Genomic DNA, 144,179 nt, shown 5'->3' on the forward strand with positions numbered 1-144,179 from the left:
GCAAGCTCTGCCTCCTGGGTTCACGCCATTCTCTTGCCTCAGCCTCCTGAGTAGCTGGGACTACAGGTGCCCACCACCATGCCTGGCTAATTTTTTTGCATTTTTAGTAGAGATGGGGTTTCACCGCGTTGGCCAGGATGGTCTCCATTACCTGACCTTGTGATCTGCCCACCTTGGCCTCCCAAAGTGCTGGAATTACAGGCGTGAGCCACCGCACCTGGCCTTTTCATTCTTTTTTTAAACTTGATATTACCTGCTCTCTTGGCTTCTGTGACTGTAATCTGTTTTTTCTCTGTCTTTTTTCATTATCGTATCTGCTGAATTTTCATGTGTTTACATACATATGTATACCCTCACCTGGGAGACTTACTTTATCTTCAGAGATTTCTTTTACTATTTATATGTTGATGACTGCTAAAAGTGACATCTCTAACCCAGAACTTTCTTATAACCCAAAAGTAAAACTCTAATCTCCCTCCTCCCTAACCACTGAGTGGAGCCCTCCTCTCAGCCAAGGGCATCCCAAAGTTAACTTGAAAAACTCAGACCATGATGGGAAGTGGGGATCAGACATGTCTCATTATACTCTCCTCTCTTTTGGAATTCAAGCACAGCTGACCAGCATTAGCATCAATACAGAAACCTTGAGACTGACAGAAGAAACTCTTTTTCAGTCTATTCTCTCTGAAGCCTGCTACAGCTTCATCTGCATGATAGATCTTGGTTTCCACAACCCCTTATCTTAACCCAGACATTGTTTTCTACTGATTCCAGGTTTTTTAGATAATAACTCTTTCAAACAATTGCCAATCAGAAAATCTTTGAATCTTCTGTGACCTGGAAGCCCCAACTTCCAATTGTCTCATTTTTCTGGACCAAACCAATGTAAATCTTGCCTTTTTTTCTTTTTTTTTTTAGAGACGGAGTCTCACTTTGTTGCTCAGGCTACAGTTCAGTGGCATGATCTCAACTCACTACAAGTTCCACCTACAGGGTTCATGCCACCCTCCTGCCTCAGCCTCCTGAGTAGCTGGGACTACAGGCGCCTGCTACCATGACCGGCTAACTTTTTGTATTTTTAGTAGAGATGGGGTTTCACTGTGTTATCCAGGATGTTCTTGATCTCCTGACCATGTGATCTGCCCTCCTTGGCGTCCCAAAGTGCTGGGATTACAGGCGTGAGTCACCACGTCCGGCCAATCTTACATGTTATAATTGATGTCTTATGTCTCCCTAAAATTTGTAAAACGAAGCTGTAACCCCACCACTTTGGATGCATGTTCTCAGGATCTCCTACGGTTGTGTCACGGGCCATCGATCACTCAGATTTGGCTCAGAATGAATCTCTTCAAATATTTTACTCAGCTCAACTCTTTTCATTGATATTCTCCTGGGCTGAGATTCTGTGCTGCTGATAGAATACATCTCTACTGAATTACAGATATCCCAAATTCCCATCCAGCTTTGAGCCTGTAATGTCAGACAAATTATGAGCTTCCAAAATACAGTGGTGGAATGGGCATAGGATAGACATTCCCATTCCAAATGAAAGAAATTGGAAGAAAGGATGACAAGTCCTAAACAAGCCCCAAAACTAGCAAGGTAAATTTCATTGGATCTGAAGGCTTAAAAGTAATCTTCTCTGGTTCAGTGTTCTGCCCTCCAGGCCCACTTGAACAACAGCATTACCTGCCTTGCTAGGGCTCTCTGGAGGGATATCCCCACCCTGAGGTGCGAGGTGGGGGCATTTTGACCCTCTAAAACTGAAGAGATTTGAAAACCCCACTCTTTGAATCTAAGGAGGAACTAGCCCTGCCAGCTTTGGGAGTGGTATCCTTGATGATCTCTGAATTGCCTTTAGGGTCACTCTTGCCTTTTTTGAACCAAATAACTCTATAATCTTACCCTGTAGAATCTAAGAAGTTCAAAATACTTCTTTCATTCTGTTCCATTTTTTTTTCTCCTTTGCCCCAGTTGGCAGTGTTTCTGACACAATATAAGAACCATTTGGCTGGGCGTGGTGGCACACTCCTGTAATTCCAGAACTTCAGGAGGCTGAGGCAGGTGGATCACAAGGTCAGGAGATCGAGACCATCCTGGGAAGGGTGGCTTACTCCTGTAATCCCAGAACTTCAGGAGGCCGAGGCAGGTGGATCACGAGGTCAGGAGATCGAGACCATCCTGGCCAACATGGTGAAACCCATCTCTACTGAAAATACAAAAAAATTAGCCGGGCGTGGTAGCAGGCACCTGTAGTCCCAGCTACTTGGGGGGTTGAGGCAGGAGAATGGCTTGAACCTGGGAGGCAGAGGTTGCAGTGAGTCGAGATCACACCACTGCACTCCAGCCTGGGTGACAGAGCAAGACTCCATCAAACCAAAAAAAAAAAAAAAAAAAAAATCTTTTCTCCATTTTCCAATCACATGATCTGATCTTCATTACTTTATGAGACCTTACTAGAATGGCATTTCATGTTCGTACTTCTATCAAAATTTTGTTTATGATTATATGTAGGCTTTCTCTTCAACTCTCCTCTTTTCTTTTTGAACCCTCACCATAATTGCTGTTACTGTCCAAATTACTACCAACAATCACTTCATGGTAATCTCGGCTTTTTCTAGTGCCACTTCAAAATTTTCTAGGCTCTACTCATCACCTAGTCCCCAAAGCCACTTCCACATTTTTAGGTATCTGTTGCAGCATCACCCTATTCTATGGCAACAAACTATGTACTAAAGTATTCAGGCTGCTGTTACAAAATACCGAATACTGGATGGCTTAAACAAGAAATTTATTTCTCATATTCTGCAGGCTAAGAAGTCCAAGAAGAAGGTGTCAGCTGATACAATTCCTGGTAAGTGCCCTCTTCTCAGCTTGGAGACAGCTACCTTCTCCCTGAGTTGTTACATGGCCTTTTCGTTGTGATCACGTGGAGAGAGAGAGAGAGACAGAGGAAGAAAGAGAGAGCACTTCCTTTCTCTACTTGTAAGGCCACCAGTTCTTTCAGGTAAGGGCATACTCATAAGCTCATGTAATCTTAATTATTTTCTAAAGACCCTGTCTCTAATTACAGTCACTTTAGGATGAGGGCTTCAACATATGAATTTGGAGAAATGCAATTCAGTATGTAGCATTTCCTTCTGAAGAAGGCCCTGAAGAGGATGACTAGAAACATTGATCTCAATAATAATTTAAAATAACCACAATACAAGGGGCCAGCATTATTTTTTTGTTTGATATATACTTTACCTATGATAAAATTTACCTTTCAAAGGTATAAAATTCAGTGGTGTTTTTAATATATTCACAGAATTGTATACCCATCACCACTACCTCATTTTAGAATAATTTCATCACTCCTAAAAGAAACTCAGTCCCCATTAATAGTCATTTCTCTTTCTCTCCTTCTTCCAGCCCATGGCAAGCACAAATCTACTTTTCGTCTCTATAAATTTGAGTATTCTGGATTTTCATACAAAAGCTATTATCAAGTATGTGATCTTTTGTGACCAGCACTGTTTTAAATGCTTTAAATAGCTCACTTATTTAATCTTCACAATAATCTTATTTCTTTTTTCTTTTTTCAAACTGAGTCTCACTCTGTCACCCAGGCTGGAGTGCAGTGGCATGATCTCGGCTCACTGCAACCTCCACCTCCCAGGTTCAAGCAATTCTCCTGCCTCAGCCTCCTGAGTAAGTGGGACTATAGGGGAGTGCCACCACGGCTGGCTAATTTTTTGTATTTTTAGTAGAGATGGGGTTTCACCGTGTTAGCCAGGATGGTCTCTATCTCCTGACCTTGTGATCTGCCCACCTTGGCCTCTCAAAGTGCTGGGATTGGGTATGAGCCAATGCGCCCAGCCTCTTATTTCATATTTTATTATTACTATTCAACAGATAGAAAAATTGAGACTGATTTAGTAACTTGACCAAGTCACACAGTTCATAAATGAAAGACCTGGGATTTAAGCCCAGACCATCTGTATTCAGAGTCTGTGATCTGAATCACCACACAATTTCTTCCTCATCTAAGGAGATTCATCAAACTTTATCTCCAGCGTGACCAAGGATGGGCAGAAAAGCAACCAGAGTCTGTGGGAAAATAGAATATCTATGGTTGAGTGAACAATATTATTATAATACCCTAGTGTAGAGAAGAATCTCAGTGTGAAGTGACAAAACATATTCAATTTCTTGGAAGAAAATGGGCTAAACAGAACTATGGTCAATAGTCTAGATGACTAGGAAAAGTTACAGAATAAAGTGCTATGAAAAATAAAACTGGATTCTGTTTAAGATAGCAAATATATTAGGTCTCTAAGAATTAGGAAATAACAAAATGGGATTAAATGTGCTTGAGACCATTGGTCAATTATGCTCATGTTGTTAGAGTTGTGTGAGGTGCATTCTGAAGGACACCAAGACCAAAAGAAAGCATAGTAACTTAGAATAATAATAATCATAACAAAAGGAAAGAGTTTAGAATACTTTTTAATGGTGGAAATACCAGTTCTTGGTTGTGTAGGTCCCTGGAGCCCACCTTATTAGACTTGAATCCTGTATTATAACAACAGTAATCACACACTCTAATCTCATAAGAGTGTGTATAAAATATTCAGGGGGACTTGATTCAATATTTCACTATTGACAGTCTCTGCAAGAGATAGGAGTGTGGGAGTTAGTGAAGGAAGAGAGATGATTAGGGACAAAGAAGCTGGTTACCATCTGTATTATTTTCCTATTGCTGCTCTGTAGAAGTATCACAAACTTGGTGGCTTAAAATAACACAAATATATTGTCTTACCCTTACGGAGGCTATAAGTTTGAAATCCTTTGTAATGAGCTAAAGTCAAGGTTTTAGCATGGTTCATTCCTTCTGGATGATCTGGGAGGAAAATCTGTCTCCTGGCTTTTTTCCAGCTTCTAGCGGCTTCCTGTATTCCTTGACGTGTTCCATTTCTCCATTTTCAAAGTGCATTGCACAGATTGGAGCTATAACCTGTGGATGTTAAAGAAAAATGTTGAATGATAAAATAGAAGTTTGTGTGGCCTCTGTATAGCACAGATTGGAGCTATAACCTATGGATGTTAATAAAATGTTGAATGATAAAATAGAAATTTGCCCAACCAGATAATCCAGGGTACTCTCCCCATGTTAAGATTCTTAGCTTAATCACATCAGCAACGTTCCTTTTGCCATATAAATTAATATCCACAGGTTCCAGGGATTGGGCCTACCATACCACCAATCTTCACTGCTCTTCGCCTTTCTTTTACATGATGCATAATTTTTATTTTATTTATTTTTTTAGACAGAGTCTCGCTCTGTCGCCCAGGCTGGAGTGCATTGGTGCATCTCAGCTCACTGAAACCTCTGCCTTCTGAGTTCAAGAGATTATCCTGCCTCAGCCTCCCTTTGTAGTAGCTGAGACTACAGCCATGCACCACCGCACCTGGCTAATTTTTGTATTTTTAGTAGAGACGGGGTTTCACCATGTTGGCCAGGCTGGTCTCAAACTCCTGACCTCAAGTGATCTGCCAGCCCCAGCCTCCTAAAGTGCTGTGGTTATAAATGTGAGCCACCACACACGGCATAATTTTTAAGGGAATATTCTGATATATCAAATCCTGGGAACAGAGGCCGTTCATACTTCTAGTTTGTCATTCAACATTTTATTCACCAAATATTTAATAAGTGTGCCCCAGGTATCTAGAATTTTGTTAGCCTTTGAAGCCAACCTCATAGATACATTCTTGCCCTCATGGAGCTCACAGGTTATGTCATCCTTTTTACTCAATCAAGTATGTCATCCTGCTCACTACCTTTTCTGCTAGTATGCAGAATTTATCCTTCCTATTCCAGTCCTCTCTTCCTAACTCTAAGACAAATAGGACCAGTATTTGGGGAGGATGAGACAATAACAGCATTCATTTTAACAGGGAACCTTTGTAACACAATTTGTTAGCATTAAACACCTACTAAGATGATGATTTAAAGTTTATTTATTAGATTTATATCCCCCAACCTGAGTTGCCTGGGAAAATATTGCAATAGCTCAGGCATGAGTTAAATTTGTTTAGGCACCTAATCTCCTTTGAGTAGGGATTAGTGGTTGCATAAATATTTCCCCAAGAAACAGCTGATTCCTGATTGCTGACAAGTGAAAGTTTTCTTTGCTGCAAGTGCTAAATGACTTAGCATACTCAGATGTGCGAACTGCTTGGACTCTCCATCTCTACAGATAGGAGTCTGCTTCCACCTACTGGTTGGAGAATTTCACAATTATCAATACTCTACAGGTAATTTCTACTTGAATCTTTATATTTGTTTCTGATTTCTAGGCATAATGTCAGCTCTTTTCCATGTAAGCCTTCTCCTTCACTCCAAAACCTACCAGATCTCTGTAGGTCTAGCCTCTGGGATCAGTGATAAACTAGCCAGAACGTTGTGTTTTAAAAAATATTAAGAAGCTACAGATATCCAAGGTATCCGAGAGGACATCAGAAGGCTTAACAAAGTTCATACCACACAGAATACATGGAGAGAGGCCCGAGGAAAACGGGCAGGGTGATCCAAGAAAGTATGGTCACAACTGGAATCTCACAAGACAATTGATTATCAGGAGTTGAGAGCAGGAGGATACTGTCATCCGAAGAAAACCTGAGTAATTGTGCCTGGTCTTGGCTATTTCCTGTGGAAGCAAATGATTTCCTAAGTCTCTAGGAAAGTTGAAATTTCCAGAAAAAAAATATTTTGTTTGCTGTGTTATTGAGCAAATATCTTAAAACTGAGCATTAATTTGGATTTCTGTTAGAGAAAACCAATGTCATGCTGGTGCCATTCAAGGGAGACACATGTTCCTGCCATTTGAATATAACAAAAAGTATTCTGAGTTTATGCCCTAGAGAAGTAGAAACAGATGAGTGATGAAAACTCTGTATCATATGAAATATACTAGAGGACTCTGTCACTGGTTCTAGCATGAATGTGGTCTATAATCAAATAAATGCAAAATAAAACAATAGTAGATTCCATTTTGCAACTAATTTTTCAAAATAGAAAAATATACGACTAGTAGATAGGAATTAAGAGGTGTAATTTGTCTAAAAGACTATTATTGATAAAAATCTTTCTGGAAAGCAATTTGAAAAGCAAATTTTAAAAAATTGTATACTCTTTGAATCAGTAATTTTGGTTTTAAGATAGTTTACTGTAGAAGTAATCCTAGATGTATTGAAATAATTACATAAAATATACTCATGATGGTAGTGTATATAATTAGAAAAAGACTATTATAATAGCTACACTGTATTGAATGATCGTAATGTTTTTGACATCGTGCTTGGTGATTGACCCTGAAAGCAGGACATGAAGGAGAGAGAAAACAAAAGAGAGGAAAGAAATAATATGAGAGAAAGAAGTAATAGAGCATGGCCTAGTCCCTCTATTTCCTAACAGCCTAGTGACTTGGTATTTCAGAACTTGAAAAAATATAGGTGAAAGGTGAAAGACTTAGAAATGGTTTAAGTGAAATTTTGCGGGACTCTGGGGAAAGAAAATGTTCTACCAGCTCAGCCATGGTGAAATTGATAGCCGGAAGTTATGCTGTGCTACATGGTAGTCACTAGCTACAAGTGGCTACTTAAATCTAAACTAAATAAATTAAATGAAACTAAAAATTGAATTTCTTGGTCACCCTAGACATATTTGAAGTGTTCAATAGCTCCATGAAGCTAGTTGCTACTGCATTTAAGAATACACTGATATTACATTTTCATCATCTCTGAAAGTGCTATGCCCAGCACTGCCCTAAAGACTCAATAGAGACAACCTCGAGTAGAATGACTATGCCTTGTTGCTCAATGGAAAAAAATTTACTCCTCTATTTTACTTCAATCAGCCTATCCTGTAGACACTTTTTGGTATTTGTCATCACCTGAAACTACTCCAAAAGAATACATTTAGATTTTTATGTTCATCTTATTTTCAGTGAATCTTAGTATATTCTTCTTTCTAATTCATGGGACCTCCAGTCTATTGAGCCCTTCATTCTCTTTCTATTCATTAAGACATTCATAATCAATAAACATATAATGAAGTATGATGATTCTGTAGTATTTTTTGGTAGATACCCTTTATCACATTAAGTTTTTTTTTTAAATTTGGGGTACATGTAATAATTTAATATATTCATTTAATTTGTAAAGGTAAAATCAGTATAATTAGAATATCTGTCACCTTAAATACTTGTCTTTTCTTTAAGCTAGAAACATTTGAATTAGTCTCTTCCATTTTGAAATATAAAACAGATTCTTGTAAATTATAGTCACCCTACAGATCTGTCAAACACAAGGCCTTTTTTCTTCTATCAAGCTATATATTTCTACCCATTAACCAACCTCTCTTTATCTCCTACTTCCCCATACACTTCCTAGAAGAAGTTCGTCTCTATTTATAGTTTGCAGTTGTTTTCATCATGAGTAGTTAAATTTTGTCAAATATTCTTTGTACAACTTTTGAGATAATGTAAGTATAAGGTTTTCCCATTATTCTGCTGATACAGTGAATTAAATTGATTGATTTAAAAATGTTAATTATTTCATTCATGATTTAAAAAAGCAAGTGAACAAAAACTTACCATAAAACTGAAAGAGAAGGGTACTTTCTTAACCTGAATGTACAAACCCCTATAGCTAGCATCATACTTCATTATGGAAGACTGAAAACTTTTTCCCTTAAGTCTGGGAACAAGGCAAGGACGTCTGCTCTCATCACTTCTATTTTGAGATATGGTAGTCTGGAGATGGCACTGGTGGTTCTGGACAGTACAATAAGTCAAGGAGTAAAACATATCTAAATTACAAAGAAAGAAGGACAACTCTTTTTATACAACGTGATTATCTACCTTAAAAGTAGATTAAAAGTAGAAATACAGGATCTGATTCCAACACTTATTATCAATCTGTACTAATGAAAATAGAATAATATTGACATAAAATTGAACAAATTAGTAAATGGAACAGAATAGAGAGTCTAGGACACGATCAAAACATTTATGTTTAATGGATATTTTACAAAAATTCCAAGTCAAGTTTAACAAATAATGCTGAAAAAATTGGATGGCAATAGGCAAAATAAAAAACCTTGGCCCTTGCCTTATATCTTCTGCCAAAATTAACTAAAAATGGAGCATAAAGGTAACAAGTAAAATATAAAACCTCTAGAACAACATGGGAAAATCATATTCACTTTCATTCTGGCAGTGAAAACCTTATGTGAAAACCCTCTTCCATAGAATACAAAAGGGAAACTGTACAGATAAAATGTACAAGTTGGACTTGCTCTAAATTGTAAACATTTGCTTTTGAAAATATTTGCAAACATACATTCAACGAACATCTTGTTTGAAGACATATAAAAAACACAGCTCAATAATAAGACAAACATACCAATAAAAACAGGGCAAAACTGGCCGGTTGCGGTGGCTCACGCCTGTAATCCCAGCAATTTGGGAGGCCAAGGCGGGCAGACCACGAGGTCAGGAGATGGAGACCATCCTGGCTAACACGGGGAAACCCCGTCTCTACTAAAAATACAAAAAATTAGCCGGGCTTGGTGGTGGGTGCCTGTAGTCCCAGCTACTCTGGAGGCTGAGGCAGGAGAATGGTGTGAACCTGGGAGGCGGAGCTTGCAGTGAGCAGAGATCCCACCAGTGCACTCCAACCTGGGAGACAGACGGAGACTCCATCTAAAAAACAAAACAACAACAACTAAAAGAAAATACTAATCAACATTGAAGGGAATGAAGTATTATATCTATGACAATATGGTTGAACCTGGAAGTAATTAAGTTCAGTCAAGCAGAAAGGAGTACCTATTGTTTGACGTACCTTAATATAAAATTCTTTAAAATGTAAATTAATCTATAGTGACAAAAGCAGTTCAGTGATTGAGTCTGAGGTGGGTAGTGGTAGGAAGGGACAGAAGAAAACTTCTGGGGTGACCATTATCTTAATTATCTTTGTTTCATGACTGAATGCATATGTCAAAACTCAGTTAATGGTATACATTATGTATGTGCATTTTACTGCATATAAGTTGTTCTTCCATGAAACTGTTAATTTTTTCTAAAACTTTATCTGTACTTGCACATCCTTTGGAAAGCCTTCTCATTTCTCTGAGAGAATGCATGTGCCACATTGAAGACCACAGGGCTAAAGCATTAAAGTATAAGAAGCAAGGAGAGATGCTAATCTCTTTCTGTGTGTCAGACATGTTCAGGATCCATGCAGCTGGCATAACTGACTCATTGATTCAAAATGTCTGTTGTTTCAATAATACAACAAGCACTATACTAGAAAATGATGGAACAAAAAAGATGAAGTTCCTGCCATTTTGTTGACTATATTTACTGGGGAAAAGACAATATACAAACATATTTTATAAAATCAAGTAATTTTAAGACATATGGAGGGGGCAGTAGGGCAAGACATTAAAGAATTACAAATATTACATTTTTATATAGGTCAGGGAAAGCATCTGCAAGGCAGCAATGGTCAAGCAGAAAAATAATTGAAGTGAAAAATGGACATCTGGAGGCAAAATAGTCTGTGTAGAAGGAAGAATAAGTGAAAAGGACTTGAGACAAGTATATAGATGAAATGTTTACCGAATATTAAGGAAGTCTATGTGACTGGGTAGTAATGTCTGAGTAGGAAATATTTGTAGAAAATGTTGTCAGAGTGATAACCGGGGAAAAGATTCCATAGATTCTTATGGGATGTAGAAAGGACTTGGGTATTTATTCTAAGTGAGCTAGGAAGCCGTTGGAAGATTTTGAATAGGATTTTCTTGGAGAATTTCTTAACGTAGTATGCATCAGTGTCATGTCTGACTCTTTAGCAAAATGAATTGTTGACTGTTTTCAACTTTTTAATATTATGACCATTGATGATTGGATAACTGTGTCATATACAATTATAGCCAACTTCCTTATCATTTTAAATATTATTCCAGATTAAATCTTGGTTTTAATATCACTTAGTTGCTCTAAGTTGTTTAAAATGGAAATTTAATTTATATATTCCTTTAAAATATTTATTGAGCATCTGTTAGGGGATAGATACTATTCTAGACACAGAGGATACAGCAATGAACACAAAAAGAGAAAAACACATCCTTGAACTTCTAGAGCTTACTCAGTAGTATAAATTTATAGTTGCTGAGGCAAATGAAGGCTGACAATAAACAAAATATGTGAGCAAAAATCATAGTCTGATAAATAATGAGAAAATTTAAGTAACTAGAGAGGTATATTGAGTGTCAGAGGGAGTAATTATTAAAAAATGGTCACAGAAATCCTCACTGAGAAAGTGTCATTTTTTGTGGGTACTAGAACATGGTGAGGGAGTGAGCTATGCAGCTATTGGGAAAGAACATTTCAGACAGAAAGAACAACAGGATCAAAGATACTCAGTATTGGAGGTATACTTTATAGGGCCTTCAGGTTGTTCTTTAGATTTTATGCTAAGCGATGTGGGTAGCCACTGGTGGGGAGGGGATGGGTTTCTGAGCAAAGCAGTGACGTGATATGGCTTGTTTTGACATGATGACCCTGGCTGCTGTTTTCAGATTTACACAGGGGAGTGAGGTTGGGGAAGCAGGGCTGTGAGAGGTCAGGAGACAAGCTGAGGTACAAGCTTGAGGGTATGGCAATAATTCGGACCAGGGTAAAACTTGTGGAGGTGTTGAAAAGTAGTCAGATTCTGGGTATGATTTGAAATTTGAGCCTGCTATGAGCATGACCAACAGAGGAATAGGAATTATTTCAATATTTTGCATGTGTATGTACAACTGGAAGGATAGAATTGCCTGTGCTAAAATAAGGATATTCCAGGAGGAGAGGTTTGAGAAAGGAAGATGAGGATACCTGTTCAGAAAATGTTAAGTATGAGATTCCTATTACAGATATACAGGGAACTGGTGAGGAGATGAAATAAATCTAAAGTTCAGGAGTAAGGCTTTGGCCACAGATACAAATTTTGCAATTATGAATGTAGAGATGATATTTTAAGACGTGAGACTCGACAAGGTCATACACATACACGCAAAAGTTGAATACTGAAATGCTTCAATTAAGAAGCCTAAGAAATGAAAAAAGAAAAAAAATTAGTAAAGGACACGTAAATGGAGAAGTCAGTGAAAGTGATGAGGCAAACCACAAAGAATAGTGCCCTGGAAAGTATTGCCAGGGGAGGGAATCCTCAGCTCTGAAAAATGCTGTGAATAGTTCAAATCAGATGAGGATAATTACATGTTGCATTTAGGTAACTTGTGACTTAGGAGGAATAACTCTATTAGGAAGTTGGGGGCAAAAACCTGATAGGTGTGTGTTCAAGAGAGAATGTGAGGAGAGAGATTGAAAACAAGAATTATAAATAAAACTTTTTTTTCTGTAAAAATTGCACAGAAATTGGGCAATAACAATATAAAGAGTGGAAGCCAAAGAGAGATGTTGAGAAACGGGAAAATGACAGCGTGCTAACCTGTTGCTGGGGATATTTCTTTAGAAAGGGGAAAGTGATATCCTTGCCAACACAAGGAAAAGAGGCAATCTGATACACAAGTGTAGGTTGGCCTTAGCTTACACATGGACATTCATCAAGGTGGAACATGTGGTACTGAAGCTTTGCCTATATAGATGTGGTCCAGGAGCTTTTGGAAGGTTTCTTCTTTATTTTAGGCGGTGAAATAGGTCATCAGCTGAAGGTAGAGAGAGGAAACCACATGTTAGAATTTTGAGGAGCGATATGAAGGTACAAAACAGTTACTCAGAAAACGAATGACACGGATTAGAAAAAAAAAACAAAACAACTGTGACTTCTAGGCAAAATAAAAGGTCAATTTTGGCTTTATGATAATAAATTTAAAGTCAGCATGGTTGCTGGATTTTCTTCAGCTCCATCCACTCCGCAGGTTAACAGGCAGAATGAGATAAGAAACAGTAAAATCTGTGGCAAAATTAACCTATGGATTATAGATACTAGTCAGTGAAAGCATTGTTGTATCCAGGGTACTACTGAGTGTGAGCTAGAAAGATAGGCAGTAGTGCTCCATTCCTTGAAACTGATATTAAGGAGGGCTTGCTGTTATTACATATTACATAGGAGTAAGTAGAAGGTAAGATCATTGAAGAAGGGAGGGTTAAAAGAAAACCAAGAAGTTAGAGAATTAAAACGATTATTTTCATGATCATTGAAATCACCAATAATTAAAACAGAAGTAATATTTTGACAGATTTCCTTTGAACCAAGCACTAAAATTGTTGTGAAGTGAGTGAGAGTGATTGAGGGTTTGTTCATGATCTCAAGAAGAAGAATAAATGGCAGAATCTTTTGATATGAGATTCAAAACTATAAATTCTGAGGTTAAAGGGTGGGAAAATGAGAAGAAGGTAGCAAAGTAAGGCAAATTGGAAACCAGTCGTCTGGTTTGGAGCAATATGGAACATAAAGCAACCCACATTTATCCCGGCTGCAGAAGAGGCAGCGAAGGGCCAAGTTAGAGTTAGGGAAAAACAGAAACAGAAGAATTCTTACAAGAGGCTGAAAGTATAGAGAATTTCATTCGTTATTAGTTATGCATTCCAGAAAGCTCAAGAAAAGAGTTTTGGCTCAGGATTGGGAGAGAGATAGGAGATGGGGGCAAAAGCAAAAATGTGCATAGCCACGCTGGGATTAGACAAGAGGTGATGAGTGATCAGGAAGTTCCTTTTTTTTTTGAGACGGAGGCTCATTCTGTCACCCAGGCTGGAGTGCAGTGGTGCGATCTCGGCGCACTGCAACCTCCACCTCCCAGGTTCAAGCGATTCTCCTGCCTCAGCCTCCTGAGTAGCTCTGAGTAGCTGGGATTACAGGCACGTGCCACCACGCCTGGCTAATTTTTTTTGTATTTTTAATAGAGAGAGGGTTTCGCCGTGTTAGCCAGGATGGTCTCAATCTCCTGACCTCGTAATCCACCTGCCTCAGCCTCCCAAAGTGCTGGAATTACAGGCATGAGCCACCGCACCTGGCGCCTGCCTTCTTACGATGGTGACTGCCATTAAGAGAGATAATTGCCATAAGATTAGTCATAATGATGCCAGAACTTTGACCATTAGTGGGTATGGAGACATAGGGGTTCTTTCCAGGGAGTGCAGCTTTCTGTAATTACCTCTTGACCAGCTAAGGAAGGTGAGGTGGGTAGGCAATGGCAGGTCTGCTCTGAGCCTGAAGTCTCCTTCTTGGGATATGCACCCAGTACCTATCCGAGAGTCTGAGACTAAAATCTATTAGGAAAAATTGCTGGGGACATGTCTCAGAGACTTGACTTTTACTCTTTTAATAAGAGTTAACTGCTTTAAAAATTGACAATATGCAAACGCCACACAATGACTCTATTTGGGTTTCGAATCTATAATGTGTCTGCTACTAGGTGAGGCAGTTTACAGAGAGCAAATCCTTATCACAACTATAGCCTTCCCACTTAATGGATGAAAGCTTTGATGCTTAGAATGGTGAAATAACCTACTGAAGTTTATACTGCTGTTAAGCAGCAGAGACATTGCTATCAAAGTTTATCAAACTTCAAAGCCCATAATATTTCATCAGAACTGTGATGATTATTGCAACAACAAACATAAGCAGATGGTTGTAAGCAAATTTGGAGTTCTATTGATCCCTGGCTGTTAGCATAATATTTATCTTGAGAAAAGTGTTGCAATGTCTTTCCTCTGACCACTCTTATTTTTTCCACAAGTCCCACAAAAAGGAAAGTCTAATTACTTATGTAGGAAGGAGAAAGGGCACAGAGAATGCTCTTCGACTTCTGAAAACATTCCAGAATTTTACCACTGATAGCTTTAGTTTAGGAGTTAGTAAGTTTCTCAGTTAATTTGTACTGTTTTATCTTCATTCTATGCATATATTTGTCCCAAATGAAATTGACGTGTCTTGAATGAAATGGATGTGTGACGAGAAAACCATTAGCATGAGAACACCCAAACTGTCTTCCTACTCCGAATAAAAGAAAAGCCATAAAATTGATAATAAATGTTTAGTATCTCTGCTATAAGGGTTCTCAAAAGCTGACAGTATGTAAAAATTATTCTAAGTGCTTATTTAAAAACATAATCTCTGAACTCCTGAGTCAGAATCTCTTGGGTGTGGGGCTGGATGGCACTTTTGACAAAGGCTCCCCAGTAGATTCTGACTCAACAGAGGCGTGTTCGGGAGCCTACTTCTAATTTTCCCTGCCCCAGGTCTACATTTCAGTGTTCCCCACATTTTCTACTTCTTCTCTCCCTCCACACTCTGGTTCCTTTCATTGTTCTAATACTTCCATGAATTAACCAGGTGTATAACTAATCTAGGCTGGGTGTGGATCTCACGCCTGTAATCCCAGCCCTTTGGGAGGCTGAGTCAGGTGGATCCCAAGGTCAGGAGATTGAGACCATCCTGGCTAACATGGTGAAACCCCATCTCCACTAAAAATACAAAAAAATTACCCGGGCTTGGTGGTGGGCGCCTGTAGTCCTAGCTACTTGGGAGGCTGAGGCAGGAGAATGGCATGAACCCGGGAAGCAGAACTTGCAGTGAGCTGAGATCGCGCCACTGTACTCCAGCCTGGGCGACAGAGTGAGACTCCATCTCAAAAAACAAAAACAAAAACAAAAACAAAAACCTAATCTATCAAATAACTGTGATATAGAATTAAATACATATTGCTGCAACTGTATCAACAACTGTCCTGTCAGTGATAAGTAACAATGTTTTCATACATGCATTCTCTCTTTGCTCTATACATACACACATACACATACATACATATGTACATACACTCATGCATGTGTGTGTGTATATATATATTCATGTGAGAGAAGAGTCTGTTTATTATTTATATTATTATGGTACACTTCTAAAACACAGCCATATGCCTGGGATATAGTAGGGAGTCAAATATGTTTGAGTTACTGAATTAATTAATTTGACTTCATCTTTACTTAAGAAAAGTTTCAACTGAGTCAAGGTCTTCCATTTTCTAAAAACCAAGTCAATAGAAGGAGACCATTCTTCCTTTAAGCTTTGATGTAAGGAATATATCATACAAACCAGTCTTGATTTTTGTCATTTAGAAGAATAGTCTTGTAATTAATTGGCAATTTAGTATTCCATGTGAGATATCCAGTGTCCATGTATGTCATATTAGATCCATACACATGTAACAAGCAGAGAGGGTATGTTTTATTTTCTGAATGCTAATGTAACCTGTAGGGATATTTTTAAAAATCGCCTTGACTTATTTTCTATTTGGAACAGTTTTAAATACTTTGGATAATGTGTTGTATTTGTATTTCTAAAGAAAAAAAATCTTATGCAACCAACTTAATTGAATAAGAAATGTCATTCCCAGAAATAATTTATTTTCTAATGTTAACATAAAAATAATGTGTACATTCTGAGAAATTGTTGATATAACCTTTAAAAGATAGGCTTCTGCGTTGAACTCCTAGAATTAGCTAGGTATATTTTTCTATTTGTCTAGGACATTGACCTAATAAGATGGTTAATCATCATTGGACTCATAAAAACAAACAAACAAAAAGCCAACTAACCATTTAAAGTGAGACTTTAACATCAGAAAAAGGATGGACTTGTTGCAGTTGCTGTAGCATTCAAAGTCCAGGTAAGAACTGTCGAGGTTGTCTAAAACATTTCTTTTATGTAAGAAATTTTAACAAATTTCAGTGAAAATGTTTTGGTAGTTATGGTAAATATTACAAATTTTATGCTCTGCATCTTCTTCACACGTAGTGTTCTGAGCCCTAAAAGCCTAGTAATTATCCCTTCCAGAAATAGAAGAGCCTCAGATTTATGTACTCAAAGATAAATTAGAGTAAATCGTACCTTTATAAAGTGAAAAATAAAGATTGAAGTCCTATTTCTATTGCTGTCTAAACAAATGAAACATGAAGTCTGAAAGGATGGACTTGTAGTTACTCTCTTAAAATACACTGTAAGACAATTATTTGCATAAACTGTGTAGAATTACTATACCAGGCTCTCTATTTCTTTGATTTCACTTTAACTGAATAAGTCGGAGTGGTTGGGTGGAGGGTGGAAAATGTGTTTCAAAGTCACTTAATCCCCTCACTTTCCTCCATTCAACTCAAGTTTGATTTAGGGTGAGGGGAAAGAGATACCCTAGATAACTTTTTTATCTCTGTTCAGATAAGATTAAAAAATCTTCTGAACACAGCTCTTGGAAAGAATCAACAGCTCAGTAAATATTGGTCCCCTTCACCCATTCAGGAAGGTTGCTTCCCTGATAACACAATTGTTTTTATTGTGAAAGTAAGGTGGGGATGCAGAAAGTCTCTCCTCTGAACAATATAAGAAGTTCAGAAATGCTGTTTTCCCTTTTATCCACCTCAGTTCCATAGATACATGCTAGAAACTGGGTCACTTGACCTGCACTGGTTTTCTATAATCCCTTAAATATGAAAAGCTTAACAGAAATAAGCAGAGGCCGGTAAGATTCTGCTGTCTACTTCAGCCCAGTCAAACTGTGAAGAACTGACCTGTTCTGTTCAGGGAAGAGTTGTAATGCTATATCCAAATGCCTGTGGCTCTGTCTTATAAACATATTGTGTCCTCAAAATTTATTTATGTCAATAATTTGGAATTCAGAAATAATATGTTCAGAGCAAAATATATTAAATGCTTCTAAATAAGGCTTAAAATGCTACAGTGAAGTAAAAAGTGTGGTATTTATTCAAGACTAAATTGATATTCCAGTTTCCTAGGTACTTTGTACTTACTTGATACTTTTTTTCTTTTTTTTGAGAAGGAGTTTTGCTCTTGTTGCCCAGGCTGGAGTGCAATGGCGCAATCTCGGCTCACCACAACCTAGTCCTTGTGGGTTCAAGTGATTCTCCTGCCTCAGCCTCCAGAGTAGCTGGGATTACAGGCATGTGCGTGTAATCTACCACACCCAGCTAACTTTGTATTTTTAGTAGAAACGGGGTTTTCTCCATGTTGGTCAGGGTGGTCTCGAACTTCCGACCTCAAGTGATCTGCCCACCTCGGCCTCCCAAAGTGCTGGCATTACAGGCGTGAGCCACTGTGCTCGGCCTACTTGATACAATTTAACCTTTCTGAGAGATGAGGAACCAAGTGCCCATATTTCCTATTTTTCTGGCTAAGTATTTTATCTGAATATAAAAGAGAGAGGTGTGTAATAGTTGTCTTGGAAAGTAGGGAAATAACAGAAAAAAGTAGTGATTATTCAGGTATGTTCTCCAGTGGTACAGAAGGATGAGAGAGGTTATTTCAACTGGAGGTAAATAGGGAAACATTAAAGTGGTGTGATTTGGAGCCACATTACAGCCAAGAGATAGGGAAGGACATTCCAGGAATGGAAGACATATACATGAAGATAGAGAGCTTTCTTCTTGGGACAGTGGTTCCATAAGTCTGCAAGTGCCTATGGTTGTATTGGGAATGGGACTGAAAACAAGGATTGATTTAGGCTGTGAAGACTCTCAAATAGGAAGTGTAAGTTTTATTTTTGTTGTAAGAGGGATATATGAATGATTCCAAGAATGGACATGATATGCATATGAAACAAAGCAAGCTGGAAGACAGGACAACTAGAAGTTAATCAGTTGAAAGAAACAAGGCTTGAGGGGTGAGATAATAGTTTTCAAGCCATCAAGAATATTTGTTTAGTATAAAGAAAAAGAAAAGTCTAAAGCTAAAGGAAGACTATCTATCTTGCAAGTCATTCAAAAAGATTTGCAATTATAGAATTAATTGGTAAAAAATAAGTATCTTCCAACTTTTAAATTATGAGGAAAGAAAAACAGAAAGGGATATTCATGGAAAAAGTGGTGTAAATTTATTAAGGGGCTGCTTATTACCTTGAGACCACCAAACTATTGATTTTTTCCTCACCTCACCTACAAAAGACATACAAAAAGTGGATTAATTGAACTTCTCTTAGCGATACATAGGTATGGGTTTCTGCATTCGTGAGTATATTTATATACAGTCACATATACATAAGTGATATTATCTTTAGATATTTATTATTTCCATATTCATGCATTATTCACTAAATATGCATGATATATATTATGGTTTTTATACATTTATAATAGAGAATCAATAAACCCTTGTTGAGTAAATTAATGCATAAAATATGCAGTAGATCTTCATTATTCACAGATTCTATATTAGAAAATTTGTCTAAACACTAAAATTTATTTGTGACACCAAAATTAATACTGCTGGGCTTTTGTGATCATTGGCATGCATGAGCAGAGTGGTGAAAAATTTTGAGCTGGTCTGTTTCGGTTGAGATGGAACAAAGTGAAGCTCTGCCTTCCTGTCTCAGCTCCCATACTATAAACTTCACAGTGTATTTATCGCCACATTGTTTCCATGGTTGTGCTTTGTGATGCTGAGTTTACTGTTTTAAGTTGGCCTCAAGCATAGCCCTGAAGTGTTGTCCCATGTTCCTTCCTCCAAGAGTGCCTGACAGAAGAGGTACATATGCTATGTAAGTTTCCTTCAGGCATGAAATACAGTGCTATTGGCCACTAATTCAATGTTAATGAATCAACAGTATATACTAAAGTGTCTTTGAACAAAAACATACAGAAGACATTATGTATTAAGTTATGTATTGATCCGTTGATGAAAATGTTGTGACCAAAGGCACAGTCACCTAAACCTGTATCTCTTCTAGGAATGACAGATTAATATTTGCAAATTCAGTGTTCCCAGCAACTTTATGGAACAAAATTATTGCAGAAAGTGACAATCAATTGTACATATAACCTATATCATACGTATTGTATAATCAGTGTACTATTACAAATCGGACACTTACATAGATATCTTAGATATTTACATACTTAGATATTCACATATCTAAGGTATCTATATAAGCAACTACATAGCATATATCTACATATATGTGCTATATACATAACATATACCCGTATCTATGTTATGTATCTGCTTATATACTTTATATACATAAATATGTGTTATGCACATATATATGAACAACAATACATCTCTAAACCTCTATAAATAATCCACTGTTCTATATAAAAGAATCAACTGACATAAAAAGTTGACTCATTTTACTGGTCTTTAAAATAAGGGCTTAATAACTCTCAAACTTATGATTTCTCTTATGCTTCCACTTCAAAACTTCACTTGTAGGAATGTATCCTACAGATATGACCACACATAAATAAAATGACATATAACATATTAAGAACATTTTCTAATATGAAATAATTAGATATAACCTAAATAGTTATCAATATGGAACTAGTTACATATATTATGAAGAACAGAATACCCTGCTACCATAAGCAAAATGAGGAGGACTTTTATTAATATAAAGTATATACAGAAGATAAAAAGGTAGAGTGCAGTGGTACTGGTATACTTACATTTATATTAAAAGGGAAAATATTATGTATTTACTTAAAAATGCATATCAGGGCCAGACACGGTGGCTCTCGCCTGTAATCCCAGCACTTTGGGAGGCTAAGAGGGACGGCTCACGAGGTCAGGAGATCGAGACCTTCCTGGCTAACATAGTGAAACCCCGTCTCTACTAAAAGTACAAAAAAATTAGCCAGGCATGGTGGCAGGCGCCTGCGCCTGTGGTCCCAGCTACTTGGAAGGCTGAGGCAGGAGAATGGCATGAACCCAGGAGGCAGAGCTTGCAGTGAGCCGAGATCACGCCAGTGTGCTCCAGCCTGGGCGACAGAGTGAGACTCCGTCTCAAAAAAAAAAAAAAAAATGCATATCAGATTTCTGGATAAGGGGACGAAGATTATAGGAAGACTCTTTGCTTTTTTTTTTTTTTTTTTTTTGGATTTTCAACTACATGCATGTATTTTCTCTTGAAAAATAAATGGATAAATCCCAAATATGGTAAGATCATGATGATGGTAAGGTCAAGCATGGCCAAAGTCTCTCTGAGAGATACTTGGAATACATTTTGCTCTTTTAAACAAATCCAAACTTTTCTGCTTTTTGAGCCTGGTTCCATAGGTATCTCCTCTATGAAACTGACAGAGGCTATCCTAATTATTATTATTTACATTATTTTTCAACCCATTTTGAGTATCCACTATGTGCAAGACACCATCTGTCACTTTATAAACTTATAAGGATAACATAAACATAAATGTGCTTTCATAAATCTTATAATCTGGCTATGTAGAAAATATAAAAATTTTAATTTCTATAATTTAAAATTTTTGTTCATACAATCTAGTGTGTGGTTTTATATTATTTACTTGTTTCAAATCAAATTTTTCTCTATAAAAATTATTTTTCTAAGTAAATTATGATCTCTTTAGGCTCTGAGTTCGTGTCTGTCTTTCCTCCTCTGTGTCCGGCATTGCCCTCATCCTGTGGTCAGGAAATAGCAGGCCCTGAATGAATATTAGAGAATGATTGATTGATATTGAGCTTGTGACTTTTCCTATTTTTAAATTGTATATTGTTAAAGTAAAATAAATTACACTTTTTCTTTTTTAACAGGTGATCATTTCAAACCAAGCATCAGCAGCAATTAAAAACATTCACATGGTATCTGTAGTTTAATCATGGGCCAACATCAACATTTGAATAAAACAGCAGAGTCAGCATCTTCAGAGAAAAAGAAAACAAGACGCTGCAATGGATTCAAGGTAGAATGGGTTTTATATTTTCAAACTAAAATAAGTTAATGGAAAATTTTTATGTATAGAAAGGCCACTAATTTTCAAAAAGAACATTATATCTCATATTACAATTTTTCCATTGAAGCACACATTAAAATATTAACAAAATATCCCTATATTGATTTAAATCAGTTTTTAATCTGATTGAGGTATTTCTTTGCTAGAGTTTTTTGATGTATAAAAGTGTATTTACTTTTTAATTTTTAATTTCTGTGGGTATGTAGTAGGTATATACATTTATGGGGTACATGAGATGCTTTGGTACAGGCATGCAATGTGAAATAAGCAAATAAGGAAGAATGCAGCATCCATTCCCTCAAGCCTTTATTCACTGAATTGCACACCATTCAATTATACTATTTAAGTTATTTTAAAAGGTACAGTTAAGTAATTGACTATAGTCACCCTTTGTGCTATCAAATAGTAGGTCTTATTCATTCTTTTTAACTATTTTTTGTACCCATGAATCATCCCCATCCCCCCACCCCCACACCTACACCACCCTTTCCAGCCTCTGGTAACCATCCTTCTACTCACTGTGTCCATGAATTCAATTGTTTTGATGTTTAGATCCCACAAATAAGTGAGAACATGCAATGTTTGTCTTTTTGTGCCAGGCTTATTTCAGTTAACATAATGATCTCCAGTTCAATTCATTTTGTTGCAAATGACTGGATTTCGTTCTTTCTATAGCTGAGTAGTACTCCATTGTGTGTATGTCCCACTTTTTTTTATGCATTTATCTGTCGATGGACACTTACATTGCTTCCAAGTCTTGGCTATTGTAAACAGTGCTGCAACAAACATGGAAGTACAGATAATCTTAGGTAAACTGTTCCCTTTATTTTGGGTATATACCCAGGAGTGGGATTGCTTTATCACATGGTAACTCAATTTTTAGTTTCTTGAGGAACCTCCAAACTGTTCTTCATAGTGGTCCTACTAATTTATATTGCCACCAACAGTGTACAAGGAATTCCCTTTACTCCACAACCTCACCAGCATTTGTTATTGCCTGTCTTTGGTATATAAGCCATTTTAACTGGGGGTGAGATAATATCTCATTGTAGTATTTATTTGCATTTATCTGATGATCAGTGATGTTGAGCACTTCTTCCTCTGCCTGTGTTTTATTTATATGTCTTCTTTTGAGAGATGTATATTGAAATGTTTTGCCTACCTTTTGATCAGATTATTAGATTTTGTCTTGTAGAGTTGTTTGAGCTACTTAGATATTCTGGTGATTAATTCCTTGACAGATGGGTAGTTTACAAATATTTTCTCCTACCCTGTGGGTTGTCTCTTCACTTTGGTGATTGTATCCTTTTCTGTGCAGAAACTTCTTAACTAGATGTGATCCCGTTTGTCAATTTTTCTTTGGTTGCCTGTGTTTCTGGGGTAAGAAATTTGCTAAAGAAATTTTTGCCCAGATCAATGTCCTGGAGAGTTTCCCCAATATTTTCTTGAGGTAGTTTTATGGGTTGAGGTCTTTAGATTTAAATCTTTAATTCATTTTGATTCGTTTTGCCTATGGCTAGAAATAGGGGTCTAGTTTCATCCTAGCACCAGTTATTGAAGAGACTGTCTTTTCCCCAGTGAATGTTCCTGGCATCTTTGTCAAAAATGAGTTCACTGTAGGTGTGTGAATTTGTTTCTGGGTTCTCTATTCTGATCCATTGGTCTCTGTGTCTGTTTATATGCCAGTACCATGCTGTTTTGGTTACTGTAACTCTGTAGTGTGTGTGTGTGTGTATGTGTATATATATATATTTTTGGGATGGAGTCTCATTCTGTTGCCCAGACTGGAGTGCAGTGGCACAATCTTGGCTCACTGCAAGCTCCACCTGCTAGGTTCATGCCATTCTCCTGCATCAGCCTCCTGAGTGGCTGAGACTACAGGTGCCCACCACCATGCCCAGCTAATTTTTTTTATTTTTATTTTTAGTAGAGATGGGGTTTCACTGTGTTAGCCAGGATGGTCTTGATCTCCTGACCTCGTGATCTGCTTGCCTTGGCTTCCCAAAGTGCTGGGATTACCGGTGTGAGCCACTGTGCCTGGCCACTCTGTAGTATAATTTGAAGTCAGGTAATATGATTCCTCCAGTTTGGTTCTTTTTGCTTAGGATACCTCTGGCTATTCTGTGTCTTTTATGGTTCCATATAAATTTTAGGATTGATTTTCCTATTTCTGTGAAGAATGTCATTGGTATTTTGATAGGGATTGCATTGAATTCATAGATGGCTTTGGGTATTATGGACATTTGAAGAATATTCATTCTTCCAAACCATGAACATGGAATATTTTTCCATTTTTAGATGTCTTCATCAATTTCTTTCAAGAGTGTTTTATAGTTTTCATTATAGAGATTTTTCACTTCTTTGGTTAAATTAATACCTAGACATTTAATTTTATGTGTGGCTATTGTAAATGAGATTGCTTTTTTTATTTTTCTGTCACATTGTTCACTATTGGCATTTAGAAATGCTACTGAGTTTTGTATGGTGATTTTGTATCCTGCAACTTTACTGAATTTGTTTATCAGTTCTAATAATTTTGTGGAGTCTTCAGGATTTTCCAAATATAGGATCATATAATCTACAAACAAGAGTAATTTGACTTCTTCTTTTCCAATTTGGATGCCCTTTTCTTCCTTCTGTTGTCTGATTGCTCTAGCTACGTGTTGAAAGTAAAGCTCGGAGTCACAAAGAAAACGAGCACTTAAAGGATTTCTCAGTAAGGCAAATTTACTTCTGCAGAAGGGTGCTGCTTGCAAGTTTGGTCACCAGGAGAGCACACTGAACAAAGGAGTGAAGGGGTTTTAGTTTCTTATGTAGTTTGTCCCTGCTACTGTGTCCTGCCTCCACTGGCTGGAGTTGGACTGCACAATCTAAGTTGAACCCGACTGGCTAACTTGAAAGGTATAGGAATACGGTGACACTGGCAGGAAGGGCAGTTTTGGAGGGAAGAGTTGTGGCAATGGGAGAGGTAATTTACAGAGTGGGTAACAGATGTGTGCTCTGTAGATAAGGACTGGCAGGAAAGTTGTTTACTGAAACCAAGACAGGGAGGCACAAAGGATAAGGAAGTTAGTTTGGCCTTGGAAGTAGGGAACAAAGAACAAAGAGCTGAACAAGCCAAACCTTTGAAGAGGAATTTCTTTTGTATCCGAAACTAGGACTATGTTAAATAACACTAATAACATAGTGTTATTTAACATAGTGTTATTTAACATAATAAGTAGTGTTAACTATGTTATTTTAGTAGTTAAGGCTACTATGTTAAATAACAGTGGTGACAGTGGGCATTATTGTTGTGTTCCAGGTCTTAGAGGGAAAGCAAAGAGTTTATTAATGTGGAACATTTAGAAATATTTTGGTATCTTCCCTTTGGTTCTTGATAGATCAAGAGACACTTATAAATATAATTAAAATGAAAAAAGATATGCAATAAATAACATCTAAAAATCTTCTTAGAATTGACTTATAATTCTAGAAGATTAATATCTTGTGAATCACTTTACAATCTTGATCCATTTAAATATTCTTTTGTTAAAGAACAGCATTGTTATGAATTCTGATAACCTATGTAATGGAGGCTGATGGAAAAGAGATCTGTAATAGTCAAAAGACCTAGTCCAAAAATCTAGTTGATGACTTGGGAAGATCATTTAATTTTTCATTTGCAAATTGGTAAAGGTAATAATTCTGCCTTTTGCTTTTGTCACAAAATTATGAGGCATTAAATTATATTGGCATTTTCATAAACAGGGAAAAAGTACTGCTAAGCACAGTGCTAAATGAAGAAACCAAGACTCACTAGAGTTATTTGACTACAGTCACCTCTGTTTTGAATTGAAAACCCTGGAATCCATGTCAAAGCCTTTTAATCCCCACAGAGAAGTCTTTGAAGAAATCAAGAAACTAATCATAGTCACTTTTTAGTGATATATATATAAAAAATAAAAAATATATATTATATATACATGAAATATAAAATATATATTTTATATATATATATATACACACACACACATATATATAAATTTACTTACAGTTGTAGTCCTATCCAGTTGAATAGGGCCACAGAGATTGGGTTGTAAACCAAAAAATACTTGATATAGGTCTCAATCAATTTGGAAGTTTACCTTATCCAGGTGAAGAATGCACCCAGGAGACAGGCCTGGGCCTTTCTCCAAAGGTGATTTTGAGGGCTTAAATACTTAAAGGGGAAAAGCAGGCTGGAGGAGAAAATGGGAATGTATGGTCACATTACTGAATACACATGTCGCAAGACAAAAGCTAGCAGGTAAGGGAATGGTCAATTGTTTATATGTCTTGTGCTCAGTAAATCGACACTTTACACAAGATAAGGTGAACATAGACTAGCTACTTGTGGAAAGATTTAACCTTTTATCTGTAGCTGTCTGCTTAAGGAAAGGCATCTTTTTGCAGAACTCAGCTTTTAGCTTAATTTTGTTTCTTTTGTCGTAGTGAATTGGGGTCTCAAGTTTTTATTTTCTTTTCACACCCCTGCCTTTTTCCTTTTAAAACCTTTTGAAGAAAGCATTTTAGAAGAAAGTTACTCCCTGGTCTTGAATTTTCTCTGATCTCTCATGGCTATGATGGTATATTCCTAGACCAATAGATCCCATATTATTAGGAATGCTCATTGTGAAATCTTATCTCCTGCAAAGAAAAAAAATAAGAGGAGGAAGAGAGACAAACACATAGTAAAAAGAACAATCCAGGAAAACTGATGTAGGCCATATTACTCTGAAGTATTGTCAGTAGGCAGGTATGAAAATGGTTTATGTGTATAAATAGATTTCTGTTATTTTCTTCTGAAGTTTAAGTTGCTTAGTTTGCGTTCCCCTGGCTTAAGAAAATCACAATTTAATATTTAGTAATTTCAAATTGGAAAATAAGGGGATAAGGAAAATGAAAGGAAAGGAGAAAAGAAAGAAAAAATTGAAAACATTATTTAGAGACTTGTAGTCAGGAAAAATTTTAGAATTTAGTCTAAATTGTAGAAAATAATAAAAGCTGATAAACCTTAGGCAAGACTAGAATCAAACAACAGGTACTATAGTTTATAAAAGCATAATTTTTCTCTCAATTCCCCAGTTTTATTAAACAGAAAATCATAGTAGGACCAATTTATTGGTAAAATAAATTTTAGTACTTTTATACTTGGTTTAATTATTTGTGTAAAGTACAACAATAATAATCATTTGCCATATAGGGGCTCTCTCTCTTTTTGTGAATTGACTCCGCTGGAACTTTTTGCACAACAAATGTAAGATTAGACATTTGTAAATGCCTGAAGCCTAGACAAGGATTTATCTGTGCCTGCAGATATATATGTGAATTGGGTGAATTCTTCTCTTTCTGAGGTCTCAAGAAAACTTGGAGTTCCTGCACCAGTCAAAAAGTGACATTCTTTACTTACCACATGTCATGACTCTGTAAAGGATAAGATATGCAGCTAGTTTTTCCAAGGGGCTTTTATTGGCTCTATAGGTCAGCCTCCTTTTCTCAAGGCAATTGGAAAATGTCATTCCAGTCAAGGCCTTGGTAAAATAACTAGTGTCTCCAATTATGTCCTGTGATAAAAGGAAATATATTCTTATTAAACTTATGCAAATAATTATATTGCCAAAATTAAGAATACTCTCAAAATAGTTTTCAAATTTTGAGAAATTAGGTTGAGAGAAAGGAATTATATTTTAAATTTTGCTCATAAGAACAAATTTTACTAAATTTACTGAAATCACTTTATTAAATTGTTAAAGCTATAAATAGCTTAAAAGGAAAGTTTTCTTGACTCTGAAAAATAAAAACAATCAGCAAATGTTTTAAACAAAATCTTATACAAGATTATTTCAATCTTCTATTAGTTTGGTCCATGCAGTTAACTCCATGTTCTGCTCAATATTGGATCACCAAGACTTATGAATACATGAACTCTCCATGAGAGGCCTGGAATTTTTCCTATCTATTCCAATGATGCTATATCTAAATTTATCAAAAACTTATTTTTTAGGAGTACTCCTCAGAGTTCTATAGCTGATTACAAACTGTCCTATAAAAGGATTAAAGTGTAACAACAATTGTGTATGACAAAAAATCTTAGAACAGCCATGGTTAAAGACACCATTGACAAGTAAATTTGGTTTCTTCTGTGGCATACAGCAATTTTACATAATAATCATAATTACTACTGACAACATCTACTAAGACATATTAGAATCACAGGAATTGCATATATTTTTGAAACACATACTAATAACACATTCACATAAATATAATATAATCCAAAGAAGGTTAAATACCATTGCTTATTTGACAATGCTTCCTATATGACTTTACTATACCAAATAAGTCAAATATGTCTCTTTTGGACTTCAGGAGACCTATTATTAATAAATATATGAAGTCAAAGTACTAATTTTACAATTTGATTTTGGAATGACTGTCAAATGTCAGAAGTTTAAAATATTTAATATGACAATATAGGATCATAAGTTATTTTAAAATAAATCATTTAGTCAAAGTGATAACTCAACTTTTTTTTTAAAAAGGCAAAAATCTTTATTTTTTGAGAGAGGAGACTTAATTTCCCAATGAGCCCTAAGTAAGACTGCATAAGGCCAATTAAATCTGTCTCTCAAATCTTATAAACAAATCTATTAAATTTTAATTATTTTGACCATAAGATATAATTTCCATAAACCTTTAAATAACCTTTTAATGTTTTTTTAATTAAAATTGGGTTAATGCTATAAGAACCTTGCTTATCTCACATAGGGGCCCTGATGCTGGTCTTTCATCAGTGTACCTGTAATATGAACATTTAATTTATACAGAAACTCTGAACTAAGTTTATCTCTCAAAATTGGCCCTTATAATTTCACAGACGCACGTCTTCTCTGACAGTCCCTGGGCCTAGAGGGGTTCAGCGGTTTTAATTTCTGGCCCTGTGTCTCATGAATGCAGTTTATGTTGATTATCATCTTTTCCTGGGTCTGAAGATGAGGGTTTAACTGGTGTTAGGGTTTAAGACTTAGCAGGACTTGGTGTGCTTTTTAGACCCAGAAGTAAAAGCCCTTTAATTTAACAGAATAGTCCGGGCATGGTGGCTTATGCTTGTAATCCAAGTACTTTGGGAGACCAAGGCTGGCAGATCACTAGAGGTCTGGACTTCAAGACCAGCCTGGCCAACATGGTGAAAGTCTATTAAATATAACCATAGTGAAACTCTTTTAAATATACAAAAATTAGCCAGGCGTGGTGGCATGCACCTGTAATCCCAGCTGCTGAGAAAGCTGAAACAGGAGAATTGCTTGAGATTTGGGAGGCAGAGGTTGCAGTGAGTTGAGATTGTGGCACTGCACTCCAGCCTGGGTGGCAGAGCAAGACTCTGTCAAGAAAGAAAGAAAGAGAGAAAGAGAGAAAGAAAGAAAGAGAGACAGAGAGAGAGAGAGAGAGAGGAGAAAAGAAAGAAAGAAAGAAAGAAAGAAAGAAAGAAAGAAAGAAAGAAAGAAAGAAAGAAAGAAAGAAAGAAAGGAAAAATGTGAACACTCAACAGAATTAGGACTTTAAAAGCAATACAGAAAGTAAAATGGATGTAATAACCTTAATTTTTAAAATTTGTGAATCTCAATTTTTCTAAACAAATCAAAACTTAAGAAGAATAACATAGAAATTATTTTGATAAAATGTAAAATCTGTTAGACCAGTTAACAAAAAGAATAAAAAAGATCTTCTACATTATGTTTGCCTTTCCCTATAAGGAGTACATTTAGATAACATGCAATCAAAACTAATATAAACCATACTTGAATTAGGTAGATATAGAAAGAGCGTGTTCCGGGTGATAAGTGAAAATTCTTGGTTTCATAGAACAATTTAAAGCCAAGAACACAGAGTGTTATATTAGAAGAAAACATTTTATTTAGACCTTTAAGGTAAAACATTTTTTTAAATGTCAGTTCACAATAGCAGAAACTGAGGGAAAAAAATTACAGAAGCTGTTGACACAATTGAAGGAGAAAGTTATTATCTCAGCCCTTCTCAAAGGGAAGAGAAAGCTGAAAACAGTGGGACACAATAAAAGTTGAACTTTTGGGTTAAAAAATTAAAATCTCTCATCATTTTATTAAGTGTGAATCAATACCTTAAGAAAATGTTGCTCTAACCAATTCTTTAGTGAATTAATTTTTTTAAATATGAAGTCTCAATCTCTGGAATGACTATTATAAATAATTTCCTTTTAATTATAGCATACTTGATTGGATTTTTTTTTTTTTACTCATAAATCCTCTTTTTACAAACCTTATTACAATTTATACAAATCATTTATGACATGCTTGGACTTTCTGTGTTGTCCTAAAGGTACCTCTTTCTTAAATAGCCAGTCATTTTAGAAAAAAAAAATTAATCACACAAGATTCTTTCTCATATAAAATTATTTTCCGTTCAACTTTTCTTACCAAAAATACCTCTTTATACCTAAAACTTTCTGTATATCTCTCTTATATACTAGTTTCTTTCACTTTGTTTCATAAATTTAGCCTCGAATTAGACACAAATTATTTTTCTTTAAATAAGAACACATTTTTTAGAAAAATATCTCTATTTTTTTGAATTGGAAATAACCCAGATATTTAATGTAACATAACTTTTATAACTTTAGATTGTAAATGATCATTATTTAAAGTTATTTCTCTGTTAATCATTTTTACAGCTTGTGATTTCAGATGTTTACCTAAGAACCTTAAGGTTAAATAACTTTTTTCTTATTGTTGTTTTGCCAATAACTCAAAAGTTAGCTGTTTCATTAAACCAACAATTTTCAATGCATTATTTTTACAAACATTACACAAAGATAATCATATTTTGAGCTGTAAGCTTTATAACCCTCATGCCAAATTTGGACACATTATGATATTTAGCAGGGATAAATATTAAACTGCTTGATCAAGAAATGTAAATGATAATGTGAATCAACAATTCTAAAGACATTTCTAATTTTATTTTACCAACAATTAAAACACACTTATTTATTAAAGATTTTCTTAAGTCACATGAACCTGAAAAAGCACTTGGGTTCTTCTATTTTCTGTTTTTCTGATAAAGTATTTGATTAAAGTGCTTTTGTAAATCCAATTAATTAGAGCTCCTTTATATATTTTTGGTAGTGAAACACACATGACACATAAATACATAGACTTTTTAGTCATGAAGATAAAAGTAGATTTTAAAGATTAATATTTTAGATATTTTAGACTTCCAATTCAGGTATTTCAGACTTCCAATTTGTTTTTTCCTTTTTTTTTCTTTTTGAGATGGAGTCTCACTCTGTTGCCCAGACTGGAGTGCAGTGGCACGATCTCAGTTCACTGCAATCTCCACCTCCTGAGTTCAAGTGATTCTTCTGCCTCAGCCTCCTGAGTAGCTAGGACTGCAGGCACACGCTACCACATGCAGCTAATTTTTGTATTTTTAGTAGATACAGGGTTTCACAATATTGGCCAGGCTGCTCTCGAACTCCTGACCTCATGATCTGCCTGCCTTGGCCTCCCAAAGTGCTGGAATTACAGGTGTGAGCCACCTTGCACAGCCTCCAATTTCTTATAACCTGTTTAACTAGATAGCCCTAAATTTGTGTACTAAAGGCACAACTCTTAGACGAAAATCAGATAGCAAAATGTACATCTCAAGGTACAGAGAGAGAGAGTCTGGTGTGCTAGAAGGAGATTAAAAATGGATGCCAAGTCAAACATGAAATTGTAGAAATCTACCTTACGATTGTATAGGAGACCAATTTTATTAGATAGGAAGTTTTAAATGTAGTCTCTGTCTTTTAATTGGATATGTGAGCTCTCTGCACAAAGCCCCGCTGAATCCTAGGTCTCCAAAAGGAGAGCGATTCATGAGACTAGGACATGTAATGCTTTTACAGTGCACTTGGCTACAAAGACATTTTTCTATGTGTCTAAACCACACCCTTTTGTATCTGAAACGCCCATGAACAGCACCCGTTGTAATAACTATTTTAGTAAAAATAAATAAATAAATAAATAAATAAATAAATAAATAAATAGGTAACACAATACAAAAACAAGCATTAAGAACCGAGAAACTTGTCTGATTATACTCTTGGGGTTCCATAAGGAAAAACAGAGATTTCTCCCCAAAAAGGAGTTTGGGAGGAAACCTATATTTTCTTAAGGAATCCCAGGCTGTTAGAAATGATTTTAGGTCCCTCACACAGTGGAGGGTGGCAAAAAGAAGGAAAGACACATCGAAGTAAATGAAGAAAACAGAATTCAGCCAACTGAGAAGAAAAAAGAACTTTTTCTCAAAAAACAAGATCTCAGGAGAGAAAGCAAGCATAAAGGCACACACACACACACACACACACACACATACACACTCACACACGTATCTTGGATATTAGCTCTTAATTAAGCTGATTTTTAACCATAGAACTAAATACAGCCTTTTAAATTTCATTACCATATTTTAGCTGTGACAAACTGCTGATATATCAAAAGTAACACAAATATCAACCCTGAAAAGATTGGATTTAGGAACCAAACCCAGGCTGTCATGGTGAAAAATGGGCAGAATCTTAGTTACTGACCACCGTTGCTCTTTCATCTTAGCTTGGCTAGGAATAAATGGCTTTGTTATGTACATAAAAGCCCCTCAGGTAATCAATATATGTTTTTTTCTGTTTGCTGGTTGTTTTTTAATTTTTTCTTTCCTTTGACAGAGGCAGGAATTCAATCAACTCAGTAGCTTTTTCCCCCATAATTTGAAACTTTTCTTTGGTTTTGACCATGTTGGGTAGAGTTGGTCAAACCTAATGGGGAAAAGACTGAAACAACAAAAACAAACAAATAAAAATCAGTTAAGCCAAATAAACAAACAATTGTACGATTTATGGGATCACTGAGTGCTCTAATGGTAAGGAGAAATTAAGGCAAGCTAGTTGCTAATATTAACTTTTAGTAATTAAGGAGAATTTCCAAGACAAAAACTGCAATTCAGCTACTGCCTAGGAATGGGGACCAGGCTGAACACTGCTCTCTACCATCCTAGAAACGGGGAAACACTCAAACTCACCGTCCCTGTGGGAAGTGGGCTGAAACTTCAGAAAGGAGTTGCTGGTCTCCTTCATCATCATGGAGCAGGAAAACTCCCCTTCTTTGTTTGAAGCAAGTGAAACTCCAGAAAAGGTGTTGCAGAACAAAATAAATCTTAGATCTTAACCAAATTTTGAGAGATCAGGCATTCTCTCTGTAGTGGGAGCCCCCTGACCTTGACAAAATGTGCAATTGGTTTTGTTACAGGAAAGGGGTCCCAATCCAGACCACAAGAGGGGGTTCTTGGATCTTGCTCAAGAAAAGAATTCAGGGCAAGTCCACAGTGAAAAGTGAAAGCAAGTTTATTAAGAAAGTAAAGGAATAAAAGAATGGCTACTCCATAGACAGAGCAGCCCCGAGGGTTGCTGGTTGCCCATTTTTATGGTTATTTCTTGATTATATGCTAAACAAGGGGTAGATTATTCATGCCTCCCCTTTGTAGACCATATAGGGTAACTTGCTGATGGTGCCATGCCATTTACAAACTGTCATGGCGTTGGTGTGTAGCAGTGAGGATGACCAGAAGTCACTCTGTCGCCATTTTGGTTTTGGTGGGTTTTGGCCAGCTCCTTTACTTAAACCTGTTTTATCAGCAAGGTCTTTATGACCTATATTCTGTGCTGACCTTCTGTCTCATCCTGTGACTTAGAATGCCTTGTCAGGGACTGCAGCCCAATAGGTTTCAGCCTCATTTTACCCAGCCCCTATTCAAGATGGAGTTGCTCTTGTTCACATGCCTCTGACAGTGTGAGCAATGAAGACAGCTCAAGCTTGTACCTGGCACCCATAGGAGGCTTGTCAAAGGTTAGGTCCATCTCTACTAAGAGACCTTCCCTTGGTCACCAATTTACAAATTTGTAAATCAAGAGGTATGGAAGACAAGTCCTAATCAATGTAGAAGTTTATTTTGCAAAGCTTAAGGATACACCAGGGAGACAAGTCTGTGCCTTTCTCGAAAGATGATTTTGAGGGCTTCAATATTTAAAGGGGAAAAATAGGTTGAAGGGGAAAGAGAGAGGTGAGGGTATGGTCACAATTCTGAATCCACAGGTTGCCAGAGAAAAAGGAGCAGGTAGGTAAATAGTCAACTGTGTATACATCTTGCACTTAGTAAACTGACACTTTAACCAAGATAAAGTGAACATAGAGTAACTACTCCTGGAGATATTTAACCTTTTACCTGTAGCTGTCTGCTTAGGAACAAAAGAAAAAACCGCTTGTTGGTGACTCAGCTTAATTTTGTTTCTTTTGGCAGAGTGAATTGGAGTTCCAATATTTATTTCCTTTCACAGCATTCACTTGCAATAATGTTAAACAAGGTTCCTTTTAACTTTGTCCAGGTAACACAGAGTTTATCTGTTTTCTGAGATATCTGGTAAAGTCTGTTGTGATGAAATATTTGAATAATATTTCAGCAGAATGGCAATCATAAGGAAAAAGTATTGGCTAATGCAAGTGAATTACCTTCTGTTGTCTAAGAGTAATAGAGTGGGCTAAATTATTTTTACTTTAAATATTGAGTGTTACAGTGATTTCACTTTCATGTGCATAGCAAAGGGACAACAAACTGGTGGAAGAAATAAGATTTCTAGAATAATCCCTTAAAGCATATTTGGAATAAAGCTAGGAGTTAGGAAGATAGCAGTGTATGTAAGGCACATTACCTTCAGTCCAATAAAGAAGCCAGGCTGGGTGTGGTGGCTCACGCCTGTAATCCCAGCACTTTGGGAGGCCGAGGTGGGCAGATCACAAGGTTAGGAGTTCGAGACCAGCCTGGCCAATATGATGAAACCCCGTCTCTACTACAAATATAAAAATTATCCGGGCGTGGTGGCATGCGCTTATAGTTCCAGCTACTTAGGAGGCTGAGGCAGACGATTCACTTGAACCCGGAAGGCAGAGGTTGCAGTGAGCTGAGATTGCAACACTGCACTCCAGGCTGCGTGACAGAGTGAGACGCTGTATCAATTAAAAAAAAAAAAAAGCCAGTGCTAGGGAAAAATATTTGAATAAGATTAACATCATGATTTCAAAAACATTGCTAAATTGATTAATCACATCTACAAATGATGTTTAAAGGGATCTTTTCACTAAGTTAAATTGTTAACATTGAAAGAATATTAACCTCAACAATCACATTACAGCAATTTTGTAAAGACTTGTGTGTCTGCAGTTGAATTTAGTAGCATTTCTATGCCTACTTTGTATTCATGAGGAACAACATAATGGGATAATTTTTTAATAATCAGTATTTTAATTTTTCAGTAAAAATAATTACCAAAAATCTTATGAATTTTGAAATCTTGTGAATTAGGAGTATCCACACATATAGACAGAGATAATGAAAACAATGGTAAAAATAGATCTAATTCAGCGACATAAAAAGAGAAGATGAGAGAAACAATAGTAGTGGCTAACATTTGTTGGGCGCTTACTATGTATGAGATATTACTCTAGTGTTTTGTTTGTGTTAGTAGATTTTCTTCCTTACCATAGTTCCATCAACCAGATGCTATTATCTCCCTTTGCAGATAAAAACAACCTAGGTATAGAAAAGGCAAATGAATTTCGCTAGTTCTCACACCTTGTACAAGATGGAGCCAAGATCTGAACTCAGATATGTTTTAGGTAGAGTAATAGGTTATATATAACTTTATATATAATATAACCTTAGATTGAGTATGTATTTTATATATATATTATATATAACCTTATATATAGATATGTTGTATATAATATAACCTTTGATAGAGTAATAGGTTATATATAATACATATAATATGTATTTATTGTATATTATATGTAATATATATGTAATTTATTTATCATCTATCTCTCTTTACCACAAATTAAGCTCCATGAAAACACAGGTGTTTGAGTCACTATTCTCTCAGGCAAACATCAGTGCTCAGTGTGTGTAAGCTCAATGACTGATTTTAGGTTTCACCCTCCTCCTACCCTCCACCCTCAAGTAGGCCTCAGCATCTATTGTTCACTTCTTTGTGTCCATGTGTACTGTTGGGACTTTTTTGTGTCCAAATATATCATCAATTTTTGTAATTCTCCTTCATGTACTTGAGAAAAATGCATATTCTTTGAATTGTTGGATGTAGAGTTTCTTTTTTTGAGATTGAGTCTCACTCTGTCACCCAGGCTGGAGTGCAGCGGCGCAATCTTGGCTCACTGCAACCTCTGCCACCCAGGTTCAAGCAATTCTCTTGCCTCAGCCTCCTGAATAGCTGGGACTACAGGTACATGCCACCGTGCCTGGCTAATTTTTGTATTTTTAGTAGAGACAGGGTTTCACCATATTGATCAAGCTGGTCTTGAACTCCTGACCTTGTGATCCACCTGCCTCAGCCTCACAAACTGCTGGGATTACAGACGTGAGCCAGTAATGTGCCCAGCCAAATGTAGAATTTTATATGTGTCGAAGAGGTCAGTCTTGTTGATAGTGTTATTCAGATCTTCTATGTCCTTGCTAATACTTTGACTACTTGACCTATCATAATTGAGAAACAAAGATATGTTGAAATTTCCTCTAGTCACAGTAATTCTATTGACTTTTGTTTATATATTTTATACCTATTAAATCCATTATTTTATAATCATTTTATCTTTTAGGTTAATACACTTATATCAATATATAGAGATCTCTATCCATAATGATGTTTGTCTAAGTCTATTTGGGCTATTATTTATATAGCTACAAGATTTTCTTTTAATTGCTTCTTATTCTTTTACCATCATCAACACTTCCTCATGAATTAGGAATACCTGTTATCAAGAGCACATATTTAGTTTTTTCAAAAAATATCCAAACTGAAAAATCTCTGTCTTTAAATTAGCAATTTTGTCTGCTTACATTTATTGTATTTTAGATAGTCAGACTTGTTTCTACCATCTTAGAATATTATGCCAATTTACTCCCTTCCCTGTTGCCTTTTAATGTTTTCTTCTACTTTTTGAATTGATATATTTATCTCTTTTATAACAAGGCAAACACTGTAGCATATTGCTATGTTCTGAATATTTGTACCATCTCTGATCCTAAGGTAGAGACTTTGAGAAGTGATTAGGTCATGAAAGCAGATTCCTCATGACTGGGCTTAGTGTTTTTATAAAAAAGATCCCAGAGAGCTATTTTGCCCTTGTCACCGTGAGATTACTGTGAGAAGATGACCTTCTTCCTGCTGGTGTCCTGATCTCAGACTTTTCAACCTTTGGAACTGTGACAAGTAAATTTCTGTTGTTTATAGCGTACTCGGTTTTGTTATATGCTATATTTTGCTATATTTTTAATAGAAACCCAAAACATACTAAAATACATGCTCTCATGTTCTTTGATATGCCTCTTTAACCTTTGTAATCTCTGATACTGTCTCAATTTTCCATCTAAAATTTTAAATTTTAGATATTATATCTCTTTTCTCTCCTTTTCTATTTTTGGTCTCATCTTTTAAAAGACAATTACAAAATTATCAAGTATTTTATTCACCTTGTTTTATAAATCTCACACAATATCTTCAGTATTTGATTCGTTTTATTTAAGTATATCTTCCAAATTTGATTTCAGTGTGAATCTTACATTGCACACTTTTGAAACCTTATATGCTCGAGAATATATTTCCTTATAGTTGAATGACTATGTGGCTAAATATAAAATTACAGTTTCAATGTTCTCTTACCTCAATACTTCAAAAATATTATTCATCCACAGGGCTCATGCCTATAATCCCAACACTTTGGGAGGCCGAGGTGGGTGGATCATGAGATCGGGAGATTGAGACCATCCTGGCTACCACCTTGAAACCCCATCTCTACCAAAAATACAAAAAAATCAGCCAGGCGTGGTGGTGGGTGCCTGTAGTTCCAGCTACTCAGGAGGCTGAGGCAGGAGAGTGGCATGAACCCTGGAGGTGGAGCTTGCAGTGGCCGAGATCGCATCACTGCACTCCAGCATGGGCAACAGAGCAAGACGCCATCTCAAAAAAAAAAAAGTATTATTCATCTTTTGTACATCCACACTTGCTGTTTAAAATTGATATGCTTTCTTTTCTGAAAGACTTAAATTTTTTTTGTCATCATTGATATTCTTATGTTTTACTAAACTTTCTCCATATATGTGTGTCCTTATGTCTTTTGCTGGGTGTTCAACAGGCACTCTCAATCTGAAGTTTTCATATTTTTGTCGAATATTGGAAAATTTGCATTTATTATTTTTTTAAATTTTCTCCGCTTCAACTTATTATACTCCTTTTAAGGAATTGATTGTTAAGTTATTGTTAATTTTATTTAAAACCTTTGTATGCTTTAAACATATATATATATGGTATATAAGGTGTGTGTGTATATATACACTTTAAACTTTATATACCTTAAACAAGATATTTATCTATACATACCTTATTTACATGTATATATATGTACGTATTTTCACATTTTTAAATAAAATTTCTGGCCAAGAGCAGTGGCTTACACCTGTAATCCCAGCACTTTGGAAGGCTGAGGTGGGTGGATCACTTGCGGTCGGGAGTTCAGGACCAGCCCGGCCAAGGTTGTGAAACCGCCTCTCCACTAAAATACAAAAATTAGCCAGGCATGGTGGCATGTACCCCTGAGGTACCAGTTACTTGGGAGGCTGAGACAGAAGGATCACTTGAACTAAGGAGGTGGAGGTTGCAGTGAGCTGAGATCACACCATGCACTCCAACCTGGGTGACAGAGTAAGCCTCTGTCTCAAAGAAAAACAAAATCCATCTTGCACTAATTGATAACCCCGAAACCATTCAGGAGCAGATTGTTTATTTTCCGTGTATTTGTATAGTTTAGGAGTTGATTTCTAGTTTTATTCCACTGTTGTCTGAAAAAATAGTTAATATGATTTCAATTTAAAAAAATTATTCGGCCAGGAGTGGTGGTTCACACCTATATCCCATCACTTTGGGAGGCCGAGGCAGGCGAATCACCCCAGGTCAGGAGTTTGAGACCAACCTGGCCAACATGGTGAAACCACATCTCTATTAAAAATACAAAAATTAGCTGGGTGTGGTGGTGCATGCCTTAATCCCAGCTACTCTGGAGGTTGAGGCAGCAGAATTGCTTGAACCCAGGAGGCAGAAGTTTCAGTCAGCTGAGATTGTGTCACACTCCAGCCTGTGTGACAGAGCAAGACTCTGTGGGAAAAAAAAAAAAGCACCAGTTCTATCCTGCTACGTTTCAGAGATGGATTCATTGCTAGCCAAGGTGATGGAAGCCGTTTTATTGTCCAGCAAGACTTAGACTATGTCATTGAGCTCACCAGGCTGACTGTGACCCTATGTACAAGGTAGCCACATGGGAGAAGCAGTTCTACACATACTGTCAAGATGGTCTTGTATGATTCTACCAGCTTTCTGATCTCTGACTCCTTGGAAAGAGCAGCCCCAGTTAGTGAAAAGGCTTGATCTTGATCAACAATGAACAGAAACCTCATCAGTCTTTCCCAAGGACCGTGGCCCTTAACGTCTTGGGTGCCCCTTGGAAATCACAGAAAGTCAGCTGTCCTGGCTATGTGGAACTCTCATCCCAAGACCCACTTTGAACTGAGTAAGAAGCTCACCTGTGCTTACTGCATTTGTCCCAACTTCTCCTTGTATAAACTCACCCCAGCAACACAGGATAAGGATATAGATGCTTCTAGTTTGTTCTTTTGTGTTAAATGTTTACAAGGACCTCAGAACTAAAGCCTGTTCTCTGGAGGAAATAAAGAAAATATGTTTGGAGGTGCCTGAATATGAAAAAAAATTATTGAGGCTTGTTTTGTGATGTATCATATGATCTACATTTGAGAATGTTCCATGTGTTGATGACAAGAATGTCTATTCTGCAGTTCTTGGGTAGAGTGTTCTTTAATCTCTGTTAGGCTCATTTGTTCTAGAGTGTAGTTTAAGTGCATTGTTTTTGTTGACTTTCTAGATCATCTGTCTAGTGCCGTCAGTGAAGTTTTCAAGTTCTCCACTGTAATTGTGTTGCTGCTACTGATTTCTTAGGTCTAGTACTAATTGTTTTATGAATCTGGGAGCTCCATTGTTAGGTGCATAAACATTTAATATCTTTTTGTATATAATGATCTTCTTTGTCTTTTTTTTTTAACTGTTGTTGCTTTAAAGTCTGTTTTATCTGATATAAGAATAGCTCTTTCTCACTTTTGGATTTCCATTTCCACAGAATATCTTTTTTCACCTCTTGACCTTGAGTTTGTATGCATCTTTATGTGTTATCTGAGTCATGTGAAGACAGTAGCCAGTTAGTTTGTGATTCTTTATACATTCTGTTAATCTGAATGTTTTAAGTGGAACATTTAGGCCATTTACATTGAACATGTATATTTAGATGTAAGGTATTGATCCATTCATCATGTTAATTGTTAGCTAGATACTTTTATTCTTAATTGTGTGTGTGTGTGTGTGTGTGTGTGTGTGTGTTTATAGGCCCTGTGAGTTTCAAGAGGTTCAGTTTTGGTGTGTATCAAGCTTTGTTTTTTCAAGATTTAGTCCCCTTTTAAGCACTTTTTGTAGAGCTGGTCTGGTAAGAACCAATTCCCTCAGCATTTGTTTGTCTGAAAATGACTTTATTTCTCCTTCATTTATATAACTTAGTTTTAATGAATACAAAATTCTTGTCTGACAGTTGTTCTGTTTAAGGAGCCTGAAGACAGGACCCAAATCACATCTGGCTAGTAAGGTTCCTCCTGAGAGGTCTGCTGTTTCTCTGATAGCTTTTTCTTTATAGGTTACCTAATGCTCTTAGTGTTGTCTTAGGGATCTTAGAAGTCTTTCATTCATTTTGACTTGAGATGCCTGATGGCTATATGCCTTGGTGATGACCTTTTTGTAATAAATCTTCCAGGAATTCTTTGAGCTTCTTGTATTTGAATATTGAAATTTCTAGCAAGGTCAGAGAAGTTTCCTCAATTATTCAACAAAATATGTTTTCAGACATTTAGTTTACTCTTCTCCCTCTGGAACATCTATTATTCTTAGATTTGGTTCTTTTACATAGTCTCATACATCTTGGGGACTTTGTTCATTTCTTTTGATTTTTTTTCTTTATTTTCATCAGATTGGGTTAATTCAAAGACCTAGTCTTTGAGCTTTGAAATTTTTTCTTCTACTTGTTCTAGTCTATTGTTGAAAGCTTTCACTGCATTTTGTAATTCTCTGTGTCTACATATTCAGAAGTTCGGATTGGTTTTTCTTTAAGACACCTATCATTTTATAAAATGAGTATATAATAGTTGACGAGGGATACTGAGCTCAATACCAGAAGTACTGGGTCCAAGAGACAAAGGTAAAGTTGAAGACAGGTTCATGATGATTTCAGGTTAGAGGCCTTTGAGTGCAGGAGCTTACACCTCCCTTCTTAAAGCATAGTATAGATGAATGACTTAAAAATTATGTCAAAGTCTACCATTTTGAAAACTTTGACGTACTTTAAAATGTTGTAATATAATGATGATTTAAGGGAAAAACTTATGACTGAATAAGTTTATTTTTTAAGTAAAGCACCTTAAACTTTGTCAGTAACCAAATTCAAAGACACAAGCAACTGCTAGTATATCACAAAAGGGTGGGATTATGACAGTAAATTTGATTCTAATAAATCAAATTTAAAAGCACAGAAATGCACAGAAAACACAAATGACAAACACTTTAAAAATTTAAGAGGAATTGGTCGGGTGCAGTGGCTCACACCTGTAATCCCAGCACTTTGGGAGGCCGAGGAGTATGGATCACGAGGTCAGGAGTTTGAGACAAGCCTGGCCAACATAATGAAACCCCATCTCTACTAAAAACACAAAAATTAGCCAGGCCTGGTGGCCGGTGCCTGTAATCCCAGCTACTTGGGAGGCTGAGGCAGGAGAATCACTTGAACCTGGGAAGCGGAGGTTGCAGTGAGCTGAGATCGTGCCACTGCACTCTAGCCTGGGTGACACAGCAAGACACCATCTCAAAAAAAAAGAAAAAAAAAAAGAGGAATTAGTCATATGAAGTTTATTTTGCCAAAGTGACTACTGATAGGGATATAATTGCCTGTGATTAGTCAACACAGAAAAAAATAAAAATACAACATCAAAAACTTTATAAAGTGGTTATCATAATGTAATAAAATAATATTTTAAATATTTTATTTAAATATTTTAATTTATTTAAAATGTTTTAATATTTGTTATTTAAATATTTTATTTATTTAAAATATTAAATATTTTATTACATATTTCATCATGTAATTAAATATTTTAAAATAATATCATAATGTAATAAAATAAAGTAAAATTAAATAAAACCAACATAGATTTACAAAGACTAGAACTTTTACTTTTTAAAGGTATAAAGCTAATATTTAACACAGATTTAAATCTTTAGGCTGGGGTACACAATCAAGTGCTTTATATTCACTCCATAATATATATCTTAAACTTGGCCTAAATGTATTATACTGAGGTAGCGGGAAGGGCCTTGGCCCTTAATTCTGTTTCTGCTTTAGCCCTAGTACCCCAAAAAAACCCAAACAATGTGTAAATGGAGCATGTGAATGTAGTTAATGTAGTTTGTTTCTCTTATACAAAGAGAGACAAAAAAGATGAATCAATAGTGGTGTTTCAAATTCCATTAATCTTCAATGTTTTGACAAATATTCACAAACACATAATCATTGATTTCTTTGAACCCTTACCATGACCCTTTGAAGTAAATAAGTTAAATATTCTATATTTTCCTCCTATTAATAATGAAATTACAGTTCAGTGAATTGTGTTACTGTTCCATCTTGGTTAAGTTATTAAGCAAAGCAAACAAACAGACATCAAAAAGCAAAACAAACAAACCAAAAAATGACTGGATCCATATCTTTTGATTTCAAAGCACACTTTCATTTCTTGCAGAACATATATATCAAGTCCATAGATGGTTTTCTACTTTTGTCAAGAAGAAAATAGTATAGTGAGTAGGAAGTATAAGAAAATAAAAGGAGAAAACATAAGACATAAAAGGTATATATGAAATAAATTGAATAATAAAGAGATTAGTTTTCCTGAAACGGACCAGGAGAGTGTATTCTAATCTTGTGTATTATATTTATAATACTTAAATTCAATTCAAAATGAAAATAGAAACTATGGAAACTGAAAGTTAACTATAAAAAAGCACACAAATATTCTAGCCAGAATATTTTCTAAGCAGTTGTATCTTCTTTTTTTTTTTTTTTTTTTTTTTTTTGAGACGGAGTCTCACTCTGTCGCCCAGGCTGGAGTGCGGTGGCGCGATCTCGGCTCACTGCAAGCTCCGCCTCCTGGGTTCACGCCATTCTCCTGCCTCAGCCTCCCGAGTAGCTGGGACTACAGGCGCCCACAAATTAGCCGCGCCAGGCTAATTTTTTGTATTTTTAGTAGAGACGGGGTTTCACCATGGTCTCGATCTCCTGACCTTGTGATCCGCCCGCCTCGGCCTCCCAAAGTGCTGGGATTACAGGCGTGAGCCACCGCGCCCGGCCAATTACTTTAGTCCTTATATTGTTTTTTCTTTTTCTTCTCTGCTACAGTAATTTTCAAAGTTTTGTCTTTGCGTTTACCAATTTTTCCTTTTCATCAAGTCTTCTGTTGAGTCTCTAGTCAATTTTTCAATTAAGTTATTTTATTATTTGATTCCAGGGTTTCTGTTGGGTTCTCTGTAGTTACTACATCTTTATTGATATTCACATTTTGTTCATTGGTTATGTTTCTAATTTCATTTAGTTGTTTATCTGTGCTCTCTTTCAATTTATTGAGCATACTTGACAGTAATTTTGAGCTTGTCATCTGGCAAGATCTATATCTTCATTTCTTTCGGGTCACTTTCTGGAGATTTAATTTGCTCCTTTGAATTTGTAGGCGTCTCTCTTTCTTTACAGGCCCTGTTATTTTTTCCTTGACAAAATACCTGCATATGGAGAATCCACCAACATTCACAGACTTTGCACTCCAATTTTCTATACGGAGAACTTTTCCCACTCTACCTGGCTATCCTCTCAGGCTTTTCTGGGTAGGCATTCCTCTTTGTGTGTTTTGGGCTTGTGTGTGTAATATTTTATTTGAAAAGACTTGCTGGTTTCTACTCAAGATCTTCTCTCATGTCTATGATACTGTGACCTCTCTAGCACCACAGTAAATTATGGCAGTGGAGCTGCACTTAATCTTTCTGTGGTAGTGCAGATTCTGATGTACATTTAATTGTCTTTGTTCTGAGAGATAAGCCCAACCTGCTTCTCCATTCCTGTGGCTACTTGGATATGGGAAGGCAGATACCAGTTCTTGGGCAGGGGGAGAAGGCGAGAATCTCTCATTTCTCTAATTATTAAGGTATGAATCCATCATGAGAGCTCTACTCTCATATCAAGTACCCCTAAAAGGTTCCATCTCCAATTATCATCACACTGGAAATTTGAGCTTTAACATATGAATTTGGGGGGAACACAAACATGCGGTTCAAAAGTGGGAATATTTTAATAGTAGAGCCAAAGGAATTCTTATGGATGTAGATATGAGCTGTAAGAGAAAGGATGAATCAACACATTTTGTTAAAATGATATTAGAAATTAAAACATCTACAACCATTACATCTCACACTGATACAGTCACTTGTGTTGGACGTAAAATGCCTCTTTGCCTCCACAAAGTTCTATTTTTCAGCTGACTTCTGGAAGTGCTACCTTTGCGAATGTACTGCCGTTCCCCTCCCAGTTAGCCAATGCTATTCACATGGAAATAAAGAATAGCTCACCATCATGGCCATCTGAGAACAGTGTCTAGTTTCCTATAAATAAGTTAATGAAATTAGTTTAAAAATAGCAACCTTAACTACACTCCTCTAACAATCGAATGCTGTAACCAAGTTAGAAAATCATGCTTTAGTAGTGTACTGATAATATTATAAGGCTGAGAAGTTTCAACTTGTATAGGGAAAAATGGGTATGCTTTTTATGATAAAAATAATGTTTTCAAGTAAAGAAGAAAAACTGTTTTAATTCCATGTACCTATAAACATCATATAGTTCTTTGATTAACCAATTTTCCTTTTTTCTTCTGCTGTTTTTAGATGTTCTTGGCAGCCCTGTCATTCAGCTATATTGCTAGAGCACTAGGTGGAATCATTATGAAAATGTCCATCACTCAAATAGAAAGGAGATTTGACATATCTTCTTCTCTTGCTGGTTTAATTGATGGAAGTTTTGAAATTGGTAACTTTTTTGTGTGTGTTTTGATAACCATACTGGCATAAGTTAAAAAACAAACTGTTTATGTATGCTTTATACCACTGGGCCTGAACTAGGTGTAAATTTGTCTCTCATGGGCAGTTTGGCAATATGTTAGGACATTTTTGTTGCCATAAATGGGCTGGGGCAGGGAGGATGCTACTGGTACGTAGGGGTAGAGGTCAGGGATGCTGCTAAACACTATGCAATGCGTAAGACAGACTTACCAACAAATAACTATCCCTCTCAAAATGTCTATAGTGAGGGTGTTGAAAAACTCTGATCCTACACAAACTCATGGCTTGCAAATTAACTTTTCTGGAAGCTTTATCTCCCTTGTCTCAAGGTGCTCCAGTGTGAAGAAAGGTTGAGGGAGGACTATAATTCTTCTGGTTTTAAGTGGAGGGACTGCATAGGAGCAACCTATGCTAGGTTCTAGTGTTTAACTGTGTACAACATTGGGGGTTTAAAGTCTTTTTTTTTTTTTTTTTTTGAACGTTGAAGATATTGGTTTGATGTCATCATTTTAATTTGGCTTTCTCCAACAATAGTGAGGTTTTATATAATTATTGAAAATAGGTTTTTTTTCTTATTTTACCCACTGCTAGCTCATAGCTTCTGCTGATTTTCGCTTTTTCTTTTCACTTTCTAATTATTTGGAGGGACCAACAAATTGTCTATTATATAGACTGCAAATATTTCCTACAATTTCTGTTTCTACTTTAACTGTATTTACACAATGCTTAACTAATGACTCAAATGTAATTGTCAAAGGAAAATTTATCTCTTTATATGAATTCAGAATGTTTGTCATTCAAAGATATGACACTCTACATGTCCTTTACTTTTTCACCTCCCAAGCTCAATGAAATCATCTAGAATTTTAGAATTGGAATGTTATTAGTTTTAAAGTTTAGTTCACTGTATGTCTATTTTTATTACGAAATTAATCCTTAACATATTTGTTAAACTTTGCCGCTATTTAATAGCAATTATTCGAACATCATTATCAGTTTAGTTTCTTTGCTTACCTCTGTTTTTTGAATCCTGTGACTTCAAATCTCATCTTTACTCTTTCTGGAGTATACCTCCGTGTATAGATGACCCTCTGTATCCACACGTTCCACACCTGTGGATGCAAGTCATATTCAAAAAATATAAAACTAAAAAATGGCCATATATTAATAAAAATGATACTAATAAAATCAACATAGAATAGCAACTATTTGCATAGTATTTACATTGTATTAAAAGTATTAGAAGTTATCTAGAGATGATATAAAGCATACAGGAGGATGTTGATAGGTTATATGCAATACTGTATCTTTTGTTTGTTTGTTTTTGTTTTTTGAGGCAGAGTCTCCCTCTGTCACCCAGGCTGGAGTGCAGTGCCCTGATGTCAGCTCACAACAACCTCCATCTCCTGGGTTTAAGCAATTCTCCTGCCTCAGCCTCCCAAGTAGCTGGGATTAGAGGCGTGTGCCACCACATCCGGCTAATTTTCATGTTTTTAAGTGGAGATGGGTTTTCACCATTTGGCCAGGCTGATCTCTAACTCCTAGCCTCAAGTATTTTGCCAGCCTCAGCCTTTCAGAGTGCTGGGATTACAGACATGAGCCTCCATGTCCAGGCAATACTACAGCTTTTTACTTAAAGGACTTGAGGATTCACAAATCTTGGTGTCTACAGAGCATCCTGGAACAAATAACCCCACTGACACTGAGGGATGACCGTAGTTATTTTTTTTTAGGAAGAATTGAAAGCATGGCATATTTTCTAAGCCCTTGCTTGTTGAAATATGCTTTTATTTTAGTATTATATTTAATTGATAATTTGTCTGAGTAAGTAATTAAAATTTCCAAATGATTTTTTTTTCTCAAAACATTAAAAATATTCATCTACTGTTTTAAAACATTCAATGTGGTATAAAAGAAATTATTGCCACTGTAATTTTCATGCACTGATATGCATCTCCTTTTTATCTTTAAATATCCAAAAATTTACCAGCATGTATCTGAGACTCTGTCTTTCTACATTACTTCTGCTGGACAAATGTAGGAACTTTCATCTGAAAGCTTATGTCTTCCTCTAACACAAAAACTTTATTTTCTGTTTCCTATTTGTTTCTTTCTGTTTTTATTCTTTCTTTTCTTCTGAAACATATATGAGATAAATAATATATTTTCTGGATATTTTTCCTTTAAAATTTTTTTTCTTTAAATTTCTACCTCTTTTCTTTATGTTTCATCAATCTTCTCTGATGTGTGATGTCATCTTATTATATCAAGTTCTAATTTGTAAATTTTAAATTATATTTTAAATTTATAACAACACTTTATTGTGCTTATTATTTTTAGTCTGCCAGTTCTGATTCTGTGGCTGCAAGATGCCATTGTACCTCTAAATACACTAACAGGATTTTTTTAAAAAAATGTTTCTATTCTTTTTAGTTTAATTTTGTTTAAGTATTTATTCTTGTGTTGCTTTATCTGCTGGTCCATTCTGGTGCTTTCTTTCATGAAACTATTTTCCATCAATGTTCAACAATTCTTGATTATTGTCTGTTCATTGTTATATATAAGGCTATAGATAAATCTGAATTGGTCTGCTCTGATGGCTCTTCCACATTTTAATCTAAATAATTTATACTCAACATTAAATCTCAAATAATGTCTCCTCCAGGAAACTTTCACAAAGCCCCTAATTAATTTAAGCTCCCTATTTCCATAATCTAACAGCACATCTATTCATCTGTTTTGTTTTATTACTGGTGTGTTTCTAGAGAACAAGTACCATGATTTATTCTATTTCTGACTCTGAGCACTGTGGTAGGTACATAGTATAAATTTAAAGAATGCCTGGAATAAGTTTAAAATATGCATGAATGATGATCTTTCCCTCAGATTAGGAAGACAGTTTTCCATTCCAATGCAATCCAGTAAACTCCACATTTTCAAAAAAACTTTGCTTCTCTCATATAGCCAAATTACCTGAGTGCTTTCTTTGCATATAAAACCTATTCTACTTATTAATCCTATACAACTTTCCAATGAGTGGTTTAATGTAGGAGAGTTTACCTTCACAATTAAATTTCATGGTCTTTGAGGGAAGGTACGATGTCTTGGGCATATTTGCATTCCTTTGGGGCATTCAGTTCTACTAGATACAAAATTACGCTAAGTCATATCAACTTAATTCTGTTCTTTTTCTAGGAAATTTGCTTGTGATTGTATTTGTAAGTTACTTTGGATCTAAACTACACAGACCAAAGTTAATCGGAATTGGTTGTCTCATTATGGGAACTGGAAGTATTTTGACAGCTTTACCACATTTCTTCATGGGATAGTAAGTGCTAAACAGCTCTGAGCCATTTATTATCAGCTACTTGTAACTTAGCAGTAGAATTTTATTTTTATACTTTTAAGTAGGCAGTTACCTTTTGAGAGGATTACCCGCATGTATGCGTAGAGAAATGGAGTATATTTCCTATATAATAGTTCATGTATTGCTTTATTCATCATGGCTTTTATAAACTTTTAAATAAGAATAATATTATATAAGATATACAGTTTTATATGAAATAAGTTATTTACCAATTTTAGTATAACGTATGTATTTTATGTTTTGCCTGTAAGATTTTGATTATACTCAGTAAGACTTCACAACTTCACCCGCTGCTGTATATGTTTTCCCACCAGCATTTCAATGAAGCTGCTCTTTCTAAGGTAACTTGTAGTTATGGTTAGAGTAAGAAGCTCATATGAGAAAACTGAAAATAGCAATAACTTAAATAAGATAGAAGCTTATATTTTACATTTTGTAATGTAGCTAGTCCAAGGATGATGTGATTCTATTTTTCATCATAGTGCTATGCCTTGCATGGCCCTGTCCTCCTGTTACAAAATGTAGCAGTGTATTTCCAGGCAACAGGATAGAAGAAGAGAGGAACAAGAACAAAGAGTACACATGGGCTGAGGCCCAGGAGCATTTTCAGAAGCAAAACACTTTCACTGATTTCACGTTTACCAGAAGTCGGTTACATTTTACACATAGATATAATATATAGATGTTGGAAAAAATATACTTTATTCCAGGTTTCCCTATTTCCAGCTAAAAAAAATTCCAACTTCTGTTACTATGGAAGGAGAGAAGAAAGGATACTGAGAGACAATGAGTGGTTTGTTAGAGACATCAATTACTTAATGCCAGCAATCATGCCTTTTGGTCACCATATTAATTCTGCTTTTTCCCCCTATATTTGGCCTTTATAAGAACTTTCTTCTTAATGATACTGCTTTAATACACATCATATTCCACAATCTTGATTCATTTTCCTATTTTTGTGGCTTCTTCATCATGACCATCTTTTTCCTTTGCTTCTGACACCATAATTTCAGTGTCCCACAATTCCCTCTAATCTTCTTAATATCTTGTTCTTCATGATTTTTATGGAGAATATGCCTTAAATGCAGCTACCCCAGCTTCATCTTCCATTGCTCCCCATATTTGAGGATCACATTTTAGGCTTACAGTTCTTAGTGTGCCATAATATGTCATATCTTTGCATCTGTTATTTCTACAGACTTGAATTCTTTTCTTCCTTTGTCTACCAATTAGAATTCTATCTATCTTCAATATTCATTTAATCTATCCTTCACATTGTGAAGTTTTCTTTGATCTACACCCCACCTCCAAGAAAAGCTGATTATTTCTTTTTGGTGGGTGTGTGACAACTCAGGGCCTTGTATATTAAACTTACTATATCTTTGATCATATACATTTATCTTAGAGAGTGTGACACTTCCAAACACTGTGTGTTTTATTTCTTGTTCTTTGAAGTTGAGCAAAATACCTGGCACACTATATGGTGCCCTTAGGGCTCACAGAGCACTTAGTATTTTTGAGCATCAACATCCATCCCTAATCCAGCTCCATCTCTGTTGTTCTTACTAAGCTTTTCCTCATAAAGTTGAAATGAATTAGAAATCTGTTTTTATTGAGTTTTGAAAAGTCAAGCACTAGTGTGTGCGTGTGTGTGTGTGTGTGTACATGAAAGAAAATCTGACAGATTGACCATCTTTGATGATAACTCAAAGGGATAAATAGACATAGTTAACAGATTAAAAAAAAAACCAACAGGTGAAACCAGGATATTTCATATCTTGACCAGAATATAAGCACTCTTAGGATAATAGCAAGGTGATAACCCACTTTGTTCACAGTGTATTGAAGTATCTTTCTCAGTGGACTCCCTCATTTCACCCCCTTCCCATCACCTGTTCTGAAATACATGCTGAGAAGTTGACAAACAAGATTCTGGTAATTTGGAGAAGACAGTGGTTCAAATAAAGGGGAAAATTTCTCTGTATTTCTGGGAAAACTGAAAATATTCAGTAGACAAGCAAAATGTTCAATCTAATATTGCTCTTATAGTTACAGGTATTCTAAAGAAACCCATATTAATCCATCAGAAAATTCAACATCAAGTTTATCAACCTGTTTAATTAATCAAACCTTATCATTCAATAGAACATCACCTGAGATAGTAGAAAAAGGTAAGAATTAATAGTGACAGTAAAACAAATTCTAGATTGATAGATTTAATCACATCTATAAAGTTTGTGATATTCTTTAGCAGAATTGATTTAAGAACAAATAGGAAGAACATTTATCCCTCACATACAGGCAAAATCATACTGTTAATATATGCAGTCGATTTTTGAACTACACAGGTTTGAACTGCACCTGTTCACTTATATGCAGCTTTTGTCCAACCAATCACAAGGAGAAACCCACCCATGTGGAGGTCTGACTTAAATAGGCCGTTTCCACAGGGCCAACGAGAGGACTTACGTCTGCATAAATTTCTGTACATATGAGTTGTCCAAATGGATTATTATATATCAAGGGCATTTAGAAGTAGATAAGAATAAAGAACAAATTTAGTAGGAAATTTGCAAAAAAAATACACATTTAAAATAAAAAAGCAGAAAGTGGCAGAAATATGTGAATAATAAAACTTCTCTTTATAGAAATGCAAAATGTTATAGCGTTTGAAGACTTTGTAACTATTATGACATAATAATATCATTATAATGATAACCCCAAAATTTAATAAAAATAAATGAAGTGGAGGAAAAAAATGATTTCAAGTTTTATGTATTGCTGAGAGAGTATAAATTGGAAAGTCTATCTGGAGATTAATTTTCAATATATATTAAAGAACAAAAATATACTTGCCTACTTCCTTGATTAATTTTTTTTTTTTTTTTTTGAGATGGAGTCTTGCTCTGTTGCCCAGGCTGGAGTGCAGTGGCGCAATCTCAGCTCACTGCAAGCTCCGCCTCCCGGGTTCAAGCCATTCTGCTGCCTCAACCTCCCGAGTAGCTGGGACTACAGGTGCCTGCCACCATACCCGGCTAATTTTTTGTATTTTTTAGTAGAGACCGGGTTTCACCGTGTTAGCCAGGATGGTCTCGATCTTCTGACCTCGTGATCTGCCTGCCTTGGCCTCCCAAAGTGCTGGGATTACAGGAGTGAGCCACTGTGCCCAGCTCTTTCTTGATTAATCTTAAGGAAATAATCAGAAATGTTCACAAGGACATTTCATAATCACAGCCATGACATCCGTGTTTAAGAGAATAAAAATAAAAATATTTTGTAACAACAAGAGATTGTTTAAACAAATTAGCAAACTATTATTAAACACACTATTATGCAGTAATTAAAATTTTAATATAGAAAAACTCTTAACAACATGGGGAAATTGTGACAATATGGTGATAACTGTGTATGCACCTTAAAAATAACCTGGATTTTTAAGTACATAATGTACATAATGAATATTATGCATATTTTGTTCACTAAAATTGTAGAAGATCTAGAATAACATTTGCAATGATCTTCTGTGTGTCGTGTAATTATAGACAATTTTTACTTGTTTTCTTTGTGCCCTTCTTAATTTTCAAACTTTGTAAAGTAAATATGAATCACTTTGTAATTAGGAAAGAAACAAACAAAAAAAAAAACAAAAAATGAAGGGTTTAAAGTGGTTAAGGTCCTAATAGGAATGTTAAAATTAATTTTTAAAGTAAAACACTTTCTTATCTCTATAGATTGTGTGAAGGAATCTGGGTCACATATGTGGATGTATGTCTTCATGGGTAATATGCTTCGTGGTATAGGGGAAACCCCCATAGGACCATTGGGGATCTCGTACATTGATGATTTTGCAAAAGAAGGACATTCTTCCTTGTATGTAGGTAATGTACAGAAAATATTAACTTTCATGATTACACTCCCTGGATCTACCCTTGAAATAATAACATCATTAGTTTTTTCTTTTACCTATTAGAAAAATATTTGCAGAAGTGTATTGTGTAATATTACTTTAAAAAACATGTTAAATCAAAACCAAGTATTTGTGGCATCTGATTAAATTGTTTTGTAATACTTACAGGTAGTTTGAATGCAATAGGAATGATTGGTCCAGTCATTGGCTTTATCCTGGGATCTCTGTTTGCTAAAATGTATGTGGATATTGGATATGTGGATCTGAGTAAGTACTATCAAAACAAGGTACCATGATAGTGTCTTTTAAGTGCAGGACTCCATTCTTCCAGAGAATTAAATTCAGTCTTTCAATAGTTCTTTGTTTACTATTTTTCAAAAGTTACAAGTAGGAAATAAATGTATTAATAATCAGAATAAAAAAGAAATTTAGCTCCTATTTATACTTTGCTTTTACAACTAAGTGTAAAAAGAGATTTTTAACAAATTTATTTTAGATTACTTGATCCAAAATAACCAAACTTAAAATGTCCCTTTCCCAAAACTGGCCCAGTCAAGTAAATTTTATTTTTCAGTTGATGGTGACTTGGATGTTGATGTGTAGAACTCAGATATTGATGTTTGCTTTACCAAAGCCTCCTTGTGGCTGCTGCATTGACTTAACGGCGGGGGTGTTTTAAGAGAGGCCACGGTGCACTTTGGTTGTGATCATTTTTCCTGATTCTCACTGACGGCTTGGCCTATGGCAATATTTAATGAGTGCTTATAGAACAAATGAATGAAGGAGTGGACACATAAATAAAATTTATGAATTTTGTCTTCACTCTCAGAGCATGCTTTATTTCTCCTCTCATAGAAGAGTGAGAGTCAATGTTGTAAGATCTGCCTCGACTTCAGGCCCTCCTTCCTGCAAATATACCTTCACCATATCCATATTTATCTTTTTTTACCCATACTTATGAAAAAATATTTATCTTTAGCTAATATTAGTAGATCCAACTGGGGTTTAGATTTCCTCTTTCTGCCTCTTCTACATCTGCACCCTCTCTTTTCCTCAGCAAACACACTCAAGTCTATCCCATCTATGTACACATATACATTTTTATATCCCCAAACAACTTGCCAATTGATTAACTGTTTCTCAATTTGTCTTCAAAGCCAGGTACCTAGAAAAAAAATAATCTAACATAAGCGTCTCACCTTTTCACCTCCCATATACTTCTCATCCACTATAATCTGCTTTACTGCTAATAAAACAATCAATTTCTATGTAATTTACTAATTGCAATGGATATTTTTCTATAATTTGTTTTAATGGATAATTCTACTACCTGTTGAATTTTTTTCTTCTTAGATTTTTTTTTTTAAACAAGTGCCTAAAACTCAACCTGTCAAAAACTGGTCTCATCGTCTTATTTCCAAACCCACTTTGTTTCCTATATTCCCTCTTGATGAATATCTGTACCTTAATTCAATGATGGGCTGAATTCCTATGTCCTGTAATCTCACATTTCCCTTTATTTAAAATTGGAAAAACTTTTTTTTTTTTTTGAGATGGAGTCTCACTCTGTCGCCCAGGCTGGAGTGCAGTGGCCAGATCTCAGCTCTCTTTTTTATTTTCATAGTTCTCAAAGTCTCTTTCAACATGTGACTTTTCTCATATAACCCTTACTTCATCATTTCCATTGGTCTCAAATTTGGTGCTCCTATTAATCATCAAGAGCATGCCTTTATTGTAGCCCTTCTCCCAACAATCTATAAATATTTGCATACTTACCCACCATCTCTTTGAGAACATGACAGAATTGTGTCTGTGTTAGCATATAATAACTCGTCAGGGTTTGTGAATAAACAAATATGATTTTCTTGAGGACTTAAATAGATCACTCCAAAGAGACCAAAGGATTCATTCCAAGATGGAATAGCAATTATTGTAGGCCAAAGAATCATAAAGTGTTTTCTATTATAAAACAAAAGCAAGTACCTGATGATATGTTTTATATCTTCCATGTTAGACATATGGCTTAGTGTAGCTATACATTATGTACATTATTTTTACTCATTTGCTCTAGTTTAATCATTGCTTTTTAACACTGAGTACAAAATAAGTGTTGGAGGTCTTTAGGATAGTAGTTTTGTAGCCTCTCTATTCAAAAATAATCATACCATTTTAGAATTCATAGTGATTCAACTTCTACCCCTGACCGTTCAGACTTTATCATGTCTTCTCTTATTCCGTGAGAAGCATGAAGGGAACTTATGATAAAGTATACTTTGGTAAACTTTAATTCCTACGGTAGCCAAAGACATAACATAAATGAGTAAAGAGTATCAAGGACAGGAAATTAGGGCGTGATGGTTAGAATGGGGAGAGTTGTTGTTGGTGCACTACTCTCCCCAAACACCCCAAAACTCATGTGCTCCCCAGAACTCATGTGCTCCCCAGCTCTGGTCTATACTTTTCATACAGAATTTTGGGACCAGCATTAATAAGGCTTTCTGATTGGTTTTCCAGAGAATCCAGGAACTAACATTTTTACGTAGAATTTTCCAATTTTTAAGATTGTGTGTGAGCCACGGGAAACACTGGCAGAACATATCTAGCTCAGTTATGACCTTTAGTTCCTATATATAGACCAGTGAAAGAACAAAAAAAAAAAAGTCATCAAAATTATATTTCTGACAGGTGATAAATAAACACTTAGCATGTATAATGGCGTTACTGATTTAACTAGTCATTTCCTGAAGTCTGCCTGAGTTGTTGATTATGAAACAATATGATCACATAAATCAATTTTAAAACCAGATCAGTCCATACTAGAAAATCATGTATTTCTAAATAGTTTTAAACCAAGTCAATATTTTTTCATGTCAATGATTTTTCTTATTGATCAGAGTAACGGCATCAGTTAAGTGTGCTACAAACTTCCATGGTGTGTGTGTTTCCGTGTGTGTACGCTTTCTTAATTTTTATCATTTTTATTTTATTGAGATAAGAACAATGAAAATGAACCCTACCTCTTAAAAGTACAGTGGAACCTTGAACAGCACAGGTTTGAACTGTGCATGTCCACTTCTACATAGCTTTTTCAATAAGTGTGTTGGAAACATTTTTTGAGATTTGTGACAACATGAAAAACCTTGCAGATAAACTACGCAGCTTAGAAATATAGAAAAAGTTAAGAGAAAGTTAGTTATAGTGTGAATACATAAAATATATGTAAATACGATTTTATAATTTACTATAGTAAAATATGCACAGATCTATTATTAAAAGTCAAAATTTGTTAAACTTTCCACAGAGAAACTCTTATAGACCTTAGACGATGCCATTCCCAGTTGCAGTATTAAATCATAACTGCATAAAATTAACTGTAGTGCTTACTTCACTGCTGTAAAAATTCTCTAACCATCTCCTGTTGCTATTGCAGTAAGCTCAAGTGTTGAGAGTATTTATTTAAAATGCCATGTGTCATTCATCATCTCCATGTGAGTAGTTTTCCTCACTCTCCAGTAAGTGATGAATCACAGTAAAAAGTGAACCCTTGCGTTTTCTGTGTATTTTTCATCCTGTTTAGTGCTGTAACATCAATCTTAAGTAACACTGTGTGAGCCATATGAAGTGCCACTAGTGATGCTGGAAGGGCTTCCAGAAGCAAAGAAAAGTCATGACATTATAAGACAAAGTTGAATTGCTTAATATGTACTGTAAATGAGCTCTGCAGCTGGCCACTGTTTCAATATAAATGTATCCAGTACAAGGACCATTGTAAAACAAAAACTAAAACCCACACTCACAGAAAAATGGAATGACATGAAGCCTCACTGCAGCTACAGCATTGGGCACAAAAACCCATCCTTTTAGTGAAATAGCTTTTTATATCATATTGAAAATTCAACTTTTATGTAGATGCAAGATTGCTATCAGAAAGGCATACCTGTAGACTCAAAACATGATTCAAGAAAAAGTGAAGTCATTATATGACAACTTAAAGCAAAAGGAAAGTGAATGATTTAAAGTTGGAGAATTTCATGCCACTAATGGATAATTTGAAAATTTTCAAAAGAGGTTTGCCTCAAAAAAGTGTCATTATAACAGGAGAAGCAACTTCTACCACTTAGGAGGTTACGGAAAAGTTCTAAATGGCATAAATAAAGTCATTGAGGAGAAAGGACATCTACCTGAGCAGGTTTTTAATCAGATGAAAGTGCCCTATTCTGGAAAAAAAAATGCCACAAAGTACACTTATTAATAAAGAAGATAAGTGAGCACCAGGATTTAAGGCAGGAAGGGATAGGCTAACTCTGCTGTTCTGCGCAAATGCAGTGGGGTTTATGATCAGAACTGTTCTTACCTATACAACTGCTAATCCCTAAGCCTTGAAGGGGAAAGATGAAAAACAGTTGTTAGTCTTTTGGTTGTACGACAAGAAATCCTGAACAATAATAACTTTTCTTTTCTGAAAAGTTATGACAGTTTCCTTCCATGCTTTGTTCCTAAAGACAGGAAGTACCTTGGCAGGAAGAGTTTACCTTTTAAAGTCCTTTTGATAATTGGCAATGCTCTGGGTCATCCAGAGCCTCATGAGTTGAATACTGAAGGTGCTGAAGTGGTCTGCTTTACCTCAAATGCAATGTCTCTAATTCACCCTCTAGATGTGGGGTCCTAAGGACATTTAAGGCTCATTACACATGTTACCCTATAGAAAGGATTGTAAATACTGTGGAAGAGAACCCCAACAGAGAAAACATTACAAAAGTCTGAAAGGATTACACCACTGAAGTTGCCATCATTGCTGTGTAAAAAGCCACAAAAGCTGTCAAACAGGAAACAAATTTCTACTGGAGAAAACTGTCCAAATGTTGTGCATAGCTTCATGGAATTCATAATCATTCAAGAAAATTATGAAGAGATTGTGGATATGGCAAAAGAAAAAAAAGGTGTGGAGTGAAGAATTTCAAAACATGGATATTGGAGGCATTCGAGTGGTAACAGGCACATCAGAGGAATTAACAGAAGACAACTTGATGGACAGAAGTGCTTCTGAAGGAATGTCAGCTGATGAGGAAGAAGACGTAGTAGAAGCAGTGACAGAAACAAATTGACATTAGATAATCTGGCAGAAGCGTTCTGATTATTCAAGACTGTTTTGACATATTTTACAACATGGAAGCTTCTGTAATGTGGGCACTGAAACAAAACAAACAGTGGAAGAAGGATTGGTACCATATAGAAACATTTTAAGAGAAATGATAAAGCAACAAAGTCAAATAGAAAGTATGATGTATTTCTGTAAAGTCACACTGTGTATACCTGCCTTTCCTGTCTTCCTTTTTACTTCCTCCACTGCCTCTGCCTCTACTACCCTAGAGGAAGCAAGAACAATACCTCCCCTTCCTCCTCCTCCACCTACTCAATGTGCAGAGATGAGGATGAAAAGCTTTATGATGATCCACTTCCACTTAAGGAATAGTAAACACATTTCCTTGTGATTTTCTAAATGTCATTTTCTCCTGCTTAATTTATACAAATAATACAGTTTATAATACATACAACATGCAAAATATATGTTGACCGTTTATGCTATTGGTAAGAATTCTGGCCAACAGTAGACTATTAGTGCTAAAAAAGCACTTGATAACATTCAACATCCCTTCTTAATCAAAGCCCTAAAAAATCTGGGGATAGAAGAAACATACCTACCCAAATATATCTACAGATTCAAGTTAAGTTTTGGGGGAACTAAAAGTTATACACGGATTGTCACCTGTGTGGAGGGTAAGCCACCCTAACTCCCATGTTATTCAAAGGTCGACTGTACAATTCAGGATTGTTAACTACAGGCACAATGTTGTTCAGCAGATCTCTAGAGCTTACTCATCTTGTATAAAAGAAACTTTTTATACCCATTAACTGGGAATTCCCTCTTTCCCCTTTCCCGCAACCACTGGAAATCACCATTCTACTTTCTGCTTTCATGAGTTTAACTCTTTTGTATGCCTCATATAAATGTAATCACTCAGTATTTGTTCTGTGACTGGCCTATTTCATTTAGCACAATGTTGGCAAAGTTCATCCATGTTATCACATATTGCAGGATGTCCTTTCTGTTTCACGGTGAAACAGAAAGTATTCCATTATATGTATAGATCACATTTTCTTTATTCATCTCTCTGTAAATATTAGGTTGTTTTCACATTTAGACTATTGTGAAGAGTGCTGCAATGAACATGCAACTGCAAATATCTCTGTGAGATCCTGATTTCGATTATTTTGGATATACACCCAGAAGTGAGATTGCTCCATCGTATGGTCGTTCTATATTTAATTTTTCAAGGAAACTTCATACTATGTTTTTATACTGGGCGTGCGATTTTGCATTCTACCAACAGTATATAAGTGTTCAAATATCTCCACATCTATGCCAACACTTTTCTCCTTCTTTATTTTTGATAGCCATCCTAACGAGTGTATGGTGATATGTAATTGTGTTTTTGATTTGCATTGCCATTATAATAAGTGATGCTGGATATCTTTTCATGTACCTGTTGTTCACTTCTATATATTCTTTGGAGAAATTTCTATTCAGGTCTTTCACCTATTCTTAAATCAGGTAATCATATTCTTGTGCTATGGAGTTGCAGGAATTTTTTGTACATTTTAGAAATTAACACCTTATCACATATATGCTTTATGAATATTTTCTCTTATTGTGTATGTTGCCTTTTCACTCTGTTGATTATTTCTTTTGCTGGGCAGAAGCTTTTTAGTTTGACCAGTTCCATTTGTCTAATTTTGCTTTTATTGCCTGTGCTTTTGGTAGTACATCCATGAATTATTGTCAAGACAAATGTAATGAAACTCTTTCTCTAAGTTCTATTCTAAGAATTTTATAGTTTCTAGTTTTAAATTTTAATCTTCAACACAGTCTGAGTTTATTTTTTCAGTATATATAATGGTATAACATCATTCTCTTGTATGTGAATATCCACTTTTCTCAACACCATTTGTCAGAGAAACAATTATTTCACTATTGTGATCGCTTGTCAAAGATCAGATGACTGTATACACACAGATTTCTCTGGGCTCTGTATTCCATTCTATTGGTCTATATATCTATCTTTATGCCAGTACTGTAATGTATTAATTACTTTAGCTTTAACATATATTTGTAGTCAGGAAGTGTGAGCCATCATCTTCATTCTTTCTCAAGGTTGCTTTGGCTATTTGAGGTCATTTGTTAGTTTCATATGAATTTGAATCTGTGGATATATGTGGGTAGGTATGTTCCTTCTATACCCAGATTTTTGAGGGCTTTTATTATGAAGGGATGTTGAATTTTATCAAGTGCTTTTTTAGCATCAGTTGAAACGATCATAGGATTTTTACCTTTCATGCTGTTTATATAACGTATCAGATTTATTGATTTGCATATGTTGAACTAACCTTGGATCCCAGGATAAATCCCACTTGGTCATGATGAATGATCATTCTAATGTATTGTTGAATTTGGTTTGTTACTATTTCGTTGAGGATATTTGTATCAATATTCATCAGAGAAATTGGCTTGTAGTTTTCTTTTTTTGATGTGTATTTGTCTGGTTTTTGTATCGGGGTAATATTGGCCTCACAGAATGAGTTTGGAAGTATTCCCTCCTCCTCCATTTTTTGGAATGGTTTGAGTAGTATTGGCATTAATTATTTCAGTCTCTTTGTTAAATTATCTGATAGTTTCTGAATTCCTTCTCTGTGTTATCTTGAATTTCTTTGAGTTTCTTCAGAACAGCTATGTTGAATTCTCTGTTTGAATGATTACATATGTCTCTTTCACCAGGATTGTTCCCTGGTGCCTTATTTAATTTGTCTGGTGAGGTCATGTTTTCCTGGCTGATCTTAGTGCTTATGTTATTCATCAGTGTCTGGGCATTGATGACTTAGGTATTTATTGTAGTCTTTGTAGTCTGGGTTTGTTTTTACCCATCCTTCTTTACTAGGCTTTTTAGGTATATGAAGGGACTTTGGCCACAACCTCAATAATACTGTGGTTTTTACAGTCTTGGGGAGGTACTGCCTTGGTGACCTTGGAAAGTATATGGAAGAATTCACTGGATTATTAAGCAGAGACTCTTGTTCTCTTCCCCTACTTTCTCCAAAGTAAATGTAGTCTTACTCTTTCTGTGCTGAGCTGCCTGGAACTGGGGGTTCAGTGATGCAAGCATCCTTGTGCCACCCCCCCCCCCCCAGCTGAGACTGTACTGGGTAAGACCTGAAGCCAGCACAGCACTGGGTCTTGGCCAAGGCCCTCTGTAACTACTATCGGGCTACCATCTATGTTAACTCAAGCTCAAGGGCTCTACAATCAGTAGTTGGCCAAGCCGGCCAGGTTTGTGTCTTTCCCTTCAGTGCAGTGAGTTCCCCTAGGCCTCAGGCTGGCCTACAGATGCTAAGAGCCAAGGTTTGGAGCAAAAAACCTTAGCAATTTACCTATAATAGATGTTCTGTTCTACTGTGGCTACACTGGTACCCAAAACACAGCACAAAGTTCTTTTTGCTCGTCTCTCCCTTTACCACAGGCAGAGGAGCCTCTCCCTGTGTCCACCGCCACCACAGGCCCAAGGAAGATTCTGCCAGGCCACCAACCATGTTCAATTAAAGCTCTAGGACTCTTCAGTCAGGTTATTATGAATGCTGCCAGGTCTCAGAGACTCATCCTTCAGGGCAATGTGTCTCTTAATTCAGGACTAGGCTATTGGACAGCATTTCTACACTTGCCTGTGGCCCAGGGCAGGTCTAGAAAAGGTGTCTAAGAGCTTAGTTCTGGACTCAGGGACCCCAAAAGCCTTCTTGTTGCTCTACTCTACTGTAGCTGAGCTGGTACCTAAGGTGCAAGACAAAGTCCCCTTTATTTTTCCACCACTTCTCTTAAACAGAAGGAGTCTTTCACCATAGCCACCACAGCTGGGAATGTGTTCGGTCACACCTGAAGTCAGCAAATCTCCGAGCCCAAGGCCCGCAGTGTATTAGTTTGATACTGCTGCTGGTTATTCAGGGCCTGAGGGCTCTTTAGTCAACTGATGATAAATGCTGCCAGGTGTGGGTGCTTCTCTTCAATGCAGTGGATTCCTTTTTGGGCGCCAGGATATGCCTACAACTGTTGTCCATGAGTTAGGACCTCAAAACTCTGTCTGGTGCCCTATTTTCCTGTGGCTAAGCTGGTATTAGAAAAAAATATTTTGCAATCTATGCATTAGAAAAAAAGAATCACCTCTCCAACTCTTCATGGACGGACCTTATTATAGGAGAAAACCCGCATCAATCAGCCCAGCCACATCTTCTTGGGCCTCTCAAACTTTCATGGTCATCCAAACTGCTATCTTTGTCTTAGGATCCCCCAGGCATGTAGCGCATGCAGGGTCTTATCAACACTTTTACACATTTGAGACAGAAGACAGTCCTTAGTCAACTCTTAGGAAAGTTTGAATATTTGGCATGCTGTCCAACTCTTTCCCTCCCCACAGAGAATTTGGAAGCTGAGGTTTCTTACATCATCACTCTGCCTAAATCTAGGGGCAGGAGGAGCTGTGACAAGTGCCCATGTGCCAGTTTAAATCATCATTTTTGTGTTCTTTGTAGTACCAGGGGCCAAGTGTATGCCTAACCCAAAGACAAGGAAGACAAAATACCTTTCCTTAAGTAGAATTCAGAAAAGATGAAATGTTATACGTGTGGTCCAAATCTTTGCTTCCCCATGGAAGAGCTAAAAGCTTGAATTTCGTTTCTGTTTTTGTCTGTTTTTGCCTGCTCACCCTGCACTAAGCTAGGGGGCAGGATCTGTGATAAATGTCCACATTCTGGTTCATCTTTATTCTCTGTAGTTCCCAGGTGACTGGCATATGCTGGATCCTGTCAGCACTTTGAGGCAGATGAGATAGAAGCCAATCCATTAGGTAGCACTTGGAAAGGTTGAAATGTTGAATGTGCACTCCAACCCTTTCTCTCCCCAAGGATAAGCTGGGAGCATTTTTTTTTTTAATTTTATTTTACTTTAAGTTCTGGGATATATGTGCAGAATGTACAGGTCTGTTACATAAACATGTGCAATGGTGGTTTGCTGCGCCTATTAACCCATCACCTAGGTATTAAGCCCCACATGCATTAGCTATTTGTCCTGATGCTCTCCCTCCTTCTGTCCCCATGACAGGCCCTAGTGTGTGTTGTAGCCCTCTCTGTGTTTCTGTGTTCTAGTGTTCAGCTGCCACTTGTAAGTGAGAACATGCAGTGTTTGGTTTTCTGTACCATGTTAGTTTGCTGAGGATAATGGCTTTCAGCGTCATACATGTCCCTGCGAAGAACATGATCTCCTTCCTTTTTATGGCTGCATAGTATTCCGTGGTGTATATGTACCACATTTTCTTTATCCAATCTATCATTGATGGGTATTTGGGTTGGTTCCATGACTTTTGCTAATGTGAATAGTGCTGCAAGAAACATACCTGTGTATGTATAATAGAATGATTTCTATTCCTTTGGGTATATACCCAGTAAAGGGATTCCTGGATCAAATGGTATTTCTGGTTCTAGATCCTTGAGGAATTGCCACATGTTTTTTTGTTTTTTTTTCTTTTTCTCTCACACATTCACTCTGTGTTAAGCCAGAGGGAAGAGCTGTGTCAAGTGTCCACGTGCCAGTTTAAACTGTTAGTTTTTCCCAATTGTGTGGTACAATACTGAGGAGGAGAATGGCAAGAGGGTGTCTCCGATTATCTTACTGGTTTTTATGTATCTGGTTTTGTACTTTGCTGATGTATAGGAGTCTCTCAATTAGTTTCTGTATTTCTCACAAATGAAACTGATCTGAATATTACTGTTGAATCAGTATGTTCATGGAGAGAAGGGTATCTAGTGCTTCCTATTCTGGTATCTTGCTGATATTTCATGGATGCCTTCCCATTATTTAAACTGTATATTTTCTACCTACTAAAATAACTCATTTACACTTGAGATATAGCATTTACACATTACTCTTATACATACTTTAAGGGAAATATAGTTGAAATAAAATGGTTAAATGATCTCTAACATTTAGAGTCCAATATTTCTGGGTTACTCTTAAACTCAGATTTTCATTTTGCATAGTTTCTCATCCTCTGTGCTATCTGGAGAGTTGCAAATCAGGTTCCTGGGTGGTTAGGGTGGTGTGGATAGTGGTGTGGTGGTGGTGTTTATTGTCTCTCAGTATTTTTTGCCAGCTGCTTAAATTTTATTGCTGATGCTTTCTTGACCTCATCAGATGATTCCAGCATTGTCAGACAACAGTGAGGATTCATATTTCTTCCATGAATAGTTATTAAATGGTCTGAAGAGTTAAATGTCCAATGGTGACAGCTGTCCAGTCATGAAATCTGAAAAGCCACCATGTGCACACAAGCTCAGGCAATGTGAACAGTGTCATGACTGATTCCTGGACAACAGCAATTGCAAGATGTCATCAACCTAGTCTCAGAGATAACAAAACATGAAAAGAAGAAAATAGTGTTTTAGAATTGAAAGTAAACATATAGTTTACTTCCTTCATCTATGGAAGACTTCAATCATTATCATTATTTCCCAGAACCTACTGTATTTCAAAATGATTTTTGACTGGCTTCTTCTAACTGTTTCTCCTAGGCACTATCAGGATAACTCCTAAGGATTCTCGTTGGGTTGGAGCTTGGTGGCTTGGTTTCCTTGTGTCTGGACTATTTTCCATTACTTCTTCCATACCATTTTTTTTCTTGCCCCAAAATCCAAATAAACCACAAAAAGAAAGAAAAGTTTCACTCTCTTTGCATGTGCTGAAAACAAATGATGAAAGAAGTCAAACAGCTAATTTGACCAACCGAGGAAAAAAAGTTACAAAAAATGTGACTGGTAAGTATTTAACATTTATTGTCAACTTAGAATTGTTAATCTCAATGAAAGGGAGAAGTGAGTAAAAAATAAATAAATAAATAAAGCATACTCAAATCATCTACAGTTAGCTTTCTTCTCCACTAAATTTAGCTGAATTATTTTTTCTAAAACTCCTATTAAAATTAACAAGTATGTCTTGAGCACATAAAAAGGGGAAGAGGATTAGGTTTCTGCTGTTTAGAAGACAAAAACCAATCGAAGCTATTAACATCTGTTCCTTATAAGCCAAATAGTACATATTCATTTTAATATAATATAGTATAAACTGTGAGGGTTAAAAGGATTATAATATTTCATTCATTTATTTATTTAACAAATGATACCAGCCATCATACTATTCCCTGGTAATAGAACGTTGCCTTTATTTTTTGAGAACTTAGTGGATGATAATGAGAAGTATATAGATCATTGTAATAAAGTATCTTAAGTACTATGGTAGGTTATATTTAACTATTCTCAGGTGTAGAGATGAAATAAGGAGAAGGAAGTCAGGAGAGGAGTCTGTCTAGGTAATTAGAGCAAGATTATTTTTCTTGGTAATTAAAATTATATATATCTTATTAAATTAAATTAATGTATATATGAATTAAAAATGTATATATACACATATATAATCTTACTTAAATATTCAAAAATGAAGTGAAAAGCAACATCAGTAATTAAGATATTTGGAGTCAATAATGTGAATTAGGATTCTTTAGCACTTGATAGTCGTAACTCTTTTGAATATAAGTCACATGGGCTAATGGTGAACCATTGAGAAGCAGTAATCAAGAGAATGATCTAGCAGCTGTCAGAGCAAGATATTTGAAATGGTAAGGTATTGACAGCAGTTTTCAGTTTTAGTTAGCAGTTTTAGGGAGAAATGGTGAAGCAGTAAAACCTGAAGCAGTGCAACCAACACCTAAACCCTTGGCACTTTTTCAGGTTTTCATTGAAGTAAGCTTACAACCTTTCCAAAGTAACCCATATTCTTTCTCTCATCAGTTCTTTCACTTACCTTTGTTGTTGTTGTTATTTTCTCCTCTCCACCACACTAACCCAAGAGCAATGGGATGCTGGAGCCTTGTATATTCACTCATTAGAGTGGATTCCTCAATTTCAGCTGCGTAGGTAGCTTTAAATTGTCCGTGGTAGGAGAATTTACCATCATGTGTTACCATGGAAATGGAAAAATATTACAAATCGGATTTGTTTCTCAATGAATCTGTTGTTAAATGTTTACCAGCACATCATTAATGAGTTTTTATAGTTTAACATGCATACTAAAAATAGCATATCAAGGATTTTTTATTTTGTCTATGCTATGTTTCTACTTTAATCCAATCCATAACAATTAATGATTTTTTTTCTTTTTTTTTTTTTTTTTTTGAGACGGAGTCTCACTCTGTCACCCAGGCTGGAGTGCAGTGGCGTGATCTTGGGCCCACTGCAACCTCTGCCCCCTAGGTTCAAGCAATTCTCCTGCCTCAGCCTATAGAGTAGCTGAGACTACAGGCGCACGCCGCCATTTCCAGCTAATTTTTTTGTATTTTAGTAAAGTCGGGGTTTCACCATGTTGCCCAGGCTGGTCTGGAACTCCTGAGCTGAGGCAATCCACCCACCTTGGCCTCCCAAAGTGCTGGGATTACAGGCGTGAGCCACCGCACCCGGCCAATTAATGGATTTTCTAAACCAATAAGGACCAGGGTTGACTGTGAGCCCAAAAAGAATAAAGAAGATAATAAGGTGCAAATAAAGGGGCAACTGTAAACATTGTCTATATTATGAGCTTTTTTTTTCTTTAAGGGTAGTGACGTGAATAGTAAAGTGAATTTTAATTAGGTGCCCATTAGGAATGGTTAAAATACTAAGTACTTATAGTCAGAAAAACAAATTAGATTTATTCTATACATTCTTGAGTAGAACTGAGACTAATTGATCAGAAGGCAAAGAAAATTTCAGTTTGTTACAAAGACAACATGTAAACAATGAGAATTCTTCAAAAGTTGAGCAAATTCCTCTGAGGTAGCGTAATGTCACTTGAGTTGTTTATTGATCCATTTTTTAATGGATCAACATATAGTGAGTTATGATTGTATGGAAGTTCAGCTTATGTGACATCCGAGTTCCTGTTTACCTCAAAACTTTAACAATTTGGTTAATCCACATGTTCCATTTATTTTGAGCAAAGGTCACAACTCTCTTAGAATGCCTCACAAATCGGTGGTGATTATTCCTCACTGGGGAGACCTAAGGAGGGAAGCTTGGCGCTTTGTTTTAACAACTTTAAATATTTTTTATTCCTGCTATACATTTTCTTAACTCTTTTCTGTTCTGTGCCATTTCTCTGTCTTTCCTTATTATTATAATCAGAGGAAACAAAGTATTTATTTGTTACCGTTTGAAAGTACTGTCCATATCTAATGAAAATCTTTAAAGGTCTATGGAGAGCAAGATCTTTCACAGCCCATATCATCCATCTCTCAGTAGCCATATCTCGGACTTTCTTGCTGTACTCTGAAACTTCCTGTTGTTCTAAATAGTTCCTTCCACTTTTATCTCATATTATGGCTGATGGAGTTGGCAATCACAGACCCAGATCACATAATTTCTGCCATGGACAGAAGTAAGAAGTTTGTTGCTGCACCTACTTGTAGGCATAGGTTGTTGTACTATTACTGTCATAATGTCACTTGAGATCAACATCGTTATCCCCTGCCTCACCTTCTTGCATCTTACTATAAGGAATTTATAATACTGCCAGATATATTGAGGCAGTATTTGATGGTACACAAGCTATATACCAGGAAAAAAAGAGGTCTGAGCCCTCATACTAATGTTTTCTGTAAAATTTTTTGATGTTAGTGCTCTTATTTCTGTGTCTTAGATTATACTATCTTTACTTTAAATTTATATTTAACAATTACAGTTTTAAAATAATTATGTTAAATGCTAATAAATAAGGGACATCACATTTCTCTTCCTCCCTCCCTCCCCCCTCCTTCCCTCCCTCCTTCCCCCTCCCTCCCTCCGTCCCTCCCTCCCTCCCTCCCTCCCTCCCTTCCTTCCTTCCTTCCTTCCTTTTTTTTGTGACAGGGTCTGTCCCTGTCTCTCAGGATGGAGTGTAGTGGTATGAATATGGCTCACTGCAGCCTCAACCTCCCTGTCTCACACGATCCTCCCACCTCAGCCCCCCAAGTAACTGGGACTACATGCATGCCCCACCATGCTCAGTTAATTTGTGTATTTTCTGTAGAGAGGGGATTTCATCATGTTGCCCAGTCTGGTCTGTAACCCCTGGGCTCAGGCGATCTGCACGCCTCAGCCTCCCAAAGTACTCGGATTACAGGCGTGAGCCACTGCACCTGGTGAACATCACATTTCTGATTCACTTTTTTTTTGTTTCTTGGACACTAAGCATATTGCCTGGTACCCAATTGAAAACCAAACATTTGTTGAATAAATGAATAGGTGAATTAGTCTATATCTAATAGTATGGTAAAGTGCCAAAGATAACCAAATATTAAGTGAACAAAGCAAGTTAAAAAATACCATTTATGTATCATCCTATTTGAGGTTAAAATGAAGGAAAGAAATAAATAATAATATACATATGGAAAATACTGAAGGAATATATTAAAAACTTGACAGTAGGATTGCAGGGTACTGTCTCTGTGTTATGTCTTTTGTAACTTTAAGTCTTATATAACTTATATTGACAAAACTCAGATATGAGTATATATTTTATTATTGAAATATCTTATTTTTATAACTCTATAGGTTTTTTCCAGTCTTTGAAAAGCCTCCTTACCAATCCCCTGTATGTTATGTTCGTGCTTTTGACATTGTTACAAATAAGCAGCTTTATCGGTTCTTTTACTTACATCTTTAAATATATGGAGCAACAGTATGGTCAGTCTGCATCTCAGGCTAACTTTTTGCTGGGTAAGACATATTTTTTACCTGTTTGCTTGATAAATGAAACACTACTGAGTACTTGGTGTTCCAAATCACATTTTATTATGAAGGTGATTTTATATTTTACTAAATATAATCTTATTATCTCTCAAACTTTACAAAATTTCTCCATCTTGTGATATTGTCATTGTTCTGCATTTGAGGTTGCATCTCATGTTAGGTGAATTTAATTCTATAGGTGAAATTGTAAAGAAAAAAAATTGCTTGTGAATAAAACATTTAGATGTGGTATCCGCATAATTGGATCTTATAGTACTGAGATCCTAAGACAAACCCTTTTATAATATAACCCTTATAATCCTATAATTCATGGACTGAAATAAGGCCTCAGCTACTTATAAAACACATCATATTAATGTTTTCAGAAGGAGAATCAATTTAAATACATTACAAAATATGCATGATTCAAAACAAATATCATATTTTAGAGAGGTTTTTTTTTTTTTTTTTTTTTTTTGCTACAATACCTATTTTCAAAGTCATATTGAGACCTTCTCCTTAAGGAAATTTTATCTTATATCACTTTTCTCACAACTCCAGTATTGTAGAAATCTTGTAGAAATTTGATAAATATTTGATGAGTTAAACAATGTATCAAATGGTAGGTATCTAGGTCATATGTACATAGGAAAGTAATAATTAGAAAATCTATATACTGAAGCATTGGAACAGGCTTCTGGATGATCTCCCTGTTGAACTGACAGGTTTAAACTGAAAGATTAAGTTTTGACTCGCAATAACCTCGCTTGAATTTTTTGTTAGAGGAATCTTCACCTGTAATAACACTTACAGGACCGTGAAATGGAAAAGTTGTAAGAGGGATCAATCATTTTTAATCCTGTATGTAGACATTTTTTATCATATCAGGGTATATATGTGTTTTATGAATAATAAAGAGATTAGTTCAAGAATTTAATTCTAAAGCCTTGGGCAAAATTGGAGTGAGTTATTGAGGATTGAAACTCTGTTTTGAGAGATGTAAAGGATTTTAGGTGGTAGGATAGAAATCTCAGAGGAAGAAAGATTTTGTTTGTTGTTGTTGATTGCCAAAAAAAAAAGAAAGAAAGCTCCTCATAGAAATAACCATTTTAGACACATAAATATTCTTAGCCACTGCCTTTGCTCGTGAGGAAGCCAACCCCTCATAATTGGCCAAAATAAATTATTTTTGTCTCTCATATGGTATACTTGTCCCTTACCTCCACCCTAGTGTGCCACCCTTCTCTTTTTTATTTTTTTGGAGATGGAGTCTCGCTCTGTCGCCCGGGCTGGAGTGCAGTGGCCGGATCGCAGCTCACTGCAACTCCGCCTTCCGGCTTCGCCACCCTTCTCTTAAAGAAATAAGAAAGGGTGAATTTGGTTGATATACACTGTATTCTATAAATAAAGACATATCAGAAAAACCATATTCATATAATGATAGCTTTTTTCTCTTCTTTTATTTCTAGGAGTCATAACCATTCCTACGATTGCAACTGGAATGTTTTTAGGAGGATATATCATTAAAAAATTCAAATTGTCTTTAGTTGGAATTGCCAAATTTTCACTTCTTACTTCGATAATATCCTTCTTGTTTCAACTTATTTATTTCCCTCTAATCTGTGAAAGCAAATCAGTTGCCGGCCTAACCTTGACCTATGATGGGTTTGTATATATTGCTATATAAATTGTGTGATATGTTAAGCATTGAATTAAAAGATTATGTGCAAGTAAAATAGGGTAGAAAACAATTGTAACTAAACTTTATTTTAATTGAGAGAAATTTCAATTTTCAAATTCTTAAAATGTTCATTTCTTAAGATGATAAAAATTTGTTTTATTCCTTAAGAAAAAGCTACATAGGTTGAAATAATAACACTTATAATTTATGGGTAATTAAAATGAGTGGTGGACACTTTTACCCCAGTTTTATAGATGTAAAAGTAAGATTTAGAGAAATACACACATTGTATGGCTAGCAATGTTAAGATTAAGACACAAATTTGAGATATTAGAGGTATCAGATGTCATTAAATCAAATTATTCATAATGTATTTTCTAAATTAACAATCTACTTATTTTTCTTAATTTAAATTATATACTCATTTGAAGATATTTCATAAATCCTCAATAATTATCATATCTTTACAAAACAAATAACTTGAAATCTTTAAGCTTAAACATTATACAAATAACATATTTTATAATTTTAGTCAAAATATAAAATTATATCTTATAATTTATAATTATATTATAAAGTAAATCAGTATAAACAATATTATAGTTTTATTCAAAAAATATACAGTTTTTTAAATCCTTTTTCAACTGATTCTATTATTTTTTATTCCTCAGAGGTTCAGCTTTAACCACATCGAATTCTTTTTTTATGTAGTTAAAATACAGATTGCAAAATTCAACAATGTTAACTAACATGCGTAGATTCAGAGAATTTTAAAGTAAGCTGAGAGGAACGTCAATCTAATGCCATTACCTCCCCGAAGAGAAAGTGAATCTCAGAAAAATGAAGTTACTTATCTAATGTAAAATTTCTTTGATAGAATGATAAAGACCTCTTGTCTAAGTCTTATCTAACCTCTTTTATTTCTTTTTTAAGTTTTACTTTTTCTAGGTCATAAGTCATGTCTTGGTAAAGAAGGAGAGTTAAAAGTCAATAAGCATTACAAAAATTGCCATTTTGACGTCAGCAAATCAGATTTCTCTGATTAAAGGAAAACCCCTTCTCTTATTTCTCTTCTTTTCCCCTTCTCTTCCTCCTCCTCTATTTCCCCTCTCCTTATCCCCTTGTCTCTCTCTTCTCTTCCTTCTCTACTTCCTCTTTCTCTTTTTTTCATATATTTCTATCATATATTTTCAGAAATAATTCAGTGGCATCTCATATAGATGTACCACTTTCTTATTGCAACTCAGAGTGCAATTGTGATGAAAGTCAATGGGAACCAGTCTGTGGGAACAATGGAATAACTTACCTGTCACCTTGTCTAGCAGGATGCAAATCCTTAAGTGGTATTAAGAAGTCTACAGTGAGTATTAGTTTTTGCTTTTTCTCCTCTCCTTAATTAAAATCACAGATTTAATAATTACTTATCAAATCTTCCTGTAACTAAGGTCTCCAATAAAAAGATAAAAGAAAAAGATTCCAGTGTTATCTGTCCTCATGATAGCTGTGAATTATAAACAAAGCTTCATATAAAACTCTGCTTAGGACACAATCAGACTTCTCTGTTACTTGATTTCTAATTAGAGATTACCCACTTTTTGTTTTTGAGATTTTAAGAATATGACCTGTTAGAATTTGAATGCATTTAGGGTATCTAAGAAGTCTCTCATTTGACTAAAGCACATGATTTTTATTAATTTGGAATCACTTTACCCTTTGGAAGTTAGGGGAAAGTTCAGAATTAGCCAGTTGTCAGCATTACCCACTTTATGAGGACAACGATCTATTTGCATTTTAATATATACAAATCCTGATAAGTTTAGCTAGGGACTCACTGTGGCCTTGGACTTTCTAAGAAATTAATCAAGGCTTCATGTTTACACGATTTCCCTATTCTTGATTTCCTATTTTGATGTTCCCAAAGCTGGCACTTCTTTTACTCAGTATAATTTAGTATCCTGCTCACTGATTGCCAACATATCCGTTGGAAATTCCATTTCTGTCTTAACTCAAAGGCGCTTTTTTTTTTTCCATGTGACACATGGATTTTTCCCAATATCCTGGGTAACTCCCAGTGATTGGAAATTAGGTATGCTGTTCCCCATACCTACAATCAATTCAACATCTCACAAAGTTGCATAACTGTTTTTCAGGCCCTTTCCCTATTACCAACATTAGCAACATAGTCAGCTGTGATTATGACTCTCTACCACACTCTTCCATGCTTCAATTCTAAACATTTTCTATCTTTCCCTTGCCCAATGTCCTACCAATTAAATGGCATGGAGAAATTTGAAGAATAAAGCATCCTAGTTTCCTTGAAGATAGGCTACAACTTTAATAAACTTGCACATATGTGGCCCAAAGACTATACTTAAAAGCTCACATCTCATATTCATCAGTTATAGTACCTTTCAGTAAGGGTGCCCCATTTAATCCCTGGTCGCACGTTGTCCAGTAGTGAAGACCTGAAAGATACATGATGTTAGTATCCTAAAGAGAGCTCTGTCTATGTGGAGACATCATCTTAATAGTGACAATGGCTATACCGTGGGGGGGCTACTGCAAAGTTCCTTTACTAAATCCTCAGTAAAATTGTTAAAATAATGCTCTCTGTATCAAAGTTTGGTTTCATTGGCCAATGTGCTTGCTCCATAAAAGATTCCTCCATATTATTCCTATTGAAAAAAAAAAAAAAGGTAAAAGGAATTTTTCTTGAACCATACAAGTATGGATTTAAATTCTTTTTTTCTTTTTCTTCTTCTTTCCCTTTTTTTTTTTTTTTTTTTTTGAAATGGAGTCTCGCCTTGTCATCCAGGCTGGAGTGCAATGGCATGGTCTCGGCTCACTGCAACCTCCACCTCCTGGGTTTAAGTGATTCTCCTGCCTCAGCCTCCCAAGTAGCTGGGATTACAGGTGTGCACCACCACATCTGGCTAATTTTTTTGTATCTTTAGTAGAGACAGGGTTTCACCATGTTGACCAGACTGGTCTCTTAACTCTTGACCTCATGATCCGCCTGCCTCAGCCTCCCAAAGTGCTGGGATTACAGGTGTGAGTGACTGCACCCGGTCAATTCTTTTACAAGTTCTCCTTCAGTAAATAGTCTTTAGCAGTAGTAGGTTCAAGATGAACTTAAATCTTTAGTGTAGAATCAGAGCAGAATTTATTAAAGCCACCTAACAACATACACTGCCTACCTGATGAAATCTCTAAAATCACTTGTTCCTAATATTCCTGTTCTATATACTCTAACCATTAGCCAGGACATTCTTTCATGTTAAATCTTTCTAGTAATAATATAATATATTTTATTACCTGTCATTATGGTCTTGAATGTTGCTTTTGCCTTCTTAAGTAGAATTCTGGCACCCGTGCCTGGCTCTATTTCCCCTGCACTCTGTCCCATTTTCATGAGTGGCTAGATTTTGTCCCTTTTCAAACTGCTATATTTTCTGGATTATTTGGTAGTTCTTTCCCGGAGTAAGTCACTAATACTTAGAACCTGTCAAAGAGAGTAAGAATGTGTATTTTAGAAGGTAAATATGGGTGGAAGAGAAATATTTTAAACACTGTATATTAATGAAAAAATTATATACAGAATTTCATACACTAATTTCTTAACTTCCTAAATTCGGGAAGCTATTTTGCCTTTCAGTATTAAGCAACTATATTTTTATAACATTTTTTAAACTGTAAATATTTTAGTTTGAGACTTCCTTAAATATAATGGAATGTATTCATAGCCCTGTTGTATTTGGCAAATGTGTTTGGTAATATTTCAAAAACTATTTTTAGGTGTTTTATAACTGTAGCTGTGTGGAAGTAACTGGTCTCCAGAACAGAAATTACTCAGCGCACTTGGGTGAATGCCCAAGAGATGATGCGTGTACAAGGAAATTTTACATCTATGTTGCAATTCAAGTCATAAACTCTTTGTTCTCTGCAACAGGAGGTACCGTATGTATCTTGCTGATTGTGAAGTAAGTATGACGCTTTGAAACATTGTCATATATATTAGACTAAAACACACCTAATGATAGGCATATTTTTACGTATTTTGCGCTCAAATTCATATTTTGTCAATTTTTAATTCTTTGAGAATGCATTTTCTTAGAATTATTTTGATCTTTCAATGCCATCATTAATAATTTTTGTTTCCAATACTTCCATTGTCAAATCTAGGCTCTATACTTTCTTCTCTTAATAAAAATCTTAAGGCACACACTGATTGACAATTGTCTCGATAGTAGAAGGATCTTTGTGTGATTGTAAAAGAACTTTTAATTTTGAGTTGCGTTGCATCCTAATGAGCCAGTTAGAGTAAATCATCTGTTGATTTCATTGAAGAAAACATTTAGCAACCAGGTATAAATATAAACTTCAATTTGTAATGAAATTCTAATGCTTTCAGTTCACCCACAGCATGGCTGTTGACCTGGTATCTCACAATACCCTTGTAGACATAAGAAAAATATGTGTAAATAATTCATTCCTTTTTTCACTTATTAGACAATTTTTTAGACAGGATATGATGAATATTTCTTAGTAAGTAAAACCAATAAGGTACCTGTTGTCTCACAGCTTAGAAAATGACAAGACTGATGTGAGACAAATAAGTATAAAAATAAACACATAATTACACATTGCTCTTTGTCTTAATAAGGGAAAAGACTTCCAATTAAAGGAATAAAAAGAGACATTAAATTTAGGATTAAAGTAAGGGGATGTGACGGGAAAGATTCACAGAGTACATCTCAAAAGAAGTGACATTCTATCTAAGGAGGTAAAGAAAAAGCCAAATGAAGGGCTTTCAGGGAGAGGGTCTAGGTCTTCTTTCCTTAAGACAGGAAAGAGCTAGAATTTTTGAGGAATGAAAAGAAGCCAGTTTATAGGAACACACTGAGTGAGAGGGTATGGCAGATGATGTTTGGAGAGTTAGCCGGGAAGCAGATAATGTGTGCCCTACTGGCCAGGATAAGCACTCAATCACCGAAAACTGGAAACATGTAAAGACATGCATGTAGATCTTAAAAATATACGTGATAAGTAGAGTGACCTGGGGTAACATTTAATTGTACTTTTAAAACCTACTAGTTGATCATACGTTCACGGCCAGTCAACAGCACGACATGGTAGGAAAAAAAAAAGTAGGCCGGGCACGGTGACTCACGCCTGTAATCCCAGTACTTTGGGAGGCCGAGGCAGGTGGATCACGAGGTCAGGAGATCGAGACCATCCTGGCTAACACAGTGAAACCCCGTCTCTACTAAAAATACAAAAAAAAAATTAGCCGGGCGTGGTGGTGGGCGCCTGTAGTCCCAGCTACTCGAGAGGCTGAGGCAGGAGAATGGTGAGAACTTGGGAGGCGGAGCTTGCAGTGAGCTGAGATCGCGCCACTGCACTCCAGCCTGGGCCACAGAGCCAGACTCCGTCTCAAAAAAAAAAAAGCAACCAACAATGTGTTTTAACTTTTGTTAACATGAATATAAACCTGTAAACTAAGTAAGTTTGCAGTTGTTATATTTTCACCCTGCCTGCAAATTTTATTAAAATCCGTACCGTAAATATTCCATAAGTATAGCTTCATCTTAATATAAAATGTCTATTCAGAAGAAGCCTTCTATATTTCCAAATTACAAATTCATTAACTTATAAAAATTCACCTCAAAATTTCATACTAGTTTACATCTCAGCATGTTTTAGCTTCTTAATTGAAACCTTTTCATGAGAAAAGGAGAATTTTAAAAACATTGTTCCATTCTTGAATATAGTTATGCTTTATCCGATTAAAAAGTGATTAAATCAACATTACCACTTATCAAAGCATTTATTAATTTCTCACCAGCCTTTGATTTCCTTTGTATTTATTTATTTTTTTTAAGAAAAGTTTTCTAAAGCTGACTAGAGAATGAAAATATAAACTTCATTTTATTAAGGCTATTGCTAAAACTAGACTGAGCAGGAGTGTAAACATTTACTCATCCAGTACATATTCATTATGTGTGTCAGCCACAGATCCATGCACTGAAGATGCAAATGTGAATGAAAATGATAAAACTTCATTAGCATCCAGTGGGGATAGGGAATGGAGAGTGAATGTATACAGAAGAACTAATAAACAAATAAGCAAGTAAATATGTAAACCAGGGTAAATGTGAAGCACTAGAAAGAAAAATAAATCAGAGTCAGAAGATAGAAAAAGTGGGGTAGGTAAGAGACACTAGTTCAGATATTGTGCATTGAAAGTTATATGACAAGAGACCTAAATGAAGACATGAAGAGAGAAGCTACAAGCCATGCTAAATGAGGACAGGAAAGGAACAAGCTAGGCAAAGTAGAGCAAAGACAAAGGCCCTTGTGTGGAGCATACTTGATACATACAAGTTAGAAAAAAGTGTGTGAGGAAGAGAGAGGTATGAAGTACAATGACAGAGCTAGCGTGGTCCAGATTATATTGTTCAGAGGAAAGGCTTTGGAGCTTATTCTAAGTGTGTTCAGAAGCCCCAGAGGGTTTAAGCATTAGTGTTACCTAATGCTTATGGCTTACCTAATGAGAATATCACTCTGACTGTGCATGGCATGTGTTTTTGGAAGACAAGAATGAAATCAGGGAAAACAGAAGGCTATGATCATTCTTCACGATGAGGTATTATTGAGCATGGTTATGATAAAGGAAGTGGGAAGATATTTGTGCTTCATTCTTTGTTTTGTTTCATTTTCTAAGGCAAAGCCAATACGATTTGCTTGTTGATTGAATGTGGCATGTGAGAAAGATAATTTAAGGACGATCCCAAGGTTCTGGCTTGAGCTCTGGAAAGATGGTGACACTATTGAACAAAAGGGGAAATACAAAGGAAGGGTAGTTTGGAGGAAGTGTAAAAGCAAGATTTCTTATATCCCTGTAAAACTGAGCTGCCTGTTAGGTATCTACCAACAATGAATATGTAGAATCTACCATTTAGGAAAATCATTAAAGCCATAGACACAAATCTTAGAGTTTGCAACATAAACAGATGCTATTTAAATCCAGTGGCATAGTGAGATGTTCTAGGGCCTGGGTACAGATAGAAACTGCATCCTAGGAACAGCAACAGGCCCTCTAACTTTAGAGATTAATAATAGAAGGAGAAGACACTGAAGGAAACTGAGGAGGTCCCATAAGTTATGAGGAAAACTGGGAAAGGATCATGTCCTTGAAGCACAGTGAAGAATATATGAAGAAGTAATGAATAAAGAAACTATGTCAAGGCCTGCTGAGAGTTCATAGGAGTTAGGGACTAGAAAGTAACCATTGGATTTCATCATATGCTCATCACTGTTAACCTAAACAAAACTAGTGCATGAAGATGGGAGGTGAAACAAAAAGGTGGTTTTGGTTGTTTTAAATTTTTTCATTTTTATGGATTTAGAGATACAAGTACAGTTGTGAAACATGGATTATATGAGGCAGTGGTAAAGTCCGGGGTTTAATGTTCCCATCACCTGAATAGTGTACTTTATATTCAGTAGGTAGTATTTCTTCCCTCCCACTCCCTTCCAACCTCCCACACTTTAGAGTCTCCAATGTCTGTTATTCCACTCTGTACATCCTTGTGTGCCCATTGTTTAGCTCCCACATCAAAGAAAGTACATGCATTTTTTACTTTCTGTCTCTGATTTATTTCACTCAGGATAATGGCATCCATTTCTATCCACGTTGCTATAAAAAGACATGATTTCATTTTTTTTTAATTGCTGACTAGTATCCCATAGTATATACATATATACCAATGTTTTAATCTAATTATCAGTGAATGGAAATTTAGTGATTAGTGATTCCATGACTTTGCTTTGTCACTAGTGCTGTGATAAGCATACAAGTCAGGAGGTGTCTTTTTAATAAAATGATTTCTTTGTCTTTAGGTAGACACCCTGTGGTGGGATTGCTGGATTAAATGATAGTTCAATTTTTAGGTCATCAGGAAATCTCTGTACTGTTTTCCATAGAGGTTATACTAATTAACATTCTCACCAACAGTGTATAAGCATTCACTTTTCTTCTCATCTTCACCAACATCTCTTGACTTTCGACTTTGTATTAATAGCTATCCTGATGAGTATAAGATGATATCTCATTATGGTTTTAATTTTCATTTCTCTGATGATTAGTGATGTTGGGCATTTTTATATATTTATTGGCCATTTGTATGTCTTCTTTTGAAAAATGTCTATTTATATCCTTTACCCACTTTTTAATGAGATTTTTTTTCTTTTTTTTTTTTTTTCATTGAGTTGTTTGAGTTCCTGGTAGATTTTGGATATTAACCCTTTTTCAGGTGCATTGTTTGTAAATATTTTCTCCCATTCTGTGGGTTGTCTGTGTACTCTGTTGATTATTACTCTTTTTTACTGAACAAAAATTTTGTAGTTTAAGTAAGTTCCATTGATATATTATTTTGTTGCATTTCCTTTTAAGGATGTAGTCATAAATTCTTTGCCTAGACCATTGTCCATAAAAGTTTTTCCTAGGTTTTCCCCCAGGATTTTTATAGTTTCAGGCCTTACAATTAAGTCTTTAAACTATCTTTTTTTTTTTTTTTTTTTTTTTTTTTTTGAGATGGAGTCTGCTCTGTTGCCCAGGCTGGAGTGCAGTGATGCGATCTCGGCTCACTGCAACTCTGCCTCCTGGGTTCACACCATTCTCCTGCCTTAGCCTCCCGAGTAGCTGGGACTACAGGTACCTGCCATCATGCCTGGCTAATTTTTTCCATTTTTAGTGGAGATGGGGTTTCACCATGTTATCCAGGATGGTCTCGATCTCCTGACCTCGCAATCCACCTGCCTCAGCCTCCCAAAGTGCTGGGATTTTTAATCCATTTTGAGTTAATTTTTATATATGATGAGAGATATGGGTTCAATTTTATGTCTGTATATATGGTTCTCCAATTTTCCCAGCACCATTTCCTCACTGTATATATATTTGTTACTTTGTCAAAAATCAGTATGTTGTAGATATGTGACTTTATTTCTGGCTTCTCTATTCTGTTCCATTGATCTATGTGTCTATTTTTATACTAATACCATTTTATTTTGGCTTATAGACTTGTAGTATAATTTGAAATCAGGTAATGTGACAACTTCAGCTTTATTTTTTTGCTTAGGATGAATTTGCTAGTCAGACTCTTTTGATTCCATATGAATTTTAGGATTTACATAGGTAATTTAATATAATTGTATTGAATCTGTAGATTGCTTTGGGCTGGATAGTCATTTTACACAATATTTATTATTCCAATTCATGAACATGAGATGTTTTTCTATTTTTTAATGCCATATATAACTTTTTTCATCAGTGTTTTGTAGTTCTCCTCATAAAGACTTTTTTACCTATTATTTTAAATGTTTTCCCATTTTTTGTATCTATTGTAAATGGGATTCAGTTGTTGATTTGGTTTTGAGCTTGATCATTACTGGTGCATGGAAATGCTACTGATTTTTGTACATCGGTTTTGTACCCTGAAACTTTACTGAAGTAGTTTATCAAGTCTAAGAGACTTTCAGAGGAGTTTTAGGGTTTTCTAAGTGTAAGATTATATCATAAGTGAACAGGAATAATTCAAATTCTTCTTTTCCCATTTGGAGACCTTTTATTCCTTTGTCTTGCCTTATTGCTCCTGATAGGACTTCCAATACTGTGTTGAATAGGAGTGGTGAAAATGGGCATCCTCATCTTGGATCCATTCTTAGAAGTAATGCTTACAATTTTCCCCCATTTGGTATGTTATTGATGGTGGTTTGTCATATATATGATTTTTATTATTTTAAAGTATTTTTCTTCTATGCCTAGTTTGGTAAGTGTTTTTATCATAAGGGGATGCTGGATTTTATCAAATTTTTTTCCTGCATCAATTGATTTTATCATATGTTTTTTGAAAAAAGAAATTTCTGTTAATTTTGTAAATCACATTTTTTGATTCACATATATTGAACCATCCTTGCATTTCAGGAAAAAGTCCACTTTTCATTATGATGAACATTTTGATGTGCTGCTGAATTTTATTTTCCAGAGTTTTTTGTTTTTTTTTTTTTTTGTTTTGTGTTTTGAGGGTATTTGGATCTATGTTCATCAGGGATATTGATGTGTAGTTTTCTCTTTTATTTTTCATGTACTTGCCTGCCTTTGGTATCAGCATGATGCTGACTTCATAGGATTAGTTGAAGAGGATTCCTTCCCCCTTGATTTTTTGAAATAGTTTTAGTAGAATTGGTATTATTTCTTCCTTTTTGGTCTTGCAGAATCTGGCAATAATTTTCTCTGGTCCTGCACTTTTTGTTGTTGTTGTAAGGAGATTTTTTTTTTTATTATTACTAATTCAATTTAATTACTCATTATTGGTCTGTTAAGGATTTCTATTTCTTCCTGGTTCAAACTTGTGAAGTTGTATATTTCCAGGAATTTATCAGTTTTCTCTAGGTTTTCTGGTGTGTGTATGTACAGATGGCCATAGTAGTCTCTGATGATATTTTATATTTCTGTGGTAATAGTTTTAATGACACCATTAATATTTCTGATTGTACTTATTTGAATCTTCTTTCTTTTTTTGGTTAATCTACTAGTAGTCTGTCTATCTTACTTATATTTTCAAATAACAACTTTTTATTTCACAGATCCTTTGCATTTTTTTTTGCCCAAATTTCAGTTAGATTTGTTCTTTAATATTTACTATATTCTGCTAGCTTGGGGTGCAGTTTATTCTTGTTTTACTAGTTCTGTGAGGCATGACATTTGATTGTTATTTTGATATCTTTCTATCTTTTTGTTGTAGGCATTTAATTCTAAAAACTTCCCTGTTGGCATTGACTTGTTGTATCTCAGAGGTTTTGGTATGTTGTTTCTTTATTTTCATTTATTTCAATTTCTTAATTTTGTTTGTTTTTTTGAGACAGAATCTCACTCTGTCACTCAGGATGGAGTGAAATGGTGTAATCTTGGCTCACTGCCACCTCTACCTCTTGGGTTCAAGCAATTCTCCTGCCTCAGTCTCTTTAGCAGCTGGGATTAAAGACATGTGCCACCACATCCAGCTAATTTTTTTCATTTGTAGTAGAGATGGGGTTTCACCATTTTAGCCACGCTGGTCTCAAACTCCTGACCTTAAGTGAGCCACTACACCCAGCGTCATTTCAATTTTTTTTAAAGAAATTCTGCCTTGCTTTCATCATTGACCAAATAATTGTTCAGGAACAGGTTATTTAATCTTCATGTATTTCTATAGTGTTGAGAATTCTTCTAGGAACTAATTTCTATCTTTATTCCACTGTATATTCCACTGTATTCTGAAATGGAACTTGATATTATTTTGATTTAAAAAAAATCATTGAGTATTGCCTTTAGGCATGGTATATGGTTAATTTTTGAAAATGTTTCATGTGTGCATGAGAAGAATGTATATTCTGAGGTGGTAGGGTAAAATGTTCTGTAAATGTTTGTCAGGTCCATTGGGTCTAATGTCCATTGTAAAAGTTTCTTTGTTGATTTTTGGCTGCCATTATCTGCCTAATGTTGTCAGTGGGTTATTAGAAGACCCCACTAATATTGTATTGCTATCTATTTTGTTTTCCTTAGGTCCAGTAGTGTTTGTTTTATGAATTAGGGTGCTCCAGTGTTGGGTGCATATGTTTCAAATTGTCATATCTTCTTAACTGATCCTTTATTATAGTAACCTTCTTTGTCATTATTTATGGTTTTTGGTTTGATATTTGTTTTATCTAATCCAAGTATAACTACTTCTGGTCAGATTTGGTTTGTATTTTCATAGAATATCTTCTTGCACCCCTTTGCTTTGAGTCTGAAAAGGTCTTTACAAGTTACTTGAGTTAGGTGGGTTTCTTGTATGTAGCATATAGTTGACTTTTTAAAAATTCATTCTGCTAGACTATATTTTTTAAGAGGAGTGTTCAGTCTATTTATATTTAAGGTCAGTATTAATTTTTGAGGGTTGTTTCTGTAATATTGTGAATTATTTCTTAATTTGCTTTGCAGTCTCAATTAGGTAATTTTAAAATGAGATCTGTAAGGTTTATACTTTGTATGTTTCCATAATGATAAGTATTGCTCTTTTATTTCTATATGTTAGAACTCCTTCAAGTCTTTCTTGTAGAGTCAGTCTGTTTGTGACAAATTCCCTTAGTGTTTGCTTATTTGGGAAGTACTGTTTTTCTTCTTGAATTATGAGTCTTAGTTGAGCAGGATACAAAATTCTTGGTTGTCATTTTTTTTTTTTTCTTTAAGAGACTGATAATAAGACCCTAATTTCTTTTGGCTTGTAAGATTCCTGATGAGAAGTCTGCTGTTAGTCTAATGGGATTCTCTTAACAGGTAATTAGATAATTCTCTATTGCCATGTTTAAGATTTTTAAATTTATGTTGACTTTTAGTAGTCTGATGACTGTATGTCTTGTGCAGGTTATTCTTGCAATGCATCTCTCAGGAATCACCTGAGCTTTTTATATTTGGATGTCTAGATCTGTAGTAAGTCAGGGAAGTTTTTCTGAGTTATTCTTTCAAACAAGTTTCCCACACTTTTACTTTTTCTTCTCCCTCTTGAACATCCATGATTCATAAATTTGGATGTAATACATAATCCCATATATCTTGAAGGCTCTGTTAGGTTTTTCAATTCATTTTTCTATGTATTCTTCCTACCGAGTTTATTTGAAAGACCTGTCTTCTAGCTCTGAAATTGTTTATTCTGCTTGGTCTGGCCTATTCTTAAAGCTTTCAAAGGTACTTTGCAGTCCCTTCAATACATTTTTTTATTTTCAGAAGTTGTATCTACTTTTCTTAGTAAAATCTATCTCTTCTTTTATACCCTGTATTATGTTTCTCATTTATTTTTGATAATTTTTAACTTTCTTTTGGATCTCAAGCTTTACATAATCCCATATTACTTGAAGTTCTTATTTCATAAAGACTTCTTTAGAATCAATATTTTGGATTCTTTATCAACATATCAGAGATTTTATTTAGGTTTGGATTCATTGCTCAAGAGTCACTGTGGTCCTTTGGACCTTTAACATTCTACCTTCTTTATACTTAAAGAATTCTTTCTCTGGTTCTTTCTAACTTAGATAAGCTATCTCTCCTTATTTTGAATTTATTTTGTTTGAATTCATTTTTTTCCATTTGAAAATGTGGCTATAATGTGTGTTGTGTAGGATCTAACAGGCTATATTGAAGAGGATCAAGAGAAAATTCTAGAAAGGGAAGTGCAACAGTCAGCACGGAAAGTTATTTTCAGGAGTAGTGTTATAAAAGAAGCTGACAAAAGGTGTGGTTGTTAGCAAAGTTGTGGGGTAAAATTTCTGTTTATGTTCAATTCTAGACATAATAGCATGCTGACATACTGATGAGAATCATCAGTAGAGATGAAGGAAACTGACAATGCAGAAAAGAGGGAAAGCAATTACAGAGGAAGGTGAAAAGAGATTAACCAAGATACAGAGTTTTTCTTTGTACAAAAGGGGAAATTGTCTATGTGGGTAAAAGACAGGTAAATGTGTACCTGTAGTGATGAAGAATATTGAACTTTTTTCTGCTGTTTCTACTTTCTTTGTTATAAAAAAGGAATGTAATCAGATGAGAAAGAGGAGGAAGAAAAGAAAGAGTCTTTAGATCAGAAAATGTGAACTAGAAATCTTGAAGATTAAAGAAACATACTGACAGGGAAAATGGACTAGTAGGCTATTGGACAATTGCCCTGGAGGCCTCCTGAAGGTCTGTGCCTATGAATTTAAAGTGAACACGGTCAGATGTGTGAATTATTTCCTTCAGGGATGAAACTCTTTGTATATAGGTTCAGAGAAGGCAGAGGATTCGATGAAAGCATTTTTACTTGTCTAGTACAGTAAAGGATGAGATGAACAAAAATGTACAGAATATATGCAGAAGAATGATTTATAACATGATTATAAACATCATGATGAGAAAGGAAGTGAAGTGGTAAAACTAGAGATGGCCTGTGAAGAGATCAGGGGAATCATAGCCTAAAGAGCTAGGGCTACAGCTTCTTGTAACAGATACGTGAAAGGGAGTAAATTTAAAATGTAGGAGGTGGTTATAAGGACTAGGATGGCCAAAATGGAGAATTTTAAAAATGGATACTGATGAACTGACTGTGGGTGGAAGAAATAAGACTTTCCAGAAAAGTGACCAAGAAACTGAAAGGCCATACCATTGGGAGCATAATCTATATCATCTATATTTCCTAAAATAACTAGGAAAAACGACAGAAATAATTTTCACAAAAATTACAGGGAGTCTAGAATGAAAATTGTCAAGAAATGATGAGAGTTGTGATGTGCCAGTCTATAGTTAACTTCAACAAGGAGGTTAGAGAATAGTATGGTAAGGTGGTGCACCTCTTCCTGGAACCTAGAGGTCTTTCAGAGGAAAGACTCAGATCTGGAAGTGGTAAAAATGAAAGATCAATAAGAACTTCTACATCTCAGGCCCATTGATATGGAGGTTGTGGAAGGAAAACAGTCCTACATGAGAGAGTTACATGGAGCGTCATTGGGAGTAAACCAGGCTTTGTTTAGAACAAGAAAGTGAAAGGGCTACAAAGAATGTAGGAACTAAATATTTTGCTGGTAACAAACATGAGTTTCCCTGGGCAAAATGAAAGGGTTTGAGTAATGGAAAAAGAGTAAGTGAGTGAGTGGGATTAAGGGATATAGTAAACCATGTGGAATGAGAGTCTTGGTACCCAGAGAGGATCTCAAAATCTTGACATTCTGCTGGTGATAGGATGTGAGGCATGATGTAAGTTTATGACAAACAAAACATCAATTTAAATGGCCCAAAGAGGGTAATGTTTTAGAACTTTTAAAAAAAACTACATTTTAGCGGCTTAGCTAGAAAGGATTTGGCTCATATACACAATAAATTAGAACTTTTCTTCAATCTTTTGCAAACAGGAAAACAAGCATTCCCTACCTGTGCTATCTATTGTTAGGGTTTCATTAGGTCTAACTGGAAATTACCTCAAGAAACAGCAGGTCATGATGGTTGATTGTCATTAGAAAGAACAACAGAGGAACAATTTAAATGAAATCTCTTAAATTAAATAATTAAATGAAATAGCACATTTAACTTCTTAGGGTGCTTTTTGTGATAAATTCATCCTGTGAGATATTCATCAAAACACAGAGCTGCTCAATATCATATGTAAAGCAGGAGTCACACTACAGTGATAAATAACTTACATGATAACCACACACGGGTGTATGCATGCAAGTGAGGATATGAGTATGAGCATGCGGCAAGAAGTGTGAGTGTGCATTCATGTGAATGTAGGGGTAAGTGTGTGTGATTGTTATTGTATGTTAATATTACTGTATCACACACATTCATCATCTCCACTGAACTGTTGAAGATTTCAGGCCCACCCTTAGGAAAATATCCTCCCTATCTGCAAGTTCCCCAAGTCTCCTGCATGCTGACCCTTTCCATGGGTGAAAATAAGGCTCAATAACAAATATCAGTTTACCTTGCATGTGTAGGACAAAGTGTAACTTCTGAAAATCAATTACAGTGAAAAACACATGTCAGGCAATTGTCAAAAAACTCAACCAGGGGTGAAGTGCAATCTCTCCCTTCCCAAAATCTCCTTTGAGAAATCTGATATTTGAGAGTAATAACTAAATAGATAAGTTAAACTCCCCTTTCTACTGATTTCCTCCTGACCATCTCTTTGTGAAATAAACTTCCTCCTAAATAGCAGGCATGGATTCTGTATTTGTTTGTTTTTATGCTGCTGATAAAGACATATCCGAGACTAGGCAATTTATAAAAGAGAGAGGTTTAATTGGACTTACAGATCCACATGGCTGGGCAAACCTCACAATCATGGTGGAAGGCAAGGAGGAGCAAGTCACATCTTACATGGGTGGCAGCAGGCAAAGGGAGCTTGTGCAGGAAAAGTCCACCTTATAAAGCAATCAAATCTCATGAGACTTATTCACTATCATGAGAACAGCATGTGAAAGACCTGCCCCCATGATTCAGTTATCTCCCACTGAGTCCCTCCAACAACATGTGGGAATTATGTGAGTAAAATTCAAGATGAGATTTGGATGGGGACACAGAGTCAAACCATTTCATTCCACCCCTATCCCCTCTGAATCTCATGTCCTCACATTTCAATACCAATCATTCTTTCCCAACAGCCCCCCAGAGTCTTAACTCATTTCAGCATTAACCCAAAAGTCCACAGTCCAAAGTCTCATCTGAGATAAGGCAAGTTCCTTTCACCCATGAGCCTGTAAAAACAAAAGCAAGATAGTTACTTCCTAGATACAATGGGGGTACAGGCATTGGGTAAATACAGTAAATACAGCCTTTCCAAATGGGAGGAATTGGTTAAAACAAAGGGGCTACAGGCCTTATGCAAATTTGAAATCCAATGGGGCAGTCAAAACTTAAAAGCTCCAAAATGATCTCCTTTGACACCATGTCTCACATCTGATGAGGTCAGGCTGATGCAAGAGGTAGGTTCCTGTAGTCTTGGGCAGCTCTATCCCTGTGGCTTTGCAGGTTACAACCTCCCTCCAGGCTGCCTTCTCGGGTTGGCAGCTTTTCCAGGTGAATGGTGCAGGCTGTTGGTGGATCTACTGACAGCTTCTGGAGTCTGGAGGATGGTGACTGTCTTCTCACAGCTCCACTAGGCAGTGCCCCAGTAAGGACTCTATGTGGGGGCTTTGACCCCACATTTTTCTTCCACACTGCCCTAACAGAGGTTCTCTATGAGCACCTTGCCCCTGAAGCAAACTTCTTCCTGGGTATCCAGGCATTCCACACATCCTCTGAAATCTAGGCAGAGGTTCCCAAACCTCAATTATTGACTTTTGTGCACCCACAGGCTCAACACCACGTGGAAGCTGCCAAGGCTTGGGGCTTGTGCCCTGTGAAGGCACAGCCCGAGCTCTACATTGGTCCCTTTCAGCCATAGCTGGAGCAGCTGGGATGCAGGGCACCAAGTAACTAGGCTGCACATAGCACAGGGACCCTGGGCCTGGCTCAGGAAACCATTTATTCTAGGCTTCCAGGCCTTTGATGGGAGGGGCTACCGTGAAGACCTCTCATATGCCCTAAAGACATTTTCCCCATTGTCTTGGGAATTAACATTCAGCTCTTCCTTAGGTATACAAATTTCTGCAGGCGGCTTGAATTTATCTTCAGAAAATGGATTTTTCTTTTTTTTCTATCACATTGTCAGGCTGCAAATTTTCCAAACGTTTATGCTCTGCTTCCCTTATAAAACTGAATGCCTTTAGCAGCTCCCAAGTCACCTCTTGAATGCTTTGCTGATTAGAAATTTTTTCTGACAGATACCCTAAATCATCTCCCTCAAGTTCAAAGTTCCACAAATCTCTAGAGCAGGGGCAAAATACTGCCAGTCTCTTCAATAAAATATGACAAGAGTCATCTTTGCTCCAGTTCCCAACAAGTTCCTTATCTCCATCTGAGACCACCTCAGCCTGGACCTTATTGTCCATATCATTATCAGGCTTTTAGCCAAAGCCATTCAACAAGTCTCTAGGAAGTTCCAAACTTTCCCACATTTTCCTATCTTCTTTGGAGCCCTCCAAACTGTTCCAGTCTCTGCCTGTTACCCAGTTCTAAGGTCACTTCCACATTTTCAGGTATCTTTTTAGCAACGTCCCACTCGGCTGGTACCAATTTACTGTATTAGTTTGTTTTTACACAGCTGATTAAGACATACCTGAGCCTGGGCAATTTACAAAAGAAAGAGGCTTAATCTGACTTACAGTTCCATGTAGCTGGGGAAACCTCACAATCATGGTGGAAGGCAAGCAGGCTCAAGCCACATCATACATGGATACAGCAGGCAAAGAGAGTTTGTGCAGGAAAACTGTGACTTATAAAGCCATCAGATCTCGTGAGACTTACTCATTATCATGAGAACAGCACAAAAAAGACCTGCCCCTATGATTCAATTATCTCCCACCGGATCCCTCCCACAACACATGGGTATTATGTGAGTAAAATTCAAGATGAGATTTGGATGGGGACACAGAGCCAACCCATGTCAGATTCATTGTCCTCAGTGTAATTTTGTGCCCTCAGTTGTGCTAACAAAGTGCTGCTGTCCTATGTCAAAGCCGCGCCAAAACACACTTTCCATTTATTGTCTCTCCTAATGTATAACTATTCTGTTTAACTTTTAATGTATTAGGTTTAACTTAATTTTTGTCTTTTAAAATTTTATAAGCTCTATTGAATTCTTTTCAGAATCTCAATAAAAGGCAGCTCTCTGGCAAGGTATAGAGGCAAATACGTGTACATGAAACTGAGGTTTAGAGTGCTAGTTCATTGTATTGGATTCTTATAACATATGAGATAAGCATTATCATGCCTACTTAGCAAACAAGGAAACTGAGGCCAAGAGAGATTAAGTGATACACTACTACAAGTCACTTGGATGAGATAAAGCATAATTTCTCTATTTACTTTCAGGAATATTAACTAGCATGGTATCTTTTAATAGGTGCTTAGTGAATGTTTCTTGATTGATGGCGGTTACTCAGCTCTCTGAAAAAAACCATCCAACACTTTGAGGAAAAAAACACCCTTTTTATCAGTTAATTCAATATTTCAGTAAAAGTTGGTTATTTGAGCCACAGTCATCCCCCTCATCCCAACCCACCTCCTTTACTAATGAAAGATAATTTCATTTCACTTAGTAGGTACTAAGTTATCGCAGGGATGGTAGCATCATCAGTTTATTGAACACAGAAAAATGGAATTGTAGAAATGTAAGAGTGAGTGAATTTCCAAGTGAGGATACAAATATGCTCTGTATCTTTAATATGACAGTTAAATACATTAGATGCTACAACACAGAAAAGTTTTTTGACCCTTCTGGTAGTATAGTGTAATTTACAAATCATATTAGTAAGCTATTCTGTTAACATTGATGACAGAAGTAAGGTGGTAAAAAGAGGTCTCCTAAGAATTACTCCTGGATAAAAGTATATAATCTTTTAATATGAGCTACCTTGACTAAAGAGTCCACACAGAATCATTTTCTTCATTAGCATGATAAAGTCTATTCTGACCACTTTCTTATAGTATTTTCATGGGATCAAGTGTGAACATATTTGTTAAACTGTCTTGAAATCATAAAGCATTGAAGAAATAAGGAAATTATTGTCACCCAGGTGTTTACCTTTTAAAACAGTTGAAAATGTAACTTTATATAATGTGGGAAATTCACTTAAGAATATTCATTCTACCAGGGAGAGGAACGATAGTGATGAATGTTTTGATATTAACTCAGTTTGATTTTTTAATGACATGTATTATTTCTTTGCCTTTATCATATTTCAGGATTGTTCAACCTGAATTGAAAGCACTTGCAATGGGTTTTCATTCAATGGTTATAAGAACACTAGGTATGACAAATATATAGATTACACATTTTAACATATAAATATTAATGTTAAGTCTTAAAGACTGAATGCAATTAATTTTCCACTCTAAGACTGTATAAAAAGGAGTAAGTAAGAATCATTTCTATTTTATAATAAATGAAAATAAAAAGGAACAGGAAAATTGAGTGACCTAAAAGATAATTTGATTGTTAATTCTAGTTAGAGTCTATCTGTTAAGAGCAAGGAATCATCATGTTTATATTATACTCTTTCTAACAGAAACAGAAAGATAGGTGGTCTCTGAGGCTTTCCTTCTTTCAGAAAAATAAGAATATTTCTCCCAGGTATAGGCAGAGTGGAGGACCTTCCTTCCAAATGGAGACATTACTTAGGACAGCCCTAAAGTAGCTTTGGAGCCCTGGGAATCTGGTCAGGCTGAGGTTGTCTAAAACAACAGGTGACATTAACTGTGCCATTTCCCACTGCCTGGTCCTGTACGGCTGGACAGCTAACCATTAGCAGGAGTTAATGCAAAAGGGAATGAGAATTCATACTCTAGAACTAGGCATGTTGGATTAAGAGGATGTCCTGAATAAAAGAAAGCTCAGAAAATTGTGGTTTATGGTGGCAAAGGGTAGGATTGTAGACTCCAGAGACTGAAGGCCTATTTCTAAATATTCAAAAGTGATGAGAAAAGATTTAGGAAATGACCCTTTATCCCTTATTGCCATTTGCCTTTTTTACTGCACAGATACTTGTTGTTAAATAATGTCTAGTCTAACCTCTGTGAGTTGCTCCTTTGTAAGAATTGTAAACATTATGTGCTTATTCCTGGGAAGTAGGAAAAGGGCATCATTCATCTAGGGATTGGTGCAGAGGACTGATTATGGCCTGTAAGTAACCACAGATGGCAGAAGGAAAAGGAAGTGGGAGGGGTCAGTTTCTGGGACCCTTACAAGCAAGGGAAAAAGTATAACTCTATGGGCAAATTACCGTGAAGAAGTTGTACATGAAGTGTATTTGGTGGGAAAGTCACAGATCCAGAAAGGTAAAAGGAAATATAAAAGGAATAGGAGAGAGAAGATGAAGATGCTGCAGGGTTCCATTGGCTCTATCCCAGCATTCCCTTTCTGGGTCCTTAATCTTCCAGCCTCTGTAATCTTGGCAGTTCTCTACCTCCACATTCAGAGAAGATATCTCGCTCCTAGAACCTGGGCCACAGAGGCTGAAAACAGCATCTGGGTAGTTAGGACTCCTTCTGATATGTTGAAATGAGATTATGACAATAGAAGAAATTGTTTTAGCAACATAACATAGAAAAAAATGAATTTTGCCATTCTAATTGTGAACATCCAATTTTGTTATGTCCAATATATGGTACAATGGACCCTAAATGCTTCTGTGGGAAACATCCACACTTAGTAGCAAACTTCCAATTCATGAACAGTTGTCTTAAATATGATATATGTGTAAATGGTAGAAGACCTATATAGTGTATTAACCTAAAAGAGATATTTAGAAAACAGATTATCAGAAGATTTACAATTCTAATAAGACAAAGTTTGTTACTTAAAACATTTACTTCATAAAGTTTGTTTAAACCAGTGGCATAACATGAAGAAAATAAATTGTTGGCATCTTTTCTTTATTTTTCAAAGGGTCGCTGTGATTTTTTGAAATCTGCAAATTTTTCACCCATTATTTCAGGACCAGTTTGCTTCAGATGCATTGGCCTCAGACAACATTCCGTTGTGATTCTACTATTTCTCAGTCTCAGAAAATTGAGAATGAAACGTAAAAAGAATCGGTGAAACATTCATATATAAATCACTGTCATTTTTTGTGACAAAACAAAATCTGAAAAGTATGAATCACAAAACAGAACAAGAACAAAGTGAAATCTTGTATGCTTCATTTCTGCCATCTGAACAATAGCTCTCTACTATGATGGCCTTCAAAATTTTGAACAAATTACCTATTCTTAAAACTAGGAGTTAATCTCAGAATTTATACTTCTCCTATAAATAACATATGTATCCCTGGAATGCTGCACATTCATCGAAATCAGGCACTACAGATAAAAAATTGACTTTGGACAGACCACTGAAAATATATGTATCGTTGTGCACTAAAGACCACTGACAGAAACAAAATTTAGCAACAGAGACCCTAACCTGCAGCCTAGCCTGCTTTAGGAGATATTAAAAAGTGCATGAAATCGATGGAGAGAAAATGCTTGATCGTGGGCTCTAATAGCAGTAAGAAAGAGAGAATTGGGCTCTGAGCCCAGAAAGAAGTGAAATTGGCCAATAGCTGAGCACTGTTTGAAGCTGGGCCTGAACTTCTCTGGGTAGGGAATCCCCGTGTAAGCATTTACTTTTTAATTATCTTAAAATAGTATTAAAATCTCCTGCCTTTACAGCAGTTGAGGTGAGAGCTTTTCCTTTTCTCATAAAGTTATAATTTAACTCTCAGTAATCCAGCCACTCTTGCCTAAGAAAAATTCCATATGAACCAACATAACTTTCATGTTTTACTAACAACATTCCCCTTTTTACCAATCCGGCTTCAGTTAATTTGTATTGTAGGAAGAACAGAGTATACAGGTGTATAATACTCTTTCTTCCCTCTGTATATAGGGAGAGAAGAGTAGATCAAATACATCTGTGACATTACCATATGATTTAAGCCTTTGCGATTTCTAATAATTTTGATTCTTGGGTGGATGGAGGCCAAAACAATGGAATAATTTTCCAAAACTTTAAACTTGTATTAATCCAAAATGTATCAGTGTAGACAATCACCCAGTTACATTTGAAACCTTTCACTTGGATTGATATCTTTTTATCTCATGTTGCAGGAGGAATTCTAGCTCCAATATATTTTGGGGCTCTGATTGATAAAACATGTATGAAGTGGTCCACCACCAGCTGTGGAGCACGAGGGGCTTGTAGGATATATAATTCCGTATTTTTTGGGTAAGTTGTCATAAACACATTTCATTAATAGATTTTTTTCTATGTTAATGTCTAAGATACAGCATTTTTAGTGTGATCATAATATTAATAATGACAGCTACCATTTAGTGAACCATTACTTTGTATTCACTATTGTATCAAGCATTCTGGTATCTCATTTTAATACTCATAGAAACTGTAGGAAATGTATATATTTCTCCTTTTTCCTTAAATATGAAGAAAACAAGATTCAAGAATAATGAGCAACTTGTCCAAAATTGCACAAGTAAAAGAAATACAGCTAGGATTTGTACTTGAATCTCTTTTGATTACAAAGCTCTCTCCCACTGGCTTCTCCAGGAAGACACAGAATGACCAGCTGCAGCTCTGGTTATATGGTAATTGAGGGAAAAAAATGGAAAAAAAAAGTTTCAATACTCTTCTATTCATAGGCAGAAGTATCCTGCAAGTGACATTAAAATAACTAGATTATCTGGAAGAAAAAAAAAGCTGCTGCAATTGTACCTTACCTCTTATAGAAACATTAATGTGTAATCTATGTACTGACCCAATATATAAATTTGATTCCTGAAACTGTAAGTATTAGAACTACTCATAGTAGAATTTCTTTTAACTATCTAGGAAGAATAAATGTGTTTGTAAGTATGACCCAAATGCTTCAACGTATAATAGAAAAATAATGATGAAAGGATTTACATTGCTTTGTATATATACCCAATAATAGGATTGATGGGTTGAATGGTAATTCTGTTTTATGTTCTTTGAGAAATCGTCAGACTGCTTTCTACAATGACAGAACTAATTTATATTCCCACCAGCAGTGTATAAGCATCCCCTTTTCTCCACTACGTCTTCAGTATATTTTTTTTGACCCCTTAAAAACAGCCATTCTGACTGGTGTGGGATGGTATCTGATTGTAGTTTTGGTTTGTAAATCTCTAATAATCAGTGATGTTGAAACCTAAGTGAACTAATGCATGAAGAGAAAACCAAATATCGTGGCCAGGCACAGTGGCTCACACCTGTAATCCCAGCTCTTTGGGAGGCCGAGGGTGGGCGGATCACGAGGTCAGGAGATCCAGACCATCCTGGCTAACACGGTGAAACCCCGTCTCTACTAAAAAATACAAAAAGTTAGCTGGGCGTGGTGGTGGGTGCCTGTAGTCCCAGCTACTCGGGAGGCTGAGGCAGGAGAATGACATGAACCCGGGAAGTGGAGCTTGCAGTGAGCTGAGGTCGCGCCACTGCACTCCCGCCTGGGCGACAGAGCAAGACTCCGTCACAAAAAAAGAAAAAAAAAAGAAAACCAAATATCGCATGTTGTCCCTTGTAAGTGGTAGCTAAACATTAAGTACATATGGACCCAAAGTAGGGAACAATAGACACTGGAGCCTACTTGTGGATGGAGAGTGACAGGAGGGTGAAGAAACAAAACTACCTGTAAGTGACTATGCTTATTTAAAAAAGAAGAAAGAACAAGAACAGATAATAAAATATTTTAAAATCTGCATCACACAATGTATTTTAAGCAAAGTTCAACAGCAGGGGTAAATTAGAAGAGTTTGTAATTCAGACACAGACACAGCCAAATGTCCGATGTATATAAGGATCTCTTAAAAATCTACAAAAACAGGCTGGGTGCAGTGGCTCACAACTGTAAGCCTAGCCCTTTGAGAGGCTGAGGCAGGCAGATCACTTGAGACCAGGAGTTTGAGACCAGCCTGACTAACATGGTGAAACCTTATCTCTAGTAAAAATACAAAAAAAATTAGCCGGGCATTCTGGTACATGCCTGTAATCCTAGTTATTTGGGAGGCTGAGGTAGGACAATTGCTTGAACCCGGGAGGTGGAGGTGGCAGTGAGCTGAGATCACCAACTGCACACCCCAGCCTTGGGCGACAGAGCAGGCAGGACTCCATCTCAAAAAAAAAAAAAAAAAAAACCCAATGCAAACATCAAATGCTAGCAAGAATGGAAAACAACAGGAACTTCCTTTCATTGCTGGAGGTCATGTAAAATGGTACTGGAGTGTTGGAAGACAGAGTGAAATTTTCTTACAAAGCAAATAGAGTTATTGTATGATTAAGCAATCGTACTCCCAGATATTTACATAAATTAGTTGGAGACATGTCCACACAAAAACCTGTACCCGAATATAAAAAAGTGGAAGCATTGAAGATGTCCTTCAGTAGGTAAATGGATAACTAAACTGTTACATTCATATAGTGGAATATTAGTAATCAATGTATTAGTCTATTCTCACACTGCTATGAAGAGCTACCTGAGACTGGGTAATTCATGAAGAAAAGAAGTTTATTAACTCACAGTTCCACAGACTTAACAGGAAGCATGACTGGGAGGCCTCAGAAAACTCACAATCATGGCAGAAGCCTAAAAGGAAGCAAGGCATGTCTTCTCCTAGTGACAGGAGAGAGTGAGGGAGAGAGCAAAGGGGGAAGTGCCACACACTTCTAAACCATCAGACCTCATGAGAACTCACTCACTGTCTTGAGAACAGAAAGCGAGAAATCCACCCACAAGATCCAGTCACCTCACACCAGGTTCCTTCTCCAATTCAACATGAAATTTGGGCAGAGACACAAACCCAAACCATACCATTCAACCCCTGGTCGTTCCCAAATCTCATGTTCTTCTCACATTGCAAAATACAGTTATCCTTCTCAACAATCCCTGTGTCTTAACCCATTTCAGCATTAACTCAAAAGCCGACAGTCCAAAGTCTCTTCTGAGACAAGGTCCCTTCCACCTATGAGTCTATTAAATTTTAAAAAGTTAGTTACTTCCGGCCAGGCACGGTGGCTCACACCTGTAATCCCAGCACTTTGGGAGGCCAAGACGGGTGGATCACAAGGTCAGGAGATTTAGACGATTCTGGTTAACACGGTGAAAGCCCATCTCTACTAAAAATACCAAAAAATTAGCCTGGCATGGTAGTGGGCACTTGTAGTCCCAGCTACTCGGGAGGCTGAAGCAGGAGAATGGCATGAAACCAGCAGGTGAAGCTTGCAGTGAGCTGAGATCACGCCAGTGCAGTCCAGTCTGGGCTACAGAACAAGACTCTGTCTAAAAAAAAAAAAATTTAGTTACTTCCAAGATATAATGGGGGTACAGGCATTTGGTAAATACTCTTATTCCAAATGGGAGAAATTGGCCAAAACAAAGGGGTTACAAGCCCCATGCAAGTTCAAAACCCAACAGGGCAGTCATTAAATCTTAAAGATCCAAAATGATCTCCTTTGACTCCATGTTGCACATCTAGGGCACACTGATCCAAGAGATTTGTGCCCCAGGCTTTGGGCAGCTCCACTCCTGTGGCCCTGCAGGTACAGTCCCCATGGCTGCTTTCACTGGCTGGTGCTGAGTGCCTGCAGATTTTCCAGGCACACAGTGCAAGCTGTTGGTGGATCTACCATTCTGGAGTCTGGAGGACAGTGGCTCTCTTCTCATAGCTCCACTAGGTAGTGCCTCAGTGGGGACTCTGTGTGGGAGGTCCAACCCCAAATTTTCTCTCTGTACTGCCCTAGTATAGGTTCTTCATGAATGTTCCACCCCTGCAGCAGACTCCTGCCTGGACATCCAGGCATTTTTTTTTTTTTTTTTTTTTTTTTGAGACAGTGTCTTGCTCTGATGCCCAGGCTAAAGTGCAGTGGCACGATCTCAGCTTACTGTAACCACGACTTCCCAGGTTCAAGCAATTACTGTGCCTCAATCTCCTGAGTAGCTGGGACCACAGGCATGCACCACCACACCTGACTAATTTTCATGTTTTTAATAGAGATGGGGTCTCGCCACGTTGGCCAGGCATTTTGATACATACTCTGAAATATAGGAAATCTAGGAATAGGTCCCCAAACCTCAACTTGTGCTTTCTGCACACTCATAAGCCCAACACCACGTGAAAGGCACCAAAACTTGGGTCTTGCATCCTCTGAAGTCATGGCCCAAGCTGTACCTTGACTCCTCTTAGCCATGGCTGGAGCTGTAGTCAGTGGGAAATAAGGTGCCATTTCCCAAGGTTGCACAGGGCAGCAGGGCCCTGGGCCTGACCCACAAAACCATTTAACCCTCCTAGGCCTCCAGGCTGGTGATGGGAGGGGCCTCCATGAAGGTGTCTAAAATGTTCTGGAGATATTTTCCCCACTGTCTTGGCTATTAACATTTGGATCCTCTTTACTTATGCAAATTTCTACAGCAGGCTTGATTTTATCCTCAGAAAATAAGTTTGTGTTTTTCTACCACATGGCTGGGTTGCATATTTTCTAAACTTTTATGCTCTGCTTCTCTTTTAAATATAAGTTCCAGTTTCAGATAATCTCCGTGTTCATGCATATGAGTAAACACTTTCAGAAACAGCCAGGTCACATCTTGAATGCTTTGCTGCTTAGACATTTCTTCCACCAGATACCCTAAATCATCTCTCTCAAGTTGAAAGTTCCGCACATCTCTAGAGCAGGGACAAAATGCCACCAGTCTCTTAGCTAAAGCATGGCAAGAGTGACCTTTACTCCAGTTCCCCATAAGTTCCTCATCTCCATCTGAGACAATCCTGAACTTCATTGTCCATATCGCTAGTAACATTTTGGTCAGAACCATTCAACAGTCTCTAGGAAGTTCCAATCTTTCCCACATCTTCTGTCTTTTTCTGAGCACTCCTAACTGTTTCAACCACTGCTTGTTACTCAGTTCCAAAGTCGCCTCCACATTTTCACGTATCCTTACAGCAGTGCCCCACTCCCAGTACCAATATTCTCTATTAGTCTGCCTCAGAAAACTAACAGTCATGGTGGAAGGGGGAAGCAAGTCATGTCTTCTCATTACAACAGAGGAGAGAAAAGTGTGCAATGGAAAGGGATACACACTTCTAAACCATCAGATCTGGTGAGAACTCACTCTCCATCATGAGAAGAGCAAATGGGAAATCCACCCCCATGATTCAGTCACCTCCCACCAGGCCCCTTCTCCAATATAACATGGAATTTGGGCAGGGACACAAATCCAAACTACATCAATCAATAAAAAGAAATGAGCTATCAGCCTATAAAAAGCAAAAAGTGAAACTTAAACTCATATAGCTAAATAAAAAAAAAGCTTCAGATTGTATAATTTTAACCATGTGATCTTGTAGAAAAGACAAAACAATGGGCAACAAAAATCAGTAGTTTCTTGGGGCTCAGTGTGGAGAAGGCAGGGATGAGTAGGCCTAACACAAGAGATTTTGGGGGCAGTGAAACTATTCTATATGATATTGTAATATTGGATCATGACATTTTGCATTTGCCAAACCCGTAGAACTTTACAACATAAAAAGTGAACTCTAATGTAAAATATGCATTTAACAATGTATCAATATTTTTTCATCCATTGTAACAAATGTGCTATACTAATACAAGACATTAATGATAGGAGAAACTGTGTACATGTTGGACAGGGAGATCTCCATACTTTCTATACAGTTTTCTGGTAAAACTAAAATTGCTATAAAATATAAAGACAAAAAAATCATGAAACATTTTTCAAAGAAGTCACTAGTGGTTATGAAACATAAAAACATTGCAGTTCTGTTATTATCAATTATGTTATCATTTGCAGTTCTGTTATCAATGAATAGGAACATGAACATCATCTTGATAATAAAAGAATTATAATTAAAAATCACACAGATTGTCAACAATAAGAAATGTTGCTTGAAGACTGTGTTGGCAAAGTATGTAACTTTGAGCCAGCAGCAATACTTCTAGGAATTTATCCTACAGATATCTATACTCCCAAAATACTGAAAACAAAGTAAGAACCAATCAAGAAGATATCAATTAAATTAATAATGTGCATGCAGGCAAATGAATATTCTGAGTTCTTCAAAAAAGGAAAAATATTTTTACTTACTAATATGGAAGCCAATTCACAATATATTGATATATTCACAAATATATTATGTGAAAAAAGGAAGCATTACATGAAAAATGTGTGTGTAATATGCAATTATTTATGTAAAGTGGGGAATGTTTCTTAGTTCAGGTTAGATCTCTGGTGAAAACTCCCTAGATCAAATGTACTAGAAGAATTTTCTTCTACTTAACGTGTATGTTCACTGTCTAACATCCCCAACAAGTAATGATCCAGCTTTTTCTGGAATTATAGTAAAGCAGCATTCACCAGCCCACAAACATTCTCTTAAATTTAAAATAATTATAGAAAATCTTTCCCTAAATGGGAGATTTATTTCCTCCCGCCTTCCCTTCCCTCCCCCGCCTCCCTTTCCTTCCTTCCTTCCTTCCTTCCTTCCTTCCTTCCTTCCTTCCTTCCTTCCTTCCTTCCTTCCATCCATCCTTTTTTTTTTTTGAGACGGAGCCCCACTCCGTCACCCAGGCTGGAGTGCAGTGGCGAAATCTCAGCTCACTGCAACCTCTGACTCCTGGGTTCAAGCAATTCTCTTGCCTCAGCCTCCTGAGCAGCTGGGATTACAGGCGCCTGCCACCACACGGGCTAATTATTTTCTATCTCTACTAGATGGGGTTTCGCCATGTTGGCCAGGCTGGTCTCAAACTCCTGACCTCGGGTGATCTGTCGACCTCAGCCTCCCAGTGTGCTGGGATTACAGTCATGAGCCACCGTGCCCGACTGGAAGATTTTATTTCTATTTATAAAAGTATGGAAAGAAATAACAAAGCAAAACTTAATAAATTTACTTTAAGAAAATATTTATTTTAATTGAAATCATAATTCATTTTAAGGACAATTGGCAAGATGCTCCCCAGAATCTCCCCAAAGCAATAATCACCAAGTCCAAGCATCAACATAACATTTTGAGATGGCGTTACTTTAGTTACGTTAGTTTCAGTATGAAAAGACCACTGAAACATTGTTTTAAAAGCTGTACTAGGCCGGGCGCGGTGGCTCAAGCCTGTAATCCCAGCACTTTGGGAGGCCGAGACGGGTGGATCACGAGGTCAGGAGATCGAGACCATCCTGGATAACACGGTGAAACCCCGTCTCTACTAAGAAATACAAAAAAACTAGCCGGGCGAGGTGGCGGGTGCCTGTAGTCCCAGCTACTCGGGAGGCTGAGGCCGGAGAATGGCGTGAACCCGGGAGGCGGAGCTTGCAGTGAGCGGAGATCCGGCCACTGCACTCCAGCCTGGGCTGTCAGAGCGAGACTCCGTCTCAAAAAAAAAAAAAAAAAAAAAAAAAAAAAAAAAAAAAAAGCTGTACTAGTTCTTTTTTCTTCAGTGAAGGTTTAGGTAAAAGTAAAAGGAAATGAAAAGTGAAATTTTAAAAAAGGGCAGTTCATTTGCCAGTTAATACACTGAAAGTTAAATGATTATCTTATTATTCTTTATAGATTTTATTTTTTAGAATAGTTTCAGAATCACAGTAAAACTGAGGAGAAAGCAGAGATTTCCTATATCTTGCCTGCTCCCATACATGCATAGCCTTCGGCATTATCAATATCTCCCATCAGGATGGTACATTTGTTACAATTGAAACAACAGATTGACACATCTTTATCACTCAGGATCCACAGTTTACACCAGGTTTCACATTTAGCGTTGAACTTTCTATAGGTTTGGATGAATGTAAAATGATACATATCCACCACTCCACTATCATAAAAAGTAGTTTTGCTGCCTTAAAAATCCTCTGTATTCTGCCTGTTCATCCCCCCTTTCCCACTAATCCCTGGATCCCTGGAATCAATAGTCTTTTTACTACTTCCATAATTTTGTCTGTTTCAAATCATATAGTTGGAATTATACATTCTGTAGCCTTTTCAGAGTAGCTTATTTAACTCAGTAATATGCACTTAAGTTTCCTCTAGTCGTTTGTATTGCTTGATAGGTTATTTCTTTTTAGCACTGAACAATAATTGATTGTCTCGATACACCACAGTTTATACATTTGCCTACTGAAGGACATCTTGATTGCCTCCAGGTTTGGGAAATTATAAATAAAAGTTAATAATAAAAGACATTCGTGTGCCCATTTTTGTGTAGATACAGGTTTCAAATTCTTTGTGTCAACACCAAAGTGCAATTACTTGATCATACAGTAAAAATAAGTGTAGTTTTATAAGAAACTGTCAGACTGGCTTCAAAAGTGGCTGTATCATTTTACATTTGCACCAACAATGAATGACAGTTTCTGTTGCTCCACTTCCTTATACACATCTCATGTTTCGGGTTCTGGATTTTGGTCATTCTAATAGGTATGTAGTGGCATCTCATTGTTGTTTAAATTTGCATTTCCTTGATGACATAAGATGTGAAGCATCTTCTTATATGCTTATTTGGCACCTCTATATTTTTGGGGGGAGGTATGTGTTAAAGTCTTTGGCCTACTTGTTAACTGTTTAATTGTTGAATTTTGAGAGTTCCTAATATTTTTGAAAACAGTTATTGAATATGCCTTTTGAAAATATTTTCTCTCAGTCTGTGGCCTCTGATTTTCATCTTATCCTTTTGACAGTGTCTCTTACTTTCTCAGAGCAGAATTTTTTTTTTTGGTTTGTTTTTTGTTTTTGGAGATGGATCTTGCTCTGTTGCCCAAACAGGAGTGCAGTGGCACCTTCTTAGCTCACTGTAGCCTTGAACTCCTGGGTTCAGGCGATCCTCTCACCTCAGCCTCCTATTGATGTAATCTTGTGATTATTTTTCTTAGTTAGTCTATTAATATAATGAATTATATAAATGATTTGTGAATGTTAAACTAGTCTTGCAAACTTGAGATATATGACTGGATAACTGTTCTATTCAGAAGTTTTAAATTTTAATGAAGTCCTCCTTATCAATAAGTTCTTTCATGGACTGTGCTTTTGCTGTTGCATCTGAAAAGCCATAGCCAAATCCTAGGTTGCTTTCTCCTGTGTTACCTCCTAGGAGTTTTATAGTTTTGCATTTTACATTTTAGTTTGTGATTCATTTTGGGTTAATTTTTGTGCAGCCTAAATTCATTATTTTACATGTGGATATCTAGTTGTTTCAGCACCATTTGTTGAAAATACGGTATTTTCTCCATTGTAATGCCTTCATTTTTTTCTAAAGATCCATCGACTGTATTTAAGTGGGTCTATTTCTTGGCTATTTATTCTTTCCACTTACCTATTTGTATTACCAAAGTCACACTGTCTTGGTTGCTGTAGCTTCATAGTAAGTCGAGGTCAGGTAGTATCAGTCCTATTATTTTGTTCTTCTACTTAAGTATTGTCTTGGCTATTTAGCATTTTTTGCCTCTTCACATAAACTTTAGAATTAGTTTGTCAATATCCAAAAAATAACTTATAGAGATTTTGATTGGGGTTGCACTGAATCTGTGTATCAAGTTGGGGCAAACTGACATCTTGACAATAGAGTCTTCCGATACTGTAAATGAACATGGAATATCACTTCATTTTTAATACTTCTTTGGTTTCTTTCATCAGAGTTTTATAGTTTTCTGCCTATACCCTTTGTATATATTTTGCTAAATTTATACCCAATGTTTCATTTTGGGGAGTGCTAATGTAAATACTAATGTGTTTTTAATTTCAAATTCTACTTGTTTATTGCCGATTTATAGGAAAACTTTTCACTTTGGCATATTAATCTTATATTCTACAACCTTATTATAATTGCTTATTAGTTCCAGTGGTGTTTTTGTCTATTATTTGAGATTTTCTACATATAAATGTGCAAACAAAGGTAGTTTCATTCCTTCCCTTCAATCTGTATACATATCATTCCCTTTTCACTTTTTTTTTTTAATCACATGGACTTTCTGTGTACCATGTTGAAAATCAGTGGTGAAAAGGGACATTCTTGGCTTGTTCCAACATTATCAGGAATGCTCTGAGTTCTTCACCATCAAGTAAAAAATGTGTACAATTTTTGGTGTATTTGTTTTTAATCAGGTTGATAAAATTCTCCTCTATTCCTAATTTAATGAAAGTTTTTGTTCACAAATGGATACTTGATTTTGTCAAATGCATTTTCTGCATCTATTGATGTGATCATGTGATTTTTTTTCTTCTTTAGCCTGTTAATATAATAAATTATATAATTGATTTTTGAATGTTGAACCAGTCTTGTAAACCTGAAATACATTCCACTTGGCTGTGGCGCCTAATTTGTTAATGCAACATCAAATTCAATTAGCTATTTTTGAGAACTTCTGCACCTATATTTGTGAGATGTATTGCTCTGTAGTTTTCTTTTCTTGTAATGTTTGTGTGCTTTGGGTATTAGGATGATGCTGACCTCATAGGAGACAGGAACTATTCCTGCTGCTTCTATTATTGTAGGAAATTGTAATGAATTGGTATAAATTCTTACTTAAGTGTTTTATAGAATTCACCCATGAACCCATCTTGGTTTGGTGTTTTCTGCTTTAGAAAGTTATTATCGATTCATTTCTTTGACAGATGTAGACCTATTCAGATGATCTATTTCTTCTTGTGTGAATTTAGGTAGATTGTATCTTTCAAGGAATTGGTCCATTTCTTTCAGGTTATTAAAATTGGGGACATGGTGTTGTTTGTGATATTACCTTTGGGTCTTTTTAAGGTCAGTGGGGTCTACAGTGATGTTCCATCTTTGATTTCTGATATTAGTAAATTGTGTCCTCCTTTTTATCTAAATTAGCCTGGCAAGGGACTCATCAATTTTACTAACTTTTTTCAGAGAAACAGCTTTTGTTTTTGTTGATTTTCTCTCTTCATGTCCCGTTTTAAATTTCACTGTACCCTACTTTTACTATTTATTATCTTCGTATTACTTTGGATTCAATTTGCTCTTCTTTTTCTAGTTTGCTAAGGTAAAAGATTAAATGATTGATTTAAGATATTCTTCATTCATCTCTAAGCCTGCTTTTACTGCATCCATAATATTGGATGTTATAATTTTATTTTCACTTAATTCAAACTATTTTTAAATTTCTCATGAGATTTCATCTTGACTCATATGTTTCTTAAAAGTGTATTGCTTAATCTTCACAGATTTTGGGACTTTCCAATGATCTTTTTGCTATTGACTTCTAGTTTAATTCCACTGTGGTTTAAGGACAGATATTGCATGATTTTCATTCTTTCAAATTTCTTTTATTTTTATTTATTTATTTATTTATTTATTTATTTATTTATTTATTTTTTATTTTTGAGACAGTGTTGCTCTGTTACCAAGGCTGGAGTACAGTGGTATGATCTCGCTCACTGCAACCTCTGCTTCCTGGGTTCAAACGATTCTCGTACCTTGGCCTTCTAAGTAGCAGGGATCATAGGTGTGTGCTATCACGCCTGGCTAATTTTTTTTTTTTTTTCGTATTTTTTCTTTTCTTTTTTAGACGGAGTTTCACTGTTGTCGCCCAGGTTGGAGTGCAATCTCAGTTCACTGCAACCTCAACCTCCTGGGTTCAAGCGATTCTCCTACCTCAGCCTCCTGAGTAGCTGGGATTATAGGCACGTGCCCCCACACCCAGCTAATTTTTGTATTTTTAGTAGAGATGGGGTTTCACCATGTTGACCAGGATGGTCTCAATCTCTTGACCTCGTGATCCACCCACCTCAGCCTCCCAAAGTGCTGTGATTACAGGCGTGAGGCACTGCACCCAGCCTTTTTTTTTTGTATTTTTGTAGAGACGGGGTTTCACCATGTTGTTCACCATGTTGATCAGTCTGGTGTCAAATTCTTGACCTCAAGTGATCTGATTGCCTTGACCTCCCAAAGTGCTGGAATTACAGGCCTGAGCCACCACACCTGGCCTTAAATTTCTTAAGATATCTTTTATAGCCCAGAATGTGGTCTATCTTGGTGAATATTCTATACGAGCTTGGGAAGACTTTGTAGTCTGTTGCTGTTTGATGTAGTAGGTTACATCTGTTATACTGTTGATTGATAGGGTTGTTGAGTTTTCAACTATGTCTGATCAAATTTTGCCTGGTGAATCTGACCTTTTCTGATAGAGGCATGTTGAAGTCTCCAACATAATTGTGGGTTTGTTTACATTAAGTATCCACTTAATATTGTCCATAGGTTCTTAGAAACTGATTTTAAGCAAAACAATGTGCTATGTACCATAGAAGTAACTATTGTTTATACCAGTTATCTATAGTGAAATTGGTTTCATTATACAATACATAATTTTACTCAAAATTATAATTTCCAAGAACCTGTAGACAACGTTAAGTGAAGACTTACTGTATTTCTCTTTGCAGCTCTATCATTTTCCCCTCACATATTTAGACACTCCATTTTTACATGCTTACATGTTAAGTATTGTTCTGTTTTGTAAAAGGATAATTGGATAACTGATTCCTTTGTTATTATGTAAAGACTTTTTTATCCTTCATTAATTTCCTTGCTTTGAAGTCTGCTCTGTTTGAAATTAAAATAGGTACTCCCACTTTCTTTTGATTAATGTTATCAGTGTATGTCTTCATCAGTCTAATTACTTTTAATCTGTATGTCTTCATATTTAAAGTGAGTTTCTTATAGACTACATATAGTTTGGTTCTTGGTTTTAATCCTCTAACAATCTTATTATTATCTTTTGAGATGGGATCTCATTCTGCCACCCAGGCTGTAGAGCAGTGGCTTGAACGTGGCTCACTGTAGCCTTAACCTCCTGGGCTCAAGAGATCCTTCTGCCTTAGCCTCCCATGTAGCTGGGAACACAGGCATGAACTAACATGCCTGGCTAATTTATTTATTTATTTATTTATTTTTTTTAGAGATGAGCAACTTTGTTGCCCAGTCTGGTCTCAAACTCCTGGACTCACTTGATTCTCCCATCTTGGCCCCCCAGAGTGCTGGGATTACAGGCATGAGCCACCATGCCTGGCTCATTTTGGTCTTTTAGTTGGTGTATTTATATCATTGACATTCAAAGTGATTACTGATATAAATGAAAGAATACTGACCATATTTGTTACTATTTTCTATTTGCTGTCCTTGTTCTTTGATCCTATTTTTATATACCACTTTTTGTCTTCCCATTTTGTTTTAATTGAGCATTTTATATAATTCCATTTTCTCTCATATCTTAGCTTATTAGTTGTACTTTTTAAATAAAAATTTCAGTGGTTTTCCTAGCATTTGCAATATATGTTTAAAACTAATCCAAGTTTATATTTTAGTAACACTTTATTAGTTCACAGATTATGAGTACCCTTATAATACCAAAATGACCCTAATTCTTCTTTCCTACCCATTGTATCACTGCTGTCATTTACTCCACTTATCTGTAAGCAAACATACACATATGAATAAGCATGTGCATTATATATAATTAAACACATGGTTTCTATTATTGTTTTGAACAGTTTTCTATTAGATCAATTTAGAATAAAATTGTTTTTATTTAACCTTAAGTGATTTCTTCTCTGATGTTCTTCCTTCTTTATATCCAAGTTTCTGACCTATATCATTTTCCTTCTCTCTAACAAACTTCTTTTGACATTTCTTGCAAAGAGGGTATACTGGCAAAACAGTCCCTCAATTTTTGTTTGTGTGATGGTGTCTTGATTTTGACTTAACTTTTGAAAGATAATTTCACATGGTACAGAATTTTTAAGTTGGTGTTTTATTTTTCTTAACAGTTTAAATATTTCACTTCACTCTCTTCTTGCTTGTATGGTTTCTGAAGAGAAGTCTGATGTAATCTTTTCTATTCTATAAACCAGGTTTGCTTTTCCTTTTGTTTCTTTCAGGATGTTTTCTTCATCTCTGATTTTCCAGACTTTGAAAATAATAAACCTCTGCATAGTTTTTCTGGCATTTATCCTTCTTGGTGTTTTCTGAGCTTCCTGGATCTGAGGTTTGGTGTCTGACATTAATTCAATAAAAATTCTCCATACTTATTATTTGAAATATTTCTTTTGTTCCTTTCATTTTCCCCTTCAAGTATTTCTATTATAAACACTTATGTAATCCTTCCAAAGTTCTTGGTTATTCTGTTTTTTTCTTTCTTTTGTCTTATTTTTCTTTTTTTTTTTAATTGAGATAAACTTAGAGATTGTTTCCTCAGCAGTGCTCTGTCTAATAATAAATCCATCAAGGCATTTATCATTTCTGTTACAGTTTTCTTATCCTTACTGTTTCGTTTTGGTTCTTAGAATTTTTATCTTTACTTACATTGCTAATCTTTCTTACATGCTGTCTACATTATCCATTAGATTGCTTAACAAATTAATAATAGTTGTTTTAAATTTCCATCCCTGATATTCCTTGATATATCTGGATCTGGTTTTAAGTCTTATTCTTTCCATACTATGTTTATTGCCTTTTAGTATGTAACTTGCAAATTTTTCTTGACAGCCACACAAAATGTATTGGGTAAAAGGAATTGCTGTATATAAGCCTTTATTAATGGGGTGTAAGGTGCTGAAGAAAAAGTAACATTCTATAGTTCTATGATAATGTCTCAATCTTTTAGTGAGCCGGTATCTCTGGACTGTGAACTTCAAACATGCTTCTCAGTTTCTGTCTCCCACTCCTTAGGTAGAATGAGATGGCTTGAGGGGGCTGGAGTTATATATTTTCCTCCCTCCCAAAGGAAGGCTAGAGACAGCTGGGGTTTAGTTTCTGTAGCTTCATTTTTTTTTTAAATAATAGAAAAATATTTTATGCCCCAATGAAAAGAATAAATAGAATTTTTCTCTGAATATTTGTGTGTGTAACTTGTTTTTCTTTCTTTTAAGGTATGCATACTGGAGATAAAAAATGTAAGATGTTTTACATATTTAAAATAATAATCTACTCTCTTTTTTCTCTTTTCACAGAAGGGTCTACTTGGGCTTATCTACGGCTTTAAGATTCTCAGCACTTGTTTTATATATCGTATTCATTTTTGTTATGAAGAAAAAATTTCAAGGAAAGGATACCAAGGCATCAGACAATGAAAGAAAAGTAATGGATGAAGCAAACTTAGAATTCTCAAATAACGGTGAACATTTTGTACCTTCTGCTGGAGCAGACAGTAAAACATGTAATTTGGACATGCAAGACAATGCTGCTGCCAACTAACATTGTACTGATTCATTAAGATGTTATTTTTGAGGTGTTCCTGGTCTTTTCACTGACAATTCCAACATTCTTTACTTGTAGTGGACCAATGGAAAAGCCTATGAATTTAAATAAACTATAAAAAATGGGAGTTCCTATGGTTAGGATATAGCTATGCCTTTATGGTTAAGCTTAGAATATATGATCCATAAAAATTTAAAGTGAGAAGCATGGTTAGTATGTAATACAATAAAAAGTAATTGTTTTGTAGTTGTAACTGCTAATAAAACCAGTGACTAGAATATAAGGGAGGTAAAAGGGAGAAGATAGAATAATAGCCTAAATAAAGAGAAAAACCTGATGCCTAAAAAAAAAAAAAAAAAGAAAGAAAGAAAGAAAGAAACACTTTAGATGTATTACTTTGGCCAAAATCTAGCCTGGATTTATGCTATAATGATATATACTTTTCATGTTAAGTTGTATATTTTTCAGAAATTACAAATATTATTAATTTAAAATTTGAATTTGTGTTTGACTAACAACCTCGATGGATCTTCTTCCAACCTCCCATTAAAATCCTGCAGGAGAATTGTGAGACAATATATTATAATACGTGTTAAGTTTCTACTGGACCCATGGAAGTAGATAAGAAAAACTGACTTTAACTTGAGAAAGCAAAACCTATTGATAAGATATGTCTTCATTGCATCTGTCTGTTCTCTGGGAGAAGCAAAATATGTGTTACTCTCTTGCATACTTGTTTGTTTATTCATTGTGCATAAAAGGATATCTTCCACATCTCCAAAGCTGGACAAGAAATAGAGAAAATAAGACCAAATATTTAAATATTGCATTTTCTAGTAGTGAGGCAGAATATTTCTTGGCCTCTTCACTGGACTTGCAATAGAGGTGCCCTCTTTATTTGGTCTGCCATGCTCAATGCTTTGCGGAAGGGAGCATGTGAGTGACCAAGTGCAGGACCATGTGGGTCATTCTGGTCATCAACTCAGAAACAAGCTCTGTGAGTTTCCCGTGGCCAGACCAGCTGCAAGCGAGTGAATGCTGGACCTGGCCAACCACTCCAGGCACCAAAACAGGAGTGAGTTCCATGCAGGCCTGGCAGCCACACAAGGTGCAAGGGTGCTCATGATCCTGAAGCCCCGGTGGGGTTGTTACGGTGCTCCTTTAGTTCCACCGTCTACAGTCTGACAGATGGCGGCATGTTTGCAGCTCAGTTGGCCCCTTGTCTCTTTACCTGGGATGGCTACCCGCTGCCAGTAAAGGCAAAAGCCAGTGTGACAGCCTTTTCTGGGTACCTGCATTTAGTGGAGGCCCTTATCTGCTGTCCAAGAAGAATGAGATCACATTGACAGGTGAAGGGTGGTGAAGGTGGAGAATTTTAATGAGTAATGAAAAAGACTCTCAGTGGAGAGGGGTGCTGGAGAGGGGATGGGAAGGGCAGGTTGTCTTCCCTGAAGTCCTGCTGTCTCTTCCTCGAATTCAGGGTGTCTTCCCCACTCCACCAACTGAGTCTGGGGTCTTTGTAGGCACAGGATGGGGAGTGTGTGCTGATTGGTTTCTGAGTATGCAAAAAAGGTTACAGTGAAGGCACCACTCAAAGGTGGGCATGACAGTATAGAAAACCAATTAGGAAAGGGTAGTTATATCTAAAATAGGTGAAGGGTGGGGACCAATCAGAGGAAAGTATGCCAAATAAGAAGACAACTTCCCAATCTGGTCTAAGGATTTCACTCGTAGCCTGGCTTTTGGACTTTAAACTGTCTTCAGCTTGGAGGCGGGGTTTCACTGGGAGCCTGCCCCTATCTGCCTAGGCATTTGGCTGTCTCTTGTCACTATCAGGAGCACCATCTCTACCTAGTGAATGCTAGAGGTTGTAGTTTATAATTCTCAATTGGTTAAAAGATATTTTGTATCAAATCAACTGTAAAAATACATTTTAAAAGAAATATATTTATAGACCTACTTTAGAGATTCCAAATTCAAACATGTGTGATGTAGCTTGGATATCTTTAAAACATTCCACATGATGCTAGTATTCCTTTGATAGACCACCGTGGTACAGGAGAAGGTATAACTGAGGGTAGCAAAGTCACACAAAATTATTACTAGAATATGGGAACTGGCCTGGAAGATATATATATATATCTTTATACCTGTTCTCAGCCTGTAATCCTGAAAAAAAATTAATCACACAAACAGAAATTTGGGGTAACCCACATACATGCTAGGTTTGTAGGTATCATATAATAAATCTAACAAATCGTCATATAGCAACTAACATACACACACATATAATCATACATATTTATTGAATACAATGTGATGTTTCAATACATGTATACATTGTGTAATAATCAAATCATGGTTATTAGCATATCCATCACCTTACACATTTATCATTTCTTAATTGTGAGTACATTCAAAATCCTCTCTTCTAGCTTTTTGAAATTTACAATGCGTTATTGTTAGCTATAGTCACCTTACTGTGAAGTAAGTACCAGCAACTTATTCCTCCTATCTAACTGTAACATTGTACTCATTGACCAACTCCTCCCCATCTTCCCCTTCCCTGTTTTTCCTGTCTTTGGTAACCACAATTTTACTCTTAATATCTATGAGATCAATTTGTTTAGATTCTTCACATGAATGACATCATGCAGTACGTTTCTTTTTGTGCCTGACTTATTTCCCTTAACAGGCTCCAGGCTCAACAATTTTTTTGTAAATGACAGAATTTCATCCTTTTTTTGTGGCAGAATGGTAGTCCATTTTGTATATATGCCACATTTTCTTTATCCATTTCTCTGTTGATGGCATTCAGGTTGATTCCATGCCTTGGCTAAAATGAACAGTGCAATTAACATGGGAGTGCAAAATGACTCTTCAGCATACTTATTTCATTTTCTGTGACTATATGCCCAGTAGTGGGATTACTGGATCATATGTTGTATCTATTATTAATTTTTTTAGGAATATCCATGCTGTTTTTCATAATGGCTGTAGTAATTTCCATTCCTAACAGTGTATAAGACTTTCCCTTTTTCCACAGTATTGCCAGCATTTCTTCTTTTCTTTCTTTTTTTGTTTTTTTTTTTGTTTGTTGTTTTTGGTCTTTTTGATGACACCCTTTCTAACTGGGGTGAGGTGATATCTCATTTTGGTTTTTATTTGCATTTCCCTGATTGTTAGTGACTTTCAGCATTTTTTTCATATAACTGTTGTCCATTTCTATATCTTTCTTGGAGAAATATCTATTCAGGTCTTTTGTCCATTTTTAAATTACATTATTTTTCTATTGAATTGTTTGAATTCCTTATAAATTCTTGATAATAACCTCTTGTCAGATGTATGTTTTGCAAATATTTTCTCTCATTCTGTATGTATTCTCCTTAGTCTATTGTTCCCTTTTCTATACAGAATATTTTTAATTTGATGTAATTACTGTATTTTTGCTATTGTTGCCTGAGTTTTTGAGATCTTGTCTAGTAAATCCTTGCCCAGACTGAAGTTATGTAGCATTTCTCCTTGTATTATTCTAGTAGTTTCATAGTTTTAGGCTTTACGTTTGAATCTTTAATCTATTTTGAATTGAATTTTGTATATGGTGAGAAATAGAGGTCTAGTTTTATTCTATTGTATGCAGATATTCAGTTTTTTTCATTATCATTTGTTGAAGAGAGTGACCTTTCCTCAATTTGTGTTCTTGGCATCTTTTTCAAATCAATTGGTTGTAAATGCATTAATTTATTTCTGGCATTTCTGTTTTGTTCCATTGGTCTTTTTGTCTTTTCTGTATTTTTAGCCAATACAATGCAGTTTTGGTTACAATAGCTTTGTAGTATATTTTTAAGCCAAGTTGTATGATGTCTCTAGCTTTGTCTGTTTGCTCAGAATTACTTTAGTTATTCAGTCTTTTGTGAATGTCCAGTAATGTATTGAATAGGACTGGTAAATGTGGGGAATTTTATCTTGTTCCAGATCTTAGAGGAAAAGCTTTCAACTATTCCTCATTCAGCATTGTACTGCCTATGGATTTGTCATATATGGGCTTTGTTATGTTGAAGTATGTTCCTTCTATACCTAATCATTGAGAGCTTTTGTTATGAAGAGGGACTGAATTTTGTCAAATGGATCTGCATCTATTAAAATGATCATATAATTTTTGTCTGACTCTATTGATGTGATGTATCATGTTTATTGATTTACATATGTCGAAATATGCTTGCATCCCTGGGATGAACCCCACTTGATTTTTAAAATATGTTGTTAAATTTGATTTGTTGACATTTTTTTCATCTAAGTTCATCAAGGGTATTGGCCTGAAATGTTTTCGTTGCTGTTGTGTCTTTCTCTGGTTTTGGAATCAGTGTGATGATGGCTTCACGTAATAAATTTGAAAGAGTTCCCTCCTTTTCAATTTATTGAAATAGTTTGTGAAGAATTGAATTCATTCTTTTAAAGATATTTTGTAGAATTTAGCCGTGAAGTCGTCATGTCTTGGACTTTCCTTTAATGAAAGACCTTTTATTACTGCTTAAAATCTCATTACTCATTATTTCTTGGTTCACATTTTCTATTTCTTCTTAATTCAGTCAGTAGATTTTTAAAATTATTTTTATTTCAATAGATTTCAGGGTAGAGGCAGCTTTTGGTTACATGGATAAATTCTTTAGTGGTAATTTCTGAGATTTTTGTTTACCTGTCACCTAAGGAGTGTACATTGTATGCAATATCCTTCACCACTCTCCCAAACTTGACCCAGCCTTGGTAGGTTTTTGTGTTCAGGAACTGATCCATTTCTTCTGGATTTTTCATATTGTTGGCATATCATTAATTGTGCATAGTAGTTTCTTATGAACTTTTGTATTTTGGTTGCATCAGTTGTAATGCCTCCTTTTTAATTCCTGATTTTATTTATTTGACGCTTCTCTCTTTTTTTCTTGGTTAGTCTTGCTAAAGATTTGCCAATTTTGTTTATGTTTTTATAAAATTAGCTCGTCATTTCATTGATTTTCTGTGTTGCTTTTAGGTCTCTACTGTACTCTGATTTTATTATTTTCTGTCTAATGTGAGTTTATTTTATTCTTGCTTTTCTATCTTTGAGATCCATCATTTGGTGGTTCATTTGAGAGCTTTTTTTGATGTAGACATCAATTGCTATAAACCTCCTTCTAAGGACCACTTTTGCTGTATTTCATAAATTTTAGTATGTTGTGTTTTCATGTTAATTTGTCTTGAGAATTTTTTTTTTTTTTAGCTGGAATTTCACTCTTGTTGCCCAGGCTGGAGTGCAATGGTTCCATCTCGGCTCACTGCAATCTCCGCCTCCTGGGTTCAAGTGATTCTCCCACCCCAGCCTCCCGAGTAGCTGGGATTACAGGCATGTGCCACCACACCCGGCTAATTTTGTATTTTTAGTAGAGACGGGGTTTCTCCATGTTGTTCAGGCTAGTCTCGAACTCCTGACCTCAGGTGATCCGCCTGCCCTGGCCTCCCAAAGTGGTGGGATTACAGGCATGAGCCACTGCATCCAGCTGTCTTTAGAAATTTTTAAAATTTCTCTTTCAATTTCTTCATTGGCTTACAGGTTGTTTAGAAGCATGTTGTTTAATTTCCATGGACTTGCAGCATTTCAGAGCTCCTCCTGCTGTTGATTTCTTTTTTTTTTTTTTTTTTTTTTTTGAGATGGAGTCTCGCTGTGTCGCCCAGGGTGGAGTGCAGTGGCCGGATCTCAGCTCACTGCAAGCTCCGCCTCCTGGGTTTTTACGCCATTCTCCTGCCTCAGCCTCCCGAGTAGCCCGGACTACAGGCGCCCGCCACCTCGCCCGGCTAGTTTTTTGTATTTTTTAGTAGAGACGGGGTTTCACCGTGTTAGCCAGGATGGTCTCGAACTCCTGACCTAGTGATCCGCCCGTCTCGGCCTCCCAAAGTGCTGGGATTACAGGCTTGAGCCACCGCACCCGGCCCCTGCTGTTGATTTCTAGTTTTTTCCATTATGATGAAAAATGGTACTTGATATGATCTTAATTTTGTTGTATTTTTAAAGACTTTTTTTGTAAACCAACATATGGTCTATCCTGGAAAACATACCATGTGCAGTGTAGAAGAATGTGTATTCTCCAGCTGTTGGATAGAATGTTCTGTAAATGTCTGTTAAGTCCATTTCATCTAGAGTGCAATTTAAATCTGATTTTTTTTCTTGGTTTTCTGTAAATAATCTGTCCACTGCAGGAAGCAGGGTGTTGAAATCTCCTACTATTATTGTATTACTATGTATCTCTCCCTGTAAATCTATTAATGTTTCCTTTATGTATTTCGATGCTTTGATGTTAGGTGCATATGTATTCATGATTGCTATATGGTCTTGTTGTATTGACCCTTTTATCATTATGTAATGGCCTTGTCTCTTTATATATGTTTTAACTTGAAATTTATGTTTATCTGAGAGAGTATAGCTACTGTTGTTTTGGTTTGGTTTTTATTTGTATGGAGTATCTTTTTCCATTCATTCACTCTCAGTCTATGCATATCTGTATAGATGAAGTTAGTCTCTTGTTGGCAACATATAGTTGAGTCTTGTTATTTTATCCATTCATTCAACTTTATATCTTTTAACTGGAGAATTGAGTCTATATACAATCAGTGTGATTCTTAAAAGAAGGAACTTACTACTGCCATTTTGCTGCTCTTTTTTGAGCTGTAGTTTTGTATCTTTTAAAAAATATCTTCCTATCCTCCCTTTCTCCTTATCCTTCCTTGTCTAGTATCCTCTGTTTTACTCTTTACTTCTATGAGATCAACTTGTTTAAGCTTCCACATATGAGTGAAAACACATAGTGTAAAATATTCTGCTCCTGGCTTATTTCATTTATCATAATATTGTCCAATTTTATTCATGTTGCTGCAAATGGCAAGATTTAATTCTTTTTTATAGCTAAATAGTATTCTATGTATCTCTCTAAACATAGAGATATATGTCTATCTATCTATCTATCTATCTATCTATCTATCTATCTATCTATCATCTATCTCATGTTTTCTTTATCCATTTATTTGTTGTTGAACACTGAGATTAATACTATATTTTGGCTCCTGTGAATAGGGATGAGATAAACATCTGGGTGCAGATATATTTTTATTTAGTGATTTTATTTCCTTTGGATAAATTCTCAGTAGTGCGATTGCTAGATTGTAAGGTATTTCCGTTGTAGTTTATTGAGGAACCTCTATACTCTTCCCTTTGTGGCCATACTAGTTTACATTACCACCAACTGTCTGTAAGAATTCTCTGTACTCTTCATCCTTGCAAGCATTTATAGTTTGTCTTTTTCTATGATAACCATTCTAACTGGGGTGAGAGGATACCTCATTGTGGTTTTTATTTGCATATCTCTTTTAATTAGTGATATTGACAATTTTTTCATATATTTGTTAGCCAGTTGTATGTCTTCTTTTGAGCAATGTCTGTTCAGACTATTTGCCCATTCTTTTAAAAATTAAATTGCTGATCTTTTTGCTGTTGAGCTGTTTGAGTTCCTTGTATATTTTGAATATTAATCTTCTGTTGAATGAGTGGCTTGGAAATATTTTCTCACATTCTGTAGACTGGCTCTTCACCCTGTTAATTTTTCTATTGCTATACAAAAGTGTTTTAGTTTGTTACAATCTCATTTATTCATTTTTACTTTTGTTGCCTGTGCTCTTAAAGTCTTACTCATAAAATCTTTTTGTAGACAAATGTGCTGAAATATTTTCCCTATAATTTCTTAGAGTAGTTTTATTGTTTCTGTTATAACATTTAGATCTTTGATCCATTTTGAGTTTTTTAATAGCATAAGAAGTGGGACCCTTTTTTCATTATTCTGCATATGTATATTCAGTTTTTTCAACACAATTATTGAACAGGCTGTCCTTGCCCCAGTGAGAGTTTTTAATATCTTTTACAAAAAACAGTTGGCTATACATATGTGGATTAATTTCTGGGTTTTCTATTCTGTTCAACTGGTCTGTGTGTCTGTTTTTATGCTAGTATCATGCTGTTTTGGTTACTGTAGCTTTGTAGTATATTGTGACCTCTGGTAGTGTAATGCATCTAGCTTTGGTCTTTTTGGTAAGAACAGCTTTGGTGATTTCAGGGCTTTTGCGGTTCTGCAGAAATTTTCTAATATTTTCTATTTCTGTGAAGAGTGTCATTGGTATTTTGATATGAATTGCATGAATCTGTGGACTGATTTGGATAGTAGTGTCATTTAAACAATATTGATTCTTCTGAGTCATAAACATAGGATTTATTTCTACATATGTGTATCATCTTCAATATTTTTCATCAGCATTTTGTGTATTTCCTTGGAGAAGATTTTACCTCCTTGGCAAAATTTATTCCTAGTTCTTTTTTTGGAGCTCTTGTAAATAGGTTTGTCCTTCTGATTTTTTTCAGCTAGTTCATTGTTTATTTATAGAAACACTACTGATTTTTGTATATTAATTTTGCATCCAGCATCTTTATTGAAATCATTTACCATTTCTAATTTTTTTTGTAAGTCTCTAGATTTTCCTATATGCAAGATCAGATCATCTGCAAAAATGGACAACTTGACTTTCTCCTTTCCAATTTAAATGCCCTTCTTTATTTCTCTTTCTTATTTGCCCTGGCTAGAAATTCAGAAATATGTTGATTAAGAATGGTGAGAGTAGATAAACTTGTTTTGTTTCTTAGGGGAAAAGCGTTCTGGTTTTCCCCATTCAGAAAATAGTTAGATGTGTTTGTTTCTTTTTTTTTATTTTTTATTATTAATATACTTTAAGTTCTAGGGTACATGTGCATAATGTGCAGGTTTGTTACATATGTATACTTGTGCCATGTTTCTATGCTGCACCCATCAACTCGTCAGCACCCATCAACTCGTCATTTACATCAGGTATAACTCCCAATGCAATCCCTCCCCCCTCCTCCCTCCCCATGATAGGCCCCAGTGTGTGATGTTCCCCTTCCCGAAACCAAGTGAGCTCATTGTTCAGTTCCCACCTATGAGTGAGAACATGCGGTGTTTGGTTTTCTGTTCTTGTGATAGTTTGCTAAGAATGATGGTTTCCAGCTGCATCCATGTCCCTACAAAGGACACAAACTCATCTTTTTCTATGGCTGCATAGTATTCCATGGTGTATATGTGCCACATTTTCTTAATCCAGTCCGTCACTGATGGATATTTGGGTTGATTCCAAGTCTTTGCTATTGTGAATAGTGCCGCAGTAAACATACGTGTGCATGTGTCTTTATAGCAGCATGATTTATAAACCTTTGGGTATATACCCAGTAATGGGATGGCTGGGTCATATGGTACATCTAGTTCTAGATCCTTGAGGAATCGCTATACTGTTTTCCATAATGGTTGAACTAGTTTACAATCCCACCAACAGTGTAAAAGTGTTCCTATTTCTCCACATCCTCTCCAGCACCTGTTGTTTCCTGACTTTTTAATGATCGCCATTCTAACTGGTGTGAGATGGTATCTCATTGTGGTTTTGATTTGCATTTCTCTGATGGCCAGTGATGATGAGCATTTTTTCATGTGTCTGTTGGCTGTATGAATGTCTTCTTTTGAGAAATGTCTGTTCATATCTTTTGCCCACTTTTTGATGGGGTTGTTTGTTTTTTTCTCATAAATTTGTTTGAGTTCTTTGTAGGTTCTGGATATTAGCTCTTTGTCAGATGAGTAGATTGCAAAAATTTTCTCCCATTCTGTAGGTTGCCTGTTCACTCTGATGGTAGTTTCTTTTGCTGTGCAGAAGCTTTTTAGTTTAATTAGATCCCATTTGTCAATTTTGGCTTTTGCTGCCGTTGCTTTTGGTGTTTTAGACATGAAGTCTTTGCTCATGCCTATGTCCTGAATGGTACTACCTAGGTTTTCCTCTAGGGTTTTTATGGTATTAGGTCTAACATTTAAGTCTCTAATCCATCTTGAATTAATTTTCATATAAGGAGTAAGGAAAGGATCCAGTTTCAGCTTTCTACTTATGGCTAGCCAGCTTTCCCAGCACCATTTATGAAATAGGGAATCCTTTCCCCATTTCTTGTTTCTCTCAGATTTGTCAAAGATCAGATGGCTGTAGATGTGTGGTATTATTTCTGAGGACTCTGTTCTGTTCCATTGGTCTATATCTCTGTTTTGGTACCAGTACCATGCTGTTTTGGTTACTGTAGCCTTGTAGTATAGTTTGAAGTCAGGTAGCGTGATGCCTCCAGCTTTGTTCTTTTGACTTAGGATTGTCTTGGAGATGCGGGCTCTTTTTTGGTTCCATATGAACTTTAAAGCAGTTTTTTCCAATTCTGTGAAGAAACTCATTGGTAGCTTGATGGGGATGGCATTGAATCTATAAATAACCTTGGGCAGTATGGCCATTTTCATGATATTGATTCTTCCTATCCATGAGCATGCTATGTTCTTCCATTTGTTTGTGTCCTCTTTTATTTCACTGAGCAGTGGTTTGTAGTTCTCCTTGAAGAGGTCCTTTCCATCCCTTGTCAGTTGGATTCCTAGGTATTTTATTCTCTTTGAAGCAATTGTGAATGGAAGTTCATTCATGATTTGGCTCTCCGTCTGTTACTGGTGTATAAGAATGCTTGTGATTTTTGCACATTAATTTTGTATCCTGAGACTTTGCAGAAGTTTCTTATCAGCTTAAGGAGATTTTGAGCTGAGACAATGGGATTTTCTAAATATACAATCATGTCATCTGCAAAGAGGGACAATTTGTTCAGCAATATTCTATCTTCTGCAGACTCTGCTGCTGACACCCAGGCAAACAGGGTCTGGAGTGGACCTCAAGCAATCTCCAACAGACCTACAGCTGAGGGTCCTGACTGTTAGAAGGAAAACTATCAAACAGGAAGGACACCTACACCAAAACCCCATCAGTACGTCACCATCATCATCAAAGACCAGAGGCAGATAAAACCACAAACATGGGGGAAAAGCAGGGCAGAAAAGCTGGAAATTCAAAAAATAAGAGCGCATCTCCCCCGGCAAAGGAGCGCAGCTCATCGCCAGCAACGGATCAAAGCTTGACAGAGAATGACTTTGATGAGATGAGAGAAGAAGGCTTCAGTCCATCAAACTTCTCAGAGCTAAGGGAGGAATTACGTACCCAGCGCAAAGAAACTAAAAATCTTGAAAAAAAGTGGAAGAATTGAGAGCTAGAGTAATTAATGCAGAGAAGGTCATAAACGAAATGAAAGAGATGAAAACCATGACATGAGAAATACGTGACAAATGCACAAGCTTCAGTAACTGACTCGATCAACTGGAAGAAAGAGTATCAGTGATTGAGGATCAAATGAACGAAATGAAACGAGAAGAGAAACCAAAAGAAAAAAGAAGAAAAAGAAATGAACAAAGCCTGCAAGAAGTATGGGATTATGTAAAAAGACCAAATCTACGTCTGATTGGGGTGCCTGAAAGTGAGGGGGAAGATGGAACCAAGTTGGAAAACACTCTTCAGGATATCATCCAGGAGAACTTCCCCAACCTAGTAGGGCAGGCCAACATTCAAATCCAGGAAATACAGAGAACGCCACAAAGATACTCCTCGAGAAGAGCAACTCCAAGACACATAATTGCCAGATTCACCAAAGTTGAAATGAAGGAAAAAATCTTAAGGGCAGCCAGAGAGAAAGGTCCGGTTACCCACAAAGGGAAGCCCATCAGACTAACAACAGATCTCTCGGCAGAAACTCTCCAAGCCAGAAGAGAGTGGGGGCCAATATCCAACATTCTTAAAGAAAAGAATTTTAAACCCAGAATTTCATATCTAGCCAACTTAAGCTTCATAAGTGAAGAAGAGATAACATCCTTTACAAACTAGCAAATGCTGAGAGATTTTGTCACCACCAGGCCTGCCTCACAAGAGCTCCTGAAGCACCAAGCATGGAAAGGAAAACCAGTACCAGCCACTGCAAAAACATGCCAAATTGTAAAGACCGTTGATGCCAGGAAGAAACTACATTAACTAACGAGCAAAATAACCAGCTAACATCATAATGACAGGATCAAATTCACACACAACAATATTAACCTTAAATGTAAATGGGCTAAATGCTCCAGTTAAAAGATGCAGACTGGCAAATTGGACAAAGAGTCAAGACTATCAGTGTGCTCTATTCAGGAGAATCATCTCATATGCAGAGACACAAATAGGCTCAAAACAAAAGGATGGAGGAAGATCTACCAAACAAATGGAAAACAAAAAAAAGCAGGGGTTGCAATCCTAGTCTCTGATAAAACAGACTTTAAACCAACAAAGATGAGAAGAGACAAAGAAGGCCATTACATAATGGTAAAGGGATCAATTCTACAAGAAAAGCTAACTATCCTAAATACACAGGCACCCAATACAGGAGCATCCAGTCCTTAGAGACCTACAAAAAGATTTGTGACTCCCACACAATAATAATGGGAGATTTTAACACCACACTGTCAACATTAAACAGATCCACGAGACAGAAAGTTAACAAGGATATCCAGGAATTGAACTCAGCTCTGCACCAAGCAGACCTAATAGACATCTACAGAACTCTCCACCCCAAATCAACAGAATATACATTCTTCTCACAACCACACTTCACTTATTTCAAAATTGACCACGTAATTGGAATTAAAGCATTCCTTAGCAAATGTAAAAGAACAGAAATTATAACAAACTGTCTCTCAGACCACAGTGCAATCAAATTAGAACTCAGGATTAAGAAACTCACTCAAAACCGCTCAACTACATGGAAACTGAACAACCTGCTCCTGAATGACTACTGGGTACATACTAAATGAAGGCAGAAATAAAGATGTTCTTTGAAACCAATGAGAACAAAGATACAACATACCAGAATCTCTTAGACACATTTAAAGCAGTGTGTATAGGGAAATTTATAGCACTAAATGCCCACAAGAGAAGCAGGAAAGATCTAAAATTGACACTCTAACACCACAATTAAAAGAACTAGAGAAACAAGAGCAAACGCATTCAAAAGCTAGCAGAAGGCAAGAAATAATTAAGATCAGAGCAGAACTGAAGGAAATAGAGACACAAAAAAATGTTCAAAAAATCAATGAATCCAGGAGCTGATTTTTTTGGAAAGATCAACAAAATTGATAGACCACTAGCAAGACTAATAAAGAAGAAAAGGGAAAGAATCACAGACACAATAAAAAATGACAAAGGGGATATCACCACCAATCCCACAGAGATACAAGCTACCATCAGAGAATGCTAAACACCTTTATGCAAATAAACTAGAAAATCCAGAAGAAATGGATAAATTCCTGGACACATACACCCTCCCAAGACTAAACCAGGAAGAAGATGAATCCCTGAATAGATCAATAATAGGCTCTGAAATTGAGGCAATAATTAACAGCCTACAAACCAAAAAATGTCCAGGACCAGATGGATTCACGGCTGAATTCTACCAGAGGTTAAAAGAGGAGCTGGTACTATTCCTCTGAAACTATTCTGAGCAATAGAAAAAGAGGGAATCCTCCTAAACTCATTTTATGAGGCCAGCATCATCCTGATACCAAAGCCTGGCGGAGACACAACAAAAAAAAGAGAATTTTAGACCAATATACCTGTTGAACATTGATGAAAAAATCCTCAATAAAATACAGGCAAACCGAATCCAGTGGCACATCAAAAAGCTTATCCACCATGATCAAGACAGCTTCATCCCTAGGATGCAAGGCTGGTTCAACATACACAAATCAATAAATGCAATCCATCATATAAACAGAACCAAAGACAAAACCACATAATTATCTCAATCAATGCAGAAAAAGCCTTCAAAAAAATTCAACAGCCCTTCATCCTAAAAACTCTCAATAAATTAGGTATTGATGGGACGTATCTCAAAATAATAAGGGCTATTTATGACAAACCCACAGCCAATATCATACTGAATGGGCAAAAACTGGAAGCATTCCCTTTGAAAACTGGCACAAGACAGGGATGTCCTCTCTCACCACTCCTATTCAACATAGTGTTGGAAGTTCTGGCTAGGGCAATCAGGCAGGATAAAGAAATAAAGAGTATTTCATTAGGAAAAGAGGAAGTCAAATTGTCCCTATTTGCAGATGACATGATTGTCTATTTAGAAAACCCCATCATCTCAGCCCAAAATCTCCTTAGGCTGATAAGCAACTTCAGCAAAGTCTCAGGATACAAAATCCATGTGCAAAAATCACAAACATTCCTATACACCAATAACAGACAGACAGAGAGCCAAATCATGAGTGAACTCCCATTCACAATTGCTGGAAAGAGAATAAAACACCTAGGATTCCAACTTACAAGGGATGTGAAGGACCTCTTCAAGGAGAATTACAAACTACTGCTCAATGAAATAAAAGAGGACACAAACAAATGGAAGAACATTCCATGCTCAAGGATATGAAGAATCAACATCATGAAAATGGCCATACTGCCCAAGGTAATTTATAGATTCAATGCCATCCCCATCAAGCTACCAATGACTTTCTTCACAGAATTGGAAAAAAAAGTTCATATGGAACCAAAAAAGAGCCCACATTGCCAAGACAATCCTAAGCAAAAAGAACAAAGCTGGAGACATCACACTACCTGACTTCAAACTATACCACAAGACTACAGTAACCAAAACAGCATGGTATTAGTACCAAAACAGAGATATAGACCAATGGAACAGAACAGAGTCCTCAGAAATAATGCCACACATCTACAACCATCTGATCTTTGACAAACCTGACCAAAACAAGAAATGGGGAAAGGATTCCCTATTTAATAAATGGTGCTGGGAAAGCTGGCTAGCCATATGTAGAAAGCTGAAACTGGATCCCTTCCTTATACTTTATACAAAAATTAATTCAAGATGGATTAAAGACTTAAATGTCAGACCAAAAAACATAAAAACCCTAGAAGATAATCTAGACAGCACAATTCAGGACATAGGCATGGGCAAGGACTTCATGTCTAAAACACCAAAAGCAATGGCAACAAAAGCCAAAGTTAAGAAATGGGATCTAATTAAACTAAAGAGCTTCTGCACAGCAAAGGAAAGTACCATCAGAATGAACAGGCAACCTACAGAATGCAAGAAAATTTTTGCAATCTACCCATCTGACAAAGGGCTAATATCCAGAATCTACAAGGAACTTAAACAAATTTACGAGAAAAAAATCAAACAACCCCATCAAAAATTGGGCAAAGGATTTGAACAGACAGTTCTCAAAAGAAGACATTTATGCAGCCAACAGACACATGTAAAAATGCTCATCATCACTGGCCATCCGAGAAATGCAAATCAAAACCACAATAAGATACCATCTCACACCAGTTAGAATGGCGATCATTAAAAAGTCAGGAAACAACAGGTGCTGGAGAGGATGTGGAGAAATAGGAACACTTTTACACTGTTGGTGGGACTGTAAACTAGTTCAACCATTGTGGAAAACAGTGTGGCGATTCCCCAAGGATCTAGAACTAGAAATACCATTTGACCCAGCTATTCCATTACTGGGTATATACCCAAAGGTTTATAAATCATGCTGCTGTAAAGACACATGCACATGTATGTTTATTGTGGCACTATTCACAATAGCAAGGACTTAGAACCAACCCAAATGTCCGTCAATGATAGACTGGATTAATCAAATGTGACACATATACACCATGGAATACTATGCAGTCATAAAAAATGATGAGTTCATGTCCTTTGCAGGGACATGGATGAAGCTGGAAACCATCATTCTGAGCAAACTATCGCAAGGACAGAAAACCAAACACCGCATGTTCTCAGTCATAGGTGGGAATTCAACAATGAGAACACTTGGACACCGGGTGGGAACACCACACCCTAGGGCCTGTCATGGGTGGGGCGCGGGGGAGGGATAGCATTAGGAGATATACCTAATGTAAATGATGAGTTATTGGGTGCAGCACACCAACATGGCCTGTGTATACATATGTAGGAAACCTGCACATTGTGCACATGTACCCTAGAACTTAAAGTATAATAATAGTCAAAAAAGAAAGATAACGATTGGTGCTCCAATCCTTGAAACTGATCCCATGAAGGGATTGCAGTTCGTGTGAAAAGTCTAGGATATATTCAGAGAATGGGTAGAAGTGAAGATCATTGAGAAGAAAGCTAAACAACTAAGAAGCCAAAGAATTAAAAGATTTCCTTCATAGTCATTAAAATCATGAGTAATTAAGATAGAAGTACTGTTTTGAGAGACTAGCTTTGAATCAAGAGCTAATATTTTCATGGAATGAGTGGGAGTGACTCAGGTTTGATAGATGATTCCAACAAGACGAATAGGTGATAGGGTCTTTTGATATTAAAGTCAAAACTATGAATCCTGAGTATAAAGTGTGGGGAAATGGAAAGGAACTAGCAAAGTGAGGCAGACTGGAAACCAGCCCATCTGGTTTGCAGCAATATTGGGGATAAAGAACCCCCTATGTATCACTGCTGTGGGAGAGGGAGTGTCTCAGGGAAGACCAAGTTTAAGTTAAAGCCAGAAGTGAAGAAGAATAATTCAGAGAAGAGGATAAAGGTGCGGGGGGTATGAGTCATGATTAATTCTGAGTTCCAGAAAATTCAAGAGAAGGATTTTAGTCTAGGTTTAGAAGAAAGAAAGTGGATGGGGGCAAAATAGGAATGTCCAGAACCATCTGTTTATTAAAGAGAAGGTGATGAGTAATTAGGGAAGCCGTGCCTTCTTATGGTGGTCACTACCATAAGAGAGATAATTGTCATGGTTGGATTAGTCTTGATGATGCCAGAGCTTTGAGCATTGGTGGGTACAGAGACACGGGATCCTTTTCAGGAGAGCGTAACTTTATGGAGCTGCCTCTTAATCAGCACCAAGGGAGGTGAGATGGGCAAGCCATGGAAGTCTGCTCTGAGCCTGATGGTTTCCTCTTGGGTGCCTTTCATACACACCTGAGAACTCCGGAGGTAAAACCTATTGGACATATCTGCAGGGCACAGATCTCAGAGATTTTATTTATACTCATTTAACATAAATTAACTACTTTAAAAATTTATAAAATGCAAATGTCATACAATTAATTTAATTAGGTATTGAATCCATAACAAATATTTTGTAAGGTATTTTGTAAGGCACTTTACATACCCTAAATCCTTATTCCAAATATTGACTTCCTACTTTATAGAGGCACACAATGATGCTCAGAAAGGGTAAATAACCTACTAATGTTTATACTGCAGGCAAGTAGAAGAGACATATTGACGTCAAAGTTGATCAGACTTCAAAGGCCACGATATTTCATCAGAACTATGAAGGCTATTCTTGAAACGAATACAAGCTGATAGTTTGAACCAAATTTTTGGATCTAATAGATGTATGGCTGTTAGCATAACATCGATAGTGAAGCATGTTTTATGGCATCTTGCATCTAATGCATTTTTCTTTTTCCATAAGTACCACAAGATAAGCAATATAATTATTTACACAATTAGGAAGAGATAAAAGGCACAGAGAATGCTCTTTGACTTCTGAAAATATTCTAGAATTTTACAACTGGCATCTTTAGCTTATGTATTAGAAAGGTTGTTAGTTAATTTGTACTGTTTTATCTTCATTATACGTATATATTAGTCTCCAAACATGCTGACATGTCTTGAATGAAATAAGGAGAAAACCATTAGCCTGAATTACACTCAAACCATATTTCCATTCAGAATAAAATCAAATCCATAAAAATGATGGAAAGCGTTCTTCTGCTATGATGGTTCTCTAAATCCAGGAGTACCTGAAAATTATTTGAAGTGCTTATGTAAAAAGCATTATGTTTGTTCTCCTGAGTCAGAAGCTGCTGGGTGTGGGACTGGATTACTATTTTGACAACTTCTCAGTAGATTCTCACTCAGCATCTTACTCACTCAAATTAGTATAAAGCCTTACATTAATTTTCCTGGCTTTGGGTCTACATTTCTCAGTTCTCCACAATTGTTCTCTCCCTCTACGCTCTTTAATTCATCCCATAATTCCAGTACTTCCAAGACTTAACCAAGAATAAAACGAATCTATGAAATAACTGTGACACATTAATCAAATACATTTTGAGGCAACTGTATCAACAAATGGCCCATGAATGATAATGAAATGGTCTCATTGTCAGAAGTAACATGTGAGGTTCGTTGTCTCCTTGGCCAAGGAGAACAAGGACATGGACACACAAAGAATAAGGTTGAGAGTGGAAGTTTAATAGGCAAAAGAAAGAGAATAGCTCTGTGCTGCAGAGAGGGGTCCCAGAAAAATGGGTTTCTAGATGCACAGTGAAATGTAGGGAGTTTTATACATGATATCATGAGGAGACAGTGCCTGATTTACATAGGGTGCAAAACACGGTTTAGACCAGGTGTGCCATTTTCATGGGATGCAACTTTTTGGTAGCCCCTAGCTTATCCTTTAATTGTGCAGGCGAATTCCCTGCCTGAGCTGTACCATGTTGCAAACTCCTCTGTTACTGTACACGTGGTCGCAACAACAAAAAAGAAGACGAAGCCTCCATTTGGACATGCCTGGCCTGCAGGTAGCCCTTTTTGATTGGCACAGCTGCTGGCATTTCCCTGTGCAAGCTTCCAACTTGCTTATCTGTGCTTGCAGCTCAATTCCCAGGCTCCTCTTCGTTGGAAATGATTTGGGGGGCTGCTTTTTTCTTAGAAGGGAAACTCTGCCAAGATTCTGTTGCCCTCAGTATCTGCCTAAATGATTTCTTTCTATGTCCTGTATCATCTTCCCACTCAGGAGTGAAAACCTTGACCGCTCTTAGCAGGTGTTGTAATACTACTCTTCTGGTCATTTCCTGCTGGAGAAGAGTGTGGTGTGGGGAAGAGCAGTTAAGGCTCCTCTTGAGGATCTAAAGGTCCTTGGAAGAAAGGTGGGTCCATGCATGGTTTCATCTGTAACACCATTTGGAATTTAATAGCTTCTAGGTCAGAAGAAATAAATTTTACAAGAAGGTTTAGAATACAGAGTTTGGATGTGAGTATCAAGATAACCATTATTAATGGGGGCATTATAGGCCACAACCGCGACAGGCTTTGTTTGGTACCTGGCGACCATTTTGATGGGTTGTAATATGGATTGTCTCCACCAGGTGTCACTGTACTTTACTAGACGCATTAATGAAGAAGCACCATTTTTCCAAAGTAAATCCAATGTAAGTGGCATTGGATTGAGCGGCCAGAGTAACTTTAGTGTTAATTTTGGCTAAATCTTTCCTGTAATTATTAATTCTGTTATACAGGTGAAAATTAGGCAGAATATTACAGCAATTAGAATTTTTCATCCAGAATTCCACATTGTGGGTGCCACAGTGTATAGTCCTACTGCAAAGAGTAGAGTGAGTATAGCAATTTCTGCAAAAGTTACATAATAATAATTTTCATCTAAAATTTTACTTGCCAAGATATAGAATTCCCCTTTAAGGGTGTATGACGTTACAAATGTAATCCCATGGGTAATCAAAATCTCCCTGCAAATATGCATCAAAAAGAAATTCTAATAACTGGCAGTGAATCTCGAGAGGAAAGGTAGAAATGATTGAAAGTATCTAGTAAGGTAGAGGTACGACTGAGTAGGATGAGTGGCCCTCACTCATTTACTTAATTTTTTGGTTTCAGCTTAAGATCTCCTATCTCTTCACATTGATATCCAGAACATTCCTTTGAGACATCAAGAGTTGCTCTGTCAGCTTTCCAGGTTTTGACTCAAATGTGATGCATTCGGGAGTTGATTCCTGTAACTTTTCCACTGAGGTGGTTGAGAGAAGAACAGGGTAGGGCCCTTTCAAAACTGGGCTTTAGGTAAGGAGAGAGAGAGAGAAGAGACAGCATTTACCAATACCAAATCTCCTGGGTTAAATAAAGGTTTTCCTATTTCTTGGATTGGGCTTTTGCTAATTGTGTTAATTTGAGTGGAAAGTGAGCTAGGGAGGTTACATGTTTACCACTTCAAAGGTCAATCTCTTGGTGTGCTAGAAAATCATTTGTAAGGAAAAGCTATCCAAACAGCATTTTAAAAGGACTCAGACCTAACTTTGAAGGCGTATTTCCTACCTGCAGTAAAGCCATGGGAAAAAGAGTGACAGAAGGAAGGTAAGTTTCTTGGGATAGTTTTCTGAGGTGTCTTTTAATAATATCATTCGTCTTCTCTACCTTTCCTGAAGACTGGAGTCTACAAGCACAATAGAGATGATACTGTATGCCTAGTGCCTTGGAGATCGCCTGCATGATGGTTGCCTTAAAAGAGGAACCATTGCCACTTTGGAGGTACTTAGGTAGACCAAAGCAGGGAGTTATTTCATTAACAAACAACTTTATTACCTCAGAGCCCTTTTCAGTATGTCATGGAAAGGCTTCTACCAAGTTATTGGAAGTGTCCACCCATACGAGGAAGTATTGGATGATCTCTGCTGTGAACATGTGGGTGAAGTCTATCTGCTAGTCCTCCCCTGGATAGTTACCCATCTTTTGGGTTCGAGGCCTATTTTTTTCCTATTTTCTCTTCTCCTTTTTGGCCTGCTCTGGGAGACATATTGCTCACCTCCAAACTTCTCTGCTGCCTGCATAGCTACTTTTTTTTCTTTCACCAGCAGTTAGTGTTTGCTTTGGAACAGCATAACATCCCTACATGTGAGGTGAAACACCCGAGTTAAATTTTGAAAAGCTTATATGTCCCTATAGGGGTCACCAGAATATTGACTCTACTCTCCCTTTATCTGCATAAGGTCCTATAATGAGAAGGAAACTTGAACCCTAGTGGCATCACCTCCATTGGGCATTTCCTGCAGGGGTAAGAGTGGAATTGGGTAAGTGGAAAGTTTTAGAGATGGTGGAACTGGAGGAGTAGATGCCATGGTTGGAGGAAGCCCCAAATAAGAAGGAAAAGAAGGGCCAGGACTCTCAATTGCTGCATCAGATGGTACCCTTGGAAGTTACTGTTCTAGTTTTGTGGAATTGTTCCATTTGGGCCTGCCTGATATGACTCCTAAAAGACCTGGGTTAATTGTGCAATACTTGCAAAGGTCTAGTTTGTCTCACAGGACAAATAAAGCCTGTATGTAAGAGACCTCAGACCATCCACTCTCCTATCTACAGAAAAAATCGAATTGTTGGATAGTATTTTAACCAAGGCTTCCCTACTCAGGCCAGATTTGTTTAAGATGGTAAGAAGGCCAAACCCATGTACAAAAGAAAATGAGTCACTTTTTATTCAAAGTCTCAGGGCCAAAGGAGTCCCAGTCCTTCAAATGCACTCCAGAGGAGTGCAGGACAAAGATGGTCTGTTCCTCATCTAGAAAGAGAAGTGAGAATAAGACATCCTTTTTGTCTCCTTCTTTTCCATTGGAATAGCCGAGTGTGGAGGGCAAGATAATGGGGGCATGCCCCCAACTGTTTTCTCTCCTTGGTTCCTTGAACCCTGGCATCTGTTAAAGGTGTTGCCCATGGATGCAGGCATGACCCTCAGTCATGGATCCAGAGGAACTAAGGGATGGGATTAGTAATGCTAACTAATGCATCTCTAGTCCTCCACTGGTAATTTCCCCTTGACTTCTTAGTCTTGTGTGTTCTATGTGGCTGCCCAATAGATGGATGTTGGAAAGACTATGTAATAGTTGTATTTGGGTAAGGCCAGTTAATAAAGGAATTGTTCTGGGTTAAGTTTTACATTTTGCTATTATGGCCCAGAATAAAGTATTTATTCTAAGGCAGTAGATCTGATTAACTGTGGACATAAAATCCCCTTGTTTAGATAACATTGTAAATGGAGGCAGAACAGGTACCTTTCAAAAAATATGGGGTCTGAGTGGCAGTTTTCCTCCTGATAGGACAATATCAGGACAAAAATTTGGTTTTGGAGGATATTTTCCTCCTAATTGTTGAGTTTTCTTATTCACAGGAGAGGAATAAAGCCTGGTCTCTAGCAGAGGGGCACAAAAAGGGAGGAGAATTGGGAATCCAGTGTTTTGGAAAAGGGCCAGCAAGATTCCTCATGAGGGGGATTCCTATTCCACCAAGTAGGGCTGTAAACTTTGAAATACCATGTACTCTCTGGAAAAAACATGGAGAGAGAGAGAGAGAGAGAGACATTCACTGCAGAGGTAGGGGGAGACCCTCTGCTCCTGGAGAATCCCAAACATGGAATTCCCTCGAGCTATATTCCCGGTTCCTGTGGATTTTGCTGATCTTGCCTAAAAGGATTATTTCCCTGAACTGTAAAAATTCCTGCAGCATTGCATACAGAGAGGGAACAGAAGACATGGTGGTCATGGAAAGGAAAGAAGACAAATTGCAATACAAAAAGCTTGGAGATCTTGTTGCTGATGCCCAATGGGCAGTTGGAGGAGGGGTTAGTCCAAGAGTCTTTGGGTAGCACCAGGGTATAACCCCAGGTGGACACTGTCAGTTGGCTCTGGATCTCTTCTAGTCCCATGTAATGACTAGGCTCTCCATGAAAGAAAATCTGTTCAAAACAGAGCCAACATACTCAGCACACTGAAGGCACTGGAAGATTCACCAAGTTTTCGCTGGCAAGCCTTTCCCCTGAATCTTATAGACTGGCAGCCATGCTAATCATTCTTCAATGGCTGACAGGACCCAGTTTTTATCTTTTATTTTGAAAAAAACTAAGGGCGAGAAGCTTCATAAATGAAAGTACAGGATTGGGGTTTACTCATATACTCACCCTTCCAGTGGATCTACATTGGGTTGTGGGTGAACCCCCACAGTGAAAAAGCCTCCTTGACTGGAGCAACATTTGAAGTTAGTTTTCCCATGGACAAGGAGAATAAGGACATAGACATACTAAGAGTGAGGTTGAAAGTGGAAGTTTCATAGGCAAATGAAAGAGAATAACCCTTGCTGCAGAGAGGGGTCAGAAAAATAGGTTGCAAAATCTGTTGTGAAATACAAGAAGTTTTATAGATAAGTTCGTAACAAGATAGTGTCTCATTTACATTGGGCATGGAAAACTGTTTAGAGTAGGTGTGCCATTTGCACAGGGTGCAAATTTCTGGTACTCTCTAACCTAGTTTTTTATTATGCATGTGTGTTCTCTATCTGAGCTGCACTGTGTTGCCCATTTTTCTGTTATTGAACACGTGGTTTAAGAAACAGGAAGATGAAGCCTCCATGTTGGACACGTCTGCCCCCATGTAGCCCTTTTCTACTAGCACAGCAGGTGGCATTCCCCTGTGCAAGCTTTCAGCTTGCTTATCTATGTTTGCAGCTTGATTTCTCAGGCTGCTCTATGTTAGGAAATATACCCACATGAGTGGGATTCCCCCCAGCACAGCACATGACCTCTACCAATGGCAGCCAGAGTGCTTCATTAAGCATGTCCCATAACTTGTACCCCATGACTGGGTGAGACCCCACCACAGGGGTCAGTAAACAACTTATACAGGAGTGTTCCTGCTGGGATCAGGTCGGTGCCTCTCAGGAACAATGATTCCAGAGAAAACAGCAGGCAGCCATCCTTGCTGTTCTGCAGCCTCCTTCGGTGACCCCTCTAGGTGCACGAGGCACTAACCTCCTACTAACAATTCTTCAATGGTGATTACGGTTTGGAATTGACCCCCAGAGATCCACAGCAGTCTTACAGAAGAGGAGTCTGACTATTAAAAGAAAAACAAACAAACAGAAAGCAGCAACAATAACAGCATCAACAAAAAAGTTTCCACAAAAACCTCATCCAAAGGTCAGCAGCCTCAAAGTCCAAAGCTAGACAAACTCATGAAAATAAGAGAGAATCAACAGCATCAACTACAAAACAAACAAACAAACAAACAACTTCTGAAAACTCAAAAAGCCATAGTGTCTCTTCTCCTTTAAATGATTGCAACAGTGCCCAAATAAGGGCACAGAACTGAATGGAGACAGAGATGGATAAATTGACAAAAGTAGACTTCAGAAGGTGGGTAACAACAAATTTCGTTGAGCGAAAGGAGAATGTTTTAACCGAATGCAAAGATGCTAAAAACCATAGTAAAACATTACAGGAGCTATTAACCAGAATAACCAGTTCAGAAAGTAACATAAATGACATGATGTAGCTGAAAAGCACAACATGAGAACTTCATGAAGCAGACACAAGTATCAAAAACTGAATAGACCAAGCAGAGTAAGGAGTTTCCTAGCTTGAAGACTATCTTGCTGAAATAAGACAGGCAGAAAATATTAGAAATTTAAAAAAATAAAAAGGAATGAACAAAATCTCCAAAAAATATGGGATTTTATAAAAATTTATAGCACTAAATGCCCACAAGGGAAATCAGGAAGGATCTAAAATTCACACCCTAACACCACAATTAAAAGAATTAGAGAAGCAAGAGCAAACAATTTCAAAAACTAGCAGAAGGCAGGAAATAACTAAGATCGGAGCAAAACTGAAGGAGATAGAAACATGAAAAACCCTTCAAAAAATCAGTGAATCCAGGAGTTGGTTTTTGAATAGATCAACAAAATAGACCGGTAGCCAGACTAATAAAGATGAAAAAAGAGAAGAATCAAATAGACACAATAAAAGATGGTAAAGGGGATATCACCACCAATCTCACAGAAATACAAACTACCATCAGAGAATACTATAAACACCTCTACACAAAATAAACAAGAAAATCTAGAAGAAACGGATATATTCCTGGACACACACACCCTCCCAAGTCTAACCCAGGAAGAAGTTGAATCTCTGAATAGAACAATAGCATGTTCTGAAATTAAGGAAGTAATGAGTAGCCTACCAACCAAAAAAAGCCCAGGACCAGATGGATTCACAGCCAAATTCTACCAGACGTACAAAAAAGAGCCGGTACCATTCCTTCTGAAACTATTCTAAATGATAGAAAAAGCGGGACTCCTCCCTAACCCATTTTATTGGCCTGATACCAAAACCTGGCAGAGACACAACAAAAAAAGATAATTTAAGGCCATATCCCTGATGAATATTGGTGTGAAACTCCTTAATAAAATACTGGCAAACCGAATCCAGCAGCACATCAAAAAGCTTATCCACCACGATCAACTCGGCTTCGTCCCTGGGATGCAAGGCTTGTTCAATAAATGCACATCACTAAATGTAAGCCATCACATAATCAGAACCAATGAAAAAACCCACGTGATTATCTCAATAGATGCAGAAAAGGCCTTCGACAAAATTCAACATCCCTTCATGCTAAAAACTGTCAGTAAGCTAGGTATTGATAGAATGTATCTCAACGTAATAAGAGCTATTTATGACAAACCCACAGATAATATCATACTGAATGAACAAAAGTTGGAAGCATTCCCTTTGAAAACCAGCACAAGACAAAGATGACCTCTCTCACCATTCCTATTCAACATAGTATTGGAAGTTCTCACCAGGGTAATCAGACAAGAGAAGGAGGCACACCAATATGGCACAAGTATACATATGTAACAAACCTGCACGTTGTGCACATGTACCCTAGAACATAAAGTATTTTTAAAAAGGCATTACAAAAGAAAAAAAAAAGAAATGAAGGGTATTCAAATAGGAAGAGAGAAAGTCAATATGTCTTTATTTGCAGATGACATGATTGTATATTTAGCAAGCCCCCTTGTCTCAGCCCAAAATCTACTTAAGCTGATAAGCAACTTCAGCAAACTCTCAGGATACAAAACAATTGTGCAAAAATCACAAGCAATCTGATACATCAATAATATAGAGGTAAATCATGAGTAACTTCCATTCACAATTGTTATAAAGAAAATAAGATACCTAGGAATCCAACTTACAACAGATGTGAAGGACCTCTTCAAGGAGAGCTACAAACCACTGCTCAAGGAAATAAGAAAGGACATAAAGAAATATAAAAACATTCCATGCTTATGGTTAGGAAGAATCAATATCGCAAAATGGCCATACTGCCCAAAGTAATTTATAGATTCAATGCTATCCCCATCAAGCTATCATTGACTTTCTTCACACAATTAGAAAAAACGACTTTAAATTTCATATGGAACCAAAAAAGAGCCCATATAGCCAAGAAGAACAAAGCAAAAAGAACAAAGCTGGAGGCATCATGCTACCTGACTTCAAACTATACTACAAGCTTACAGTAACCAAAACAGCATGGTACTGGTACCAAAACAGATATATAGACCAATGGGAACCAAAAAGAGGCCTCAGAAATGACGTCACACATCTACAACCATCTGATCTTTGACAAACCTGACAAAAACAAGCAATAGGGAAAAGATTCCCTAGTTAATAAGTGGTGTTGGGAAAACTGGCTAGCCATATGCAGAAAATGGAAACTGGACCCCTTCCTTACACCTTATCCAAAAATTAATTCAAGGTGGATTTAAGACTTAAATGTTAGACCTCAAACCATAAAAACCTAGAAGAAAACCTAGGCAATACCATTCAGGACGTAGGCATGGGCAAAGATTTCATGACTAAAACACTAAAAGCAATGGCAACAAAAGCCAAAATTGAGAAATGGGATCTAATTAGACTAAAGAGCTTCTACAGCAAAAGAGACTATCATCAGCATGAACTGGAAACCCAAAGAATGGAAGAAAATTTTTGCAATCTATCAATCTGACAAAGGACAAATATCCAGAATCTACAGAGAACTTTAACAAATTTACAAGACAAAAACAAATAACTCTATCAAAAAGTGGATGAAGGATATGAACAGATACTTCTCAAAAGAAGACATTTATGAACCATAGAAACATGAAAAAGAGTTCATCATCACTGGTCGTCAGAGAAATGCAAATCAAAAGCACAATGAGATACCATCTCATGCCAGTTAGAATGGTGACCATTAAAAAGTCAGGAAACAACAGATGCTGGCGAGGATGTAGAGAAATAGGAATGCTTTTACACTGTTGGTGGGAGTGTAAATTAGTTCAACCATTGTGGAAGACAGTGTGTCAATTCCTTAGGGATCTAGAAACAGAAATACCATTTGACTCAGCAATCCCATTACTTGGTATATACCCATAGGATTGTAAATCATTCTACTACAAAGACACATACACATGTATGTTTATTGCAACACTGTTTATGATAGCAAAGACTTGGAACCAACTCAAATGCCCATCAATGATAGACTGGATGAAGAAAATGTGGCACATATACAACATGGAATACTATGCAACCATAAAAAATGATGAGTTTGTGTCCTTTGCAGGGACATGGATGAAACTGGAAACCATCATTCTCAGCAAACTAACACAAGAACAGAAAACCAAACACCGCATGTTCTCAGTCACAAGTGGGAGTTGAACAATGAGAACACATGGACACAGGGAGGGGGCATCACACACTGGGGCCTGTTGGAGGGTGAGGGGCTAGGGGAGGGACAGTATTGGGAGAAATGTAGATGATAGGTTGATAGGTGCAGCAAACCACCATTGTGTGTGTATACCTGTGTAACAAACCTGCACATTCCGCGTATGTATCCTAGAACTTAAAGCACATTAAAAATTTTTTTAAATGCTATATATTTTTAAAAACTCTTTTTAAAAATATGACCTATGGGGCTATATGAGATTAACTCTCGAATTCTAACATCATGTGGTTTTAGTTTTATTAAACATAAAACAAAAAGTTCTATATGTGTTAAAAAAAAAAAAAACAAAAAAAAACCGTTACCAGCCACTGCAAAAACACACTGAAGTGCAAAGACCATTGATAGTATGAAGCAACTACATCAATAAGTCTGCAGAATAATCAGGTAGCATCATGATGACAGGATTAAATTAATACATAAGGACATTAACCTTAAATGTAAATGGGCTAAATACCCCAATTAAAAGACAGAACGAAAAACTGGATAAACAGTGAAGCCCACTGGTGTTCTGTATTCAAGAGACACATCTCACATGCAAAGACAGAAGTAAGTTCAAAATAAAGAAATAGAGGAAAATGTACCAAGCAAATGAAGAACAAAAAACCGCAGGGGTTTCAATCCTGGTTTCTTACAAAACAGACTTTAAATCAACAAAAGTCCAAAAGATAAAAAAATAGGCATTACATAATGGGAAACGGATCAATTCAACAAGAAGAGTTGACTATCCTAAATATCTATGCACCCAATACAGAAGCACACATATTCATGAAACAAATTATTAGAGACCTAAAAAAAATTTAAACTTCCACACAATAATAGAGGCTGTAACACTCAACCATCAATATTAGACAGATCTTTGAAAAGGGATCAATTCAACAAGAAGAGTTGACTATCCTAAATATCTATGCACCCAATACAGGAGCACGCATATTCATGAAACAAATTATTAGAGACCTACAAAAAGATTTAAACTTCCACACAATAATAGAGGCTGTAACACTCAACCATCAATATTAGACAGATCTTTGAGACAGAAAATTAACATGGATATTCAGGACTTGAACTCAGGTCTGGATCAAGTGGACATAATTGATATCTACAGAACTCTTCACCCCAAAATAACAGAATATACATTCTTCTCAGCATCACACAACACTTACTCTAAAATCAATATCATAATCGGAACTAAAACACTCCTCAGCAAATGCAGAAACACTGAAATCGTACCAAATTGTCTCTCAGTCCACAGTGAAATCAAATGACAACTCAAGATTAAGAAACTCACTCAAAACCACATGACTACATGAAAATTGAACAGCCTGCTTCTGAAAAACTCCTGAGTAAATAATGAAATTAAGGCAGAAATAAAGAAGTTCTTTGAAACGAATGAGAACAAAGAGACAAGGTACCAGAATCTCTGGGATGCAGCTAAAGCAGTGTTAAAAGGGAAATTTATAGCACTAAATGCCCACATGGAAAAGCTAGAAAGATCTCAAATTGACACTTTAATATCACAACTAAAAGAACTACAGAACTGAGAGCAAACAAATCCAAAAGCTAGCAGAGGACAAGAAATATCCAAGATCACAGTAGAAATGGAGATAGAAAAAAACAAAAACAATTCAAAAAATTAATAAATCCAGGAGCTATTTTCTGAGAAAAAATAATAAACTGGATAGGTTGTTAGATAGACTAATAAAGAACTAAAGAGAGAATCATCAAATAGGCCCAATAAAAATAATAAAAGGTATATCAACAGTGACCCCACAGTAATACAAAAAACCATCAGAGAATACTATAAACACCTCTACGAAAATAAACTAGAAATTCTAGAAGAAATGGATGAATTCCTGGGCACATATGCCCTCCTAAGACTAAATCTGAAAGAAGTTGAATCCCTGAATAGACCAATAAGAAGTTGTGAAATTGAGGCAGTCATAAACAGCCTTCAAACCACAAAAAGCTGAAGAACAGATGGATTCAAAGCTGAATTCAAAGTATTCCAAACAATTGAAATGGAGAGTCTCCTCCCTAATTCATTTTATGAGGCCAGAATCATCCTGATACCAAAACCTGGCAGAGACACAAAACAACGAAAACAAAACTTCAGGCTAATATTTCTGATAAACATTGATGCAAAAATCATCAATAAAATATAGGCAAAGTGAATCCAGAAGCCAAGTACTGTAAATTGTGGAAATGGTATTTGTCTTTTATTAATTTGACTTTTTTTAAGCACTAGAAGGAAATGAAGCTTTACACACACACACACACACACACAAACACACACAGCTTATCCTCCACAGTTTATCCTCCACGGTAAAGATGGCTTCATCCCTGGGATGCAAGTCTATTTCTATATATGAACATCAATAAACGTAATTCATCACATAAAGAGATCTAAAGACAAAAACCATATGATTATCTCACTAGATGCAAAAAGTGATAAAATTCAACATCCCTTCATGATGCCAATATTAATAAAATGATACGTATCTTGAATTAAATCAGCCTTTTAATCGGATAAAGAATTTATTTGGTGAAATTTTTGATGCTTTATAGTTTATCAATGTGAAAAATTTAGAAATATTTTGATAGCTTCTCTGGTTTCGGATTGATCAAAAGTTACTTATGAATGTGATTAAAATAAAAAATGTGCAATGAATAATATGTTAAAAATACTTTGAATTAACCTATAAATCTAGAATATTAATGTTTTGCCAACTACATTGTGATACTGACCTATTTAAATATTCCTTTAAAAAATAGCATTTTAAATAATTCTGATAAGTAATTTAGGCTGATGAAAGAGAGATCTATAATAGTCAAAAGACCTGGGATAAAAATCTAGTTGATAACTTAGAAAAGCCACTTCATTTTTCCATTTACAAGTGGGTAAATGTCATAATTCTGCCTTTTGCTTTTGATACAAAACTGTGAGGTATTAAATTATACTGGTAATTTGATAAACAGGAGCAAGTACTCCTAAGCACAGAGCTGAATGGGGAAGCCAAGACTCAGCCAATCTGAGAAATTTGCCTGAAGTAACCTACATTGTGAATTGAAAACCCTGGTACTCAAGTCAAAGCCTTTAAGTCTCCATAGGGAAGTCTTGAGGAAATCAAGAAATTAGTTGATTTCCTCTAGATATATATTTTTATTTAGTCACATGTGTAGTCCTATCTAGTTTAATAAAGACCACAGAGATTGGATTCTAAACCACAAAGGACCTGAGGCAACTCTCAATCAATTTAGAAATTTACCTTACCCAGGTTAAGGATGCACCTGGGAGACACAGCTGGACATTTCTCCAAAGATGATTTTGAGGGCTTCAATATTTAAAGGAGAAAAGTAGGCAGGATGGAAAAGTGGGAATGAATGGTCACATTACTGAATCCACATGTTGCCAGAGAAAAAGTAGCAGGTAAGGGAATAGTCAATCATTCATTTGCCTTGTGCTCAGTAAAATGGCACTTAACGCAAAATAAGCTGAACATAGAATAGGTACCTGTGGAAATATTTAACCTTTCATCTGTAGCTATATGCTTAGGAACAAAAGGAAAGACAGCTTCTTGCAGGACTCAGTTTTTAGCTTAATTTTGTTTCTGCGGGCATAGTGAATTGGAGTGCCAAGTTTTTATTTTTCTTTATGTTTCTGCTCCCTTTTCTGTTAAAAAAAAAATAATAAATTTAAAAAGCATTTTAGAAGAAAAAATAGGAGGCGGAAGAGAGAAAATAAGAAATAGCGAAATGGAGAACAATCTTGGTAAACTGATATAGGCAATATCACTCTGAAGTGTATTGTCAGTAGGCAGTTAGAGGGTGATTTATGTCTATAAATAGGTTCTTGTTATTTTCTTCTGAAGTTTAAGTTGTCTAGTTTGCATCCAGAGGGCTTTAATAGAAATCACAGCTTAATATTTATTAATTTCAAATTAGAAACATGAAAGAAAAAAGAAAAATAAAGAGTGAAAACAATTTAAAACATTATTTTGGAGACTTGTAGCAAGAAACGATTTTAGAATTTAGTCCAAATTGTAGAAAATAATAAAAATGGATAAACCTCAGGGAAGACTAGAATTGAGTAACAGGCATACTATAGTTTATAGAAACATAATTTTTCTGTTCAATTCCCCAGTTTTATTAAAGGCAAAATTATAGTAGGACCAATTTATTTGTAAAATAATTTTTAGTACTATTACACTTGGTTTGATTATTTACATAAAGTGCAATAAGAATAATCATTTGGCATATAGGCTGTCTCTCTCTTTTTGTAAAATTGGCTTTGCTGAAATCTTTTTCACAAGGAATCTAACATTAGACGTTCATAAAATCTTGAAGCCTAGCCAAGAATTTATCTGAGCCTGCAAATAGCTACGTGAATTATTCTCTTTCTGAGGTCCCAAGGAAACCTGGGGTTCCTGGGCCTGTCAGAAAGTTACATTGTTTACTTACCACAGGTCTTGACTCTGTAAAGAACAAGATACGGGGCTAGTTTATACAAGGGGCTTTCATTGTCTCCACAGAGCATCATTTTTCTCAAGGCAATCTGAAAATACTATTTCAGTCAAAACCTTGATAAAATAATCAGTGTCTTCAGTTATTCCTGGTAATAAAATAAAACAGATTCTTAGTATATGTATGCAAATATTCTCATAAATTAAGGATACTTACAAAATAGTTTCCAAATTTTGGAGTAACCAAGTTTATAGAAAGAAATGACATTCTAAATTTTGTTCATAAGAGTATGCTTTACTAAACTGTTAAAGCTGTAAATAGCTTAAAAGGAAAGATTTCCTGACTCTGAAAAATAAAAACAATCAGCAAATATTTTATTTTATTTTATTTTATTTATTTTATTTTTTTGAGGTGGAGTCTCGCTCAGTCGCCCAGGCTAGAGTGCAGTGGTGCGATCTCGGCTCACTACAAGCTCCGCCTCCCGGGTTCATGCCGTTGTCCGGCCTCAGCCTCCCCAGTAGCTGGGACTACAGGTGCCCGCCACCACTCCCGGCTAATTTTTTTTTTGTATTTTTAGTAGAGATGGGGTTTCACTGTGTTAGTCAGGGTGGTCTCCATCTGACCTTGTGATCCGCCCGTCTCGGCCTCCCAAAGTGCTGGGATTACAGGCATGAGCCACTGTGCCCGGCCCACAGCAAATATTTTAAACAAAAATCATAAAGAATTACTTCAGTCTTCTATTATTTTTGTTCATGCAATTAACTCCATGTTCCACTCAGTACTGGATCACTAAACTTTATGAATACATCAGTTCTCCATGAAAGTCCTGGAAATTTTTCTCTCTATTTCAATGGCACAATATTTAAATTTATTAAAACCTATATTTAAGAGTACTCCTCAGAGTACTATAGCTGATTATAAACTGTCCTATAAAAAAATGAAAATAAAACAGTTGTGGATGACAAAAGTCTTAGAACAGCCGTGGTTAAAGACACAATTGACAAGTAAATTTGATTACCTTTGTGGCATACAATTTTACATAATAATCATAATGACTACTAATAACACTAAGACATATCAGAATCACAGGAATATCACACATTTTTGGAACACATTCTAATAACACATTTATATAAATATAATATAATCCAAAGAAGGTTAAACACAAATTTTTATTTGACAATGCTTTCTGTATAACTTTATTATATCAAACAAGCCAAATATATCTCTTCTGGACTTCAGGAGACCTAATATCAATAAATTAATGAAGTCAAAAGTACTATCTTTATAATTTGAAATTGGAAAATCTGTCAAATATCAAAAATTAAAATCTTAATATCACAAAATAGGATTACAAGTTACTGTAAAATGAGTCATTCATTACCCAAAGTGATAACTCAAAGATTTAAAAAATAAAGGCAAAAATCTTCATTGTTTTACTAAGAAGATTTAATTTCCCAAACAATAAGACCTACTAAAAACAGCATGAGACCAATTAAATGTGTTTCTCAAATCTCATAAACAAATTATTAAATTTTAATCATATTGACTGTAAGAAATACATTTCATACACCTTTTTATCATGTTTTAATTTTATTATATCAAAAAATGGGTTAATGCCCCAAGAAACTCATTAATCAGATGCATGGGCCTTGATGCTGTCTTTCATCAGTGTGCCTGTAATATTAATGTTTAATTTATAGAGAAACTCTGAACTATGTTTATCGCTCTCAAAATTGATGGTTACAATCTCATGCACCCATGTCTTCTGTGACAGTTCCTGAGCCCAGAGGAACAGCTTTAATTTCTGGCCCTGTGTCTCAAGAATGCGGTTAATTTTGATTGTCATCTTTTTCTGCATTTGAAGATGAAGGTTTACCTGCTGTTAGGGTTTAAGATTTAGTAGGACTTGGTGTCTCTTTTAGACCCAGAATTAAAAGCCCTGCTACTTAACAGAATAAGGACTTTGAAAGAAATACAGGAAGTTACATGGATGTAACCACTTTAATTAAAAAAAAAAAAATCTGTTTTTCTAAGGGAATCAAAACTTAATAACAATGACATAGGCTTTTTTTTTATATAGAATGTAAAATCTGTTAGGTCAGTTACCAAAAGACAAAAAGTAAATAAATAAATAAATAAATAAATAAATAAATAACATTCTACAGTATGCTTGCTTTTCCCAATGAGGAGCCCTTTTAAAAAACCTGCAAGTCAAAACTAATGTAAACTGTACTTGAATTACTTAGACATAGAAAGAATGTGTCCTGGGTCATAAATGAAAATTTTTTGTTCCATAGAACAATTTAAAGCCAAGAGCACAGAATGTTGTATTAAAAGAAACCATTTCATTTACACATTTTTTAGCATAGGGCCCAAATAGCAGTAGAATCTGAGGGAAAAAAATTACAGAAGCTGATAAAATTTGAAGAAGACAGTTATCTCAGTCCTTCTCAAAGGGAAGAGAAAGCTGAAAATAGTGAGACACAATAAAAGTCAAACTTTGGGGTTAAAAAAAGTAAAACCTCTCATAATTTTATGAAGAGTAAATCAATACCTTAAGAAAATTTTGTTGTTCTAACCAATTCTTTAGTGTATGAGTTTTTTTATATCAAAGCCCAATATCTAGAATCAGTATTATAAATAATTTCCTTTGAATTACAGAAAACATGATAACATGTAGTTTTTTTTCTCATAAATCCTCTTTTTACAAATTTTATTACAAGTTATACAAATAATTTATGACATGCTTGGACTTTGTGCTTTATCTTAAACATCCCTCTTATTTTATTTTAAACATCCCTCTCTGTTTTATCTTAAACATCTCTCTCATTTTATCTTAGAAAAAAATAATCATATGAGATTATTTCTCATAAAAATTACTTTTTCTTTAAGTTTTCTTATCAAAAATACCTCATATCTACAACTTTAAAACATTTCTATACTAATTCCTATTACTTGGTTTCATAAAATTTAAATAATCTTTACAATAGACAAAAATAACTTTCCTTTAAATAAAAACACATTTTCTAGAAAAATATTTTCCTAAAATTAAAAAAAATTAGAAATGACTTAGATATTTAATTAATATTTATTATTTAATATCATAACTAGATTATAAATCATATGACAAATTTATTTATAAGCATTTATTCCATTACATTTACCTAATTCACTAGTTTTTTAAGTATAGTTTACCTAGTTTATTCAAGAAAACTGTGATAGTCAATTTTTAATATTATTTATCTGTTAATTATTTTATAGCGTCTGATTTCTGGTGTTTACCTAAGCAAGAGCATTAAGGTTAGGTAAATGTTTTTGTTTGTTTGTTTTGCCAATAACTCAAAAGTTAGTCATTTTATTAACCCAACAAAATTCAAAGCCTTATGTGCACAGAAAATACGCAAAGATAATTTTCCTTTGGAGCAAGCTTCATAACCCTCCTGCCAAATTTGGACACCTTATAATATCTAGCAGACATAAATATTAAACTGCATGGCCAAGAAATCTAGACAATAATGTCTATTGACAATTCTAAGACATTTCTAATATTATTTTACCAACAATTTAAAAACATATTATTTGTTAAGGATTTACTGAAGTCACATGAACTTGGAAAAAGCATTTGGGCTTTTCTATTTTCTATATTTTGATAAAGTATTTGATTTAAGGGCTTTTAAAAATCCAATTCGTTAGAACTCATATTTTCAGTGGTTAAAAGTAGCAAGCATTATATACATAATAAACAAATACATAGACATATTAGTCATGCAGATAAAAGTAGAACTTACAGATTCATATTTTAGATATTTTACACTTCCAATTTAGATATTTTAGACTTTCAATTTCTTAAAAACTGTTTCATTACCCTAGGCAATCGATAGCTAGACAGCCTTAAATTTGGATACTAAAGGAACAACTCTTAAGTGAAAAGCAGATAGCAAAATTTACATCTCAAGGTACAGGGAGAGTGTCTGGTGTGCTAGAGGAAGATTAAAAATGGATGCCAAGTCAAACGTAAAATTGTAGAAAGTACCTTGGAATTGTTTACGAGGCCAGTTGTATTTAGACAGGTAGTTTAAAATTTAGTTTTTATCTTTTAACTGGATCTCTGAGCTCTGCACAGAGCCCACCCTGTACCCTAGGTCTGCAGAAAGAGAGAGGCATCGTAACAATAGGCCGTGCAATGCTTTTACAGTGCACTTTGTTACAAAGATGTTTCTCTACCTGTCTAAACCACACACTTTTGTATTTTACAAACCCAAGAGTAGCACCTGTTGTAATAACTATTTTAGTGAAAAAAAAAAATTGGGTAACACAATACAAAAGCAAGCAGTTTAAGATGTGAGAAATGTGTCTGGATATAACAGAGGTGTCTCCCAAAAAGGAGTCTGGGAGGGAACCTCTATTTTCTTAAGGCATCTCAGGCTGCTAGAAATGATTTTAGATCCCTCACGCAGTCAAGTGTGGCAAGAGGAAGGAGAGACAGGCAGAAGTACATGGAGAAAAGAGAGTTCAGTCAACTGAGAACAAAAAATAACTTTCTCAAGAAACAAGATCCTAGAAGAGAAAAAAGCATAAAGCTGAGCGCAAGCGAACACACACACACACACACACACACACACCTTGGATATTAGCTTATAATTATACTGACGTTTAACCATTAAACTCTTAAAATGTATTTTTGAAATTTTATTGCCATATTTTAGTAGTGACAAACTGCTGATGTTTCCAAAATAACACATATATCAAACCAGAAAAAATTTGATTTAGGAACCAAACCCAGGCTGTCATGGTGAAAAAAGAGGCAGAATCTTAGCTACTGTG

General features: G+C 36.1%; 1 protein-coding gene across 2 annotated transcripts; it reads left to right on the forward strand.

Annotated features, from left to right (window-relative positions):
- The first annotated feature begins 16,683 nt into the window (after nucleotides 1-16,683).
- SLCO1B3 (solute carrier organic anion transporter family member 1B3) lies at nucleotides 16,684-108,243 on the forward strand. 2 transcript variants are annotated; one of them, XM_015430175.4, is made up of 15 exons: nucleotides 16,684-16,723; nucleotides 21,616-21,764; nucleotides 45,064-45,205; nucleotides 48,433-48,565; nucleotides 50,654-50,775; nucleotides 52,336-52,482; nucleotides 52,680-52,778; nucleotides 64,179-64,421; nucleotides 68,226-68,390; nucleotides 69,872-70,067; nucleotides 71,278-71,443; nucleotides 73,879-74,063; nucleotides 89,477-89,541; nucleotides 92,381-92,498; nucleotides 107,267-108,243. In XM_015430175.4, exons 2-15 carry the CDS (start codon nucleotides 21,681-21,683, stop codon nucleotides 107,508-107,510), a joined length of 2,109 nt encoding a protein of 702 aa, XP_015285661.3. In that variant the 5' UTR covers nucleotides 16,684-16,723; nucleotides 21,616-21,680; the 3' UTR covers nucleotides 107,511-108,243. The 2 variants fall into 2 exon arrangements, with proteins under 2 accessions (XP_015285661.3, XP_073862453.1); XM_074006352.1 differs by lacking the exons at nucleotides 45,064-45,205; nucleotides 48,433-48,565; nucleotides 50,654-50,775; nucleotides 52,336-52,482; nucleotides 52,680-52,778.
- Nucleotides 108,244-144,179: the final 35,936 nt, after the last annotated feature.

This window comes from Macaca fascicularis, chromosome 11, assembly GCF_037993035.2.
Source record: "Macaca fascicularis isolate 582-1 chromosome 11, T2T-MFA8v1.1".
NCBI lineage: Eukaryota > Metazoa > Chordata > Mammalia > Primates > Cercopithecidae > Macaca > Macaca fascicularis.

Coding starts and splice junctions, on each gene's coding strand:
- SLCO1B3 (XM_015430175.4), top strand. CDS start 21,681: ATGGGCCAACATCAACATTTGAATAAAACAGCAGAGTCAGCATCTTCA. Junction 70,068..71,277: donor CTAACCTTGACCTATGATGG/GTTTGTATATAT, acceptor ATATATTTTCAG/AAATAATTCAGTGGCATCTC. Junction 89,542..92,380: donor AATGGTTATAAGAACACTAG/GTATGACAAATA, acceptor CTCATGTTGCAG/GAGGAATTCTAGCTCCAATA.